Genomic DNA, 131,363 nt, shown 5'->3' on the forward strand with positions numbered 1-131,363 from the left:
GCAGCAAAATGCAAAAAAAAAAACCTATTGCTATTAGGGGACTCCATTATCAGAGGCATTAATTTAGGGACTCAATCCGTGGGTCCAAGCAAAGTGAAATGCCTTCCTGGATCTTCTGCCATCAGAGACACTAACCACATACTGACTCTGCTCAAAGAAGAAGGTAGACTCTAAAACTGACACAGTAATCCACTTGGGGACAAATGATCTGGCCAACAGTGGTATGCTTGAAGCACAGAAAGCTTTCCAGAAGCTGGCGGAAGGTCTGAAGTCTTTGGTACAGACTTTAGGCTTGTCTGAACTACTCCCTATCTGGTGTAAGGGAGAGGAAAGACTTCATGGCTCAGTCTGGTGTCAACAAGAAAGTGTTAGATACATGGGAGGATGGGGCAAAATATGAAAAACCAAAAGGCTATATTGTAAGGATGCCCTACATCTCTCTATGGGTGGGTAGGAGGTTACTTGCTGAGAAATTCAAACAGTATGTTAACTAGGTGTTTAAACTAGAGTATGGGGTGACAGAGGGAAGTGGGTAGAATCAAGAAGTTATCTTAGAAAATACAAAAATGCAACAGCAGTGGGAAAGCTAATGCTAACAGCACCATCAACAAAGGGGAAGAGGAGAGTAAGCAAAATACTATTGTGACAGGATGGAGTTCCTGTCACTGACCAGTGGAGGGAGCTTGAACAGTAGAAAAAAAAGGAGGTAATCTGCATAACATCCTGAAAAGGCTGCTGGGAGCTGTCCACTCATCCTGAGGAAACAGTGTTGCTGAAAAGGACCGGTCCAGAGCAGAAAGCTGGGAAAATCAGAAGCTCCTTTGGGAACTAGTTGATTCGTGAGGATAGGAAAGCTAGTCTATGATCTAACCCTTGGTAAGCCTGTTAGACTGGCCTGCCCAGTAGACCTTGGGGTTAACTAGGAGAATGTCCTGGGCTTGATTGGCAGGGAGCTGGGTGGATGAGTGTAGTGACTAGGATGTGAGCGATGAGGCTGTCCTCACAGAGAGCAGCTAAGGGACAGGAAGTAAGTCCGTAGGAAGGGCCCTCATAGAGAGACTGGCTGGGAAGGAGTCTTCAGTGCGTGCATCTTGGAGAAGACAACTGAGGGACTGGGAGAGTTCTCAGTGCATGCGTCCAGGAAAAGATGCCTGTGTGACTGGAAGGGCCTGGAAGAAGGAGTAGCCGGAGGGCCTGGTAGAGCCTGGAGTCCAGGGAGGGGCTCAGGTTTGACATCCAGCAGTTGGACTAGCAAAGTTTCCAGGACCCGTGGTGACCCAAGAGCTGGGGAGTGTAGTGACCAGTGGTGGCCCCACAAGAAGAGTCAAGGTCCAAGGCTGAGGAGTGGTCTGGCAAACAACCAATGGAGAGACCATTAATGGCACCAGAAGCTTCTAGGGGAGCCCAGGGAAGCAGCCTGATAGACCCGGGTGAGCATTGGCCAAAGGCCTGCTGAGCAAACAGCAGAGGGACTGACAGGACCAGTGGAGAGATCAGAAATGGCACTGAAAGCTGCCAGAAGACCCAGAGGGCCATTGAAGGGTCGGGAGAGGACCTGAAGACCATGAAGTCCAGGGAGGACCCGGAGATGATCTGGAGGAGCCTGGAGGGACCTGGTCAAATGTTTTAAGAGTGTGTTTGAATAACTATTGTTAACAGTGTTTGTTGTGTTTTATCAGAACCTAGAGAAGACCAGAAGGGTCTGGGGATGGTGTGAGATGAGTGTTGACCATGTGGCCCAATCACATGATCACAACTATACTGAAGATTCCAGTAAGGTGTTGTTGGAAACTAATGAGCATGAATGCTCGTAATTTAGCTAATAAAATTCAAGCCCTGCAAGCCCTGATATTAGAAACTGAATTAGATATTGTTGCTACCACAGAGAGATGGTTCAATTATTCCCATGAGTGGGATGTAACCATACTGGCCTATAATCTTTTTAGAAAGGAAAGAGATGGCATTTTAATAATGAACAATCCAAACCATTTACATCAACTTACAGTATTCCTCAAGGTTCCATTTTATCACCTCTCTTATTCAATATTTTTCTATCACCACTCTTAAGCTTATGTCAATCCATCGGTTTTACAGTTTTTGCCTATGCCGACGACATTCAATTACTTCACCCTTTAGACCCGAGTAATATTAACGAAATCCAGGTAATAAACAATAAACTTGAACAAATAAAAAAAATGGCTTGATAAAAACCGACTAGCATTAAATATAAAAAAACCCAAAACAATACTATTCACCTGGAAAAAGGATATCTCTTTAAGTTCCAATTTTATTTTAGACAATTCCCCACTTGAAATTATCTCTTTGTTAAAAATTTTGGGCATCATCATTGATAATAAACTTTCATTTCATGAAAATATAGGGCACACAATTAAATCATGTTTTTTTAAATTACGCATGATACGCTCTATAGCTAAATTTCTTGAACCTAAGTCTATTAATATACTTATTCACTCTCTGATCATCTCCAAAATCGACTATTGCAACTCACTTTTCTTTAATATTTTACAAAAGGAAAAAAAAAGGTTACAAATTATTCAGAATACTGCAATTAAACTAATACATAAGGCAAAAAAATTTAATCTTGTTACACCTCTAATGATTGATTCACATTGGCTTCCAATTAGCCATCGAATCACATTCAAAATACTACTTCTAGTTTTCAAAGCCCTAACTTATAAGGAACCATTACTCGGATGCTTATTCCATGCAATGCAGCTAGGACTCTTCGATCATCCTCCAATAATTTATTAACAGTTCCATCTTTGAAAATAATCGGAACCAGAAGACAGGACATGTTTTCAGTCACAGCACCTCTTCTATGGAACTCCATTTTTCAATTTATTAGAAACGAAAAAGACCTTGTCTCTTTTAAAAAATCCTTAAAAACTTATCTCTTCAAAGATGCTTTTAATCTATGATTTTCTCAACCAAAATTTCCTTTTAACTTGCTATTTTAAAGTCCTATTCCCCTTATGTTATTTTCCTTTATATGTTCCTCAACTCTTGAAAAGAAATTGTAACTTCTCCCTTTTTTTCCTTCCCTATTCGTGTATTGTCTTTTGTTAGTTTGTCTTTTATTTATTATTGTATTAGCTGTTATATTTTAATTTGTATTGTACATCGCTTAGGAAATTAAATAGGCGATTTATCAAGAATTAGTAAAACTTGAGGAGTGGAGCTATATGTGAAAACCAATGTTAAAGCAGCTGAAATACAGGGGTCCTGGGGAACGGAGGAAGCATGGATCAGCTTGAAGAAAAAAGATGAAACCTCTGTTCTCAAAGGAGTCATCTATAAGCCTCTGAAACAAATGGAGAAGCTGGACAAAGAGCTAGTTGCAGATATCCATAAGCTGAAAGGAGAGCTGCTGTTACTAGGAGATTTCAACCTACCTGATGCGTACTGGAACATCCTGACTGCAGAATCAAAAAGAAGCAAAGAGATGGTGGATGCCCTTCAAAGCACTCTACCAGTGGCGTACCTAGGGGGAGGCGGGGGGGGCGGCCCGCCCCGGGTACCAGCCCTGAGGGGGTGTTCCCGGCCTTGCCGCTCAGTCCCCCCCACGCCCGAAGGACCGCTCGCCCCACTGACCTTCCAGCACACCTATGAAGCAGCCCGCAGCAGGATCGCGACGTCAGCAATCCCTCAGCTGCTTGGGCGCTGCTTCCTGCGCCGCGGTCCCGTCCCTCCTCTGACGTCAGAGGAGGGGGCGGGACCGCGGCGCAGGAAGCAGCGCCCAAGCAGCTGAGGGATTGCTGACGTCGCGATCCTGCTGCGGGCTGCTTCATAGGTGTGCTGGAAGGTCAGTGGGGCGAGCGGTCCTTCGGGCGTGGGGGGGGCAGTAGCTTAAGGTAGCCCGGCGCAGGAAGCAGCTCCTAAGCAGCGCAAAGATAGCTGACGTCGCGATCCTGCTGCGGCTGCTTCATAGGTAGTGCGGGGAGGCCAGGGGGGCGAATGGTCCTTCGGGGTGGGTCGGGGCATCAGGCCTTCAGGGTGGGGCGGGCGGGCGGGCAGGCAGACTTTCAAGGGGGAGGGGGGTGACAGGCAGGCAGGCCTTCAAGGGGGGGACAGGCAGGCAGGCCTTCAAGGGGGGGACAGGCCTACAAGGGGGGGGGGGACAGGCCTACAAGGGGGTGCAGGCCTACAAGGGGGGGGACAGGCCTTCAAGGGGGGACAGGCCTTCAGGGGGGGTGCATGCCTTCAGGGGGGGTGCCGACCTTCAAGGGGGGGACAGGCAGGCAGGCCTTCGGGGGGGTGCAGGCCTTCGGGGGGGGGGGTGCAGACTTTCAAGGGGGTGCAGGCCTTCAAGGGGGGGACAGGCAGGCAGGCCTTCAAGGGGGGGACAGGCCTACAAGGGGGTGGGACAGGCCTTCAAGGGGGTGCAGGCCTTTGGGGGGGGTGCCAACCTTCAAGGGGGGGTGCAGGCCTTCAAGGGGGGGACAGGCCTTCAAGGGGGGACAAGCAGGCAGGCCTTCAAGGGGGGGACAGGCCTACAAGGGGGTGGGACAGGCCTTCAAGGGGGTGCAGGCCTTTGGGGGGGTGCCGACCTTCAAGGGGGGGACAGGCAGGCAGGCCTTCAAGTGGGGGGACAGGCCTTCAAGGGGGGACAGGCCTTCAGGGGGGGTGCATGCCTTCAGGGGGGGTGCCGACCTTCAAGGGGGTGCAGGCCTTCAAGGGGGGGACAGGCCTTCAAGGGGGGACAAGCAGGCAGGCCTTCAAGGGGGGGTCAGGCCTTCAAGGGGGGGACAGGCCTACAAGGGGGTGGGACAGGCAGACCTTTAAGGGGGGACAGGCCTACAAGGGGGTGGGACAGGCAGACCTTTAAGGGGGGATAGGCCTTCAAGGGGGGACAAGCAGGCAGGCCTTCAAGGGGGGGTCAGGCCTTCAAGGGGGGGGACAGGCCTTCGGGGGTGCAGGCCTTCGGGGTGGGTGCAGGCCTTCGGGGTGGGTGCAGGCCTTCGGGATGGGTGCAGGCCTTCAGGGGGGGACAGACCTTCGGGTGGGGGGTACAATCCTTCGGGGAGGGTGCAGGCCTTCAGGGGTGGGGTTTAGGCGTTCAGAGGGGGACAGACCTTCGGGTGGGAGGTAAAGTCCTTCGGGGGGTGCAGGTCTTCAGGGGTGGGGTGTAGCCCTTCTGAGGGGGGACAGACCTTCGGGGGAGGGGGGTCCTGGTGTAAAAGTACACAGAGGGAGAGAGGGAAGGGGGGGTTCAAAGATACGTGCATATGCCAGACTTTGGGGGTTAGAAATAATGGGTCTAAAAACAGAGGAGTGGGAGAGAGATGGTGCATAATGGGATTTAGGGAGGGAAGGAACAGAAAGGGAGAGAACTTGGAAACAGGGGATGGTGTGGAGGGGGGATAGAGATACTGGATAGGAGGATAGTTGGGAACAGAAAGGGAGAGATGGTGGATCCTGGGGTGGTGGGGAGTTGAGAAAAGGTGAATCTGTGGATGGAGACAAAAAAAAGGAAAGATGCCAGATCTCCGGGAGAGGGAAGGGAAACGGAAGGGGAGAACAGAGATGGCAGACGGATGGTTAGCACGGAGAAAGGAGACCCTGGCAAGCAAGACAACAAGAGCCTGGGACCAACAAGATTTGAATATTGATCAGAGAACAAAAGGTAGAAAAAATAATTTTATTTTCTGTTTTGTGATTACAATATGTTAGATTTGAAAAGTGTACATGAGACAGCTTGAAATGGGAACTTTTCTATTTTTGTGAATGGCAAGGCTGAGTTCAGTTAAAATATATGCTTTATAAGAAAATATAATAATGTGTTTTATAAAGTTTATAAATTGGAAACAATAGGCTTAAACAATGTACTTGTACAAGGTAATATTAATAGTGCCACCTAAAGTGATGTTGTAAATCACCCTTTATACCTTGTGACTAAAGTGAGTCAATCAATTTATATGGCCCTCAGAGATGCCACCAGGGATCAATATGATCATATCCCTTGGCTTTACACACCCTATCGTCATCGGGTCAATATCAAATGTGACAATGATGTGAACATTTTTTGTTTTTTTGTTTTTTTGCTTTTACTAATTTTAACTCGTATGCATTAAACTCTCTTTACTAATTTTAAAACAATAAATATGGCTAATGAGTTTAAGGTCAATACTTAGCTTCACCGGGATGGTTAGTAGCTGTTGGTAAGGGATACATATGCCAACATGTTTCACCCCTAAAAAGGGGGTTTCTTCAGGGCTATTATCCCTTTTGTGTTACTTTTACACGGCTGGCCACCCGATCTAAGTTTCACTAAGATCTTAGTGAAACTTAGATCGGGTGGCCAGCCGTGTAAAAGTAACACAAAAGGGATAATAGCCCTGAAGAAACCCCCTTTTTAGGGGTGAAACATGTTGGCATATGTATCCCTTACCAACAGCTACTAACCATCCCGGTGAAGCTAAGTATTGACCTTAAACTCATTAGCCATATTTATTGTTTTAAAATTAGTAAAGAGAGTTTAATGCATACGAGTTAAAATTAGTAAAAGTAAAAGCAAAAAAACAAAAAATGTTCACATCATTGTCACATTTGATATTGACCCGATGACGATAGGGTGTGTAAAGCCAAGGGATATGATCATATTGATCCCTGGTGGCATCTCTGAGGGCCATATAAATTGATTGACTCACTTTAGTCACAAGGTATAAAGGGTGATTTACAACATCACTTTAGGTGGCATTATAAAGTTTATAAGCATTGCTGGCATACTCGGTGAGGTGTTCCTAGTGTTGGTGGTGGTGGTAGCATGTCAGTGTGTTGAGAGGAAGAGGTAGTCTGGGAAATTCTGCTGAGCAAACTCTGGGCCCATTTCCACCCCCAGTTAGTCCACTCCACTCAACTGGTTCACACACTGAGTGGGTCTTTGGGTGTTATTTCTGGGTAGTTGTTTTAGAATCTCTTCCAGTGGTTTGTCAGTATCTCCTTCTGGTCCAAGGAAGGAAACTTTGTCAACCTTAGCATTGACCTTCAGAATATGTTTGTAACAGCGCTGCTTGTGTGGCATTAGGCTATGTAGTGATCGAAAGAAAAAAACAGACCTTTGCACATTTTTGCACTATATGGTGGGTGTATGAGGAGATTCATTTCCTGCACAGTTAAGTCCATGTGAAGTTACCTTGTGCTGTATTTGACATCTAGCAAGGTCTCTGTTTGGAAGGAAAGATCTAAGCTTAAAAATGAAGTGGCCAGAAGTTATGTTAAAAGTAGATAGCGTAGCTGGTTTTAAGAAAGGTTTGGACAAATTCCTGGAGGAAAAGTCCATTGTCTGTTATTAAGACATGGGGGAAGCGTCTGCTTGCCCTGGATTGGTGCACTCAGCAGCAACAAATACTAGTTTTGGCTGGCTCTTTCCCCGCATTTCTCCTCTCTTCCCCACGATTTAATATTCAGTTCAGGCAGTAAGTAAATGCATCGGCAGGGGGGGTCTGGTAAGTCTTGGGGGCTGGGGATGGAAGGTGAGAATCAGTTCTGTAGGCTATCAGAAATTTGCTTAATTATCTACTCACACAGAAAAGCAGTAAAGTCAATAGGTTCTCTGAGTGGGAACAACCTGTTTGATCTTGCACTCTTGTGATTGACCAATTGTTTATCACTGTTTAATTTATCACATTGATTAATTTGAGCACACCTGAGGTGTCCTATGATGGTGTGCACTGCAGGCAGAGGAGCCTTATTGTGTAAAGCACTGGAGAATTCTCTCCTCTCGCTTACCTCTCACGCTGAGGACACCCTGCTTCAGTATAATCATTTATATGATTTATCTTATAAACATTATTACGTGGTCTTTTCCTCAAGTGCTGAGACATCAGGTTGTTCCCACTTGGAGAACCTATTGACTTTTACTGCTTTTCTGTGTGGCTTTAACATTTTTGCTATTCAGTATACCTAAACTATTATTCAGTAGAAAAAATATGGTTTGTTCAATCAAATCCTGTGTGGACATTGGACTTCTATGAGTGAATGTTCTGCTTGATTGAACAAACTAAAATTTTTCTACTGAATAATAGTCTAGGTACAATGAAAGTAAATAGCAAAAATGTTTGAGTAGATAATTAAGGAAATCTTTTTCATATTGCTTGCTTATGGACTGGGAAAAAAGACTGTTCAAGCAAATGTCTCCAGAACTGCTTTAATGGAAAAATGTGATTTTTTTTTTTAAGTACTTTGTGAAATTTATTGTTGTTGTGAAATTTATTGTTATACTTTGTTTAAACTTAAAAAGCGGTGTCATTAACAGTGAATCTAATCGAAAAATCGATTCAACAGGGTGAATCGAATCGAATGAAATATTTTTCTCTGAATCGGGCAGCACTATTGGCTACCATGAGAATGGGCTACTGGGCATGATGGACCATTGGTGTGACCCAGTTAGGCTATTCTTATGTTATGTTCTCATCTGTAGGGGCCTTTGTTTTCACTTCTTATTTTAATGTATTTTTTTCCTGGGAACTTATCAGTGTTTTTTTTATAATGGGAACAAAAATGGAAGAGAATTAATGTGTGTGGAATGGGGGGGTAACTAATTTCTTCAGCTAAATAATTCAATCCACTTCAAACAGACATAGGAGAACTCATGCACCATTCACACACCCTCCAACCAAAAACGTCAAAAGAAAAAAACTGTTCGACAACCTCCTAGCCATTCGAGCTGCAACACTTGACCCCCAACTCTACAACCTATTGACCTCGACCACAAACTACAAAACCTTAAAAAAAGAAATAAAAACCCTTCTATTCAAAATACACATAAAACCAAACTAACATAATCAGAACTGTCCCAAGCATCACCTGCAACTACTCCATATGTACTTCTGATGTCATGACAATTCCGACATAATTTATGTTATGTTATGTTTGGAATAATGGTTACATAAATGAGGTTCAATAAAAGAAAATTTTCACTGCCTGTTTCTATTCTGACCATTTATTCCATTTCATGGTTATTGCAAAAAAAAAAAAAAAAAATTTTCCATGAGGGGGGGGGGGGTGTCAAAAAATGATGGGCCCCGGGTGCCACATACCCTAGGTACGCCACTGCACTCTACTCAAACAAATGGTGATGGAACCAACGAGAGAAGGGATGATGCTAGATCTGGTACTCACAAATGGAGAAAGTGTGGTCTGGGTGGGTTCTCACCTTGGTAACAATGATCATCATAGGGTATGGTTTGATTTAAGAGCTAAAGTGGACCGTGGACACACTGAACTCAAGTCCTGGGTATCAAGTGTGCCAATTTCAGAAAAATGAGAGCATTTCTGAAGAAAAAGCTGATGGGATGGGAGACTATAAGGGAAGTGGAAAGACTGAGGTCCAAGCTGAAAGGAGCTATAACTATGGCAGCTGACCTCTATGTAAAGTTAATAAAAACAAGAGGAAAAGGAAACGGTTATGGTTCTCTAAAAAGGTGGCTGAAAAAAAATAAAGGCAACAGAGGTGGTGTTCAACTACTACTATTTATCACTTATATAGCGCTGTAAGTGAAATGGGGAGCATGATTGTAAAAACAGGGCAAATGTTCACTTTTAAAATGTTCTTCCCCAACCAAATCCCTCCCTGCTTTACAGAGAGGAAAAATGAGGGGAGGAGAACCAACACACAAGAACATAACTGACACATTCACTGCTGTCTAATAACTTGACGCCTCTACTATTGAACCCTGAATAAAAAGCTTTAGTATAGGTGTTTTTTTCCTGAAAAGTTCTCAGCCCAACCAACTTCCTAAATTCTGAGTGTTATTTTACCGTTGTAGCTGAAAAAAGTGATATATTATTTTGCAAAGTGTCAGTTTACAGAATCATGATACTTTGTTTTGACATTGTTTCAGATAATTGATTGAACCATGTCAGTGAAAAGTGTGGAACTCGTCGAGCTGTCATGAAGTTCCTATTCCTGCAGAAGAAAACTCCAAAGGAAATCCATGAATGTATGATGCAAACATTGAGTGACAAATGCCCATCATACTCCACTGAAGGAGTGGTATGTAAACTTTCAGCGTGAAGATTTTGAGACCGATGATGCAGCAAGGACTGGAAGACCTCAAACGGTGTCAACTCCTGAAATTGTTGACCATGTCCATGACCTGGTTTTGGCAGATTGGCAAATATTAGCTAAAACAATTGCTGAGACACTACATATATCAAAGGAACTTATTGGGAGTATAATCCACAAGCAGCTGGGTATGTGGAAGCTGTCAAGTGGGTGCCCAAATGTTCGAAAGCTGATGAGAAACGACATACTGTAGAGTGGACACTTCCAAGTTGATTTTGCAGCATTTTCAGCAAACTGGTGCTAACATTTTGGAACGACTAATTAGTGTTGATGAAATATGATTACAACACTTTGATCCTGAGACAAAACAACAATCCATGCAATGGCGGCACTCAGGTTCTCCAAGGCCAAGGAAATTCAAGACTCAAAAGTCAGCAGAAAAGGTCATGGCCACAGTGTTTTGGGATCAAGAAGGTGGTGTAATGACTGATTATATCTTCCAAGGGGCCAAACAGGTAGGGGTCCTTTTACTAAGGCGTGCTAACTAATTTAGAGCGCAATAAATACTAACGCGTCCATTAAGTTCTATGGACACGTTAGCATTTAGTGCACACTAAATCGGATAGTGTGCCTTAGTAAAAGGACCCCTTAAAGCAGAATACTACTGTAACTTGCTGTGCCAATTAAAGAAGGCATTGAAAGAAAAGAACATAAGCAATGCCTCCATTGAGTCAGACCCGAGGTCCATCGTGCCCAGCAGTCCGCTCACGCGGCGGCCCAACAGGTCCAGGACCTGCGCAGTAGCTCCCAAAAAGAGGAGAGGGAAACTGTGGAAAGAAGTTTTTTTTACAAGACAATGCATCTGCTCACAATACTGGCAAAACAATGGATGAATTGGGGTTTCAGTGCATGGACCATCCACTCTGCTCACCAGAGCTTGCTCCATCTGACAATTTTCTGTTTCCAAACCTTAAAAAGAATTTGAAAGGGCGACAATTTTTGAGTGATTCAATGGTAATTGCAGAAGCAGAGCAATATTTCAGTAACTAGACATCAGAGTATTTTTTGGAAGGGTTACAGAAACTTCAAATATGATGTGCCAAGTATGTTGAACTTAGGGGTGAATATGTGGTATAACTTGTAAGTTTCTTGGCTCCACATCATTCTCCTTTTGATTGGGCTGAGAACTTTTCAGCACCCTATTGTATCTTGTTTTTTTTGTTGTTGTTGTTTTTTAATCTGATTTTAAACCCAAATAAACCTTTGAGAAATATATCCTGTTTCTCTCTTCTTCACCAACATGAATCTAAGCATGCACAGTGTTTGTATCACAACCTCCAGCGTCTTATCGCAACACGCATTGTCAGCATCTCCCACTCCAGCATCACATCTTAGAATATACTGTTTGCACCTTCCCCCAGCATCATATCTTGAAGAGGTGCTAAGTGGAAGAGCTGAAAATCTAAGTTCGCAAAGATAAGAAGATCCAAACAGTAACAAAGCCTTGATTGCTTTGTTGCTCAGGTTAAGATAACTACTGCAAAACAAAATAAAAAAAATAAAATTACTTGCCATTAGTTTTCAAGGATCAATCATGCCAAAGAATGATGCTTCTCTGGGCGGTTGTATCCATACACACAAAGATGCTCATAACATTGACAGACTCTTGCATACACAACGTACATATAATCTATTCTAGTATGCACTTATATTCTGTGGATGTGTTAGCATTTAGCACAGGCTAAAACAGCTAGCGTGACTTAGTAAAAGGACCCCTGAGTCTAGCACTGATAGAACCTGCATTTTTGTTTAAAATACTGTGTTTTAGGTGGTATAGAGCCTATATTTCTGCCTTACTAGTAGTCTTACTTATAGTCCCACCAACCCCAGGGACCACTATTCATATATAGAGACCCATATAATCAGGACTTCACAACCAATCAAGATGACCTTTATTCTATGCAATCACTGTGGTGCTTTAATTCCAAGACATACTATTTGGAGGCTTAAGGCTTGCCCCATCTGTCTTCAACTTGCCAGTATTAAGGAGGAGCTCTGCAAACTTAAACATGAATTGAATACAATTAAAGCAGCTTCCATCACTCCACAAAATCATACCAACTTACCACCTCTACCTCAAAGAATAAAACAGCCCAGGAATAAATGGGTCACAGTAGGCTCAGGAAGACTGCGACATTTAACACAGAAACATCCACCTTCACTAATATTACCTCTACAGAATTCCTTCGCTCCACTAGTGCACTGCGATACTCAAGAAAACAGAAGGGAGGTGGGACTGGAACCAATGAAGGTAACTCAAGAGAACAAGCGCACCCTAAGTACAAATAAAAAAGCCAAAAACAGAAAACTATTACTGTTGGGGGATTCCATCATCAGAGGCATTAAACTTGGAACACAGGGCGAGGAGACCAAAATAGTGAAATGTCTTCCAGGATCCTCAGCTACCAGGAGTTCCAGGCAAATACTGTCTATAATTAAGGAAGAAACTAAGGATTTTAACACTGATGTTGTTATCCATCTGGGAACAAATGACATGGCCAACAACTCCACACTTGCAGCACAGAAAGCTTTTCGGGAGCTTGGTGAGGGCGTGAAACCTTTTGTAAAGACTTTAGCTTTTTCTGAAATACTGCCTGCATATGAAAAAGGAGAGCAAAGAGTGAAAAACACAGAGGACTTTAATAGATGGCTCAGAGCCTGGTGTCATCAAGAAGGCTTCAGGTACATAGGAGGATAGGGAAATACATGGAAGGACAAGAAGCTATATTGCACTGATGGGCTACATATTACTACAGCAGGAAAAAAAAACCTTGCAGAGAAATTTAGACAATATTTTTCTAGGCATTTAAACTAGAAGGTGGGGGTGGTGTATGTACGAAGGACAATTATAGAGACCACCCCCGGCAAAAGAAAAGATGTGATAGTAGTAAAGGCTGCAACATAAGCAATATCAGCAACTCATTTCTTAGTATTGCAACGGAAAGTGAAACGACACAAAAATCCATACGAAAAAGGAGATTATCGCTGAAAAATAGCTGGAAAGCGATAACCACAAATGCTCGCAGTCTAAGCAACAAAGTTCATGATCTGCAAGCCCTGATATTAGAGGCAGATCTAGATATTGTTGCTATCACAGAGACATGGTTCAGTGAATCACATGGATGGGATGCAAACATACCGGGATATAATCTTTTTAGGAAGGACAGAGATGGTCATAAAGGTGGAGGAGTAGCTCTCTATGTAAAGATCAATATCCAAGCAACCGAAATGCAAGGGACCTGGGGAGAGGAAGAAGCGATATGGATTGCTCTGAAAAGAGAAGATGGAACTTCTATCTACGTGGGTGTAGTCTACAGACCTCCGACTCAATCGCAGCAAATTGATAAGGATCTGATTGTGGATATCCAAAAGTTTGGAAGGAAAGAGGAGGTTCTGCTGTTGGGAGATTTCAACCTGCCGGATGCGGACTGGAATGTTCCGTCTGCGGAATCGGAAAGAAGTAGGGAGATTGTGGATGCCTTTCAAGAGGCTCTGCTCAGACAAATGGTGACGGAACCCACAAGGGAAAAAGCGATATTGGATCTGGTCCTCACAAATGGAGAGAGTATCTCTAATGTTCGAGTGGGTGCTCACCTGGGTAATAGCGATCATCAAACGGTTTGGTTTGATATAACGGCTAAAGTGGAGAGCGGCCGCACGATACTTAAAGTCCTAGACTTCAAACGTACGGACTTTAATGCAATGGGAAAGTACCTGAAGAAAGAGCTGTTAGGATGGGAGGACATAAGAGAAGTGGAAAGACAGTGGTCTAAGCTGAAAGGAGCGATAAAAATGGCTACGGACCTTTATGTGAAGAAAATCAACAAAAACAAGAGAAAAAGGAAGCCGATATGGTTCTCCAACCTAGTGGCTGAGAAAATAAAGGCAAAAGAGTTGGCGTTCATGAAATATAAAAAAACCCAAGAAGAGGAGAGCAGAAAGGACTACAGGGTGAAACTGAAAGAAGCCAAGAGAGAGATACGTTTGGCGAAGGCATGGGCGGAAGAACAAATGGCTAAAAATGTAAAAAAGGGAGATAAAAATTTTTTCAGATATATTAGTGAAAGGAGGAAGATAAAAAATGGAATTGCTAGGCTAAAAGATGCTGGGAACAAATATGTGGAGAGTGATGAGGAGAAAGCAAATGTGCTAAACAAATACTTCTGTTCTGTGTTCACAGAAGAAAATCCTGGAGAAGGACCGAGATTGTCTGGCAAAGTTACACGAGAAAATGGAGTAGATTCTGCGCCGTTCACGGAGGAGGGTGTTTATGAGCAACTTGAAAAACTGAAGGTGGACAAAGCGATGGGACCAGACGGGATCCATCCCAGGATACTAAGGGAGCTCAGAGAGGTTCTGGCGAGTCCTATTAAAGACTTGTTCAACAAATCTTTAGAGACGGGAGTGATTCCTGGGGATTGGAGGAGAGCGGATGTGGTCCCTATTCATAAAAGTGGTCACAGGGATGAAGCAGGAAACTACAGGCCAGTGAGCCTCACTTCAGTTGTTGGAAAAATAATGGAAGTGTTGCTGAAAGAAAGGATAGTGTATTTCCTTGAATCTAATGGGTTACAGGATCCGAGGCAACATGGCTTTACAAAAGGTAAATCGTGCCAAACGAACCTGATTGAATTTTTTGATTGGGTGACCAGAGAGCTGGATCGAGGACATATACTACATGTAATTTACTTGGATTTCAGCAAAGCCTTTGATACAGTTCCTCATAGGAGGCTGTTGAACAAACTTGAAGGGCTGAAGTTAGGACCCAAAGTGGTGAACTGGGTCAGAAACTGGCTATCGGACAGACACCAGAAGGTGGTGGTTAATGGAAGTCGCTCGAAGGAAGGAAAGGTGACTAGTGGAGTCCCTCAGGGTTCGGTGCTGGGGCCAATCCTGTTCAATATGTTTGTGAGTGACATTGCTGAAGGGTTAGAAGGAAAAGTGTGCCTTTTTGCAGATGATACCAAGATTTGTAACAGAGTAGACACCGAAGAGGGAGTGGAAAATATGAAAAAGGATCTGCAGAAGTTAGAGGAATGGTCTAATGCCTGGCAACTAAAATTCAATGCAAAGAAATGCAGAGTAATGCATTTGGGGATTAATAATAGGAAGGAACCGTATATGCTGGGAGGAGAGAAGCTGATATGCACGGACGGGGAGAGGGACCTTGGGGTGATAGTGTCCGAAGATCTAAAGGCGAAAAAACAGTGTGACAAGGCAGTGGCTACTGCCAGAAGGATTCTGGGCTGTATAAAGAGAGGCGTAGTCAGTAGAAGGTGTTGATGCCCCTGTACAGGTCATTGGTGAGGCCCCACTTGGAGTATTGTGTTCAGTTTTGGAGACCGTATCTGGCGAAAGACGTAAGAAGACTTGAAGCAGTCCAGAGGAGGGCGACGAAAATGATAGGAGGCTTGCGCCAGAAGACGTATGAGGAGAGACTGTAAGCCCTGAATATGTATGCCCTAGAGGAAAGGAAAGACAGGGGAGATATGATTCAGACGTTCAAATACTTAAAGGGTATTAACGTAGAACAAAATCTTTTCCAGAGAAAGGAAAATGGTAAAACCAGAGGACATAATTTGAGGTTGAGGGATGGTAGATTCAGGGGCAATGTTAGGAAATTCTACTTTACGGAGAGGGTGGTGGATGCCTGGAATGCGCTCCCGAGAGAGGTGGTGGAGAGTAAAACTGTGACTGAGTTCAAAGAAGCGTGGGATGAACACAGAAGATTTAGAATCAGAAAATAATATTAAAGATTGAACTAGGCCAGTTACTGGGCAGACTTGTACGGTCTGTGTCTGTGTATGGCCGTTTGGAGGAGGATGGGCAGGGGAGGACTTCAATGGCTGGGAGGGTGTAGATAGGCTGGAGTAAGTCTTAACAGAGATTTCAGCAGTTGGAACCCAAGCACAGTACCGGGTAAAGCTTTGGATTCTTGCTCAGAAATAGCTAAGAAGAAAAAAAAAAAAATTTAAATTGAATCAGGTTGGGCAGACTGGATGGACCATTCGGGTCTTTATCTGCCGTCATCTACTATGTTACTATGTTACTATGTTTAGCATAATAAGCAAAACCTGACACAAAAAGCTATGAGACACTTTGAATGTTTCTTGGTCCATATTTTATATAACATCCACCCCCCTCCCACACTCCCTCATCCTAGCTCCAGTACAGTAGAAAATCATTCTACACAGACGGTGCCCCAGGTGATGTATCCCGGAAGGGAGTCCAAGTCTGCTGAAGCTGTATACCCAGCCTAGAATCAAAATACCATACCATAGAATCAAAGAACCTCTCCAGGTTTGTAAAGTTGAGACATCAAGCAGCAGTCAACCACACAAAATCGATTTTATTGCAAGTAGTATGACCACATGCAGAAAATGAGCGAGTCTTCTAGGTCCTGTTTCTCAACTTGGTCCAGGAGTATCCCTTTTCCACTCAGATTTCCAGGATATCTATAATGAATATGCATGAAATAAATTTGCATATAATGGAGGCAGTGTATGCAAATCCAGTTTATGTATATTCATTGTGGATATCATGAAAATCTTACTGGTAAGGGAGTAGTCCAGGATCGAGTTGAAAAACACTGCTCTAGGTAGTGGTAAGCTCATGGAATATACTCCAAACAGCAACTTTGGGTCATAAGAATAGCTTTACTGGGTCAGACCAATGGTCCATCAAGCCCAGAAGCCCATTCTCATGGCCAATCCAGGTCACTAGTACCTGGCCAAAACCCAAGGAGTAGCAATATTTCATGCTACCGATCCAGGTCAAGCAGTTACTTCCACCAGAATTGGAAAATAGCAGAAAGAAGTCCAATATTGTCAAATTTTGATGTGTCCAGAACACAGCGGTCAGAATGATTTATGGTTTAAAGAAGTATGATCATGTCATGCTTTTTTACTGTGAGTTGCCCTGGCTGCCTGTGGAGGCTCGTGTGTTGTTCAAGTTGGGCTGCTTTTGTTACAAGGTTCTTTACGCCACAGCCCCTCATTACTTGGTTAACAGATTTTCTTTGGCTTCTTACACACAGTAGAAGAACCCATTCCTTATTTAATTCTCCTTCAATCCAGGGTTGTAAAAGCATAAAATTTCTCAATCACACTATTATTCTATGTCCCACCGAAAAGCTGGCCAAAAGCCAAAGAGGATTTTTGTGAATTTGTTCTCCATAATTCAGTTATTCCTTCCTACAATATCATCACAGGTGACATAAACATACACCTAGATGAAGAGGACAATTCAGATTTTAAAAAAAACTTTCTATCCCTACTCAATTACAATCTCCCTTTACCCACACAAACACATGAAAAAGGTCATCACTTAGATGTGGTAGCTATGTCAACAAAGGAAATTTTAGACCCTGCCATCTCTCTACCTGATGTCACCTGGTGTCACGATATCTGGTCTGACCATTTTACTTATTATTTCAAGTTAAGCTGGACTCATTTAAAATCTAAAACACAAGAGAACATCACACAAGAGGTTATATTAATTCAGAAGAATATTGGTCACAATATGAACTACAAGCGGAGATAGGTGGAGTCGATTTTTGGGATCACTGGATGAAAACTAGCACATCCATTTTAGATAAAATTGCCCCTAAACGAAATAGCAAAAGCTGCGCCAATAAATATAACAAATGGTTTGACACCGAACTTCTAAAAATGAAACAACTAGTAAGACGACTGGAAAGAATTTGGAAAAAAAACAGGAGAATTGTCAGACCGTAACAACTGGAGATCTAACATAAAAATCTACAAACAACTGATAAAAGACAAACGTAAAGCATTCTACTCTTCTACAATCAACTTATTTAGCACTAGTTCAAAAGGAATCAATGCAAAAGAGCTGTTCAACTTGGTTACAAATTTATTTGACACCACACGCTACACTCAACTCGTGCACAATATTAAACTACCTTCAGCAAATGATTTAACACAGCATTTCATTTCAAAAATTAAAAACCTAAGAAACAACTGTTCGACAAATGACACTAATGGTCATCAAATAGCTAACATACAAGGAAATGAAATACCAGCAGACATGATCTGGAGTTCCTTTCAAGATTTAGAATGGAATAATTATATCAAACTATATAACAAATACTCTAAATCATACTGCGTTCTGGACTCATGTCCCCCGGAAATTATGAAAGCGGCTCCATTAGAATTTAAACTATCTTTACTGCATTACTTAGCCCATAACCAAAAAATGGAAAGTTTCTCACTAATAACGGTCACATAATAATAACCCCAATTCCAAAAAATAGTAAAAAATCATCAGCACTGGTAACCAACTATAGACCAGTAGCATCCATTCCATTTATTGTAAAAATCATGGAAGGATTAGTACATACCCAATTGATGGAATATCTTGATCAGTTCTCTCTCTTACATGAAACTCAATCCGGTTTTATACCTTTGTTCAGTACTGAGACAGTAATTGCGGCTATCTTAGATAATCTGCGTTTCTTGTTCAGCAAGGGCCTTAATACCCTGATCATGCAATTTGATATGAGCTCTGCCTTTGACCTAGTGGACCATGAGAAAATGCTACAATGCCTAGATGCTATTGGTATTAGGGAAGAGGTATTGGACTGGTTTCGAGGCTTCCTTATGTCCTGTACCTATCAAGTACGTTTCAATTATGATCTCTCCGATACCTGGAGCAATCCATCTGGCATACCGCAAGGGTCACCACTATTCCCATTGCTTTTCAATGTCTACATGTCCTCACTAGGTGCGCAATAGACCCAGCTGGGGGTAAAATTATTCAGTTACACAGATGACTTTACGATCATCATCCCATTTGCTAACTCTCTCTTAGAAGTTACTCCCAAGGCATCAGAAGCACTAAATTTGATGGAGCAATGGATGACTGAATTCAAACTGAAACTTAATTCAGAAAAAACAAAATTTTTTGTAGCTTCGCCACATCCGCTTGACACCAAAACACCACTATGCATCAATAACTTAGTTATCCGATTCAGACTACTATGAAGGTATTGGATGTAACACTAGATCAGTGCCTAACCATGAAAGACCAAGTAGACTCCTTAATCAGAAAGGGTTTTTTCACTCTCTGGAAACTTCGATCCATTAGAGCATATTTTGATATGTCAGCATTTAGAATTCTGGTACAATCCCTCATACTGAGTCAACTTGATTACTGTAACATTGCCTATTTAGCAATTTCCCAAAAGAATATGCGACTATTACAATTAATGCAAAATGCAGCGGTCAAACTGATTTTCGGGCTGAAGAAGTTTGATCACGTGACACCTTACTACCGACAGCTGCATTGGCTACTGATGGAGGCACACGTAAAGTTTAAGTTCGCCTGTTTCTGCTTTAAAGTACTATATGGTCTAGCCCCTAAATACATAACTGACCTTTTCTCCTTCTCAGCCAACAGACATAAGAGAAGCTCACATTTGAACTTTGTTTCCCCTCCAGTTAGAGGATGTAAACTCAAAAGACACCATCAACACCTTTTCTCACATCAGGCAGCATTATTGGGGTAAAGATCTAGAACAATTGCTTACGCCTACTACTTATGGGGAATTCAGGAAACGCCTAAAAACATATCTGTTCCTGAAATATCTAGGCAGCTGACCCGTACAACTCTTTCTCCTCAATATCTGACCCCTTGAGCTGTTAATCACTATCTTTCACCTCTGTTAAATTCAATCAATTTGTACCATCTTTTAATCTTTGTAAACCGCATAGAACTTCACGGTCCTGCGGTATATAAACTGTTATTATTATTATTATTATTTGGCATCCCAGGCAGCCCTTCATGATAAGGAGCTTCGAGCTTTGCTGCTTGCAGCTTACTCTTATAAAGACTTTAGATCTCAACTGAAAACTTATCTATTTGCTAAATATTTGATCAACTAACTTATTAATCCATTTATTATGATTTTCATTAGTAACCTTTTGTAAACCGCGTTCAACTAATGGTTACGCGGTCAACAAGCACAGTGTTATGTTATGTTATGTCATATATCCTAATGTTGCATGTTTAAAGTTACATTTGGGGCATGTACTAAATGGGGTAAAACCTGCTCAATAGGCTCAGTGTGGAGACATATAAAGGCATAAAGCAAACATGTCCATGTCCAAACAGTCTACAAAAGAACAGATTTGGGAGGAGCAGGGTTACCAACTATCTGGGAAAACCCAAACATGTCCTCTTTTTTTAGGATGGTCCAGGTGTCCAGATAGTCGTTTTTAAATGGTGGAGTCTGTCCGGGTTTAACCAGCTCTCCCGATTCCCCCTAGAGAGTCCAGGTCGCCACACTTGTTTTCTTCAGGCTGCTAGCAGCATTCCTTTCTGCATGCTGCCAGCAGCTGACCCAGAAACCTTTCCTCTGATGCTTTTTGCTAAGGAGGGAAGGCTTCTGAGTCAGTTGCCAGCAGAATTTAGAATAGAACGCTACTGGTGGCCTCAAGAGAAAGGTCTGTAAGGTCTAGAAAGATGCTGCATAGGCTGGGGTGGTGTGGGAAGGGAGGGAGGGAAAGAGATACTACTGTCTGCCTCTAATCCTCCTGCATAGCATACCCCTTGTTCTATCTGAGCATGCGCTGTCTGCCTCTCATCCTCCCTTGTTCTATCTGAGCATGCACTGCCTGCCTCTCATCCTCCTGCATCCTCCCTTGTTCTAACTGAGCATGCACTGTCTGCTTCATCCTCCTGCATCCTCTCTTGTTCTATCTGAGCATTGAGGAAAGGTAGAGAAGACCCCTGCCCCAATAAAGCAGAAATAGGCCATTACAGCTAAACCCTAAAATGGTTGCCGAAAGAGCAAAATGGACACTCTGACTAAAAAATTGTCAGCTCTGAAAGACATTTCTGCTTTCTTGAGAGTAAGGTCAAACAGAAGGCACAGCTGGAGAGAAAAACAATTCCAGTGAAAAAGGGATCGGCCCTATATTAGCAGGTCCAACTGATAGAAGTTTTACAAGAAAAGGGATGCTGATGTGAGAAACTCACGATAGAAGTTTCATAAGGAAAGGGATGCTGATGTGATAAACTCACCAAGACACTGACGGATGCTGCGCAAGAAGAGATGTGAGAATGCAAGAGAGCTAACCACAGGGCTGAAAAGCCATTAGGTCCAGGTACTTGAAAGAGGATCTTGGTATATTAACAGGACATTTACTGGGAAATAGGACAGAATTAGATAAGGAAGGGCGTGACACACACAGTATCACTCATTATGCTAACCAATCAATAGATTAATAAATGAGATAATAAATATGTTTAACCAATGAAAATATGACATGCAACTTGCACCAGGGCGGGCCAGAGCTGTCAGAATCATATAAATGAAAGCTCCCTAGACCGTAGTTTCAGAACTCTTCGGAGGTTCTCCATCAGTCTGGCCAGCCTGGTGTATGCTCTATCACTCTGTATGCTGTGTGATTTATTCCTGTAAACTATTGCTGTTTGATTATTAAATTGATGTTATTTGAACCAGCATAAAGAGAGTTGAATGGTCTATCAGTAGAGGCCGTAATAGTCGGCTTTTCAGCATGCATTGCCTTTCATCCTCCTTCAGCCTCCCTTGTTCTATCTGAGCATGCCCTGTCTGCCTCTCATCCTCCCTTGTTGTATCTGAGCATGCACTGTCTACCTCTCATTCCCCCTTATTCTATCTGAACATGAACTGTCTGCCTCTCATCCTCCTGCATCCTCCCTTGTTCTATCTGAGCATGCACTGTCTGCCTCTCATCCCTTTATTCTATCTGAGCATGCACTGTTTGACTCTCATCCTGCAATCTTCCCTTGTTCTATCTGAGCATGCACTGTCTGCCTCTCATCCTCCTGCATCCTCCCTTGTTCTATCTGAGCATGCACTGACCCTTATCCTGCATCTTCCCTTGTTCTGAGCATGCACTATCTGCCTTTCATCCTCCTGCATCCTCCCTTGTTCTATCTGAACATGCACTGTCTGCCTTTCAACCTCCTGCATGCTCCCTTGTTCTATCTGAGCATGCACTGTCTGCCTCTCATCCTCCCTTGTTCTATCTGAGCATGAATTGTCTGCCTCTCATCCTCCTGCATCCTCCCTTGTTCTATCTGAGCATGCACTGTCTGCCTTTCATCCTACTACATCCTCCCTTGTTCTGAGCATGCACTGTCTGTCTTTCATCCTCCTGCATCCTCCCTTGTTCTATCTGAGCATGCACTGTCTCCCTCTCATCCTCCTACATCCTCCCTTGTTCTATCTGAGCATGAACTGTCTGCCTCTCATCCTCCTGCATCCTCCCATGTTCTATCTGAGCATGCACTGTCTGCCTATCATCCTACTACATCCTCCCTTGTTCTGAGCATGCACTGTCTGCCTCTCATCCTCCTGCATCCTCCCATGTTCTATCTGAGCATGCATTGTCTGCCTCTCATCCTCCTACATCCTCCCTTGTTCTATCTGAGCATGAACTGTCTGCCTCTCATCCTCACGCATCCTTCCATATTCTATCTGAGCATGCACTGTCTGCCTTTCATTCTACTACATCCTCCCTTGTTCTGAGCATGCACTGTGTGCCTCTCATCCTCCCATGTTCTATCTGAGCATGCACTGTCTGCCTCTCATCCTCCCTTGTTCTATCTGAACATGAACTGTCTGCCTCTCATCCTCTTGCATCCTCCCTTGTTCTATCTGAGCATGAACTGTCTGCCTCTCATTCTCACGCATCCTTCCATATTCTATCTGAGTATACACTGTCTGCCTCTCATCCTCCCTTGTTCTATCAGAGCATGCACTGTCTGCCTCTCATCCTCCCTTGTTCTGTCTGAACATGCACTGTCTGCCTCTCATCCACCTGAATCTTCCCTTGTTCTATCAGAGCATGCACTGTCTGCCTCTCATCCTCCCTTGTTCTGTCTGAACATGCACTGTCTGCCTCTCATCCTCCTGCATCCTCCCTTGTTCTATCTGAGCATGCACTGTCTGCCTTTCATCCTACTACATCCTCCCTTGTTCTATCTGAGCATGCACTGTCTGCCTCTCATCCTCCTACATCCTCCCTTGTTCTATCTGAGCATGAACTGTCTGCCTCTCATCCTCACGCATCCTTCCATATTCTATCTGAGCATGCACTGTCTGCCTCTCATCCTCCTGCATCCTCCCTTGTTCTATTTGAGCATGCACTGTCTGCCTCTCATCCTCCTACATCCTCCCTTGTTCTATCTGAGCATGCACTGTCTGCCTCTCATCCTCCTGCATCCTCCCTTGTTCTATTTGAGCATGCACTGTCTGCCTCTCATCCTCCTACATCCTCCCTTGTTCTATCTGAGCATGCACTGTCTGCCTCTCATCCTCCCTTGTTCTGTCTGAACATGCACTGTCTGCCTCTCATCCACCTGAATCTTCCCTTGTTCTATCAGAGCATGCACTGTCTGCCTCTCATCCTCTTGCATCCTCCCTTGTTCTGAGTATGCACTGTCTGCCTCACATCCTCCCTTGTTCTATCTGAGCATGCACTGTCTGCCTATCATCCTACTACATCCTCCCTTGTTCTATCAGAGCATGCACTGTCTGCCTCTCATCCTCTTGCATCCTCCCTTGTTCTGAGTATGCACTGTCTGCCTCACATCCTCCCTTGTTCTATCTGAGCATGCACTGTCTGCCTATCATCCTACTACATCCTCCCTTGTTCTGAGCATGCACTGACTGCCTCTTATCCTCCTGCATCCTCCCTTGTTCTATCTGAGCATGAACTGTCTGCCTCTCATCCTCCTGCATCCTCCCTTGTTCTATCAGAGCATGCACTGTCTGCCTCTCATCCTCCCTTGTTCTATCTGAGCATGCACTGTCTGCCTCTCATCCTCCCTTGTTCTATCTGAGCATGAACTGTCTGCCTCACATCCTTCCTTGTTCTATCTGAGCATGCACTATCTGCATTTCATCCTCCTACATCCTCCCTTGTTCTATCTGAGCATGAACTGTCTGCCTCTCATCCTCCCTTGTTCTATTTGAGCATGCACTGCCTCTCATCCTCCTGCATCCTCCCTTGTTCTATCAGAGCATGCACTGTCTGCCTCTCATCCTCTTGCATCTCCCTTGTTCTGAGCATGCACTATCTGCATCTCATCCTCTCACATCCTATGATAGTGTCTTCATCCTTTGATATTCGATCTGTGCATGCACTGTCTGATTCTCATTATCATCTAGCTCACGCTAAGCCCACTCCCCACCCCCTAATTATATCCTAACATGCAGTGACTGGCCCCTTCCATGCTATCCCAGCATGCACTGCCTGTGTCTGTGGGGGGAGGGGCTGGGGAGCTGCTGCGCAGGTAAAGATGCTGCCGCGGACTGTGAAGCGCTCGGCTGTTGTTGCAGCCAATCACATTGTACCCTGTCGTCTTAGCAACAGTGTCTAAGCCAGTCAGTTGTAGCGCGTGCGAGCGAGCGCCACCGGCTGCCCGCGAGCCGGCCTCAGGAGCGAGCTGTGCTGTTGCGTTAACCCTTCGGGTGTCGGCACGTGCCGCCTATCAGCGCTGACCTCTAACCCGGGCAGGTGTGTGCGGTTGTGGGAGGGGTGCGTTCTGCTAGAGGGTGCGAAGGCTCGCGCGGACGATTGATGCACGCTCCAGGCTAGTAACGTCATCAGCTGGGGGAGGGGAGAAGTACAGGCAGCAGTGGGTAGAAAGAGGTTACCGCTAGGGGTCAGGGCTGGGTACTGCCAAGAGATGAGAGAGAGGAGGGCATGGACTGGGAGAGAGTGTGGGGATGATGGGGTCATGGAAAAGGATTCTGGGAACAGTTGGGGAAGTGGAGTCATGGTCCATGACCCCACTCCCTCCCCTGTTCCCAGAATCCTTTTCCATGACCCCATTCTCCCTTCAATTGATCCCAGAATCTTGTGCTGTGAGTCATGGCACAAGATTCTGGGATCAGTTGAAGGGAGAATGGGGTCATGGAAAAGGATTCTGGGAATAGGGGAGGGACTGGGGTCATGGCACAAGATTCTGGGATCAGTTGAATGGGGTCATGGAAAAGGATTCTGGGAACAGGGGAGGGAGTGGGGTCATGGCACAAGATTCTGGGATCAGTTGAAGGGAGAATGGGGTCATGGAAAAGGATTCTGGTAACAGGGAAGGGAGTGGGGTCATTGCACAAGATTCTGTGATCAATTGAAGGGAGAATGGGGTCATGGAAAAGGATTCTGGGAATAGGGGAGGGACTGGGGTCATGGCACAAGATTCTTGGATCAGTTGAATGGGGTCATGGAAAAGGATTCTGGTAACAGGGGAGGGACTGGGGTCATGGCACAAGATTCTGGGAAAAGTGGAAGGGAAAATGGGGTTATGGGAAAGGATTCTGGTAACAGGGGAGAGAGTGGCGTCATGGCACAAGATTCTGGGAACAGTGGAAGGGGGAATGGGGTTATGGGAAAGGATTCTGGTAACAGGGGAGAGAGTGGTGTCATGGCACAAGATTCTGGGAACAGTGGAAGGGGGAATGGGGTCATGAAAAAGGATTCTGGGAATAGGGGAGGGACTGGGGTCATGGCACAAGATTCTGGGATCAGTTGAAGGGAGAATGGGGTTATGGAAAAGGATTCTGGGAACAGGGGAGGGAGTGGGGTCATGCCACAAGATTCTGGGATCAGTTGAATGGGGTCATGGAAAAGGATTCTGATAACGGGAGGGAGTGGGTTCATGGCACAAGATTCTGGGATCAATTGAAGGGAGAATGGGGTCATGGAAAAGGATTCTGGTAATTGAGGAGGGAGTGGGGTCATAGCACAAGATTCTGTGATCAATTGAAGGGAGAATGGGGTCATGGAAAAGGATTCTGGGAATAGGGGAGGGACTAGGGTCATGGCACAAGATTCTGGGAAAAGTGGAAGGGAAAATGTGGTTATGGGAAAGGATTCTGGTAACAAGGGAGAGAGTGGCGTCATGGCACAAGATTCTGGGAACAGTGGAAGAAGGGGGTTATGGGAAAGGATTCTGGTAACAGGTGAGGTAGTGGGGTCATGGCACAAGATTCTGGGAACAGTGGAAGGGGGAATGGGGTCATGAAAAAGGATTCTGGGAACTGGGGGGAGTGGGGTCATGGCACAAGATTCTGTGATCAATTGAAGGGAGAATGGGGTCATGGAAAAGGATTCTGGGAATAGGGGAGGGACTGGGGTCATGGCACAAGATTCTGGGATCAGTTGAAGTGAGAATGGGGTCATGGAAAAGGATTCTGGTAAAAGGGGAAGGAGTGGGGTCATGGCACAAGATTCTTGGATCAGTTGAATGGGGTCATGGAAAAGGATTCTGATAACGGGAGGGAGTGGGGTCATGGCACAAGATTCTGGGATCAATTGAAGGGAAAATGGGGTCATGGAAAAGGATTCTGGTAACAGGGGAGGGAGTGGGGTCATAGCACAAGATTCTGTGATCAATTGAAGGGAGAATGGGGTCATGGAAAAGGATTCTGGGAATAGGGGAGGGACTGGGGTCATGGCACAAGATTCTGGGATTAGTTGAAGGGAGAATTGGGTCATGGAAAAGGATTCTGATAACAGGAGGGAGTGGGGTCATGGCACAAGATTCTGGGATCAGTTGAAGGGAGAATGGGGTTATGGAAAAGGATTCTGGGAACAGGGGAGGGAGTGGGGTCATGGCACAAGATTCTGGGATCAGTTGAAGCGAGAATGGGGTCATGGAAAAGGATTCTGGTAACAGGGAAGGGAGTGGGGTCATGGCACAAGATTCTGTGATCAATTGAAGGGAGAATGGGGTCATGGAAAAGGATTCTGGGAATAGGGGAGGGAGTGGGGTCATGGCACAAGATTCTTGGATCAGTTGAATGGGGTCATGGAAAAGGATTCTGGTAACAGGGGAGGGAGTGGGGTCATAGCACAAGATTCTGTGATCAATTGAAGGGAGAATGGGGTCATGGAAAAGGATTCTGGAAATAGGGGAGGGACTGGGGTCATGGCACAAGATTCTGGGAAAAGTGGAAGGGAAAATGGGGTTATGGGAAAGGATTCTGGTAACAGGGGAGAGAGTGGCGTCATGGCACAAGATTCTGGGAACAGTGGAAGGGGGAATGGGGTCATGAAAAAGGATTCTGGGAACAGTGGGGGGAGTGGGGTCATGGCACAAGATTCTGGGAACAGTTGAAGAGAGAATGGGGTCATGGAAAAGGATTCTGGTAACTGGGGAGGGAGTGGGGTCATGGCACAAGATTCTGGGAACAGTTTAATGGAGAATGGGATTATGGGAAAGGATTCTTGTAACGGGAGGGAGTGGGGTCATGGCACAAGATTCTGGGAACAGTGGAAGGGGGTTATGGGAAAGGATTCTGGGAACAGTGGGGGGAGTGGGGTCATGGCACAAGATTCTGGGAACAGTGGAAGGGGGAATGGGGTCATGAAAAAGGATTGTGGGAACAGTGGGGGGAGTGGGGTCATGGCACAAGATTCTTGGAAGAGTTGAAGAGAGAATGGGGTCATGGAAAAGGATTCTGGTAACTGGGGAGGGAGTGGGGTCAATGCACAAGATTCTGGGAACAGTGGAAAGGAGAATAGGGTCATGGTAAAGGATTCTGGGAACGCAAGGGAGTGGAGTCAAAGCACAGGATTTGGAGAATCATTGGAGGAGGAGTTGGGGTCATTAACTGGATTCTAAGAACATTGTGGAGAGCGGGGTCATATTATATGATTCTGGGAACTGGGAGTGAGTGGAGTCATGGCATAGGATTCTGGAAATAGTATCATGGAAAACATAAGAACATAAGCAATGCCTCCACTGGGTCAGACCCGAGGTCCATCGTGCCCAGCAGTCCCCCACGCGGCGGCCCAACAGGTCCAGGACCTGCGCAGTAGCTCCCTATCTATACCCCTCTATCCCTTTTTCCAGCAGGAAATCGTCCAATCCTTTCTTGAAATCCAGTACCGTACTCTGTCCTATTACGTCCTCTGGAAGTGCATTCCAGGTGTCCACCACACGCTGGGTAAAGAAAAACTTCCTAGCATTTGTTTTGAATCTGTCCCCTTCCAATTTTTCCGAATGCCCTCTTGTTCTTATATGTTTTGAAAGTTTGAAGAATCTGTCCCTCTCTACTTTCTCTATGCCCTTCATGATCTTGTAGGTCTCTATCATATCTCCTCTGAGTCTCCGCTTTTCCAGGGAGAAGAGCCCCAGTCTCTCCAATCTTTCAGTGTATGAGAGGTTTTCCATGCCCTTAATCATTCGTGTCGCTCTCCTCTGGACCATCTCAAGTGTTGCCATATCCTTCTTAAAATACGGTGACCAATACTGAACACAGTACTCCAGGTGCGGGCGCACCATTGCCCGATATAACGGCAGGTTGACTTCTTTTGTTCTGGTCGTAATACCCTTCTTAATAATACCCAACATTCTGTTTGCCTTCTTCGCGGCTGCTGCACATTGTGCCGTTGACTTCATTGTTGTATCCACCAGTACACCCAAATCTCTTTCAAGGTTACTTCTCTCTAATACTAATCCCCCCATTTGGTAGCTGAACATCGGGTTCTTTCTCCCTATATGCATGACCTTACATTTCCCTACATTGAAGTTCATCTGCCATTTATTCGCCCACTCCTCCAGTTTGTTTAGGTCCCTTTGTAGGTCCTCACACTCTTCCGTAGTTCTAACCCTTCTACAGAGTTTAGTGTCATCCGCAAATTTTATAACTTCACATTTCATCCCCGTTTCCAGGTCAAAAGAATTGGGAGAAGAGTGAGAGGTGGAGTGGGGGTGATGGACAGGATTCTGGGAACAGTGGGGTCATGACACAAGATTTTGGGAACAGTTGAAGGGGGAATGGGGTCATGGAAAAAGATTCTGGGTACTGGAGGGAGGGAGCATTGTGGGACAGAATTAGAATAGTGAGAGGTGGGGTAGAGGTGATGGACAGGATTGTGTGAATGGGGTGGAGGAGTGGGTTCATAGAATAGGATTTTCACAACATTGGGCTGGAGTGGGGGTTGTGGTATAGGATTCTGAGTACAGTGGGAGGGGGAATGGTGATGAACAGGATTCTGAGAACATTGGAGAGGGGAAGTGCAGTCATAGTACAAAATTCTGGGAATAGTGGGAAAAGGAGTGGGGGTGATGGACAGGGTTTTGGTAACTGTGTGTGTGTGTGGGGGAGTGGGTTTATGGCACAGGAGTCTGTGAACTTGGGAGGGGGGGGGAAGTAGGGTAATAGCCAAGATTCCAGTGCAATAGGGTCTTTCTCCCTTGAGTCTGTTGCAGGAAATACTGATTTCTGTTTTCAGCACTTCTCCCTGCTGCCTTCAGTCAGTTATATTTTTTTTTTGCAAGCGAGCCTGCAAGACTAACTTTATCTGCTCGGTCTTCTTTTTTGTTTTTCAAGTAGTTTTTGTGATTTTCATGGGATTTTGTTCAGCTCCAGTGGCTACCTATCCTATATGAGATGTGCAGACTTCAGTCTACTGTTGACAGGTGGATTCTGCAGGGACAAGCCTGCTTAAACTGTGAAGCTCAGGGGTTTCTCCTTCTGTGTGCTCACTCCTTGACTTGATCAGAAGTGCTAGTCCAGGCTGTATAGGCACCAATTGTGTTTCTTCGGAGCGCACACGGTGTCAGCTGCACTTTCCTACCTCCTCTTCACGGCATTTGGATTCTAGTCCAGTGGGTTGAAGCTCAGTCTGACTGTGGCCCGACTTGCAGCTGAAGAGTCAGAAGAGGCAGCTTTCCTGGTAGCAGAAGTCATCTCCTAATTCCAGCTACCCTGAGAGAAGCTGTGACAGGCTGCAGCACATCTTCCCAGCGTCTGGTCTGTGGGTAGGGCTGTCACAACCTACAGGGCAGTTTGGGGAGGGAGGGGGGTGGGGTATCTGAATTTGCTGTTTATCCTAGGACAAGTAAGCAGCATATTGTCACATATGGTTGACGTCATCCAGGGAGCCTGGCATGGACAATTTGACAAGTGAACTGTCAGTTCAAGTTGGAAAAACTCAGCCACGGCCCACCCGCCCAACACCAGCACGAGCCCCTCAGTTCTTCGTTTTCCACATAGTGAAGAAGTTTGTTTTCACTGAACACCATTCATTTTTTTTGTTGCCTTCCCGCTTTGCGTCTTTTATTTCTATTCAATGTTTTTTCTTTCGAGTTTAGTAATTCAGTTTTATTTATGACAGGTTAAAACAAAACAAAAAAGTAAGAGAATTTTTCCATCAAATATCTCTTCCGTCCTTGGTGACGGCTTGTGCAGTGGTAGTTATGTTTTTTTGTTGCTGAACTTGTTGGTTTTTGTTGTGGCGGCTTTCTTCTGTAACAGCATTAATTTACTTTAAAATAATTTATTTTTTCCGAACCCTTTTTTCTGTCGAGAACAGTTCTTTGGCGTGAGCATGGACGGTGCCAGGTTTTTGCAGCCTTTAACATCGAAAGCATCGACATTGCAAAACATTCTGGCATTGGGGAAGCTAGTTAAGAGGCCATTTGCTTCCCAACAAGTGTCACAGGTCTCTACAGCATCAAGTCACTCGATGCAGACCAAACAACGATGCCACTGTTCCCTAGCTTTGCAGGTTGTCTCTCTTTTACGGTGTGCATCCTCATTGAGGTCATCCATTCTGAAACAACCTACTGCACCGATGGTACCAGCTGTTGAGCCTATAGTACCTGTGCATACTTCAGGTCTCTACAGCATCGAGTCAGTCGATGCAGACCACACATCGATGCCATCGCTCACCAGCTTCGTAGGTTGTCTCTCCTTCATGGTATGCATCGAGGTCGAGCATTCCAAGACAACTAACTAAACTAAACTAAAACTTAGATTTATAGACCGGGTCATCTTCATAAAATAAAGCTCGACTTGGTTTACATCAATTAAAAAAATATAGAAAAGAACATGAGTTTACAATTTAGAGAATAACATGTTTTAAAATTTTTATGAAAAAGTTAAAATGAATCTAATTCTCTTAACTGTAAAAATGAACCTAATTCTCTTAACTGTAGAGGAATATCATTCCATATTTATGTTAGTTTGAAAGGATAGGATTTCCCTAATTTACCAGTAAAAACAATTATTTTAAGAGAAGGAAAAGACAGTTTGAGTTTTTTGCGTGGTCCTAACATGACCCAATCTTTGAAAGTTCCAGGAAAACGTGAAGAACGTATGCGAAATAGAATCTTGAAAGTTAAACAGGAACATTTGAAGAATATCCTGGAAAATATCGGAAGCCAATAAGTTTGGCCAGTAGTGGAGATACATGTTCAAATTTACCCTTGCTGAAAATCAGCCTAGCCAATGGTACCAGCTGTTGAGCTTATAGTATTGGTGCATACTTCAGGTCTCTACAGCATCGAGTCAGTCGATGCAGACCACTCATCAATGCTGTCACTCACCAGCTTTGCAGGTTGTCTATCCTTCATGGTATGCATTGAGGTCGAGCATTCTGAAACAACTAACTAAACTAAACTAAAAATTAGATTTATTAACCGGGTCATCTTCATATAATAAAGCTTGACTCGATTTACATCAATTAAAAAAATATAGAAAAGAACATGAGTTTACTTCGGAAAATTGCGAGCCATGGAATCGAGGGTGGATTAAAAACTGGCTGGGTCATAGGAAACAGAGAGTGGGGTAAATGGACAATACTCGGACTGGAAGAGCGTCACCAGTGGGGTGCCGCAGGGCTGGGTGCTTGGACCCGTGCTCTTCAACATCTTTAGAAATGATCTAGACATTGGTACGACGAGTGAGATGATTAAATTTGCGGACAAAGTTATTCAGAGTAGTGAAGACACAGGAGGATTGCGAAGATCTGCAATGTGACATAATCAGGCTTGAGGAATGGGCATCAACATGGCAGATGAGGTTTAACGTGGATAAGTGTAAAGTGATGCATGTAGGTCCTGCCAATCCAATCTAATCAGCTTCTTTGACTGGGTAACGAAAAAGCTAGATAAGGGAGAGTCCCTGGATGTCATGATTTTGGACTTCAGTAAGGCTTTTGATAGTGTCCCACACCGTAGATTATTGAACAAGATGAGTTCGTTGGGACTAGGAGAAACATTGACTGCATAGGTTAAAGACTGGCTCAGTGGTAGATTTCAAAGGGTGGTGGTAAATGGTACTCCCTCCAAAACGTTGGAAGTGATCAGTGGAGTGCCGCAGGGCTCGGTCTTGGGTCCAATCCTATTTAATATCTTCATACGGGACTTGCCTCAAGGACTTCGAGGTAAAATTACATTATTTGCTGATGATGCTAAACTATGCAACGTAGTGGGCGGAGTTACCGAGCCTGACACTATGACGCAGGACCTACTTTTACTGGAGCAATGGTCTACTATTTGGCAACTGAGTTTTAATGTCAAAAAGTATAAGGTTGCGGAAGTACCTTGGTAGCGGAAACACATGCAGAACTTACACTCTGAATGGCGAGACCTTAACAAGAACTGTTGCAGAACGGGACCTGGGAGTAATCATTAGTGAAGATATGAAGACTACCAATCAAGTTAAAGCTTCATCCAAGGCTAGAGAATTGCTGGGTTGTATCCGAAGAAGTTTTGTCAGCCGAAAGCCTGAAGTGGTAATACCGCTGTACAAGTCCATGGTGAGACCTCATCTGGAGTATTGTGTTCAGTTTTGGAGGCCACATTATCAAAAGGATGTGCTGAGAATAGAGTCGGTTCAGCGAATGGCCACTAGGATGGTCTCAGGACTCAAGGATCTCTCATATGAAGAATGTCTAGGTAAGTTGCAGCTATACTCTCTCGAGGAATGCAGAGAGAGGGGAGACATGATAGAGACGTTCAGATATGTTACTGGTCGTATTGAGATGGAAGAAGACATCTTTTTCCTTACAGGACCTACAGCGACAAGAGGGCATTCATTAAAAATCAAGGGTGGGAGATTTCATGGTGACATTAGGAAGTATTTCTTCACCAAAAGGGTGGTTGATCGTTGGAATGATCTTCCACTTCAGGTAGTTGAGGCCATCAGTGTGCTCGATTTTAAGAAAAAATGGGATAAACATGTGGGTTCACTTCGAGGAAGTGCTTAGGGGGAGCGTTCTTTGAGTGGGCAGACTTATTGGGCCGATGGCCCTTTTCTGCCGTCATACTCTATGTTTCTATGTAGGTAACAAAAATCTCATGCACGAATACAGAATGTCTGGGGCAGTACTTGGAGAGACTTTCCAGGAAAGAGACTTGGGAGTTATGATCGACAAGTCGATGAAGCCGTCCATGCAATGTGCGGCGGTGGCAAAAAGGGCGAACAGAATGCTAGGAATGATAAAGAAGGGGATCACAAACAGATCGGAGAAGGTTATCATCCTGCTGTACCGGGCCATGATGCGCCCTCACCTGGAATACTGCGTCCAGCACTGGTCGCCGTACATGAAGAAGGACATGATGCTACTTGAAAGGGTCCAGAGAAAGGCGACTAAGATGGTTAAGGGGCTGGAGGAGTTGCCGTATAGTGAAAGATTAGAGAAACTGGGCCTTTTCTCCCTCGAACAGAGGAGATTGAGAGGGGACATGATCGAAACATTCAAGGTACTGAAGGGAATAGACTTAGTAGATAAGGACAGGTTGTTCACCCTCTCCAAGGTAGAGAGAATGAGAGGGCACGCTCTAAAATTGAAAGGGGATAGATTCCGTACGAACATAAGGAAGTTCTTCTTCACCCAGAGGGTGGTGGAAAACTGGAACGCTCTTCCGGAGTCTGTCGTAGGGGAAAACACCCTCCAGGGATTCAAGACAAAGTTAGACAAGTTTCTTCTGAACCAGAACGTACGCAGGTAGGGCTGTTCTCATTTAGGGCGCTGGTCTTTGACCAAGGGCCACCGCGTGAGTGGATTGCTGGGCACGATGAACCCAACAGTGGCAATTCTTATGTTCTTATGTACAATTTAGAGAATACCCATGTTTTAAAATTTTATGAAAAAGTTAAAATGAACCTAATTGTCTTAACCTTAAACTAAACTAAACTGTTAGTTTGTATACCGCATCATCTCCATAAAGATAGAGCTTGGCACGGTTTACAGGTAATTCAATAAATTAGGGAAGGCCATAATAAGAAATTAGAGGTTATGAAGAGGATAGCTAGTTTTACATTTTAAATAGATAGCGTTACGTTTTGGAGAAAAGCCAGGTTTTCAGATGCTTTTGGAATAATTGGAATGAGCCTAGGTTCTGCAGCGGGGCAGGGAGGTTATTCCAAAGCTCAGTGAATTTGAAGAAAAGGGATTTTCCTAATTTACCTGCATAAATGATGCCTTTTAATGAGGGGAAAGATAGTTTGAGTATGTGGGCGGATCTGGTAGTGTTAGGTTTCGAAGAATTCCAGGATAGTGGGATTAGGGGAGCAATATCATTCCATATTTTTGTTAAGTTTGAAAGAATAGAATTTCCCTAATTTAACAGTAAAAACAATTCTTGAGAGAGTCCAAAGGAGAGCAACGAAACTGGTAAAAGGGCTGGAACACTGCCCATACGCTGAGAGGTTGGATAGGCTGGGGCTCTTCTCTCTGGAAAAAAGGAGGCTCAGGGGAGATATGATAGAGACCTTCAAGATCATGAGGGACATAGAGAGGGTGGATAGGGACAGATTCTTCAGACTGAAGGGGACAACAAGTACGAGGGGGCATTCGGAGAAACTGAAGGGAGATAGGTTCAAAACAAATGCAAGGAAGTTTTTTTTCACCCAAAGGGTCGTGGACACTTGGAATGCGCTACCGGAGGAAGTGATCAGGCAGAGTACGGTACAGGGATTCAAACAGGGATTGGACGGATTCCTGAGGGATAAAGGGATCATGGGATACTGAGGGAGGAGCTGGGATGTAACACAAGTATAGAAAGCTAACCAGGTAATAAGTATAGAAACCCAACAGGTCGTGCATGTGCAAGACCGGAGGGTTAGGACTACAATGGGAAGATAGGACTTCAATGAGAAACCAAGGTGGCAAGGGAGCCCCTTCTGGTGATTCAGACAGGTCGTGACCTGTTTGGGCCGCCGCGGGAGCGGACTGCCGGGCAGGATGGACCTATGGTCTGACCCGGCGGAGGCACTGCTTATGTTCTTATGTTCTTAATAGAAGGAAAAGAAAGTTTGAGTTTTTTGCATGGTCCTAACAAGACCCAATCTTTGAAAGTTCCAGGAAAGTGTGAAGAATATATACAAAATAGAATCTTGAAAGTTAAACAGGAACATTGAAAAATATCCTTGAAAATATTGGAAGCCAATAAGTTTGGCCAGTAGTGGAGATACATGTTCAAATTTACCCTTGCTGAAAATCAGCCTAGCCAATGGTACTGGCTGTTGAGCTTATAGTATTGGTGCATACTTCAGGTCTCTACAGCAACGAGTCAGTCGATGCAGACCACACATAAATGCAGCTTTGCAGGTTGTCTCTCCTTCATGGTATGCATCGAGGTCGACCATTCTGAGACAATGGTACCGGTTGTTTAGACTATAATACTGGTGCATAGTTCAGGTCTCTACAGCATCGAGTCAGTCGATGCAGACCACACGTTGATGCAGACCACACATCGATGCTGTTGCTCCCCGGCTTCGCAAGTTGTCTCTCCTTCATGGTATACATCAAGATCGACCATTCTGAGACAGTCTTCTGCACCGATGGTTCCGGCTGTCAAGCCTGTAGTACTGGTGCATACTTCATCTTTTTAGTAAACGTCACAGGTCTCTACAGCATCAAGCCAGTTGATGCAGACCGCTTATCGATGATGCTTCCCAGCTTCACAGGTTGTCTCTCCTTCATGGTATACATCGAGGTCGACCATTCCGAGACAACCTGATGCACTGATGGTACCGGTTGTTGAGCCTATAATACTGGTGCATACTTCAGGTCTGTACAGCATCGAGTCAGTCGATGCAGAACACACATTGATGCTGTTGCTCCCCAGCTTTGCAGGTTGTCTCTCCTTCATGGTGTGCATCAAGGTCGACCATTCAGAGACAACCTTCTGCACCAATGGTACCGGCTGTCGAGCCTGTAGTACTGGTGCATACTTCATCTTTTTAGTAAGCGTCACAAGCTCTACAGCATCAAGTCAGTCGATGCAGACTGCTTATTGATGATGCTTCACAGGTTGTCTTTCCTTCATGGTATGCATCGATGCACTGATGGTACCGGCTGTAGAGCCTTTAGGACTGGTGCATACTTCAAGGTGTCGAAGGTCTTACCAGCATCTTCATGCAGACCATATATTGATGCCATTGCGCTCCAGCTTCACAGGTTGACTTTTCTCTTCGGTATATATCCTTATTGACAATTATCCACTCTGATTTAACCTGCTGCACCAAGAGTACCGCCTGTTCAGCAATTAGTACTAGTACATACTTCAAGGTGCTGTAGGTCTTAACAGTATCCAGTTATTTAATAATAATAATAACTTTATTTTTCTATACCGCCATAGTCAGGCGACTTCTATGCGGTTCACATTGAAAGAAGGCTGGACATTCAGCGAATAACAATAAGTCTTAATACAATACAATAAGTCTAAATACAATACAATAAGTCTAAATAAAAAGCTTACATACTAATTGGAGTTCTATGGGTAAAGAATACATGAGTACATGAAAGGAGCTTCTTGAGAGAAAGAAAAGGCGTTTACAGAGGGGGAAATCCTAGTGAGGGAGAGGACAGTTTTAGTCAATGAATTTGGCGAATAGGGCGGTTTTAATTGATTTTCGGAATTCACTGTAAGTCAGATTGGGTTCATTTATGTAGTTTCTCGGCCAGACTTGCTGTCTATTCACTTGGAACTTAAAGGTTCTATCCAGGAATGATTTGTATCTACAGCCTGTGATCTTTGGGTATGCAAAGATGTTTTTGTTTCTGGTTGTTCGTGTGGGGTTGTGTAGGATGAAGTGAGTTTGCAGGTATGAAGGTGCTAGTCCCCAGACTTGTTTGAAACAGGTGCAAGCAAATTTGAATAATATTCACGCTTCTATTGGTAGCCAGTGCAGTTTTTTATAGTAGGGCTAATGTGGTCATTTTTTCTTAGTCCAAAGATTAGGCGAACGGTGGTGTTTTGTACTAATCTCAGTTTTTTTTACTGTTTTTTTGTGGGATACCCAGGTAGATGATGTTGCAGTAGTCAAGAATGGATAGGATCAGCACCTGCACCAGCAACCTGAAGGATGTTGGGTCGAAGTATTTTTTAATGGTCCTTAGTTTCCATAGCATGAAGAAACATTTTTTCACTAGTGAGTTTGTGTGGTCAGTCATGGTTAGGTGTGTATCTAGAGTGATACCGAGTATTTTTATGGTTTTGGATATTGGGTATTCATGATTGTTTATTTTTATCGATGTTCTCGTAATTTTGTCATTAGGGCTTGCCAGAAAGACTTTTGTTTTCTCTGCGTTTAGTTTCAGTTTGAAATTGGTGGTACATTTTTTGATTTCTGTCATTATGTTTGAGAGGTTGTCTACAATTTCATTTGTGATGTCGTTTAAGGGGATTAGAATGGATATGTCGTCTGCGTATATGTAGTGCTTTAAGTTTAGTTTTTGTAGGAGGTGACCTAAGGAGGCGATATAGATATTGAAAAGGGTGGGCGATAGGGGGGAGCCTTGAGGCACGCCTGACGGGTTTTTCCATGGGTTGGAGTAATTTTCAATGCTGATTACTCGGTAGGATCTGTTTGTTAGGAATTCTTGGAACCATTTCTTTACCTTTCCAGAGATTCCCATTACATCAAGGCACAGTAGCATGATTTCATAGTCTACCAGGTTGAACCCGCTGCTGAGGTCTAGTTGTAGGATCAGCGCGCTTTTGCCTTTGCTGAAGAGATCATAAAGGTGGTTCAGTAAGGAGGCTAAGACAGTTTCTGTGTTGTATCCTTTCCTGAATCCTGATTGGTGTTCACTAAGGATGTTAAATTTGTCTAGGTAGTTTACTAGTTGAAGATTGACCAATCCTTCCTGTATCTTTGTGAAAAGGGGAATGCTTGCTATGGGTCTGAAATTGGATGTCAGTGCTGTAGAGGTTTTCTGATCTTTGGGGATGGGAGTGATTAGTATGTGTCCCATTTTTTTGTTTAGTGTTCCGCTTGTAAGGGCAGTTGTTAGCCATGCGAATAGTTCCTTTTTGAATTCTGGTGGGGCAACTGTCATGATTTTGGGGGGACATGCGTCAAGTAGACAGTTAGATTTGGTGTAATTGTTGAATAAATTTAGGAACTGATGCCAGTTTGGGTATTCGAAGTGGTCCCACATCATGTCTACTCTGGAGTCTTGGTCATGGGGTTCGAGGTAGTGAAGTGCATTTGTTGTGGTTGTGGGTAGAGTTGCTCTTAGATCAGCGATTTTATTTTTAAAAAAGTTGGCTAGGGTTTGTGCCGATGGAGTGCGCTCATTATCCTTTTTCAGGATTTGTGGTGTATCGGTTAGTGTTTTTACCAGTTTGAACAATTCTTTACTGTTTATTTTTGAAGTACCAATTTTTTTTGCATAGTGCTTAGTGCGTTTTTCTTTGATCAGATTTTTGTATATTTTCATTTTTTGTTTCCAGCTTGTCTTGACTAACTCATTGTTTGTTTTTTGCCAGATTCTCTCCAATTTTCTTAGTTCCTGTTTGGTAGTTAGTAGTTCACAATCAAACCATTCATTTGGTGGTCTATTTTTCTTTTTGTATGTTTGATATGGGGCTATTTGGTCTAGAAGTTCTTTGCTGTAATTTTCCCATCTTGTAGGGAAGTCCTGAATTTCTTTGGTTATGGGACGTAACTCTTAGTGAGCCCAGAATTCGGTTGGGTTTATAATGCCACGGCTGGTTATTGTTTTCGTGTTGTTGCTTTTGTGTTTTTGTTGTGTATTCTGTTTTAGCCAGTGTAGGTTGAACTTGCCAATGTAGTGATCTGACCAGATGCATTTATCCCAGGACCCTGGATAATATTGTATTTTGGGGTCTATTGTTTCTTTGTGGGAGAAGGTGATTATGTCTAGTTTGTGTCCTTTTTCATGGGTTATTTCTGCGTCTGGATTTGGAAAGTCTAGTGACATTAGGAAGTTGGCGATTTCAGTTACTTCTGGTTTTGTCTTTTGTTCTAGGTGAGTGTTTATGTCTCCCAGAAGTAGGTTGTATGGTCCTTTTAGGGTAGCTACGGTAAGGAATTTGAATAATTCTTCTTTTGCGTTTGACCATTTTTTGGGTGGGATATAGAATAGAGTTGTAATTAGTGATTCTTCTAACTGTGCGTTAGTGATTTTGCAAGTTAGTATTTCAAGGTTTTCTGAAGTTTTGGAGTCAGTCTTGATGTAGTCAAAGTGTTCTTTTAGGATAATCGCTAGGCCTCCTCCTTTTTTCCAGCTTCTTGATAGTGGGATAATTTTGTATCTGAGGTAGGATCTCTTTCATGATAGTGTTTGTGTCAGAGATCATCCATGTTTCTGTCAGAAACAGGAGATCAGGTTTAGTTTGTAGTATCCAGTCATTTATTATGTGTGCTTTGTTTCTCACGGAGCGGGTATTTAGGTAGTATCCCTTAATCTTTTCGTAGCTGTTTGGTGTAGCTGTTTGATGCAGACCACTCTGTGACACCACTATATCCTCAGTTTTCTATGTGTATCGAGACAACCTTTTGCACCGATGGTACCAAATATTCGTTAACTGATACCAGTGCATGTTTCAGGACAAGCCTACATGAGTCCTACAGAAGGAAGTTTGGTACACCATGCTGAGGCTAGCATAAGTTCCCTTGGTATCGGCCCACTGTGATTTTCACTACAAGGCGTCTTAGTACTGGGGTTAGCTATCCATCAGAGCTTCTTACTACTCTTGGTTCTTCTGAGCACTTCCCATCGACCTTCTGGTTCTTCTTAACAACTGTGTTTAAGTGAATAAGAGATACTCATCGATCCTCATTGGTCTTCATCGGATCGATATCGAGATCATCCTCTCCCTTAATACAGGCAGTGTCCCGTTGGACTGGAGGACGGTTAACGTCATTCCACTCCACAAGAAAGGCTCAAAGATGGAGACAGCAAACTACAGACCAGTGAGTCTAACATCGATAGTGAGCAAACTAATGGAAACTCTAATCAAACACCAATTGGATAAGATCCTGGATGAGGAGAATCTATGGGATCCCCGACAACATGGATTTACTAAGGGGAGATCATGCCAATCCAACCTGATCAGCTTCTTTGACTGGGTGCGGGGAAGCTGGATATTGGGGAGTCCCTGGACATCATGTATCTGGACTTTAGCAAAGCATTCGATAGCGTACCACACCGCAGGTTGCTGAGCAAGATGAGTTCTATAGGATTAGGTGACACATTGACGAAATGGGTTGGGAACTGGCTTGGAGGTAGGCTTCAAAGGGTAGTGGTGAACGGCACCCCTTCTGAAATGACAGAGGTGATCAGTGGAGTGTCACAGGGCTCAGTCTTGGGCCCAATCCTATTCAACATCTTTATAAGGGACTTGGCAGAAGGGCTTCGAGGTAAAATAACATTATTCGCCGATGACGCCAAACTAAGTAATGTAGTGGGCAAATGCACAACGGACGAAGATTCAATGCCCGACAACATGATGCACGACCTACTCCTACTGGAGTGCTGATCTAGGATCTGGCAACTCATCTTCAGTGCCAAAAAATGCAAAGTTGTGCACCTGGGCAGCCAAAATCCATGCAAGTCTTAAACCCTTAATGGCGAGATCCTAGCAAAAACGGTAGCAGAACGAGACTTGTGGGTAATTGTCAGTGAGGACATGAAGACTGCCAATCAAGTGGAGCAAGCTTCATCCAAGGCAAGACAAATCATGGGTTGCATACGAAGGGGTTTCGTCAGCCGTAAGGCGGAAGTCATTATGCCATTGTATAGATCCATGGTGAGGTCCCACCTGGAATACTGTGTGCAATTCTGGAGGCCACATTATCGCAAGGATGTGCTGAGACTGGAGTCGGTGCAGAGAATGGCCACCCGGATGGTTTCGGGACTCAAGGATCTCCCATACGATGAACGGCTTGACAAATTACAGCTATACTCGCTCGAGGAGCGCAGAGAGAGGGGGGACATGATCGAGACGTTCAAGTATCTTACGGGCCACATCGAGGCGGAGGAAGATATCTTCTTTTTCAAGGGTCCCACGACAACAAGAGGGCATCCGTGGAAAATCAGGGACGGGAAACTACAAGGTGACACCCGGAAATTCTTTTTCCCTGAAAGAGTGGTTGATCGCTGGAATAGTCGTCCACTGCAGGTGATTGAGGCCAGCAGCGTGCTTGATTTTAAGGCCAAATGGGATCGGCACATGGGATCTATTCACAGGGCAAAGGTAGGGGAGGGACATTAGGTTGGGAAGACTAGATGGGCCGTGGCCCTTATCTGCCATCTATTTCTATGTTTCTAAAGACTGGACTTTTTAACTTTCATTCAGGATTTGCTTTGGCATATTGAAACTTTATTTTATCTGTATCCCATGTATTAGCTCACCTTGTTATGAACCGCCTAAAACTTTTTCGGTATAGCGGTATATAAGAATAAAATTATTATTATTATTACCTATGACTGACTCTTCCAGCATTCCTTTAGAACAGGGGTAGGCAATTCCGTTCCTTGAGAGCCGTCCGCGAGGTCGGGTTTTCAGGATATCCAGAATGAATATGTATGAGATGGATTTGCATTCACTGCCTCCTTGAGATGCACATCTATCTCATGCATATTTATTGTGGATATCCTGAAAACCTGACCTGGCTCCGGTTCTTGAGGACTGGAATTGTTTACCCCTGCTTTAGAACTATTTTTACAAGAAATTACTTCTCAGGACCAGATCTTCAGTAGATCTTTTCTTTCCTGGATATATGATGAGCTCAGCGCAGTTCTGCTTTAAGTTTAAAGCTCTTACTGACTCACTTGCTGAGTTCCTACATGTTTGGAATAACTCATAAGGAAATAATCTGTCTTTAACCAGTATTTTTCTCCGGAGCAACTTTCTATAGTATCAAATTCATAGAATGGAATTTGCATATTAAGGCCAACCTCTGCTGCTTATCTATATCATTTGCTATGTTGTGAGCTCTGAAATATCAAGTTGCTGGGGGTCTCTCTCTCAAGGTGGCTGCGTTACATAGTCTGCCCAACCTGATACAATCTAAAAATTTGTTGGGGTTTTTTTTCCCCTCTTCTTAGCTATTTCTGTACAAGAATCCAGAGCTCTGCTTGGTATTGTTCTTAGGTTCCAACTACTGAAGTGTCTGTCAAAGCTCACTCCAATCCATCTACAACCTCCCAGCCATTGAAGCTCTCCCCAGCCATTGAAGCTCTCCCCAGCCCATTTTCCACCAAACAGCCATATACAGACACAGACCATGCAAGTCTGCCCAGTACTTGCCTTAGTTCTTCAATATTTACTATTATTTTCTGATTCTAGATCCTCTGTGTTCATCCCACACTTTTTTGAACTCCATCACCGTTTTTCTCTCCATCACCTCTCTCGGGAGCATATTCCAGGCAACCACCACCCTCTCTGTAAAGAAGAATTTCCTTACATTGCTCTCGAGTCTCCCATCCATCAATCACAAATTATGTCCTCTGATTTTACCATTTTCCTTTCTCTGGAAAAGATTTTGTTCTACTTTAATACCTTTCAAGTATTTTGTCCCTCCTTTCCTCTAAGGTATATATATTCAGGGCTCCCAATCTCTTCTCATACGTCGTTTGTCGCAAACCTCCTATCATTTTTGTTGACTTCCTTTGGACCTCTTCAAGCCTTTTTGTATCCTTCGCCAGATACGGTCTCCAAAACTGAGCATAATACTCCAAGTGGGGCCTCACCAACGACCTGCACAGCGGCATCAACACCTTCGTTCATCTACATAGAAGGAGTTGGAATACTTGAATAACAGTTTCCTTTCTATTTGAGTCACAGGCAAGACTGGGCTCTTGCTGCAAACCAGAAAATCTAGCAGTAGCCTCAGAAAATTCACATAATAGCTCCTCCTCATCTGTTTAATCCTTTTTCATTTGCCTCTGACGAGCATACTAGATTTTTCTCTGCCTCTTCCTCAACCTATCTGTTAGCTTCAGAGGTTCTAGAATAGATGTTCGGTCTTCATTCACTTAACCTTTGGGACCTACAGCTGCATTGGTAGATGAACCACCAACAGATATGGTTAACAGATATTTCTGTCTGTGTTCACAGCTGAAGTGCTGGAAGCGGGACCGCAGAAGACAAACGTGAATAGGGATGGAGGAGTAATAGACCCTGATCGATTTTCAGAGGGTTGTGTTTTTGAGGAGCTGGCTAAAATAAAGGTACTAAAACAAAAATAGGAGCTCAAAAAATAAATTGCTTGTGTTAAAAAATCAGTGCAACAAATGCTACCACAAGTCTATTTGTTCATGATATGGAATATACGCAAAACACTCTACTAATGTATTCAAATTATAAATTTCTCAGTCACCAACCAGGGATCATCATAGCACTACGAGGGTCCCTCTCACTGCCCTCCATACAACAAATATATAAATGAAACTGCTTCTTCTATTTGTAATTCAAAAAATTACTTATCTGTTTCAAATGGAGTCACTTGTGGGGGTAGACGCTTGGCAATACATTGAACTAGTCATCACTCAAACCCATTTCACATGCTGTGGAACCTTTAAAAATTTGTGTTCAATAAACTAGTTGGCCTCCCTTCGACTCGAGTTTCGCTCGAAGCGTCATCAGGAAGGGGGCACTAAAAATAAAACAAACAAAAAACAGCAGTGTGACAAAAATACATACTCACAAAGCACACTAGTCTGATTGAAAAAATCAAATCTAAATATAAGCTTAAACAAATAAACAACTTAAACCTATAATAAAGAATATATTACAACCACTTACTAATATGGCCAAGGAGTTCACTGAAACTCGAAGAGGAACAGTGGAAAGGAGAGAACGCTATCAATAACTAGACTAGTTTAAAGGAGCTGGTACCAAAACGTCACAATGATGTATGTAGTGAGTCAGACCAATGGAAACACCGGCTGATCCCAAACCCACCCATACCGGACAAACTGACCAATCACAGTTTGAACCATTCAATGTCTTCATTAAGACCTCCCGGACTCAAAGTTTGCCAATCAAAAATAAATCTCAATTCGTCCAAAAGCAGCCTGTGAGAAATATCACCGCCTCTGGGGAGATATACCTGTTTCAAAACAGTATATCGAAAGTCAGCAAGTGCATGATTACATTCCACCCAATGGGCTACTAATAGAGCTTGCAACTGTTTTCTCTTAATGTTGGAAAGATGTTCCCCAATGTGTATTTTAACTTTCCGTTTAGTATGACCTATGTAAAGTTTACTGCAGGGACAAACAATGCAGTATATCACTCCTGCCGAATCACAGGTAGTATTGGACTTAAAAAAATACCTTTTCCTAGTCCGGGGGATCACAACAGAGTCGTCCTGCCAAATAAATTGACAGTACACACAATGCTCACAAGGCTTATGGGGAGAATTTTGATGACAATTAAATACTATGGGGTCATTATTATGTTTAATTATTTCACCTATATTCTTACCCCTTCTGAAGGCAAATTTTGGAAACTGTTGTAAAGGGTGGTGTACTTTTAGGATCGCCCAGTGTTTACATATGATCTGACAAATTTGATGACATCGGGGAGGATATGGGAGAACACAGAACAAAGGTTTAATGTGGTCTTTTTGTGCCGATCGTAATAACCAATCACGGTGGCAAAAATACGCTCTCTTCCAGGCTTTTTTCAAAATTTTTAAGGGATAACCCCTTTCCCTAAATTTTTCAAATAAGATGTTGGCCTGGATATAAAAGTCCTGATCATCAGAGCATAAACGTCTGATTCTAAGAAACTGTCCCATTGGAATGCCTTCTTTTAATTTCTTAGGATGATGACTGCTATATTCGAATAGGGTGTTGTACAGAGTAGTATATAACTTGTTCTGTTGTTTAAAATTCAAGATATCCAAAAAAGAGATCTCTCTCTGTATATTGAAGGTGAATCTGATGTTAGTATCAAATTGGTTAAGATCGTCTAGAAAACCCATTAATTCTCCTTCAGATCCATTCCAAATAAAAAAAGACATCATCAGTGAATCTTTTCCATGACAGTATTCTGTTAATACATTGGGACTGATAGCCAAAAGTTTCTTCGAACCTAGACATAAAAAGACATGCAATGGAGGATGATACAGTGGCTCCCATGGCCACCCCTTTAGTCTGATAATAGAATTGTTCTTCAAATTTAAAATAATTAGACTGAATCACCAGCTCACTAAATTTAGTCAAAAGATTTTGTTTCTTATCAGAAAGATTTGTTAGACGAAGAATGTCACGTACAAGATCAATAGCAGCATCTTGTGGAATGTTGGTTTATAAAGAGGTGACATCAGCAGTGATTAGAAAACAGTCATCCAAATCCATACCCTCGAGTTCTTTGAACAAATTCAAAAAATGTGTGGAGTCCTTAACATAAGATTCAGCCAAAGATACAAACGGTTTCAAATAAAAGTCTGTATATTGGGACAAAGGTTCTAAAATAAACTTTATACCAGAAACAATGGGACAGCCAGGTGGATCTACTGTAGACTTGTGTATTTTAGGTAAAAAAATAAATCTGAGGAATCGGGGGTTTAATTTGCCCCAGGAATTTAAACTCCTTCTGTGTAATGATGCCATCGTATTTGGCTTCCGATAAAATATCTTGAATCTCAGTTGTTAAATTAAGTGTGGGATCTGTGCATACTTTCCTGTAAAACGTTTCGTCATCTAATTGACGTAAAGCTTCAGTTCTATAATTATAGTAATCTTGTACCATAATACCACCACCTTTGTCCGCTTTCTGCACAATAATAGAACTGTCATTCTTGAGACTGTTCAGAATTTGACATTGAATTGCCGCTGCTGGGTCAGACCAGTGGTCCATTGTCCACGCGGCAGCCCTCTGGTCAAAGACCAGCACCTTAACTGAGACTAGCCCTACCTAAGTACATTCCGGTTCAGCAGGAACTTGTCTAACTTTGTCTTGAATCCCTGGAGGGTGATTTCCCCTATGACAGACTCCAGAAGAGCGTTCCAGTTCTCTACCACTCTCTGGGTGAAGAAGAACTTCCTTATGTTCGTACGAAATTTATCCCCTTTTAATTTTAGAGAGTGCCCTCTCGTTCTCCCTACCTTGGAGAGGGTGAACAACCTGTCCTTGTCAGCTGAGTCTATTCCCTTCAGTACCTTGAATGTTTCGATCATGTCCCCTCTCAATCTCCTCTGTTCAAAGGAGAAGAGGCTCAGTTTCTCTAATCTTTCGCTGTACGGCAACTCCTCCAGCCCTTTAACCATCTTAGTCGCTCTTCTCTGGACCCTTTTGAGTAGTACTGTGTCCTTCATGTACGGCGACTAATGCTGGACGCGGTACTCCAGGTGAGGGCGCACCATGGCCCGGTACAGCGGCATGATAACCTTCTCCGATCTGTTTGTGATCTTCTTCTTTATCATTCCTAGCATTCTGTTCACCCTTTTCACCGCCACCGCACATTGCGCCAACGGCTTCATCGACTTGTCGATCATAACTCCCAAGTCTCTTTCCTAGGAGGTCTCTCCAAGTACTGCCCCAGACATCCTGTATTCGTGCATGAGATTTTTGTTACCTAAATGCATCACTTTACACTTATCCATGTTGAACCTCATCTGCCATGTTGATGCCCATTCCTCGAGCCTGATTATGTCATGTTGCAAGTCTTCGCAATCCCCCTGTGTCTTCCCTACTCTGATTAACTTCATATCATCCGCAAATTTAATCACCTCACTTGTACTAATGTCCAGATCGTTTATAAAGATGTTGAAGAGCACGGTTCCAAGCACTGAGGTCTCTGAGATGCCTATTATATATATGCCTCTTGGGTTCTACGCATGGAACTGGGAGCATTTCTGAAAATGCCACCCTGGAGGATCTAGATTTCAGCTTTCTACTTAACAGCCTAAATTTGGCTTCTGGAAATTCACTCCCACATTTTCCTATGTCATTGGTACCTACATGTACCAAGACAGCCAGCTCCTTCCAGCACTATTTAAAATCTTATCTAAGTGACATGTGAGGTCCGCCACCTTTGCACCAGGCAGGCAAGTGACCAGGCGATCCTCACTACCACAAGCCACCCAGCTATCTGCATGCCTAATGATTGAATCACCAACTACAACAGCTGTCCTAAACCTTCCTTCCTGAGTAGAAGTCCCTGGAGAGACATCCTCGGTGCAAGAGGATATTGCATTCCCTGGTGGGCAGGTCTGTTTAAACCATCCACTTTGGTGGGGATTATTTCAGATTCCCTTCAGGAATTGAAATTGGAGGCTAGCCAGCCCTCGTCAGTGGAGTGCTCTTTTATGATGATCTTATGGCGAGTGTGAACGACCATAAACCAAAGTCCTTGCCTGGCAGCAGGCCTCGATCCTCTAGGGCAGTGTTTTTCAATCTTTTTACACCTATGGACTGGTGGAAATAAATGAATTACTTTGTGGACTGGCAAACTACTAAGACTGAAATTTAAAAACCCTATCTCTGCCCCATCCCATCAACTCGGTCCCTGTCCTGTCCCCATGAACTCTGTCCTGTTTCCATCTCGTGTACAGGGTCAGCTACGTGCAGCGTGCAAAACCCACTGTGCACTATGCCAGCAAACAAGTGCAGCTAGTGCTGAAAATAAGGAGCAGCCAAGCCAGAACATAAGAAATGCCGCTGCTGGGTCAGACCAGTGGTCCATCGTGCCCAGCAGTCTGCTCACGTGGCGGCCCTCTGGTCAAAGACCAGTGCCCTAACTGAGACCAGCCCTAACAGCGCAAGTTCTTGTTCAACAGGAACTTGTCTAACTTTGTCTTGAATCCCTGGAGGGTGTTTTCCCCTATGACAGACTCCAGAAAAGCGTTCCAGTTTTCTACCACTCTCTGGGTGAAGAAGAACTTCCTTATGTTTGTACGGAATCTATCCCCTTTCAATTTTAGAGAGTGCCCTCTCGTTCTCCCTACCTTGGAGAGGGTGAACAACCTGTCCTTATCTACTAAGTCTATTCCATTCATTACCTTGAATGTTTCGATCATGTCCCCTCTCAATCTCTGCTCGAGGGAGAAGAGGCCCAGTTTCTCTAATCTTTCGCTGTATGGCATCTACTCCAGCCCCTTAACCATCTTAGTCGCTCTTCTCTGGACTCTTTGGAGTAGTACCGTGTCCTTCTTCATGTACGGCGACCAGTGCTGGACGCAGTACTCATGGTGAGGGCGCACCATGGCCCGGTACAGCGGCATGATAACCTTTGATCTGTTTGTGATCCCCTTCTTTATCATTACATAGTAACATAGTAGATGACGGCAGATAAAGACCCGAATAGTCCATCCAGTCTGCCCAACCTGATTCAATTAAAATTTTTTTTTTTTTTTTCTTCTTAGCTATTTCTGGGCGAGAATCCAAAGCTTTACCCGGTACTGTGCTTGGGTTCCAACTGCCGAAATCTCTGTTAAGACTTACTCCAGCCCATCTACACCCTCCCAGCCATTGAAGCCCTCCCCTGCCCATCCTCCTCCAAACGGCCATGCACAGACACAGACGTACAAGTCTGCCCAGTAACTGGCCTAGTTCAATCTTTAATATTATTTTCTGATTCTAAATCTTCTGTGTTCATCCCACGCTTCTTTGAACTCAGTCACAGTTTTACTCTCCACCACCTCTCTCGGGAGCGCATTCCAGGCATCCACCACCCTCTCCGTAAAGTAGAATTTCCTAACATTGCCCCTGAATCTACCACCCCTCAACCTCAAATTATGTCCTCTGGTTTTACCATTTTCCTTTCTCTGGAAAAGATTTTGTTCTACGTTAATACCCTTTAAGTATTTGAACGTCTGAATCATATCTCCCCTGTCTCTCCTTTCCTCTAGGGTATACATATTCAGGGCTTCCAGTCTCTCCTCATACGTCTTCTGGCGCAAGCCTCCTATCATTTTCGTCGCCCTCCTCTGGACCGCCTCAAGTCTTCTTACGTCTTTCGCCAGATACGGTCTCCAACACTGAACACAATACTCCAAGTGGGGCCTCACCAATGACCTGTACAGGGGCATCAACACCTTCTTCCTTCTACTGACTACGCCTCTCTTTATACAGCCCAGAATCCTTCTGGCAGCAGCCACTGCCTTGTCACACTGTTTTTTCGCCTTTAGATCTTCGGACACTATCACCCCAAGGTCCCTCTCCCCGTCCGTGCATATCAGCTTCTCTCCTCCCAGCATATACGGTTCTTTCCTATTATTAATCCCCAAATGCATTACTCTGCATTTCTTTGCATTGAATTTTAGTTGCCAGGCATTAGACCATTCCTCTAACTTTTGCAGATCCTTTTTCATATTTTCCACTCCCTCTTCGGTGTCTACTCTGTTACAAATCTTGGTATCATCTGCAAAAAGGCACACTTTTCCTTCTAACCCTTCAGCAATGTCACTTACATACATAGTGAACAGGATTGGCCCCAGCACCGAACCCTGAGGGACTCCACTAGTCACCTTTCCTTCCTTCGAGCGACTTCCATTAACCACCACCCTCTGGCGTCTGTCCGACAGCCAGTTTCTGACCCAGTTCATCACTTTGGGTCCTAACTTCAGCCCTTCAAGTTTGTTCAACAGCCTCCTATGAGGAACTGTATCAAAGGCTTTGCTGAAATCCAAGTAAATTACATCTAGCATATGTCCTCGATCCAGCTCCGGAACTGGTCCTTCTCTGTTGTAGTTTCTGTTGCCCACATTGTTTGTCCTCATATGGATCACTACTGCCATATGGCTCACTATGTCTTCTACTTTGGCTCCCGGTAGGCAGGTCACCAGCCGATCCAGTCTTCCTCCGGCTATGTGGCTGTCGACTTGTCTGATGATGGAGTCCTCCACGATGATTGCTGTCCTCTCCATCTTCTCTTGATTCTCCAGCCGCAGGTCCGTGTCTCTGGTGTATGTCTGTCTCTCCAGCCATAGGTCCGTGCCTTTCGTTCCCATCCATTTCTTCTTATCCTGGCATTCGTCTTCTTGTGGGTTCCCTCCGCTGTTTCCAGATCTTGCTGCTGTGTCACCCATTTCCTCCTGGTGGCTGACCATCTGGTGGTCCATACTCTGTAGGTGTATCCCGGCAGTTCCACTGTTACTGGTGTTTTTCCACGGCCAGGGCCACGCAGTCCTGGATTTGGTCATAAATGGCATTTCGGGAAGAGCAACAGATGTAAAAGTTAAGGCCCTGCTAGGGACAAGTGATCACAATATGATCTTTTTTACCATTAGCATCGGAAAGGGGAAACCAATCAAGAATACAACCACGACCTTTAACTTCAAAAAAGGGAATTACGACAGCATGAGAACCATGGTTAGAAAACGGCTCAAGAAGCACAAAGCAGAAAACCAAACAGTTGATCAAGCATGGTTTCTGCTGAAAAACACCATCACAGAAGCACAGAATCTTCACATACCGAAGATATCTAAAGGAAGGCGGAAGAAGAACAAAGGAGAACCAGCGTGGTTATCAAAAGAGGTGAAAGATGCAGTGAGGGAGAAGAGGAATTCGTTCAAAAAATGGAAACGAGAAAAAACATTAAAGGCCTGGAACTGTCACAAAATTGACCAGAAAAAGTGTCATAAAGTGGTAAGAGACGCCAAAAAAGTCTATGAAGAAAAGATAGCTCAGGAAACCAAAAATTTCAAGCTCTTTTTTAGATATATAAAAGGTAAGAAACCAGCAAGAGAGACAGTGGGCCCTCTCGACGACCAAGGAAAGAAAGGATCAATTAAAGAGGATAAACAGGTTGCCGATAGGTTAAATTCATTCTTTGCCTCTGTCTTCACAAATGAGGACATTTCAACAGTGCCAAACACAGGAAAAATATTCACCGGAGGCATAGAAGAAAGCCTCACAACAGTAAATGTGACGTTGGACATGATATACTTTCAGATTGACAAACTGAAAAGCGACAAATCCCCTGGACCGGATGGAATTCACCCGAGAGTTTTAAAGGAACTTAAGGTCGAAATTGGTGAATTCCTACAAACTGTGACTAATATGTCAATTAGAACCGGGCAAATACCAGAAGACTGGAGGATAGCAAATGTTATCCCAATTTTCAAAAAAGGATCAAGAGGTGATCCAGGAAACTATCGACCTGTGAGTCTCACTTCGGTTCCTGGGAAGATAATTGAAACACTGATTAAAGACAACATTGTACAACATTTGGAGGATCACAACCTAATAAGGGCTAGTCAACACGGATTCAGGAAAGGGAAATCATGTTTGACTAATTTACTACAATTCTTTGAGAAAGTGAACAAACAAGTGGATAGTGGGGATTCAGTGGACATAGTCTACTTGGACTTCCAGAAAGCGTTTGACAAGGTTCCACATGCAAGGCTTATGAAGAAACTACTAAGCCATGGAGTAGGAGGAGAAGTGCACAGATGGATCGGCAAGTGGTTAGAGAACAGAATGCAGAGGGTTACCATAAATGGGAAATTCTCGGACTGGGAGAGAGTGACTAGCGGCATGCCCCAGGGCTCGGTTCTTGGGCCCATCTTGTTCAATATTTTTATAAACGATCTGGAAGAGGAAACAACTTGCAATATAATAAAGTTTGCAGACGATACAAAACTATGTCGGGTGGTTGACTCTCAAAGGGACTGCGAGGAACTCCAGAAGGATCTGAACAAGCTGGAAACATGTGCAACAAAGTGGCAGATGAATTTTAACATAAACAAATGCAAGGTGATGCATCTAGGAAAAAAAACCAAAGAGCACGAATATAAGATGCTGGGGGCGACATTAGCAAAATGCGAACAAGAAAGAGATTTGGGGTACTGATTGACAGAACCCTAAAGCCTTCGGCACAATGTGCGGCAGCGACGAAGAAAGCAAACTGGATGTTGGGCATGATTAAGAAGGGGATCACGAGTAGATCGGAAGACGTAATAATGCCACTTTATAGAGCAATGGTCAGACCGCAATTGGAATACTGTGTACAACACTGGTCTCCATACCTCAAGAAAGACATAACTCTTCTGGAGAGGGTACAGAGGAGAGCCACAAAACTTGTCAAGGGATTGGAGAATTTGAGCTACAAAGAGCGCCTTAGGAAATTGGGACTGTTTACCCTCGAGCAGAGAAAACTGAGGGGATTTAATAGAGACTTTTAAATTAATAAAGGGATTTGATAAAATAGACCAAGAAGAAGCATTACTAACTTTTTCGGATGTGACACGGACAAGAGGTCACAGACTGAAACTGAGTGGCAGCAGGTTCAGGACGAATGTCAGGAAGTTCTTTTTCACACAGCGAGTGCTGGGAATTTGGAATGCTCTCCCAGAGGATGTTGTGACAGAGATTACTGTTCTGGGATTCAAGCGCAAGTTGGATGCACACCTTCTTGCAAATCATATTGAGGGCTACGGGTCTCCAATCAGGAGTACCTAAATGGGCCGCCGTGTGTTCGGATCACCGGACTGGATGGACCTCGGTCTGATCCAGTGAGGGCTTTTCTTATGTTCTTATGCTCTCCCTGTATGCCTCTTCTTTGAAGTTCTCCAGCTTCCGGACTTCTTCCTCGATGGTGTCCTCTGTCTTGATGTTCTCTGCATCTTTGTCTTCCTCCACTGCTCGAAGTGCCTCTAGTTCCAGTATGCTGCCCTCCAGGAGTTGGACTTGCTTCTTCAGGCTCTCCGGTTCTCCGGATCGAGTGCATATGTAAAACCGCCTCCCAGAGGGGAGATAGTCATACATATGGCAGACGGTGCAGAAAACTGGGTAGCTCAACATCCTACTTCTGTCTGCTGCTTTCATTGCTGCCCGCTTACCGGTCTGCTGTGGATGTCTTCTATGTCTGCTGTGACTGTCCTGTGCCCTCTGTGTCTGCCTGGTTGTGTGTCTTCTGTGCCTGTTGTGTCCTCTGTGCTCGCCTGGTTGTGTCCTCTGTGTCTGCCTGGCTGTGTGTCCTCAGCGCCTACTGTGTCTGCTGTGGGTATCCTCTGCTTGTTGTGTCCTCTGTGCCTGCTGTGGGTGTCCTCTGCGCCTGTTGAGTGTCCTCTGTGTCTGCCTGGTTGTTTTTGTGTCCTCAGCGCCTGTTGTGCCCTCTGCACCTGCCTGGTTGTGTGTCCTCTGTACCTGCTGTGTCTGCCTGGTTGCGTGTCCTCTTTACCTGCTGTCTGTTTGGTTGAATATCCTTTGTGTCTGCTATGGTCTCCTGCTCTCCTTTAGTGGTGGCTCGTCCCTTCTCAAGGCCCTTCGCAAAGGTGCTCTCGCTAAGGGTTAGGGGAGCTCCGATGGATGACGTTGGGGGTGGGCGGAGCTAACTATTGCTGCTGCCCCTTCTCCTGCCTCCTGCTTTCCCTTCCTCCGAGCTTCTGCTGTCCCCCTCTGCTCCTTTCCTGCTACTCTCCTTTCCTCCTCTTAGAGCCGCTTACAGAGCCGAACGGCTGATTGCCATTGGCCCCTCCCCTTTTAAGGGGGAGTACGGCGACCAGTGCTGTGCGCAGTACTCCAGGTGAGGGCGTACCATGGCCCTGTACAGCGGCATGATAACCTCCGATCTGTTCATGATTCCCTTCTTTATCATTCCTAGCATTCCGTTTGCCCTTTTTTGCCACCACCGCACATTGGGTGGACGGCTTAATCGACTTGTCGATCAGAACTCCCAAGTTCCTTTCCTGGGAGGTCTCTCCAAGTACCACCCTGGTCATCCTGTATTCGTGCATGAGATTTTTGTTATTGACATGCATCACTTTACAAGTATCCACGTTGAACCTCATCTGCCATGTCGATGCCCATTCCTCGAGCCTGATTATGTCACATTGCAGCTCTTCGCAATCCCCCTGCATCTTCACCACTCTGCAAGACAGTGTCCAACGGTCAAGTTAACTGATTGGAAGAGACCGCTTGTAGGGGACACAAATTCTTCACGGACCGGCAGGAATTGTTTTGCGGCCCGACACCAGTACATGGACCAACGATTGAAGAGCACTGCTCTAGAGGACTGGGATATTCTGGTTTTCATTCCTCCAGGCACTATCACCAATCCTCAGGAGATTACGTGGGTCAAAGACCTTATCAGAACACCAAACTGGTTTGGTGGAGCTCAGCAACCACAATTATTTGGAGTCCGCTCTGCTTCTGCTCGTAAGAAGCAGTGATGACACCAGGCCTTCAGCTGATCCTCCGTGGATCGGAGGGAGGCTCTTGGCATTCCTGGAGGAGTGGATGAACATCACCACAGAATGCTGGGTGCTGAACATTCTCTGCGACGGGTACAAATGAGTTATTTCGGCCTCTTCCAGACTTTTTCCTGAATTCTCCAATGGGGAGGCCAGACAAAGAGTCCAAAGTACGAGCCACTGTCCAGAGATTGCTGGATATAGTGGCCACCTTCCAAGAGAAAATGGTTGATCAATTGCCTGGAGCTGTGAGCGATCCGGCTGGCTCTTCCACACTTTGAGGGTGCGCTCCAGAACCAGACAGGCTGGGTTTTCTCAAACAGTGCCACAGTGGTAGGGGGCACTAGGAGCATGCCTCTGCAACAGGAGGCTCAATTACTCTTTCACTGTGTGGAAAAGCATCTTCTGGCAATTTTGCGGCGCACATCGCTGGTGTGGACAACATGCAGGCGGATTAGCCAGCAAACTAGATCCGGGAGAATGGCCTCTGTTGCAGAGAACTTTCCAGAGTATAGTGAACAGATAGGGATGCCCAACGTTTGATCTTTTGGCGTCAGCTTCCAACAAGATTTTAGGGCAAGCATGACAGGGTGATGAAATCGCTGGATGTGCGCAGACTTTTATTGAAGTACTTAAAAGTTATGAACAAATTTTGTTTGACCGATCATCTGTTCATGCTTGTGGGTGCTGCCTACAAGGGCAGACTGGCTTCGAAAGGCACCATTTCCAGATAGCTATTTCATCCACCTATGTTGGAGCTGGAAAGCAGCTTCCCCTTTTGATAAAGGTGCACTCCACACAAGGCATTGCTTCCTTGTGGACAGAATCTTCAGCAGTTTCCCTGAAGAGATTTGCCACTTGGTCCTCCTAGCATACTTTTACAAAGTGTTACAAGATAGACATGGCAGCAAAACAGAATTGCTTTTAGGTCTTCAGTTCTGGCAGCTGGCTCATCAGTCCCTTCCTGAATTTGAGGGGTCGCTCTGTTACATTCCACTTGTCCAGGAATAGAGTGGGATTGTATAAGAACAAAAGAGGTTCTTACCTTCTCTAATCTTTCTTGTAAATTCACACTCTGTTCCTGGAACCTGCACTGGGAATTGTTGATTTGCCGATTGTCTGCCTCAATAAGTACTGGTAAGTTGGACTTCTGTTTCCTTGACCAGCCTTTCTAAGATTACTATCCGAACATATTGTACACTTTGTCCCAGGGGTTTGTGGCTACTGTGTCCCCACCCTGTTAGTGCAGGCTGTGTCACCTTATTGTTCTGGTGTATATGAATTTTAAGTTGTTTACACTCTTATGATCATTCATGATTGTTATGCAGTTTCTAATGTGAGCAGATTATTCTTGTTTCTCGGGGAGTATCCCCGTACCCCTCCCTCTTTTCTCTGTCCTGTACAGGTATGACTGTCTGTTTTTATACCAACTGGAAGTCAGAAGGCAGTCCTGAGGTAAGAGGGGTGTCCCTTACAAGTGACAACCCCTACAAGAGATCTTGTGAGATGGGATACATAACCCACTTGTCCAGGAATAGAGTATGGATTTACAAGAAAGAAGATTAGCAAAGGTAAGAACCTAATCTTTTGAAACATCTTGTCTCTTGTCTGCAGGGGTCTGTATGTTTGTGGTTATTTTAGCATATAGGAAAGGTAGGATTAAGTAGTAACCAAAGACTGTGATGGTAGAGGTGGTTTTGCCCTGGGGTCTTACTCTGGAGATCTGACCTATCTTTTTTTTTTTTTTTTTTTTGCAGGTTCTTCCTGATCCTTGTATGGAGCTCCCTCTAACAGCCGTGCCTGGGGAGGTGTGGGGGCAGAAAATGACTTCCACAGTGCAAACCCTTCTCTTGAAACTGCTTCCTCATGACATGGGTGATGAGTGGCTGCAGAGTTGTGAGCAGGAGATCCAGCGTAGGTATGACATTGTCCCTTCTGTGGTCTGCGCCATGTGTTGCCTCTTTGGTGTCATCTACTGCTTCTTCGGTGAGTAATAAAGGTTACTGCAACCTTGTAACTTTTAATTACATTCAGTACATCCATTAACCTCTGTATATAACCTGTGTCTCAGTAGTGTACTAGGACTTTCCCAGTGGAAAAATTTAGATGAGCCCCCTATAACACCATCACTCTCAAGGTAGTGGGGACTGGGGAGGGCAGGATGCACATTTCCCAAAACTGACACATTACAATTAAAACATTCAGAAAAATATTATTGTGTTGTCTGAGCACCGCATTGATCCTAAAGGGGGTTGAAAATGCTGCAGTATGAACATTCATTTGGTTCTAGTATTGAGAACACTTAATTTTTTGATTTATTTTATATGTATTCTGGTTTTGTGTTTTTAATGCACTGTGTATGTTACTTTGTTACCCTCCTAGATTTGTAGATAGGTGGGTTATAAATAATTTTAAATAAATAAAAATAAAGTTTCTTAACTCTCTCCAGAGTCTCCTGTCCTTTTGACATTTCTTTTCTGTATCCACCATCCCTCTTTCTTGAGTGTTCCTATCTGTTCTGTCCTACAACTGCCCTCTGTATCCCTTTCCCTATGCTCTCCCCATGTCCAGAATCCTCTGTGTTGCTTTCTCCAGCATCTCCCTCTGTGTCCCTATCCCTCCCCTTATGTCCAGTTTTGCTCCTCTGTGTCACTATCCCTGTGCTACTTTTACAGCACAGGGATAGTGCTGTAAAAGTACCCTTTTTGGTCCCTGTCCTCCCATCCCCATGTCAAGTTTCTCCTCTCTCTTCTTCTCCTCATGTACCTTTCACCTACCCACCTTTCTCTTTCCTTTCATCTGTTGGTCCAGTGTCTCTGTCTCTCACTGTCACACTCTCGCTCTCCAATCGACCATTCCTGGACAACCTGCTGCATCGATGGTACCGGCTGTCAAGCCTATAGTACTGGTGCATACTTCATATTATCAGTAAGTGTTGCAGATCTCTACAGCATTGAGTCAGTTGATGCAGACCACATATCGACACCGTCACTCACCAGCTTCACAGGTTGTCTCTCCTTCATGGTTGTCTCTCCTTCATGGTGTTGAGGTCGACCATTCCAGGACAACCTGCTGTACCGATGGTACCAGCTGTCGATTCTATAGTATTGAGGCATACTTCATCTTTTTAGTAAGTGTCGCAGGTCTCTATAGTAGTCAATGCAGACCACTTATCGATGACAATGCTCCCCAGCTTCACAGATTGTCTATCCATGGTGTGCATTGAGGACAACCTGCTGCACCGATGGTACCGGCTGTGGAGCCTTTAGTACTGGTGCATACTTCAAGGTGTCAAAGGTCTTACCAGCATCGAGTCTTCATGCAGACTATACATCGATGCCATTGCACTACAGGTTCATAGGTTGACTTTTCTCTTCGGTATGTATCCTTATTTTTTATTTTTTTTTTCAAAATTCTTTATTCATTTTATCATCTTACATCAAGAAAACAATATTACATCATTTAAACCTTGTAAACATCACTTGTATTTCTTTTAACATCATCTTAAAAACATACATTTATACCCTCCCCTCCCACCCTTCCCACAAATATTTTAATCAAAAATATCATATAAATATTATCAATTGATCGAACCTTAATATAACTTTATACCCTCCCCCCTATATATAAGTGTACTTTCAATGGATAATGGTGTCTAATAATTGAAATAACTTGTCAATGACCCCCAAAACTTTTTAAAATTATTATAATTCCCTCTTTGTATGGCAATTACTCTTTCCATTTTGTAAGTGTGGCATAATGAATTCCACCAGAAGGTATAGTTTAGTCTACTGTAATTTTTCCAATTACTGTTGTATGGCGACTCCTGTCATGATCAATAAAAGTTTATTATCCCAGGACAAGCAGGCAGCATATTCTTAACTGATGGGTGACGGCACCGATGGAGCCCCGGTACGGACAATTTTAGAGTGATTGCACTCTAAGAACTTAGAAAGTTCTAGCTAGGCCGCACCGTGCATGCGCGAGTGCCTTCCCGCCCGATGGAGGTGCGCGGTCCCCAGTTTCTTAGTTTCTGCGGAGCTAAGAAGACGCGTGTTTTTCAACGGCCGTTGAAATTTTTTCGCTTGCCTTCCCGCTCGCATATTTTTTCTTCGAAAAAGTTCTTCTTTTTTCATAAGTTTCTCGACTTCTAAAAAAAACCCAAAAAACAATTTTCTTTTATTTTATTTTTTCTCGGGTTCGCCCCGGCAGGGCCTGTTGTCATCATCGAAGCCTCCGTTTTCGATTTGGCGGAGGCCGTGTTCACCTTCATGCCCCCTCAGCCAGGATTCAAAAAGTGCCAACGGTGTGCGCGCCCCATCTCGTTGACCAACCCACACAGTTGGTGTCTGCAGTGCTTGGGTCCGGATCACAGGGCTTCCACCTGCACCCGTTGTGCTACTCTGAAGAAGCGCACTTTAAAAAACAGGCAGCTTCAGCAGAAACTCCTTTTCGGCGCCGCAATGACTGATCCCTCGGCATCGACACCGGCATCGACAGCTTCTCAACCGGCTCCCACTTCTTCGACGCAGTGTGACACCGCTCCAGCCGCTAAGAAGCCTTCCTCCCTGGAGCATCCTCCGGTCACTGTGGCAGAGAGTGCAGTCCTGCCCACCTCGAGGCGCCCCCGTAAACGCTCCGCCCCTATAGGGGTGAGTGCATCCTCCTCAGCCTCCTCATCCTCTGGGCGTCGAGCGGCACCGCAGAAAAGAAAGTGATACCGGTGCCTTCTTTGGATGACCGTATTGCGGCTGTCCTTCAAGTCCAACTTAAGGAGCAATTGCAGCAACTCCTTCCTGCTCTGTTGGCACCGAACCTTCCAGTCCCGGTCCAGTCTGAGCCGCTGGTACCGACCATGGAGCAGCCGCTATTGTCGGCTTCCACTCTTTCGGAACCGGTCCATTCTGCCTCTTCGACTTCCATGCCAGTACTATCTGCGGAGCCGAGAGGTCTTCATCGGGCTGTTCAAACAACTGAGCCCTTACTTATGTCTGATAAGTCCCGACATCGGCAACCAAAATATAGGCTTGATGATACCTATAGAAATTGGGAAAATTTACCCCACCCTCCCCTATTGATTTTTGTACAGATACTAAAGCATTCTAGGAGTTTTGCCCAACCAAACAAATTTTGTAAGAATACTGTTTAACTTTTTATAAAAGGACCCCTTAAAAAAAACTGGTAACATTCCTATCTGATAACATACCACAGGCAATATCATTTTAATAGTTTGAACTCTCCATCACCAAGACAGATGTAATGGATTACATTGCTCGCACATTTCTGTTAACTTCTGCAATAAATTTTTTTCATTCTCTTTCATTGTGTCTTCCAGCCTGTTTTTTATCCAAATACCCAAATATTTTAATCCACCTTCCTTCCATACAAAAGAAAATGAATCAAACAAGCCTTTTGTACAATACACGTTTAGTGGAAGTACTTCAGATTTACTCCAATTTATCATATATTCTGAAAATTTTCCAAATTTCTCAATCAAATCAAGTAAGCATGGAATGGTTATTTCAGGATTTCTCAAATGAAGCAAAATATCATCTGCATATGCAGAGACTTTGTATTCCCGGTCTGAATAAGGAATACCCTGTATCTCCTTTACTTGCTGAATAGCTAATAACAAGGGTTCCAAAACAATATCAAAAAGCAAAGGAGATAGGGGACAACCTTGTCTAACTCCCCTCCACAAATTAAAGCATTCTGAAAAATTATTATTAATATATAATTTTGCAACAGGGGAGCTATACAATGCTTGAATCATTTGTATAAATCTTGAACCTATTCCAAACCATTCCATAGCTTGATTCATAAAGGTCCATTCCACTCAATCAAAGGCTTTCTCTGCATCCAAGGATACAGAAAAGCCGGATCTTTCATGGCTTTTGTTAAATTTAATATATGAAAAGCCAATCTTGTGTTATTAGATGAATGTCTTCCAGCAACGAATCCAGTTTGGTGCATATTAATAATAAAAGGGTGAGCCTTGGCTAAATGTAAAGCCAAAGTCTTAGCCAAAAGTATCCGCCATATATCCTTCAAATCACAAGATTGAACCAAATTATCTAATCCTAATGATTTCATTATTTTACTTGGTTTTTTTATCCATTAATGAATCCATGACAGCATTGAAATCTCCAGCCACCACTAAATTAGAAGCGGCCAGTGAGAGTATCAATTGTTGTAACTTTTTAAAAACTTCATTCTGATTCACATTTGGAGCATACACATTAAGCAAATCCAGGGTATTATTTCCCATGCTCATTTTCACATGAACCCACCTACCCAAGGGATCAAAATCAATCAATTGAAAATTAGCTTTGGATTTTATATTTATTAATATGGCAACCCCAGCTTTTTTCCCAATTGCAGGAGCAAAAAAACTCTGTTTTACCCATCCCCCTTCCAATTTTTTTGACTCCTTTAATGATAGGTGTGCCTCTTGTATATAACAAATGTCTGCATTCTGTTGTTTTAAGAAGGCCAGCATTTTTTTCTTTTTTCTTTGATGATTAAGGCCATTAACATTTAATGAAAAGATTTTAATCTCCATTATAAATTTTTTTCCCAGATTCATAATCCAACAATATATTTTACATTTATTTAACTTAATATGAATAGACACCAATGTACCATTGTTAAAAACTTTTAAAGTGAAATTTCTCCTTTCAAAATCCTCTCAATCCCTTTTTTGAAAAACCTTCCTCCCTTATCCCTCCCACACCCCCTACATAAATTGACTGCCTTGGAACACACATAGGATTAGTAATCACAATACTTCCTCCCCCAGGCAACTTCCATCATCCCTTTCCCTTGACTATACTTAAAAGTAATAAACTTATACTTTAATATATTACAAATCAAGTATTCCCTCAATAATTACCCCTATATATAATGAAATCCTACTTATTTATATCAAAAAAGTATTTCATAAAGCCCATTTTATTCCTTTTCCAATTAAATCAATTTTATAAAATTATATTTGACCAATCCCATAAATCCTTTTACTACTTTTTACAATAAAAGAAATAAAACATTATAGCTCTTGTTATCAAGATAATATTCTTAATCAACATTTGAATTTCCATTTAAAAACTATTTCATGTTCTACATAACTTTCAATTAATAACATTAACATTTAATCAATTCACTTTTTTTTCATATATTAAAATCCTTCTCAATATAGTTCAAGTTAGACTTATATATAACCTTTGAAATTAAAGAGAAGAATCACCTTCTCTATTAAAGAATTCATATCTCTAAAAAATAGAAGATGAACTTTTTTTTCCCCTCCTCTAATATCCTATAGATAAAAATATTATTAATCTTCTCCATAAAATTAATTCAACTTGACTCGACTTCTCAATTAAGTCATGTTAACTTGTATCCTTATTGACAATCAAACACTCCGAGTCAACCTGCTGCACCGAGGGTACCGCCTGTTCAGCCATTAGTATCGGTGCATACTTCAAGGTATTGTAGGTCTCAATAGCATTCAGTTATTTGATGCAGACCACTCAATGACACCACAGTGTCTTCAGTTTTATATGTGCATCGAGACAACCTTCTGCACCAGTGGTACCAAATATTCGCTACTGATACCGGTACATGTTTCAGGACAAGCCTACATGAGCCCTACAGAAGGAAGTTTGGTACACCATGCTGAGGCTATCATACGTTCCCTTGGTACTGGCCCGCTATGCTGCGAGGCCTCTAGGTATTGGTTAGCTATCCATCAGAGCTTCTTATTACTCATGGCACTTCTGAGCATTTCCCATCGACCAGACATTGATCTTATATCAGCCTTCTGGTTCTTTTTATCAACACATCAATCCACTACTTTGAAGCATCAACACTCTTCTCCGTTGCATCATTTCTCATGTGTTTACGTGAATAACAGATACTCATCGATTCTCGTCATGGTCTTCATCAGATTGATACTGAGATCATCCTATTTTTACTCAAAGACTGGATTTTTTAACTTTCATCCAGACTTTGCTTTACCTATGCCTGACTCTTCCAGCATTCATCTAGACTTCTTAGATTTGTTTTAGATTCAACCTTATCATTGACTAATCAAATTAATAACTTATCTAAAAAGTGTTTTCTGAGTCTACGGATGCTAAAGATTTTAGTCCAGGCTATAATTTTAGCATATCCGGACTTTGCTAATTCTCTTTACATCGGTTTAAGCAAATGTAATATTACATTACATTGCATTAGTGACTTCTATTCTGCCAGTACCTTGCAGTTCTAGGCGGATTACAAAAGAAGATAGCTGGACATTTCCAGAAAAATTACAATTTAGGGTGCTGTTTACATGATTGAGACTTTGAAAGGAAAATTACAAGAGTGGATGAGACTTTGAAGGGAAGTTTACAAGAGAGGGGATAGACATGGGGATGAGTTTTGATATCTAGATAAATTTTTTGAGTAGCAGGGTTTTGATTTATTTTCGAAGAAATTACAGTTTATTCAGAACACGGCTGCCAAACTGATTTTTGTTAAAAATAAATTTGACCATGTTACACCATTGTTGAGGGCTTGTGCTAATGTGGTTTTTAATAGTTTATATGGTATTTTTCCCCATTGTTTCCTCTTAATTTGCATCATCTTCAGTCTACAAGGAATCTACAAAAGTTTAAATTAAAATTTCCTTTTGTTAGAGGGATTCTAACTTTGGGTAAATTCTCACATTCTTTGGCATATACTATGGTGAAAGTTTGGAATGATCTTCCCTTGGTTATTAGAACTTCTTTAGCTTTGATCCACTTTAGAAAAAGTTTGAAAACGTATCTGTTTAAGAAATTTTTAACGGATAGTTGAAAGAGGATGCCTCTTAGGGAATTTTTCTAATCAATTGATGAATGTTAATATTTACTACTTTTGTAGTTTCATCACTTTATCACTAATATATTATTAACTTAAAGTTTGTTAACCGGGTTGAGTCCCCTAGAGGAATGATCCGGTATATAATAAGATTGAAGATTAGATTAGATTAAATTTACAAGGAATTGCTTCTCAGGATCAGATCTTCTTCATTAGACCTTTTCTTTCCTGGATATATGATTAGCTCTGCACAGTTCTGCTTTAAGTTTAAAGCTCTTCCTGACTCACTTACTGAGTTCCTACATGTTGGAACAGTGCTTCAATTTCTTTTTACATTTGGGATACACTTTTATATGTTATGGTTTCCCCATGAACACTAGACTCCTGGTACAGGTAGATTCCTGTCTGTATTCTGTGGATCCACATACATTCTTGCAAAGAAGCACTTATGGCTCAGTGGTTAAAGGCACTGTGTGTGTCTTCCAAAGGTCATAGGTTCAAATCTATACAACCCCTAGTACCTTAACAACTTTGTCAAAAATTTATGCTGGCGAACAGGATTTTGTTTTTTTCCAATTTCTTCCTTTGTCTCTAAAGCAACTCATAAGCAAATTATCTGTCTCTAAACAGTATTTTTCTTCAGAGCACCTTCTATAGTATCAAATCCATAGACTGGAATTTGAATATTAGGGTCAACCTCTGCTGCTTATCCAGAACATCCAGAAAGGAGATAAATCCTTCTTCAGGTATATCAGTGACAGAAATAAGAACTCAGGCGGGATAGTACGTCTTAGGAAACCAGACGGAGACTATGTAGAAGCGGACTCGAAAAAAGCCCAACTGTTAAATGAATACTTCTGCTCAGTCTTCACCCGCGAGGCGCCAGGACTCGGCCCTCAGCTACAGACAAGGGTTGACGCAGATGACCCGTTTAGTAATTTCGAGTTTACACCCAGCGGTGTCTACTGCGAGCTGTCAAAGCTTAAGGTTAACAAGGCAATGGGGCCTGACAACCTACACCCAGGGTGCTCAGGGAGTTGTGTGATAATAATAATAATAATAATAACAGCTTATATACCGCAATTCCGTGAAGTTCTATGCGGTTTTCAAAGATTAAGCAAAGGTACAAATTGATTGACTTTAAGAGGGGAGGAAGAAAGAGGGTTAATAGGACAGGAAATCCATTTTTGAGGAGAGAATGATCAATAGAACAAGTTAATCGCTATAGAGGGGAGAGAGAAGAGAGGATCAGTTGTCTAGATACTTTAGGAACAGGTGTGTTTTCAGACGTTTCCTAAATTCCTCATAAGTAGTGGGCGAAAGCAATTGTTCTAGGTCTTTACCCCATGATGCTGCTTGGTGCAAGAGAAGATGTTCATGGTGTTTTTTCAGTTTATAACCTCTCACTGGGGGGGAAACGAAGTTGGAATGAGAGCTTCTCTTGTGTCTGTTGGCTGAGAAGACAAAAAGGTCAGTTATATATTTAGGGGCAAGTCTGTGTAATGCTTTGAAGCAGAAGCAAGTTTCAAGTTTTATTAATTCTTGATGAATCGCCTATTTAATTTCCTAAGCGATGTACAATACAAATTTAAAAAAATAACAAGTAATACAATAATAAATAAATAACAAACTACAAAAAAGACAATACACGAATAGGGAGGAAAGAAGGGAGAAGTTACAATTTCTTTTCAAGAGTTAAGGAACATATAAAGGAAAATAACATAAAGGAAATAGGACTTTAAAATAACAAGTTAAAAGGAAGTTTGGTTAAGAAAATCATAGATTAAAAGCATCTTTGAAGAGATAAGTTTTTAGGGATTTTTTAAAAGAGACAAGATCTTTATCATTTCTAATATATTGAGGAATGGAGTTCCATAGAAGAGGTGCTGTGACAGAAAACATATCCTGTCTTCTGGTTCCAATTATTTTCAAAGTTGGAACTGTTAATAAATTATTGGACGATGATCGAAGAGTTCTAGCTGCATTGTATGGAATAAGCATCCGTGTAATAAACTGCGGTTCTTATAAGTTAGGGCTTTGAAAACTAAAAGAAGTATTTTGAATGTGATTCAATTGCTAATTGGTAGCCAATGTGAATCAATCATTAGAGGTGTAACATGGTCAAATTTTTTTGCCTTATGTATTAATTTAATTGCCATATTCTGAATAATTTGTAACCTTTTTTTTTCCTTTTGTAAAATATTAAAGAAAAGTGAGTTACAGTAGTCAATTTTGGAGATGATCAGAGAGTGAATAAGTATATTAATAGACTTAGGTTCAAGAAATTTAGCTATAGAGCGTATCATGCGTAATTTAAAGAAATATGAAGCAGGCAAATTTAAACTTTACGCGCGCCTCCATTGGCAGCCAATGCAGCTGCCAGTAGTAGGGTGTCACGTGGTCAAATTTCCTCAGCCCAAAGATCAGTTTGACCACTGCATTTTGCATCAATTGTAAACGCTGCATGTTCTTTTGGGAAATTGCTAAATAGGCGATGTTACAGTAGTCAAGTAGACTCAGTACGAGGGATTGGACTAGGGTTCTGAATGCCGCTGTATCGAAATAAGCTTTAATGGATCTGAGTTTCCAGAGAGTGAAAAATCCCTTTCTGATCAAGGAGTCCACCTGGTCTCTGATGGTTAGGCACTGATCCAAAGTTACACCTAGTATCTTTATGGTAGGTTGGATAGGGTAATTAAGATTATTGATACGTAGTGGTGATTTGGTGTCAAGCGGATGTGGCGAAGCAATGAAGAAAGTTGTCTTTTCTGAATTAAGTTTGAGCCTAAAGGTTGTCATCCAGTGCTCCATCACGTTTATGGCTTCTGAAGCTTTAGAAATAGTTTCAGAGATAGAATTAACGAATGGGATGATGATCGTAAAATCATCTGCATAACTAAATAGTTATCCCTAACTGGGTTAGCTGCGTGCCTAGTGAGGACATGTAGATGTTGAAGAGCAATGGAGATAGCGGAGACCCTTGTGGCACACCGGATGGATTGCTCCAGGTATCTGAAAGTTCATAATTAAAACGTACTTGATAAGTGCAGGACATAAGGAAGCCACGGAACCAATTCAGCACCTCGTCCCTGATACCAATGGCGTCTAGGCATTGCAGCAGTTTCCCGTGGTCTACTAGATCAAAGGCAGAACTCATATCGAATTGCATAACCAGGGCATTAAGGCCCTTACTAAACAGTAGGCACAGATTGTCTAAAATAGCCGCAATTACTGTCTCAGTACTGAATAACGGTCTAAAACCGGATTGAGTTTCATGTAGGAGAGAGAACTGATCCAGATAATCCATCAGTTGGGTGTGTACCAATCCCTCCATAATTTTTACAATAAACGGAATGGATGTTACTGGTCTGTAGTTGGATATTATAGCTGAAGATTCTTTTCGATTTTTTAGAATTGGGGTTATTATTATGTGACCTTATTAGAGAGGAACTTTCCAGTTTTTAGGTTATGAGCCAAATATTGCATCAACGATAGTTTAAATGCTAAAGGTGCCGCTTTCATGATTTCTGGGGGGCATGAGTCCAGAACGCAATAGAATTTAGAGTATTTGTTATATAGTTTGTTGTAATTGTTCCACTCTAAATCTTGAAAGGAGCTCCAGATCATGTCTGCCAGTGTATCATTTCCTTGGGTGATAGGTATCAGATGATCACTAGGGTCGTTTGTTGAACAATGAATTCTAAGGTTTTTAATTTTCGAATCGAAGTGTAGTACTAAGGTGCGCTAGTGTTTTTAGCACACGCACAAGATTAGCATGCGCTAGCTGAAAAATTACCGCTTGGTTAAAAGGAGGCGGTAGCAGCTAGCACACAGGGCATTTTAGTGCACGCTATTCCAAGCGTTATGGCCCTAACGCACCTTTGTAAAAGGATCCCTAACTTTTTTTCTGAGACCATCCAAGTACCTACAAATCCAAAATGTGGCCCTACAAAGGGTTTGAGTTTGAGACCACTGCTCTAGAGATAGTCTTGGATTTTAATTTCCATCTATTCATCGTGTCACCAGTTTTCTTTCCAAAACCTATTTCTCATTCTGCCAAGACAGTTCTTCATGCCTTATACTGTAATTGAGCCTTAACTTATTACTTATCAAGGTCAAAGTCTTATAAAGCATCGTTTTAACTGCTCAGCTCTTTTCATACAAATTCAGCCGCTCTGCCATAAAAAAAAAAACAATTTCCACAAGGCTTTCAGCCTGTATTTCTTTTTGCTATGCTCAGGATGGGCTGTAGCTCGGAGATCATGAGATCTGAGCTATGCAGCTTTAGTTGCTTTCTTGCATTCCACTTCCATTGCTGAAATCTGCAAAGCAGCTACTTGGTACTCAATTCGTGCATTCATCTCTCTCTGTTCTCTGGAATTCTTTTCAGATGCGATGGTTACATCAGCCAAGCAGTATTATCATTTTTATTCTCTTATCTGGCCAACTCTTCCTTCATCCCATTACAGTAAGCAAGGGAGTTCCATATGTGAGAATATGCTGCCTGCTTGTCATAGGATAAAGCACAGTTACTTACCGTGACAGGTGTTATCCGGGGTCAGCAGGCAGATATTCTCACAGCCCACCCACCTTCTCTGGTTGGCCTCTTAGTTTGCTTATGGAACTGACATATATCACGCCTCTGCGGGTGGGAAGGCACTCGCACATGTGCGGTGCGTGCAGTCATGAAGTTTTTGAAAGTTAAAGTATCAGTTCACTTATCAAACTGTCCGTACTGGGCTCTGTGGATGAAATCACCCATATATGAAAATATCTGCCTGCTGTCCCCGGATAACACCTGTTACGGTCAGTAACTGTGCTTTATCGCTCCATGGTGTGACCTCATTTGAAGTATTGTGTTCAATTCTGGTCGCTTTACCTCAAGAAAGATATAATGGAACTAGAAAAGGTTCAAAGAAGTACAATCATGATTATAAAGGGGATGGAACTCCTCTCATATGAGAAAAGACTAAAGAGGTTAGGGCTCTTTAGCTTGGAAAAGAGACAGCTGAGAGGAGATTGAAGTCTACAAAATCCTGAGTGGATGAATTTTTCACTCCATCAAAAATTACAAAGACTAGGGGACACTCAATAAAGTTACAAGGAAGTACTTTTAAAACCAATAGGAGGAAATATTTTTTTCACTCAGAGAATAGTTAAGCTCTGGAATGTGTTGCCAGAGGTTATGGTAAGAGTAGATAGCGTAGCTGGTTGTAAGAAAGGTTTGGACAATTTCCTGGAGGAAAAGTCCATAGTCTGTTATTGAGAAAGACATGGGGGAAGCCTTTGCTTGTCCTGGATCGGTAGCATTGGAATGTTGCTACTCATTGGGTTTTGGCCAGGTACTAGGGACCTGAATTGGTCACCTTGAGAATTGGCTACTGGGCTAGATGGACCATTGGTCTGACCCAGTAAGGCTATTCTTACATTCTTATGGACTTGAAGGATGCCTACACCCAGTTACAGAAGGTATCTCAGATTTCATGTAGAAAAACACCACTACCAGTACTGCATTCTGCCTTTTGGCCTCGTGTCAGCTCCCAGGGTTTTTGCCAAATGTCTAGCGGTAGTAGCCACGTCACAATGTAGACTGGGAAAGTTCGTGTTTTCCTATTTGGGCAATTGGCTGGTCAAGAACACAACTCTGGAGTGATCCTCAGAATCCATGTTCAGAACTATTTGGATTCTGGAGCTACTAGTGTTCATCATAAACTACCCCAAATCCCACCTAGTTTTCAAGTTTTATTTGTATTTGTTATACCACCCATTAGCACAGCCATCTGAGCGGTTTACAATCTAATCAAGTACTCTTTGAGTATTCACAGTTAAGCTATGGTACTTGGGGCAATGGAGGTTTAAGTGCACTGGGCATGAACTCACAACCTCAGTAGCGACGAGGCAGAAGTTCTAACCATTAGGCCACTCCTCCACTCTAGTACAGAAATTGGCTGCCCTAATTCCAACCCACCTGCTAAGTGCCAATTTCTGTAAGTCCCCCACCTGAGCACCTTCTTGTCCAGTTTGTCTGGTCTTGACTAGACTGTAAACTCTTTTAAACAGGGACTGTCTCTTATAAAAGAGACATTGAAGTTTGGATGTACAGCACTACATATGTCTATAGAAATGATAAGTAGTAGTAGTAGTAGTAGTAGTCATCTTCCCAAATGTCCCTTTTACCCTTTGATCATAGCTTCAGTTTTGGAAAGCCAACATAAAACCCAGATTGGCCACTGTCAGTGACAGGGTACTGGACTCGGTGAACCTTTTCTCTGATTCAGTGTGCACATCTCAGGTTATGTTCTCTGATATCTTTATAATTTGCACAATACATAAGAAATACATTTCTGTTTCTGTTTTTCCAGTGTTGCATTGCTTGCAGAGTATTGCTGTGTGGGATTTGCAGTGCAGATTTTGTTTGCATTTTCTATTTCTAGTCTATGCTCACTATATTTTTTATTTGTTGCGAGCTCTCTGTGTCACTGAGATGAAGTGTTTTACTAGTTCTAGCAGTCTGTACCTGCCAATAGGAGGTACTGTATATTGGTATCCTAGACTTTCTCTCTTTGTTCTGTCTTTGAGGAATGTATTAAATATTCTACCTGCCTAAATGATGAGGTGCTCTTGATCATAGAAGTGTTTTTCATGGTCTCTTTGTGTCTTTTTGCTCAACCATACACATTCCAGTTTATTGATTAAGTCTGCACTACCTCTCATCCTGGGGGGATGAAAGATGGTTGTTTCTGCTTTAAAGATCTCTCTCTCTCTCCCTCCCTCCTAATGAATTTCACTCCTAAGGCAGTATGATTCCAGTTTCTCATGTATTCTGCTAGTGCTCAACTTCATACCTGCATCATGTCAAAAAAAGCTTTCTTTGGAGTTCATATGGAATAATATGTATAGGCAAATTAATAAGGTGTGCTTAGGAATTACTTTTAATCAGGTCCCATTATAGTGGGAAATATTTTCTTAATTTTCTGCCACTTTTCTTGGTCTCTGCCTGCATTCCTTGGTACTTGGGGGTTTTGTGTCACGCTCTGCTTTAAGGCTGTCTTGACTCTTTCTCTCTCTCTCCTCCAGGTTATCGCTGCTTTAAGGCTGTGATGTTCCTGACCGGGCTCATGTTTGGGTCTATCGTAATCTTCATGCTGTGTTACAAGGAGCGGGTTCTGGACACTCAGCTGAGTGTGGAGGCCAGTGTGGGCATTGGGCTGGGGATTGGCATCCTCTGTGGTCTGGTCACAATGCTGGTTCGCAGTGTGGGCCTCTTCATGGTTGGTCTGCTGCTGGGCCTTTTGGTGGCTGTAGCAACACTTATCATCATGGAACAGTTTTATCACCCAAGCACTGTCTGGGTCCCCATTGGCATGCTGCTTGGGGTGGGCATGCTCTTTGCTGTGCTCACCTTGCAATGGCAGCGTTTCTTCACCACACTTTCCACTGCAGTCTTTGGTAGTGCCATTATGACTGTGACAGTGGACTACTTTATTGAGGTCTTCATCCTGGTGCAGTACGTTTATGAACGGGTGAAGGTGGCACCTGCACAGCCTGTCTGCTGGTACAGCTGGGTCATCCTTAGCATCTGGCCCATCCTTAGCACTTTGGGAGTGCTAGTGCAGTGGAAAGTCACCGCAGAGGGCTACTCACATACTGAGGGTAAGAGTTCATCTCACCTTGAGTATCAAAGTCCTAGGAAAGCTACCTCATGTGAAAGAGACATTTGGCAGCTAGTCCTATGCAGAGGGTAAGAGTTCTTCAGGAGCTAGGCCAGACTGAGGGTAAAGGACTACGGAATCTAATCCACATTGAGGATAAAGATCCTGGGGAACTCTTTTCATAGTGAGTGTAAAAGTTTCAACTCAGCCCCTTTCCCTGCATAAGAGACATCTAACCCCATGCAGAGGGTAAGGGTCTCATGGGAGCACCAGACTGGATGGACGGTCCACGTCTTTATTTGTCATCAACTACTGTGTTACATGGTCTCAGGGAGCAAGTAACACAGTAAGGGTCCTGGGGAAGTTAGTCCCACATTAAGAGTGAGAATACCAGGGAAGTTAATCCTACTCAGAGGGTAAAAATCCTGGGGAAGCTGTTCGCTAAAGACTCCAGGGGAACACCTACCATGTTGAGTAAAAGGGACCTTTGGGAGGTGGTCTGATATTGAGGGTAAGGGTTCGAAGAAGCTACTATCCCATTGATGATAAGAGATTTAGAAATATAGTTGTATACTAAGGGCTAGATTCTCAAAACTTTGCGTTAAAAACTAATGGGCCGCTGTTGCAACCATTATTGTTGCGACTTAAAAAAAGCGAGTCATTCTCCAAAAACCACTCATGCATATGAGAGTGGTGGAGAGTAGCGAAGGTTTGCTGAATTTGAATGTGCCCATCGCTGGTGATAATTCAGGTTGTTTAAGGCCCTGTGCTGAAGGTAGGATCCTTTGGAATCTTCCCATAGCTAAGGATTCCGCATCAAGGAAAGGGTCCTAGGAGAGCTAGTCACACTTTAAAGGGAAGTAACCCAAGAGAGCGTGTTCCACACTGTGGGTGACAGTCTTACGTAAAACATGATGGCAGATAAAGGCCAAATGGCCCATCTAGTCTGCCCATCCACAGTAACCATTATCTCTTTCTCTCTCTGATCTTGGAGGAGCTAGTACTACACTGGGGGTACAAATCTCAAGAGAGCTACTGCTTCATTGGAATAGGGGTCCTGTGGGAACTAGACTCATACTGAGGATAAGTGTTATAGAAGAGCTACTTTCATACCAAGGGTAAGGGTCTGGGGCAGGTAGTTTTATATTGAGGCTTATTGGTCCTAAGGAAGCTATTCCTACAAAATTCTCAGGTTCTGACCTTCATATTTTGCTGGGTACTGCAAAAGATGTGTTGTGGGACTTATGCCGTCTTCCAGCAATGTCTGTTTGGCCTATCTCTTATGGTATTCCTTGTGTGATACGTTATTTTTTGGATGTATCCATTACATCACAGTTAACTCTTCATCTAGAGTTAACTCACATCACACATTCCATCCGACTTGTTTTGTGTCACTTGACCTACCTGCTCTGCCTAGCATGTCTGGCTCTGATCTACATCTTTGTCATGGATCATCTTGCATGTGACGTATGCCCAGCTTATATCTCATGTCTGAGCAGGTTATGGGCTACTCTGGCCAAGTTCTCCTTGCCAACCTCATATGTTCCTCCTGGTCTAACTGGCATGCCTCTTCTAGCATATTTGATCTGTCACATGATACTGCAATGTCCCTTCTGCTTTGGCTAACATTTAGTCTCTCCCTCAGTGATCATTAGTCGCCAGCAGCGCCGAGTTCAGCTGATGCGTGTAAAGCAGCAAGGAGAACAGAAAGAGAAGAAGAAGAAGAAACCTCACCATCATCCTCATCACCAGCACAAGTCCACCTACCGGCCAGAACCAGCATACCGTAGAAAGCCCAACCCGGTGCGGCGTTTTGATGGGGACGTACTTTCCCCTGTGAGTCCTGGCTGCAGGGTACAGATCCTTCTATAGCTCGCTGTGCTGACCTTGGGGCATGATAAATGTTCTTCAGTGTTAACTTAGGGGTTGCTATTCAAAGTAAGTTAACTGGTTAAGAGAGGCTATTATCCAGTTAATTCATGTTGACCGAGCCATGAGAGAATATTCAGCAGTAGGTACCCAAATAGCACCACTGAAACCAGCTATTGTGTGGGTGTCCAAGGAAGAGTCAGCACGTACCCAGACAACACCACTGAAACCAATTACTGTGTGAGCGGTAAGAGGAAGAGTTAGCACGTACAAAGATAGCAACACTGAAACCAGCTATTGAGTGAGTGGTATGAGGCAGAGTCACATGTAACCTAGACAGCACCACTGAAACCAGCTATTTTGTGGGTGGTCTGAGGCAGACTCATACGTACCAGACAGCACCACTGAAACCAGCTATTATATGAGTGGTTCGAGGAAGAGTCAGCATGTACTCAGATAGCATCGCTGGATATCCCTATGAATTGCTAAAGGTGAAACTGGAGGGAGTTGAATCAGTGTAGAGTCAGTACTTAACCAGATATGGGCCAATATTTTAACCCTTACTGGTTAAGTTATCCAGCCAGATAGATCCGTATAAATAGAAGTCCTATATTTGTCCAGTTTAACTTAATTGGTTAAGGCTGAATATTGGCACTTAGCCAGTTAAGTGTCAGCTGACCTGCCATACATACCTGGATATTTAATGCCAGTATATGCTCATGGTGCCGCATTGGATGTCTGGGCATAACGTCAGTGGCAGTGGTTGAAGTTTGAAAAAAATTCTGCCCGCTGCGAACTGAATGCTACCCCCTTCATTATGCAACCCTCACTACAGTCCTAATCCTTAATCCCTGGCTCATTTCACTGAGTTATCATGATACACCTAGAATATGACCAGTACCTAATCCTGTATCTCTCCTGGTAATGTCCAGGGCCCTCTTTTGTAATCCGCCTAGAACTGCAAGATTAAGCCTTGACATAAGTATGTAATGTAATGTAATCATCTCCCACCTCACACGGTCAGTAAGAACCCAGTAATGTGAAAAGATAGCTGCACTGCTAGTGTTAAAAGAGCTATTTTTCAATGGGCATTTTGAAATATTTCCTTCATTAGTATGTTTAATACATTATCCCAGGACAAGCAGGCAGCATATCCTCAACATGTGGGTGATGTCACCAACGGAGCCTCGCAAGCAGATTTGCTTGAAGATCTTTTAAGAGCTTACGAGTGCTGCACCGTGCATGCACGAGTGCCTTCCCGCCCGAGTTAGGGGGCACATCTCCTGTGAGGTACCTCAGTTCAACGTTTTCCGCGGAGCCAAGAAGTCTTCTTCACTTTAGCTCTGCATTTCTTTGTAGCCTTCTTGCACCGCGGTTTTGTTATTTTCTTTCAGTCGCTTTGCCTGCGCGTTTTCTATTTTTTCTCCTTATAAAAAAAAAGTTTTTATTTTGTCTTTTTTCGGTCGGCGGCCCTTGGGCCTAGGCCAGGCTGCCAAACCTCTTTCTTTTGCAGGATTCTCTTTTTTCTAAGTCCCGGCCTCTAACCGGGTTTAAAAAGTGTAGCCAGTGCAGCTGGGTTATTTCAATCATTGACCTTTATTGTTGGTGTATTGTTTGCCTGGGTTCTGAACACTGTCCTGACACTTATTCGCGCTGTGCTACCCTTCAACCTCGAGCCCTTCACAGACGCTGTGCTAAAATTCTTCAACTATTTGGCACTATGTAGCAGTCTGCTGAGAGGGTCTCGATCTCGGCTTTGGGGACGGCCTCGACTTCCAAGACCTCGACCTCGACCCCCATGGTTACCTCGACCAAGGCCTCGACCTCAGCCTCTACAACTTCGGCCTTGAAGGCCTCGACTGCAGTCCCTTCTAAGTCTTCATCTGTGGGTAAGTCTCCTGTTTCTCCTTCCTAAGAAGCCTCCAGAGTCTCAGGCATCTGAGGCTGTGCCTACGGTCCTGCCAGCCTCTACGAGACCTCCAGCTAAGCGTGCTTTCAGACATAGGGAATACTCATCCTCGAGGTCACCCTCTTAGGAGCGCACTGCTGCACCTTCGAGACCTGATCCTTTCGTCTCGGTGCCTATGTTCGAGGATATGTTGAAAGCCATTTTGAGCACTCAGATTTCCTCGGTCATGGCTCAACTTGTCCTGGCCTCGACCCTGCTTCCTATGAGCCATCCTGAGCCTCCTGTCGAAGCACCTCGAGGCAAGTCTCGTTGCTTATCATCCAGTGACTCTTCGCCTCCTCCTGGGGCAGAATCTCCTGAACCTCGATCGAGGCATCACTCGAGGCATCTTGCTTCCAAGCGGAATCAGGAGTCTTCTCTCTAGCAAAAGGGCTCTCCTCCCAGTACCGAGTCTTCTATGCCTCGTTTATCGAGGGCCATCGAGGCTCCTCCAAAAACTAAACATAAGTCTCGGTCTCGCAAAGCTTCTACACCTCCTGCTTCGCCTCAAAGCCCATCCAGGTCGAAGACTCCTTCATCAAGACCGCCTCCGAGGGAGCTTTCTCCTCCTGCCTCGACCCACTCTGTTCCTCGGACCCCGGGGACTTCATCATTGAGGCTTCTCAAACGCAAACACTCTCTGACTCCTCCTATCACAGATAGTGGAGCTTCCTCGGTGACCATGGTGCTGGACTCTGAGCCTCCTTCTCAATATTCCAGAGAGGCTTCTCCATCCTATTCTGCGGCTCCTAGGTCTCACTGTCCTCCTGAGGAACCGTCTACGTCCAAGTCTGCCTCATTTGCGAGATTTGTCTTTGACATGGGGAAAGCTCTTCAGCTGGATCTCCACTCTGACTCTTTAAGTACACTCCTGAGTACTTGGCCGACATGGAGTTGCCTCATCCACCCAAGGAGACCTTGAGGCTTCCCATGACTCCTGTCTTAAAACAAACTTTCCTTAGGAATATGGAAACTCCTTACTCTATTACGGGCATACCTTCTAAACTGGAATCCAGGTATCGCATCGTCCCTTATAAGGGGTTTGAGAAATCCCAATTATCTCACCAGTCCTTAGTTGTGGAATCTTCATTAAAGAAAGCTCAACCATCTAAGATCTATGCTGTGGTCCCTCCAGGTAGGGAGGGCCGTACTATGGACAAGTTTGGCTGAAGGCTATATCAGAATTCCATGATGGCCAATAGAATTCTCAACTACAATTACATTTTCACTGCTTATTTTAATCACTTCCTCAAAATGTCTAAGTTTTTCCTGGCTCTTGAGGAGCAGTGTCTTCCTGAGTTCAAACAGATTATTCGTAATGTCACAACTTCGACTCTTCATGCTACAAGCCATGTACGATGCCTTTGAGCTCTCATCCAAAGTTTCTGCCTTTGTGGTGGCTATGCGTTGCCTCGCTTGGCTCCGCATTGTGGACATGGACCCTAATTTACAGGATTGTCTAGCGAACTTGCCTTGCCAAGGGACTAAACTTTTTGATGATTCTATCGAGGCTGCTACAAAGCGTCTCTCTGAACATGAGCGCTCTTTTGTCTCCTTGATTTGGCCGAAGCCTAAGACTCCTGCTCGGCCTTACAAGCCTCCACCACGTCGTTATCCTCAAAAAAACGACGCCAGCTTTCTCCAGGCCCCCGCCTAGACGTCCGCCACAGCAGCAAAGACAGCAGAAACCTCAGACTCCTGCTGCGGCTAAACCAGCTGAGTCTTTTTGACATTCTCAGTCTGAGCATACCAACCTCCCTCCATCAGACTTCTCTGCTGCCCATTGGAGGTCGACTTCACCATTTTTATCACCAGTGGGAGCTGATCACCTTAGATCTCTGGGTTCTCAACATCCTTCGCGAGGGATACTCACTTCACTTTCTTCAAGTACCTCCAAATCTCCCTCCAAGTGAGTTTCCTTCCAGTTTGTCGCAACTTCCCCTTCTCCTTCAGGAAGCTCAGGCTCTTCTTCGCCTTTGAGCGGTCGAGGAAGTTCCCTTGAACCAACGGAACACGGGGTTTTATTCCTTTTTATTTTCTAGTCCCAAAGAAGACGGGGGATTTGCGACCCATTCTGGACCTCAGAGCCCTCAACAAATTTCTAGTCAAAGAGAAGTTTCAGATGCTTTCTTTACCAACTTTGTATCCCTTGATGGATCACGGCGATTGGTTATGCTCTCTGGATCTCAAAGAGGCTTACACTCCTATACCAGTCCATCCAGCCTCTTGCAGATACTTAAGATTTTGGGTGGGGAATCTTCATCTACAATACAGAGTTCTTCCTTTTGGACTCGCCTCATCCCCCAGAGTTTTCAAGAAGTGTCTAGTGGTGGTGGCTGCAGTCCTCTGTACCCAGGGTCTTCAAGTTTTTCCATACCTGGACAACTGGCTCAGCAAAGCCCCCTCTCAACAAGGGGTTATTGCAGCGACCCGACAGACTACTATGTTCCTCCAATGTCTGGGGTTCGCACTCAATTTTCCAAAATCCCAGTTGCACCCCTCTCAAACTCTTCAGTTCATTGGGGCCATTCTGGAGCGTTCCTCTCTCAACCACACCAAGATGCTCTCATTCGCCTTTGCCATCAAGTGTCTCTCGCATCAATTTCAGTGAGACAAATAATGATTCTACTTGGTCACATGGCCTCTACAGTTCACGTGACTCCTTTTGCCAGACTTCACCTTCGCATACCTCAGTTGACCCTGGCATCTCAGTGACAGCAAGCTACTTACCCACTCTCTCAACACATTACAGTAACTCTTTTGTTGAGACAATCTCTCCACTGGTGGATGCTCTCTTCCAATCTTTCCAGAGGTTTGCTTTTCCACTCTCTTCCTCATCATAAGGTTCTCACAACAGACTCGTCAACCTACGCATGGGGAGCCCATCTTGACGGTCTCCGTACTCAAGGCCATTGGTCCCCCGCAGACCGTCTCTATTACATCAATCTGTTGGAACTCAGAGCGATTTTCAATGCTCTCAAAGCTTTTCAACATCTCGACAAAGTAGTCCTTGTCCGGACGGACAACCAAGTCGCCATGTACTGTGTCAACAAACAAGGAGGCACGGGATCTCACTCCCTTTGTCAAGAAGCTCTGAAGCTGTGGGATTGGACAGTGCATCACAGCATCTTTCTCAGAGCTGTATGCATTCAAGGTCAGCACAACTGTCAGGTGGACAAATTGAGTCGCCTTCTGCAATCTCACGAATGGACACTTAATTCCTCGTCTCTACGTCAGGTGTTTGCTCAATGGGGGACCCCTCAGATAAACCTCTTTGCGTCTCCCCTCAACAACAAGCTGCCTCAGTCCTGCTCCCAGATATACTCGCCTCACTGCCTCGAGGCAGATGCTTTCCTCCTGGAATGGACAGATCGGTTTCTCTATGCCTTCCCTCCATTCCCTCTGATTTTCAAGACTCTTGTCAAACTCAAGACCGAACATGCCACCATGATTCTGATAGCTCCTTGGTGGCCCAGACAACCGTGGTACTCCCTTCTACTTCAACTCAGCAACAGGGAGCCTCTGCTTCTACCAGTTTTTTCCTCTCTGCTTACTCAGTCAAGGGTCCTTACTGCATCCCAATCTGCAGTCTCTACACTTAACAGCTTGGTACCTTTCAACCTAACTGCTTCTCTACAGTTTTCTCAGTCTGTACAGGACATTTTAGAAGCTTCCAGAAAGCTGTCCACTAGGCAGTGTTACAATCAGAAATAGACTAGATTTTCTGCTTGGTGTACTACTCGCAACATGGAGCCAATATCTACCTCCTTGTCTTCAGTTTTGAATTATTTATTTCACTTATCGCACTTGGGTCTCAAGTCTACATCTATCCGAGTCCATCTTAGTGCGATTACTGCTTTCTATCAGCCTCTTCAGGGGAAACCTCTGTCTGCACATCCTGTGGTTTCCCGCTTCATGAAAGGACTTTTAAATGTTAACCCAGTACTCAAACTACCTCCAGTGGTCTGGGATCTCAATGTCATCCTCGCTCAATTGATGAAGCCTCCATTTGAACCAATTGATAAGGCTCATCTCAAGTATCTCACTTGGAAAGTCGTATTTCTCATTGCCCTCACATCTGCTCGAAGAGTCAGTGAGTTACAAGCCTTGGTTGCAGATCCACCTTTCACAGTTTTCCACCATGACAAGGTGGTCCTCCGCACTCATCCACGATTCTTGCCTAAAGTTGTCTCCGAATTTCATATTAATCAATCTATTGTTCTTCCAGTCTTTTTTCCAAAGCCTCATTCTCACCCTGGAGAAGTTGTACATCATACTTTGGACTGTAAACGTGCCTTGGCTTTCTACTTGCAACACACTCAACCTCACAGAACAGCCCCACAACTTTTCATCTCCTTTGATCTAAATAAGTTGGGGCATCCTGTCTCAAAGTGAACCATTTCCAACTGGATGGCTGCTTTCATCTCCTTCTGCTATGCTCAGGCTGGTCTCCCTCTGCAGGGTCGAGTCACGGGCCACAAAGTTAGAGCAATGGCGGCGTCTAGCTTTCCTCAGATCAACTCCTATTGAGGAAATCTGCAAGGCTGCCACTTGGTCCTCGGTTCATATTTTCACCTCTCATTATTGTCTGGATACTTTCTCCAGGAGGGACGGCCATTTTGGCCAGTCCGTTTTACAAAATTTGTTTTCTTAATTTGCCAACTCTCCCTCCATCCCATTATGCTTAGCTTGGAGGTCACCCACATGTTGAGAATATGCTGCCTGCTTGTCCTGGGATAAAGCAGTTACTTACCATAACAGTTGTTATCCAGGGAGAGCAGGCAGATATTCTCACTACCCACACACCTCCCCTGGTTGGCTTCTTAGCTAGTTATCTGAACTGAGGTACCTCACAGGAGATGCGTGCCCTAACTCGGGCGGGAAGGCACTCGCAAGCTCTTAAAAAATCTTCAAGCAAGTCTGCTTGTAAGGCTGTCTGCTATGGGGCTCCGTTGGTGACGTCACCCAAATGTTGAGAATATCTGCCTGCATTTATGGAAGATGTTCTTGATGGGATCAGCAAATAGAAATTGTATTTTCACATCTATGCATGTTATTTTCTTTAGAAAATCTATCCATACAGAACAAAGGTGCATATATCATGGAGATAACTTTCTCTTTGAAAACGGGGGAAAGCAATAGGTAAAATGTCCCAGTGCAGACCTTTTGAAAATTGTCTCCCTAATACATTTGATAGTTATTGGGATACACCGGTTAAAGATGGCACTGAAAGGTCCATTGTTACATATAATGTAGATTCTAAAACAGAGGAGAAAAGACCTCAAAAAACCCCTGGAATATGATCAAACAGACCATAGCCAATTGGGGTTGGTTTTCGTCACCGGTCAAAAACCCCTGTGTAATATTTTTATATAATTTTAATTCCTTATCTAATATATATTTTTTGAAAATTTTTTAATTTGCCAAAATTTTTAAAAAGTTTTTGTTCTATCAGAATCTCTCTTCGTTTCAATTGAGCATAATAAACCAGCAGCTCTAAATAAATTTCAAAATTAATAAAATATGTAACTTTTAGATGTCAAGCACTTATCTTAGTGACCCAACGGAGGAGGGAGTGGAGACAGAAAAATGGAGAGAGGGTGAAGCTGAAATGAATCATGTGCATAGGAGAGAAGGGACCCCGGATATACAGTTTATTGAAGGGACATAGAAAGAGGGAAGATGCCATATGGAAGAGAGGGTGGATAGTATTTGGAAGGGGTAGAGAGAGAGGTCAGAAGCTGGGTGGAAGGGGCAAAGAGAGTGTAGATGTTGCATGGAAAGGAGAGAGGACAAACGCTGTATAGAAAGAAGAGAGCAAAGAGAAGATGATTAAAGCAGATACGACAAAAGGTAGAAAGATATTTTTGTTGCTTTACTTAGAATCAAGTAGTATTGTAACTGTATTGATAAAAGTTTATAAATAGGAAATGGAAATAAGGCAATTTTTTGGACTAAACCCCTTTCCTCAGGACAGGATACTATAACAGCAGTATACTGTACTGTTCTGAAGAAAGATTTGGCCTCTGAAAGCTAATTGAAAAATGGATTAGTCCAATAAAATGGTATTTTCTTATTTCTCATTATTTGTTTTATTTTTATTTGTTAATTTGTAAAGTGGTGATTGTTATGTATCAGTTTTTTTAAATTTACATCTACTGTCTTTATATTTTGCACAGTAGTAGGGGACATGTGTGCTTGTTTTTGTGGTATTGTGGTGTTGCATTGTATGCAGAGGCTGGTTTCTTGGCAGTTCAGTTTAACTTTTGTCTACATATTTCTATTTTTAGTTTGTGATTATTCCATATCGGGCGAGAGTATGTCTCTGTTCTGTGTGTATGAAAAGGACATAGTTTTCAGTTGGCATTGACTACAGGATCAATTGACTGTGCAGGATCTGGCTTGTTTAGTTTTACAATGTGTGTTGGTGTTCTAGTGCTCACTGCAGTGTTTAAGATGCTGCCTTTTCCTAGGTACACTCTTGTTGTGCTATATGTGGATTGTTACTAAAAATCATATTTTTGATATAGATGGGAGAGGGGGTGTCAAAAAATCTTGGTGGTGAGGTCAAACTCAATTATGACAAACGAAGATGAAAAAAATGCAAAGGGAAGAAAAAGAGCGCCGATGACTGAGTTAGAAGAAAAAAAAGGGAATATATATAATATATATATATATACAGTATACAGTGGTACCTCGGTTTACGAGTGCACCAGTTTGCGAGTGTTTTGCAAGATGAGCAAAACATTCGCAAACTTGGTGCCTCGTAAATCGAGCTTGCCTTGCTGTACGAGCGCCCCCCCGGCGATCCAGCATCTCCCCCGCTCACATTGCCCCCCCTCCACCGCGATCCTACTTCCCCCCCCCCGAGCAGTCAATGACACCCTTTACCTGACTTTGCACCAGTGCCGGTGCCCGAAGATCCTCCCTCTTCTGGCGCGGCCTGGGCTGGGCGGTGCATTGGAGATCCTCCTTCTTCTGGGCTGGGCTGGGCTGGACTGGCTTTGAGCATTTGCGCATGCTCAAAGCCTTCTGGTCTCGCTCTCAATCTCGGAGAGAGCGAGACCAGAAGGCTTTGAGCATGTGCAAATGCTCAAAGCCAGCCCAGCCCAGAAGAAGGAGGATCTCCGATGCACCGCCCAACCGCGCCAGAAGAGGGAGGATCTTCGGGCACCGGCACCAAGTCGGATAAAGGGTGTCATTGACTGCTCGGGAGGGGGAAAGTAGCATCGCGGTGGAGGGGGGCAACGCAAGCAGGGGGGGGAAGCTGGATTGTGGGGAGGGGTTTGGAACAGCGTCAGATTCCTCAAGGGGGGGGGAGAATGGAGCAGCGCCGGTAGCCTCGTGGAGGGGGGGAGGAGGTGGAACCAATCAAAGCAGTTTCCCTTACTTCCTATGGGGAAACTTGCTTTGATATACGAGCAATTTGGTTTACGAGCATGCTTCTGGAACGAATTATGCTCTTAAACCAAGGTTCCACTGTATATATATTCCCTTTTCTTTCTTCTAACTCAGTCGTCGGCGCTCTTTTTCTTCCCTCTGCATTTTTTCATCTTTGTTTGTCATAATTGAGTTTGACCTCGCCACCAAGATTTTTCCATCAATGTCTAAAACTTCAAGCGGTTTTAAAAAGTGCTGTCGCTGCCAGCGCCCTATCTCAATCACTGACCCGCACAGTTGGTGTTTGCAGCGTTTGGGCCCTGAGCATCGAATAGACAGTTGTACTCGCTGTTTTACCTTGCAGAAATGCTCGTTGAAGGCTCGTCATATCCAGCATGAGAAGCTGTTTGGCTCGACCATGGTCTCTGGTGATAAATCCGAACCTTCAGTACTGGCAGTACTGGCATCAATATTAGATGTGATTCCTGTATCGGGCAAGCTCGCTAAGAAGCTATCCTCTTCCCAGCAAGCATTGCAGGCCTCTACAACATCGAGCCCCTCGATGAAGGCCAAACGTCAATGCCATTGCTCTCCTTCAGTGCAAGCTATGTCTCCTTCAGGGCATGCATCCTCGAGGTCTCCCACCCCTTGACACCCTGATGCACTGATGGTGCCAGCTTTTGAGCCAAGGGTAACAGTGCAGATATTCAGGGAACAACTCAGTGAGTTTTTCCAGAGGGAGATCGGTGACATGTTTAAGTTGCACTCGACCCTGGTGCTTACATTGACTCTCTTGGTACCAGCCCAGCCTAAGCATAGCACTCTGAGGCCACATGGTACCGATTCCAGGTCTACATCAAGACGCTGTTTTTCTTCCTATTGGTGCTCTTCAAGACATCGACGCTGTCCTTCGAGGCATTGATTCTAATCATCAAACATCGCTGCTCTGCATTGAGGCATCAACATTCTCAGTCACATCGACATACATTGACATCACGTGCTTCCAGATCCAAAAGATCCTCGCATCGCTCATCCTCAGCAGCTTCATCAGATTGGTGCTGATGTCATCAAGGAAGCTGTTCTTGATGCTCTTGGTCTCTTCCACCTAGAAAATCTTCATACTACAGAAACTCTCCTGGGACACGGACAAGAGGACATGGTTTGAAGCTAAGGGGGGACAAGTCCAGGACAAATGTCAGGAAGTTCTGTTTTACGCAGCGAGTGGTAGACGCCTGGAATGCTCTCCCAAAGGAGGTTATTAAAGAATCCACTGTGCTGGGATTCAAAGGCAAATTAGATGCACATCTCCTTATGAGAGGCATAGAGGGATATGGGTGACTAAAACTACATCAGGTGTATACCTGACTGGGCCTCCGCGTGTGCGGATCGCCGGACTCGATGGACCATGGGTCTGATCCGGAGATGGCAGTTCTTATGTTCTTATGTTCTTATGATTGAAGAAGTAGATTCTGACCTTTCCCGTCACCTTACTGATACTGAGTATGACCCTACATTATCTGCTCCTGAATCGTATAGTATTCCTTCAGATCTGTCTCCTCCTCCTCCTAGAAGAAGTTATCCTGAAGGACTTTCATTTACTAAGTATATTAGACACTTGGAGAAAGCTCTGCCTGTCAAATTGGAGGCAACACAGCCCAGAGCAGAACTCCTTGATGAATTGGATTTTGATGACCCCCTCTAAAGAGCTTCTAAAGTTGCCTTTACACAGTCTCCTCAAAGAAGCTCTCTTTAAAAACTGGGAGACTCCTCTTTCTATCACTAAAGCTCCGAGAAAGATTGACTCTACAGAATAATATCTTGACCTAGCTTTGACAAACTGCAACTACCTCATCAATTGTTGCTTGTGGAATCGACCTTTAAAAAATCCTCCAGCTCCAGGATTTATGCCACTGCGCCACCAGGGCGTGAGGGTCGTACTGTGGACAAATTTGGTTGCTGTCTTTACCAGAAATTATTTAACTTAAGAACATAAGAAGTTGCCTCCACTGGGTCAGACCGAGGTCCATCTCGCCCAACGGTCCGCTCCCGCGGCGGCCCATCAGGTCTGCGACCTGTGAAGTGGTTTCTGACCACTTCTATAACCTACCTCAAGTTCTATCTGTACCCCTCTATCCCCTTATCCTCCAGGAACCTATCCAAACCCTTCTTGAATCCTTGTACAGAGTTCTGGCCTATCACTTCCTCCGGAAGCGCGTTCCATGTGTCTACCACCCTCTGTGTAAAAAAGAATTTTCTAGCATTTGTTCTAAACCTGTCCCCTTTCAATTTCTCCGAGTGACCCCTTGTGCTTGTGGCTCCTCTCAGTTTGAAGAATCTGTCCTTATTTACTCTCTCTATGCCCCTAAGGATTTTGAAGGTTTCTATCATGTCCCCTCTAAGTCTCCTCTTCTCCAGGGAGAACATCCCCAGCATTTTTAACCTGTCAGCGTATGGAAAATTTTCCATACCTTTTATCAGCTTAGTCGCCCTCCTCTGCACTCCCTCGAGTACCGCCATGTCCTTCTTGAGGTACGGCGACCAGTATTGAACACAGTACTCCAGGTGCGGGCGCACCATTGCGCGATACAGCGGCATGATGACTTCCTTCGTCCGGGTCGTGATACCCTTTTTGATGATGCCCAGCATTCTGTTTGCTTTCTTTGAGGCTGTCGCACATTGCACCGATGGTTTCAGTGATGAGTCGACCATCACCCCCAGGTCCCTTTCCAGGTTACTCACCCCTAGCAGTGTTCCCCCCATTTTGTAGTTGAACATCGGGTTCTTTTTCCCTACATGCATGACCTTGCATTTCTCTACGTTAAAACTCATTTGCCACTTTTTTGCCCAGTCTTCCAGTCTCGTTAGGTCCCTTTGTAGGTCTTCGCAGTCTTCCGTGTTTCTAACCCTGCTGCAGAGTTTGGTGTCATCAGCAAATTTGATAACCTCACATTTTGTCCCCGTCTCCAGATCGTTAATAAATATATTGAATAGTAGAGGTCCCAGCACCGACCCCTGCGGAACTCCGCTCGTGACCCATTGCCAATCTGAGTATTGGCCCTTGACTCCAACCCTCTGTTTCCTGCCCGCTAGCCAGTGTTTGATCCATCGGTAGATATCCCCTTGCACCCCGTGGTTCCACAGTTTTTTAAGTAGCCGTTCGTGAGGTACCTTGTCGAAGGCTTTTTGGAAGTCAAGGTAAATGATGTCTATGGATTCACCCTTATCCATCTGACTGTTTATTCCCTCAAAGAAGTACAGCAAGTTCGTGAGGCACGACCTTCCCTTGCAGAAGCCATGCTGGCTCGCCTTCAGTTGTCTATTGTTTTCTATGTGTTCGCAGATTGTGTCCTTTACCATTGCTTCCATCATCTTTCCAGGAACCGAGGTCAAGCTCACAGGCCTGTAGTTTCCCGGGTCACCCCTTGATCCCTTCTTAAAGATGGGCGTGACATTCGCTATTTTCCAGTCCTCTGGGATCTCCCCTGTTTTTAGGGAGAGGTTACATATTTGGCGAAGTGTCTCTGCTATTTCGTTTTTCAGTTCTTTTAGTACCCTTGGGTGGATGCCATCCGGGCCTGGTGATTTGTCGCTCTTTAGTCTGTCTATCTGTCTGTGGACATCCTCTATGCTTACCTCTAGTTGTACCAGCCTTTCGTTGTGTTCTCCGTTTATAATCACCTCGGGTTCTGGGATATTGGATGTGTCCTCTCTGGTGAAGACCGACGAGAAGAATTTGTTTAACCTTTCAGCTATCTCTTTTTCCTCCTTTATCGCTCCTTTCCTGTCTCCGTCGTCCAGTGGTCCCACTTCCTCTCTGGCTGGTTGTTTCCCTTTCACATACCTGAAGAAGGGTTTGAAGTTTCTTGCTTCTCCTGCTAGTCTTTCCTCATATTCTCTCTTTGCCTTCCTGACCTCTCTATGACATTCTTTCTGGTGTCTTTTGTGCTCTTCCTGGTTTTCCTTTGTTGGATCCTTTTTCCATTTCTTGAAGGATGATTTTTTGTCGCTTATCGCCTTTTTAACCGCAGATGTTAACCATGCTGGGTTTCTAGTTCGATTTTTCTTTTTGCACCCTTTCCTAAACCTTGGGACGCACAGGTCTTGTGCCTCGAGCACTATGCCCTTAAGCAGTGTCCAGGCTTCCTTTACGGTCTTCACCTTCCCTGAGTTGCTGCTGAGCTTTTTTCCTACCATTTTCCTCATGTCCTTGTAGTTTCCCTTTCTGAAGTTGAGTGCTGTCGTTTTGGTTCTTTTCACCTTTGATGTTCCCATGTTTAATTTGTACTGGATCATGTTGTGATCACTGTTCCCCAATGGTGCTATTACCACCACTTCCTTTGCGGGTCCTTCTAGCCCGTTGAGGATTAGGTCTAGAGTGGCATCCCCTCGCGTTGGTTCTGCGACCAGCTGCTCCATGAAACAGTCCCTTATCGCCTCTAGGAATTTAGTTTCTCTCGTGCAGTTTGAGTGCCCAATGTCCCAGTCTATTCCCGGATAGTTGAAATCCCCCATAACTACCACCCTTCCACTTTTGCACACCTGCCTCAGTTCGGCCTCCAGTTCCAGGTCGTTTGCTTCTGACTGTCCTGGTGGGCGATAGTACAATCCCAATTTGATGTCAGCTCCTACCCCTCCTGTTAACTTCACCCATAGTGACTCCAGACTGTTTGCCCTTGTTGTTGTTTCTGTTCTTGATGAAGGAATGGAGTCCTTTATATACAGTGCTATTCCTCCCCCCTTTTTGTGTGCTCTGTCCTTCCTGTAGAGTTTATACCCTGGAAGGGCCACATCCCATTTGTTGTCCTCTGTCCACCATGTCTCTGTGATTCCTATTATGTCTATGTCCTTATTTCCGGCTATAACTTCTAGCTCCCCCATTTTAGTCCTTAGGCTCCTAGCATTTGTATATAGGCAATTTAAGTCCCAGTTTGTTACCTTTTCTTTTGGATCTACTCTTGATTTGTTGTTCCTGCTGGTCTCCTCACGTGTTGCCTCCTGTGGTGTGTCTATCCCGTCCTCTGCCCGCTTTTTTGTTCTTTGATAGCCCTCTGGGTCCTGCTGTTTCCTCCTTGTCTTGCTCTTTATTTCTAGTTGCCTCTCGGGTCCCTGTGCTGCATCTTTGGGTTTATGTCCATAAAGTGTCCATTTTGTCTCTAGTCCACTATCGCCATTTCCTGTTTCAGTATCCTTGCTTGATACTGTGGTCCGATGTGTCGAGGTCAGATCAACTATCGGCTTTCCCCTTGTTATCAGTTTATTTATAAATGATCTGGAAATTGGAACGACGAGTGAGGTGATTAAATTTGCAGATGACACTAAACTGTTCAAAGTTGTTAAAACACATGCAGATTGTGAAAAATTGCAGGCAGACCTTAGGAAATTGGAAGATTGGGCATTCAAGTGGCAGATGAAATTTAATGTGGATAAATGCAAAATGATGCACATTGGGAAGAATAACCCAAATCAGTTACCGGATGTTAGCGCCCAAAAAAAGGATCTGGGTGTCATTGTAGACAATATGATGAAACCTTCCGCCCAATGAGCAGCAGCGGCTAAAAAAGCAAACAGGATGCTAGGAATTATTAACGGTCCCACAGATTCCCTCACAGGTTTTCTTATTCTGATGTACCTAAGAAAATTGTTATGAGGTTTTGCCTCTTTTCAAGTTTTCTTCATATTCTTTCTTAGCTGTTTTTATCAATGTTTTGCATCTAACTTGCCAGTTGTTGTGTTTCTTCTTATTTTCTTTATTCGAATATTTTTTCCATTCTTTAAAGGATGATTTTTGGCTCTAATAGCCTCTTTCACGTCACCTTTTAACCACACCGGTTCTCGTTTTCTCTTCTTTCCACCTTTACTGATATGTGGAATACATCTGGTCTGGGCTTCCATGATGGTATTTTTAAATAACATCCACGCCTGGTTTACAGTCCTATCCTTTGAATCTAATCCTTTTAGCTTCGTTTTAACCATTTTCCTCATTTTATCATAGTTGCCCTTTTGAAAATTAACCCCCCCTACAGTAGATTTCTTTTGCGATGGTACTCCCGGTATCAGCTCAAATTTGATCACGTTATGTTTCCCAGTGGAACCAACACAGTTAATTCCTGTACTATGTCTTGCATTCCACTAAGCACCAAATCTAAAATAGCACCCCCTCTTGTTGGTTCACAAACCAGTTGCTCCAAGAAGCAGTCATTTATGACATCTAGGAATTTTACCTCCCTAGCACTCCCCGGTGTAACATTTAACCAGTCAGTGTTGGTGTAATTGAAATAAACACTTAGCAATGAACACTTCAACTGTAATCCACAGGAATGTAGTCTGTTAGGGCTTCCAAAAAATGGTGCTGGCAAACACCGACACCCAGAAGCCAGAGAAAATAGCTAAGCTCTTTCCACCTTATTCGAAGAACAGCTAATCACAAACTAGGTAAAAAAAAAATGCTGACCATTCAGTGCAGGAATTTAACCTGCTTGGAATAACTGAATTCAAATAAATCCACTGCTGCTCTCGCTGGCGGAGATAGCGGGACGAATCACCCTCACGTATGGAGTGTTGACATACCTCCAATGCGCAGCATTGCAGATCAAAAACCTATGGCCTGCTGACAGGCAGTGAGGTACTAGTGGTTCTTCTGTTCTCCTGGTATTCAAACAAGACTTGTGTTCCAACATATGAATAGCCTTACTGGGTCAGACCAATAGTCCATCAAGCCCAGTAGTCCGTTCTCACGGAGGCCAATCCATGTCACTAGTACCTGTCCAAAACCCAAGGAGTAGAAATATTCCATGCGACCGATCCAGGGCAAGCAGTGGCTTCCCCCATGTCTTTCTCAACAACAGACTATGGACTTTTCCTCTAGCAACTTATCCAAACCTTTCTTAAAACCAGCTATGCTAACTGCTCTTACCACAACCTCTGGCAATGCGTTCCAGAGCTTAACTATTCTCTGAGTGAAAAAAAAATTTACTCCTATTGGTTTAAAAAATATTTCCCTGTAACTCCATCGGGTGTCCTGTAGTCTTTGTAATTTTTGACAGAGTTAAACCCACTCAGGATTTTGTAGACTTCAATCATATCTCCCCTCAGCCGTCTCTTTTCCAAGCTGAAGAGCCTAAATCATTTTCTTTCCTCATACGAGAGGAGTTCCATTCCCTTTATCATCTTGGTCGCTCTTTGAACCTTTTCTACCACCACTATATCTTTCTTGAAATTAGTTGATCATAATTGAATGCAATACTACAGATGAGGTTGCACCATAGAGCGATACAGGAGCATTATAACATTCTTAGTCTTGTTAAGCATCCCTTTTTAAATAATTCCTAGCATCCTGTTTGCTTTTTTGGCCGCTGCCGCACATTGGATGGAAGGTTTCATCGTATTGTCTATGATGATACCCAAATCCTTTTCTTGGGCGCTAACCCCCAAGGTAGACCCTAGCATCTGGTAATTGTGATTCAGGTTATTCTTCCCAATGTGCATCACTTTGCATTTGCTCACATTAAATTTCATCTGCCATTTGGATGCCCAGTTTTCCAATTTCCAATGCCTGCACTTTTTCACAATCTGCATGTGTTTTAACAATTTTGAACAGTTTAGTGTCATCTGCAAATTTAATCACCTCACGCGTCATTCCAATTTCCAGATCATTTATAAATAAGTTAAATAGCACCGATCCCAGTACAGACCCCTGCAGCACTTCACTATTTACTCTCCTCCATTGAGAAAAATGACCATTTAACCCTACTCTCTGTTTTCTATCCAATAACCAATTCCTAATCCACAACTGAACTTTGCCACCTATCCCACGATACTTAAATTATCCCAGGACAAGCAGGCAGCCTATTCTCACATATGGGTGACGTCATTGACTGAGCCCGGATGCGGAAGCCTCGCAAGCAGACTTGCTTGTAGAAACTAGAAGTTTCGAGTCGACTGCACCGCGCATGCGCGAGTGCCTTCCCTCCCAGCATAGGGCGCGTCTCCTCAGTTCTCAGTTTTCTGTGGAGCCGAGAAGTCCGTCTTTGACTCTCTGCGTTTAACTTTTTCACTTCGTGCCTTCTCTACATTGTGGTTTGTGGTGTTTTTCTTCACGAATCGCTGTTCGTACTTTCTTTATTTTATTTCTAGTTAAAAAAAAAAAAATTTATTTCTTCCGTTCGGCTGCCGGGGCAGGCCGCTCGGCCACAGCCCAGGGGCTTCGATCTTGCAGCGGCTGTTTTTCCTTCTATGTCCCGGCCAGCGACAGACTTCAAGAAATGTAGCCAATGTCAACGTGCGATTTCTCTCACGGACCCTCGTACCAGGTGCCTCAAGTGCCTTGAGCCACAACATCATCCGAAGTCGTGCAAACGCTGTGCTACTCTTCAACCTCGAGCCCTTAAACGTCGTTTACTTTCAGTGGAGAAGCTCTTCCAGATGGATTCGTCCACTTCTTCGACTCCGAAGCCGACCTCAGTCTCGCCTTCAACTGAGGGCCCTCCTGCCTCCACTGCTTCGACTTCGAGCCTCATCAGACCTTCTTCGTTTGCAGCAGCTCTTTCCTCAACGACGTCTGCTATATCTTCCCCTGTATCCTTAGGTCAGATAGCTCAGCAAACAGTTCCACTGGTAGTGCTTAAGGTGCCTAAGACTTCCAAGTCGAAGCACATTTCCACTGCCTCGGTGGAACCTCCAGCCAAGGCAGGTGGTCCGGTTTCAGACATGGATCCATCTTTGCCGGCTTCTTTCCAGACCATGTTAGAACAGCAATTTGTTCAGTTCCTCACCAAAATGGGACCGAAGCTAGCTACTCTAATCCAGCCTGGGCATTCTGCAGACTCCCGCGAGGTCGAGCCTCTTCCTATGCCTCAGTCTGAGTCTACACACTCTATGCAGGGAGCAGTCTCTGCAAGTATCTGGTCTAGCATCTAAGCACATGAAGCAAGGAGCAGATTCTTTGCCAGTGCCTCGGCAGGAATCCTCACACTCCATACAAGGAGTAGAGTCTTTGGGAGTGCATCGAGGTTCCTCCATCAAGCTTCTGGAGCTTCGATCTACAGCCTCCAGCCCTATCCATTTGGTGGCATCGGCTGCTTCCATCTCCGGGGCGAAGTCTCCTCGATCTTCGAGATCTGCTTCCAAGCACCGTTCTCACCGACGATTGAGGCCTTCATAGAGGCATCCTTCCAGGCATAGTTCTTCTTCTAAGGAGCGTCCTTCCTCAACTAAGCCTCGATCTACACCTACTTCTACTAGACCGACGACCCCGAGGTCTCCACTTCCACGCCTCGAGGACTCAGCGGCTTCCATAGCCTCGTCCAAGTTTCCCTATTATTTTGAGGCCTTTTTTCCAGCTGAAGCTTCATCTTCGACCCAGGCTGCCTCGACGACCTTGAGTCCTTCTCAAGGCACAGCATTACCGTATCAGCTATCTTTCTCCTCTTTTCTTCGCCAGATGGCTGCTGACCTGGAACTTCAATTAGATGCTGGTTCTAAATACTCTAAGGAGTACCTCGAAGTCATGCATCTTCCTCAACCTCCAGCAGAGTCTCTTAAGCTTCCTATTCACAAGCTTTTGTCTCAAACTTTTACCAGATGCCTGGAGACCTCTTATGCAATTCCAGCTGTTCCAGGAAAATTGGACTCCAGATATAAAACTCTCCATTGTAAAGGATTTGAGAATTCACAGTTAACTCATCAATCCCTACTTGTGGAGTCTTCTTTAAAAAGATCCCATCCTTCCAAGGTTTATGCTACAATTCCTCCTGGAAGAGAAAGGAAAACTATGGACAAATTTTGGCGTCGCATCTATCAAAATTCCATGATGTCCTCAATTATAATTTCCATTTTGTCACCTATTTTGAGTTCCTCATTGCTCTTTTGCCTAAATTTCTTATCTATTTACACACTCAAAAGCACTTTGAATTTCAGGAAGTCATCGCTTTTCTATCACAACTCAGATTACATCTACTTCAGTCGTCTTATGATGCCTTTGAGTTGTCTGCCCGGGCGGCTGCTTCGTACTATTGACATGGATCCTAATCTTCAGGACTGCTTGGCTAATATTCCTTGTGCAGGCAATGACTTCTTCAATGAATCTATCGAGGCTGCCACCAAGAAATTGTCTGAACATGAAAAATCCTTTGCTTCTATTGTCAGACCTATGCCAAAGCCAGCTCCTGCCAAGTCTACATGTCTTCCTCCCATTTACCAGAGGCGTTTTGCTCCGAGGATGGCTCCTTACACTCGCCCTCCTTCTAAGAAACAGCAGCCTCAGAAGCAACAAAAATCTCAACCTTCTGTTGCATTTAAGGCTTCACAGCCTTTTTGACTGTCTCAAACAGAGCATAACCTCCACTGTTCTGTCTCTGACTTCTCTTCCCCCTATAGGAGGTCGTCTCCATCATTTTTACCACCGATGGACGACAATTACATCCGACCTCTGGGTGCTGTCTATCATCAGGGAAGGATACTCTCTTCATTTCACTCAGATTCCACCAGAGCCTCCTCCTGAAGTCGCTTTAGACTGCCCTGCTTAATGCCCAGATAAACTGAGTTATAATAATCTAGCTGAGAAAGCACAAAGGATGGAGTTGTTCCAGAGGAAGGCTACTAAAATGGTATGTAGTCTTCATCAAAAGGTGTAATGTAAATGCACATGAGTCAAGTCTCTTTCATTTGAAAGGAAACTCTGCAATGAGAGGGCATAGGATGAAGTTAAGAGGTGACAGACTCTAGAGTAATCTAAGGAAATACTTTTTTACAGAAAGGGTGGTAGATACATGGAACAGTCTCCCAGAAGAGGTGGTAGAGACAGAGACTGTGTCTGAATTCAAAAGGGCCTGGGATAGTCATGTGGGATCTCTCGGAGAGAGCAAGAGATAATGGTTACTGGGGATGGGCAGATTAGATGGACCATTTGGCCTTTATCTGCCATCATGTTTCTATCATATCACCTGTGAGCTATCTCTTCTCTAAGCTGAAGAGCCCTAGCTGATTTAGCTTTTCCTCATAGGGAAGTTGTCCCATTCCTTTTATCATTTTCATCACTGTTCTCTGTAGTGTTCCTAATTCCGCTATATCTTTTTTGAGATATGGCGACCAGAACTGCACACAGTATTCAAGGTGTGGCCGTACCATAGAGTGATACAAGGGCATTATAACATTTTCATCTTTGTTTTCCATTCCTTTCCTAATAATTCCTAACATTCTATTTGCTTTCTTAGCCGCCGGTGTACATTGAGGTGAGGGTTTCAACTTCTTCCCTTTTTTGATAAATGCACATCATCTCTGCTCAGCAGCCCTTGGAAAATCATCCCATGATCCAGGAAGTCAAAACGTTCTCAATAACACCATCTATGCAGCCACGCATTTATCTCCAGGATGTAAGGCTTTCTGCCCTGGCCTTTACCCTCAACAGGGTGGATCGACAAGAATACCACCTGCGTACCTGACTGCTTCACCTTCTATCCCGGAGCCACAAGGTCACTTTTGATAGGGGTACCTAGCAGTATCATTATTGCCAACATGAATGAGTAGCATTGGATAATAGTCTTTAGACTTGATGAGTCTCAGTAAGTTCTTTGTAACATCTTGGATTTGGGCACCAGGCAGACAGCATACCTCCAGAGATATCATGTTTGATCCGCAGATGGACCCCTCTGTATCCTTCAGAAGGAAATCACCAACCACCACTACCTTATGCCTCCTAGTGGTCACTGATCCAGCAATTTGGGGAATTTTGAGTTTTGGTATTTTTCTCTCCCTGGGATGCTCTCAGCTTCTCCACTTCCAGGGCTGCATGCTGGTTTTTCAGTTCAAGGGCAGGTGGAGTCACAGTATCCGAAATGACGGAGGTATTAGTGGAGTACCACAGGGCTCAGTCTTGGGCCCAATCCTATTCAACATCTTTATAAGAGACTTGGCAGAAGGGCTTCGAGGTAAAATAACATTATTCGCCGATGACGCCAAACTGAGTAATGTAGTGGGCAAATGCACAACAGACGAAGATTCAGTGCCCGACAACATGATGCACGACCTATTCCTACTGGAGCGATGGTCTAGGACATGGCAACTCAACTTCAATGCCAAAAAATGCAAAGTTATGCACCTGGGCAGCCAGAATCCATGCAAGTCTTATACCCTTAATGGCGAGATCCTAGCAAAAACGGTAGCAGAACGAGACTTGGGGGTAATCGTCAGTGAGGACATGAAGTCTGCCAATCAAGTGGAGCAGGCTTCGTCCAAGGCAAGACAAATCATGGGCTGCATACGAAGGGGTTTCGTCAGTCGTAAGGCGGAAGTCATTATGCCACTGTATAGATCCATGGTGAGGCCCCACCTGGAATACTGTGTGCAATTCTGGAGGCCGCATTATCGCAAGGATGTGCTGAGACTGGAGTCGGTGCAAAGAATGGCCACCCGGATGGTCTCGGGACTCAAGGATCTACCATACGAAAAACGGCTTGACAAATTACAGCTATACTCGCTCGAGGAGCGCAGAGAGAGGGGGGACATGATCGAGACGTTCAAGTATCTTATGGGCCGCATCGAGGCGGAGGAAGATATCTTCTTTTTCAAGGGTCCCACGACAACAAGAGGGCATCCGTTGAAAATCAGAGGCGGGAAACTACGAGGTGACACCAGGAAATTCTTTTTCACTGAAAGAGTGGTTGATCGCTGGAATAGTCTTCCACTACAGGTGATTGAGGCCAGCAGCGTGCCTGATTTTAAGGCAAAATGCGATCGGCACATGGGATCTATTCACAGGGCAAAGGTAGGGGAGGGACATTAAGGTGGGCAGACTGGATGGGCCGTGGGCCCTTATCTGCCGTCTATTTCTATGTTTCTATGTTTCTATCAATCCTGCATGGTCCTGTAATCTGAATCCAGCTGTCTTCCATCAGCACAGCCTCTTCTTCTCCATTGGTAGAAATCTGTGATGCCTCATGAAGTTAACTAAAACCTACCTTTTTGACAAATTCCTCTGAATGTTCCGCTCTCCTCCCTCCTCCCCCTCTGACCTCGACTCTCCCCAGACTCTTTACCGCTGTATGTAATACTTCTATTTGTAACACTGCTGTATTTAACTCATAGCAAACATAACTACTCCGAATATATTACCTACCTGCAAAAATTAACTTCTCCGTAAATGTATCGTCTAAAATGTAAATTTAACTTGACTGAAAAATGCATTGTCTAAAATGTTAATGTAACATTAACGAAATTGTAACTTCGCTGTAATTGTACAGTCTCTTCTTCTGTTAACCGCATAGAACTTCCATGGTAATGCGGTATACAAGAATAAAGTTATTATTATTATTATTATCCCAGGACAAGCAGGCAGGTATTCTCACTAGAGGGTGACGTCATCCAACGGAGCCCCGATGTGGACATCTCACAAGCATACTTGCTTGTAGAAACTTTTAGAAGTTTCGAGTTGCCCACACCGCGCATGCACGAGTGCCTTCCCGCCCGATGCACCGGGCACGTCTCCTCAGTTCTTTCTCTTTCGCGGAGCTGAGAAGTCCGTCTTCGACTCTCTGCGCGAAGTCCCTTAACTTGTGCCTTCTGTGCCCGCGGTTTTGAGTTTTACTTTGCTCATTATCATTGTCTCGCGTTACGTTTTCTTTTTTCGATCGTTCGACTGGGCAGGCTGCGTGGCCGTGGCCCCGCAGCTTCGATCTTGCGGCGGAGCTTTTTCGGCCTATGTCCCGGCCTGTTACCGGTTTTTAAAAGTGTGTCAAGTGCCAGCGCGTGATTTTGTTGACGGACCCTCATCGACGCTGTCTTCAGTGTCTAGGGCCTCAACATCTTCCGAAATCGTGCCGGCCTTGCCCCACACTTACAGCACGTGCTTTTAAGCGTCGCTGCATTTTGTGGGAGTCGCTGTTCAGCATGGAGGCATGCCCGGAGCTGCACTCATCGCAGAGCGCCATGCCTTCGACTTCCGCTTCAGCCTCGAGTCTGCTCAAGCCTGTCTCGTTCGTGCCGGCTTCGACTCCGACGCCTGCTGCGGTGCCTTCCGCCGTCTCCTCAGGTCAGGTAACGCAGCCTCCCATTTCTCCAGTGGTGCTCAAGGTGCCCAAGGCTTCTAAACCCAAGCCCCCGGGCGGCCGAGTTAGCGATGTCCGTGCTGGAGGTCCCATTGCGGATGCGGATCCCTCTTTGCCGGCTTCATTTCATGCCATGATGGAGAAGCGATTTGTCGAGCTTTTTACTAAGATTGGTCCGACGCTTCTCTCCCAAATCCAGCCTGGGCACGTGGAAGCTTCAGGCGAGATCGAGCCGCCTCCGGTGCCTCCTCGATGCACACTCTCGCTGCTGGGAGCAAAGTCTCGGTGAGTGTCTAGTCTGGCTTCGGGGCATGCCTCGCAGGGAGCAGAGTCTTTGCTCATGCCACCTTTGGAACCGATACCCTTGATGCATGGCGCACCCACCTTGCCTGGAACGGAACCTACCTCCTCGATGCCGAGCCTCAAGCCTTGGGGGGTGCCTCGGGGGGCTTCGTCTCAGCCTCCGCTGCTTCGATATACAGCCTCCAGCCCCATCTACTTGGCTGCCTCGCCTGGGCTTCACTCGCCTCGACGCTCGAGGCCTGCTTCTCGACACAGTTCTGGTTGTCGCTCGAGGCATTCATCGAGGCATTCTTCGAGGCATGCCTCGCCTCGTCGTAAGCAGCCTTTTTGGGAATTTTCACCGGATTACTCGCCTCCTCCTCCTATGCCGGAACTCGAGGACTTCGGGGGTTCGTTCTCTCCCTGCCGGTCCTCGGCCTCAGCGGACCAGGCCGCCTCGTCTTTTTCGAGTCCATTTCGAGGCCTGGCCCTGGCTGACCAGCTGTCCTTCTCGTCATGGTGGTGGATCTGGATATCACCCTGGATTCGGGTTCCAAGTTTTCTAAAGAGTATTTGGAGACGATGCATCTTCCTCAACCTCCCGTTGAGTCTCTCCATCTGCCTCTCCATAAGCTCCTAGACCAGACTTTTATGAGATGCTTCGAGACCCCGTACTCTATCCCAGCGGTCCCAGGGAAGTTGGATGCCAGGTACTGCACAGTGCACCATAAGGGCTTCGACGGGGCGCAGCTCTCTCACCGGTCCCTCTTGGTTGAATCCTCCTTGAAGCAGTCTCATCCCTCCCAGGTCTATGCCTCCACTCCTCCTGGCCGGGAGGGCAAAACCATGGACAGATTTGGCAGGCACATCTACCAGAACTCGATGATGGCTTCTCGAGTCCTGAATTACAGTTTTCATTTTGCGACCTACTTTGAGTTTTTTCTCTCCATTCTTCAAAAGTTTCTGCCCTATCTGGACTCTCAGGCTCGCTTCGAGTACTCGGAGGTCCTGGCATCGTTGTCCCAACTCCGCCTGCAGATGATGCAATTGTCTTATGATGCCTTTGAACTCTGGGCCAGAGCTGCTGCTTGTTCGGTGGCCATGAGACGCCTGGCGTGGATATGGACCCGAATCTTCAGGACAGGCTGGCGAACGTTCCCTGTGCTGGAGCAGACCTTTTCGACGAGTCCATCGAGGCGGCGACGGAGAAGTTGTCCAAACATGAAAAGTCTTTTCAGTCTATTCTCCGCCAGAAGCCCAAGCTTGCTATTGCTCGTCCGTCTCGCCCGCCTATGATCTATCAGAGGCGCTATCTGCCGAAGCAGGCACCCACCATCCATCTGCCTGTGAAGAGGCAGCACCAGCAGAAGCCCCAACAAAAGCCTCAACCTTCTGCTGTCCCCAAGGCTCCCCAGCCTTTTTGACTGTCTCGTAGGGGGCATAACTTCCATCGTTCTGCCCTCCCCGTTTTTTTCCATCGGAGGTCGTCTCCACTTTTATCATCGATGGACGACTATTACCACCGACCTCTCGGTCCTTTCCATCGTAAGAGAGGGATACTCTCTTCAGTTCCATCAAGTTCCTCCGGAACATCCTCCCAGAGAGTATCCTTCCAACTTAACCCAGACCGCCCTTCTTCTTCAGGAAGCTCGGGCGTTGTTCCGGCTTCGTGCCATCGAGCCGGTCCCTGTGGACCAACAGAACAAGGGTTTTTACTTCCGGTACTTCCTTGTTCCGAAGAAGACGTGCGACCTGCGTCCTATTTTGGACCTCAGAGTGCTCAACAAATTTCTGGTCAGGGAGAAGTTTCACATGTTGACTCTGGCTTCTCTCTATCCCCTCCTCGAGCAGAACGACTGGTTATGCTCTCTGGATCTCAAGGAGGCTTACACTCATATTCCCATCCATCCGACCTCCTGTCAATACCTCAGATTTCGTGTGGGACATCTTCATCTTCAGTACAGAGTGCTCCCTTTCTGCCTAGCTTCGTCACACAGAATCTTCACCAAGTGCCTTGTTGTAGTGGCCTCAGCACTCAGGAACCATGGTCTGCAGGTGTTTCCCTACCTCGACGACTGGCTCATCAAGGATTCCACGTCTCAGGGTGTCGTCCAGGCCACTCAGAGGACGATCTGGTTTCTGCAGTCTGGGATTCGAGATCAACTTTTCCAAATCAAACCTACAACCTTCCCAGACTCTTCCCTTCATCGGAGCTGTTCTGGATACTATTCAACTCTGAGCATTCCTCCCTCAACACCTGGCGGCTCTTCTTCATCTTTGTCACTCGGTCTCCTCTCGCCCGTCCATCTCGGCGAGACACATGATGGTGCTCCTGGGCCACATGGCCTCTACAGTTCACGTGACTCCTTTTGCCAGATTTCACCTACGGATTCCTCAGTGGACCCTGGCGTCTCAATGGTCGCAGATCTCCAACCCTCTGACTCGACACATTCAGTTCACTCCTGCTCTGCTACAGTCGCTTCGCTGGTGGATGCCCTCTTCCAATTTCTCCAGAGGTTTGCTGTTTCACATGCCTCCCCATCAGAAGGTCCTCACGACCGACTCCTCGAACTATGCTTGGGGGGGCTCATCTGGACGGTCTCCGCACCCAAGGCTATTGGACGAGTGCGGATCATCTGTGCCATATCAATCTCCTGGAACTCAGGGCGATTTTCAATGCTCTCCCTGCTTTTCAGCATCTGCTTCACGACATGGTGGTCCTCATTCGCACGGACAATCAGGTCGCCATGTATTATGTCAACAAGCAGGGAGGCACGGGATCGGCCTCCCTCTGAAAGTTTGGGATTGGGCGATTCGCCACAATGCCTTCCTCAAAGCTGTCTACATTCAGGGGGCGGACAATGCCTTGGTGGACAACTTCGTCTTCTCCAGACTCACAAATGGACTCTCCATTCCACGCCCCTTCATCATGTCTTCTCCCTATGGGGAACGCCTCAGATAGACCTCTTTGCAGCTCCCCACAACTTTAAACTGTCTCAGTTCTACTCCAGGATCTACACTCCTCATCATCTCGAGGCAGATGGTTTTCTTCTGGACTGGGGGGAATCTCTTTCTGTATGCATTTCCTCCGTTTCCTCTCATTCAAAAGACTTTGGTCAAGCTCAAGTTCGACCGGGCCACCATGATTCTGATTGCTCCTCAGTGGCCCAGGCAACCTTGGTACTCCCTTCTACTTCAACTCAGCAGCAGGGAGCCCTTCCTTCTGCCAATGTTTCCATCTCTGCTTACGCAGCATCAGGGATCTCTACTTCATCCCAACCTACAGTCGCTGCACCTGACAGCTTGGTTCCTCTCAACGTAACTCCCCTTCTTTTTTCACCAGCGGTGCGGGATGTTTTGGAGGCTTCCAGGAAGCCTGCTACTAGACAATGCTATTCCCAGAAATGGACTAGATTCTCTACTTGGTGGTTTTCTCATCAAAAGGAACCTCAACATGCCTCCTTGTCCTCTGTTTTGGACTACCTTTTGCACCTGTCTCAATCTGGCCTCAAGTCTACATCGATCAGAGTCTATCTTAGTGCAATTGCTGCTTTCCATCAGCCTCTTCAAGGGAAACCTCTTTCTGCACATCCTGTGGTTTCCAGATTCATGAAAGGGCTTTTCCATGTCAATCCTCCCCTCAAACCGCCTCCAGTGGTTTGGGATCTCAATGTTGTTCTTTCCCAGCTTATGAAGCCTCCATTTGAACCTCTTAACAAGGCTCCTCTGAAGTTTCTCACTTGGAAAGTGGTGTTTCTCATTGGTCTCACTTCTGCTCGTCAAGTCAGTGAGCTTCAGGCCTTGGTTGCGGATCCGCCTTTTACACTGTTCCATCATGACAAGGTGGTCCTTCGAACTCATCCAAAATTCCTCCCGAAGGTGGTCTCGGAATTTCATCTGAATCAATCCATTTTTATTCCAGTGTTTTTTCCAAAGCTTCATTCTCATCCTGGAGAATCAGCTCTTCACACTCTGGACTGTAAATGTGCTTTGGCTTTCTACCTGGAACGCACCAAGCATCACAGAATTGCTCCTCAACTTTTCATCTCCTTCGATCCGAACAAGTTGGGACGCCCTATCTCTAAGCGTACCATCTCCAACTGGATGGCGGTTTATATCTCATTCTGCTATGCCCAGGCTGGATTACCCCTTCACAGTAAAGACACAGCCCATAAGGTCAGAGCAATGGCAGCCTCTGTAGCTTTCCTCAGATCAACACCGATTGAGGAGATTTGTAAAGCTGCCACTTGGTCCTCGGTTCATACCTTCACCTCACACTATTGTCTGGATACCTTCTCCAGATGGGATGGACAGTTTGGCCAAACAGTATTACAAAATTTATTCTCCTAAGTTGCCAACTCTCCCACCATCCCTTTGGGTTAGCTTGGAGATCACCCACTAGTGAGAATACCTGCCTGCTTTTCCTGGGATAAAGCAATGTTACTTACCTTAACAGTTGTTATCCAGGGACAGCAGGCAGCTATTCTCATGTCCCACCCACCTCCCCTGGGTTGGCTTCTCTGCTGGCTATCTGAATTGAGGAGACACGCCCGGTGCATCGGGCGGGAAGGCACTCGTGCATGCGCGGTGTGGGCAACTCGAAATTTCTAAAAGTTTCTACAAGCAAGTATGCTTGTGAGATGTCCACATCGGGGCTCCGTTGGATGACGTCACCCACTAGTGAGAATAGCTGCCTGCTGTCCCTGGATAACAACTGTTATGGTAAGCAACATTGCTTTCGTACAGATGGTTCTCAGTCTTGCCACCTCCTCTCTCAGTTTTTTTACTTCCTGCATGAAGTATTCAAGCTGGACACAGCTTGTACATGGAACCACTCCCTCTGCTTGGGTAACATTTTCTGTCTGCCCATAGACAGAAGCTGTGACTTGGCAAACAGCTTTGATGACATGATGTTTTCCAGCCATATTAGAGTTGCAGAAGTACTCACACCTGATGGGAAATAAAAGAGAAGAAAAAGCAGAAAAAATCCTATCAAAGCAATGCCCTGTTCCTAATTGGCTGAAGAGTCTATAAATAAAAAAAAAAATAGATGTGGGATGGGTGGGAGCTAGGAGGATGGGAATTAAACACTAAAGACTTTCCTTAGCTGCTGTCTGTGCCCTATTCTGGTCTTATCTTATGGTCTGAATTGCAACCTAAAATACTAAAAGACTAAAATATTTTTTATATAAATGCTCTAACAGAGACTTTAAAGGCAACAGTATTTCCTAAACTTAGTTTGCTGAAAAAGCACAGTACTGGACTAAAAAAGTAAAAGAGGACAATGGAATAACCTACTGAAGCCCAAGTAGTACCTTTTCCCAAGTTGTTAAGATATTCCAATGGAATTTTTCTTTCCCTTAGCAGATCCTTGCAGCACCTCTTCAGGACAAGGAGCAGTTGATTGCCTAACTGAAAAGATCTTTGCAAAAATAAAATGGTCTTTAGGGCTACTTTTTCCCAACTGTACTTTAAACTAATGTTAAACATTAAAAAGAGACTTTCCCTAACGGTTCTCTCTGCCCTAACCTGTGAAATCTTATTTGTATGACAAATTTGCTTGAGAAACCTCTTCTGTGAATTCTTCCCCCTTACCAAATGTTTAAGGAAACCTGTGAAATCTCTTTTGTATGTCAATTTTGGCTAAAGAAACCCAACCATACTAGTTATATAATTCCATTTGTATTTCATCTGCATCTGGCAGATTCTCTTTATTGTAAATCGCTGTGAACTGTTAAGGTATAGCGGGTTATAAATAAATAATAATTATTATTACTAGTCTTTTAGCCCGTTACATTAACGGGTGCTAGATATATGTCTGTCTTTCTTTCTTTCTGTCTCTCTCCCTCCCGCTGTCTTTCTTTCTGTCTGTCTCTCTCCCTGGCCCCCTTTGTCTGTTTTTCTGTCTCTCTCCCTGCCCCTGTGTCTTTCTTCCTTTCTTTCTCCCTCCCACTGTCTGTCTTTCTATCTCTCTCTCCCTGCCCCCTATGCAATAGCAGCATTTCTCTCCCCCCACTTTTCTGTGCAGCAGCCACAGCAGCATTCCCACCCCTCCATTTCCCTGTGCAGCAGCATTTCCCTCTCCCCACCCCAGTTCCCTGTGCAGCAGCAACAGCATTTCCCTCACCCCACTTCACTGTGCAGCAGCAGCATTTCCCTCCCCCCCAACTTCACTGTGCAGCAGCAACAGCATTTCCCTCCCCCCACTTTCATGTCCAGCAGCATTCCCTCCCCCTCCATTTCCCTATGCAGCAGTATTTCCCTCCCCCTCCACTTCTCTGTGCAGCAGCAGCATTTCCTTCCTGTGCAGAAGCTGAAGCAGCATTCCCTCTCACTCCATTTCCCTGTGCAGCAGCATTTCCCTCCCCCCACCCCACTTCCCTGTGCAGCAACAGTATTTCCCTCCCCCTCCACTTCTCTGTGCAGCAGCAGCATTTCCCTCCCCCCACTACCCTGTGTAGAAGCTGAAGCAGCATTCTGCCTCCCTCCATTTCCCTGTGCAGCAGCATTTCCCTCCCCCCACCCCACTTCCCTTGCAGCAGCAGCAGTGGTATTTCCTTCCCCCTCCACGTCTCTGTGCATCAGCATTTTCCCCTATCCCACTTCCCACGGTCTGGCCTGCTCCCTTGTTTCTTGCCCCCCCCCCTTCCCTTCCCTTCCCGTAGTCTGGCTAGCTCCCTTAGTCTCTTGCCGGAGTTTATTTTTAAGTTTAAAGGTGCCGCAGTGGCTCCTCTCACGATCGCCGCCTGCATCGGAAGTCTTCTCCGACATAGGTGCGGCTCGTGAGAGGAGCCGCTGCCGGGCCTTTTATCTTAAAAATAAACTTCAGCCGGGCATGAAGTGTAAGGAAGCCGTCAAGACCGCACATCACCTTGGGGTCTGCGAGAGAGGGACCGTTGTATGCGCGCATGCGCATTCCTGCCTGCCACGGACCTACGGATCAGGGATCACGCAGGTAAGAGTGTGCATGCTTGCTTAGCGTTTTATTATAGTAGATTATTATCTTATGTTATGCTGTGAAATGCAACCTAAAATACTAATTTAGACTAAAACACTTTGGGGCTCATAATCAAAAAATAAATATAATAATAACTTTATTTTTTCTATACCGTCACAATCTTACGACTTCTAGGCGGTTTACACTGAAGAGAGCTTGGCAATCAGCGAATTACAGAATACAAATAGCGAAAATGTCACTGAACAGTCAACGAATTGCAGAATACAATTAGTAAAAATACACATTTCTCAAAGCTATCAGCGTGGTGTTAATAGTTTTAAAATGGTATCTGATTAGGAGATAAATCTATCGAACAGTGCTGTCTTAATTTCTTTCTGAAATGCGCCGTAGGTCAACCTGGCTCTGTTGATGTAATTGCATAGCCAGGTCTGCTGTTTACTAGCTTGAAACTTAAAAGTTCTGTCCAGAAAGGACCTGTATTTGGATAGGCATATATCTAAAATCCCACCTAAATTGGTACTTGGACGATCTAAAAGACAAGTCATCCACGTGCCGATAATTGAAACGGGTTTTAGACGTACCTAAAAACGACTTAGGCCTTGTCAGTGCTGCTGTACGATCAGAGCTAAAAGGGGTGTTTTAGGAGGAGTGGTGAGGGCGGGATGTGGGCTGATCTAAACTTAGTTGTACTGCAAGTATAACCAAAACTTTAACGAGGCTGCCTGGATTGAAGTTGTATGTTATGACTTAGGCCATGTAAACACATGTCTAAGTGGCAAAAAGTATCCAAAGTGACCAGAGAAGCACTGCAGCCACAAAGTACAGACACCCCCCCTCACACACACACCATAAAAATCGTAATAAAATCATACACATCTGCCTCCAGAACATCAGCATCTGGCAGCCTGGCATAGGAAAGCCTAGTAGAGCTGCACAGAGGTGGCTTAAGTAAGTAGTCTTGGGGGTAGGTTAGTGAACCATGGAGAGGAGGACCCAGGCCCATAAGCCACTCTAATCACTACATTTAAGGTGAAACGTGCACCTCTCAAAACCCTTTTGTACTGCCATATAAATAGCACCTGCAGCCATAAGGGCCAGATGGTTCTAGTAGGTTTTTTTTGGGGGGGCTCACCATGACCTATAAGGGAGTTGTGAGATGTTTATGTGGCACCCTTTTTGTGAAGTTCACAGCAGTGCCCTGTAAGGTACCCCACTACTCTGGTGCAATGTTTGGGTGTCCAGTCCATCACTTTGCTGACTCTGCCCCCATCCAAAAGGTTTTGTTCTGGGCTTTTTTGACTTGGATGAATTTTTGGACGAGAATGGGGTATAACGTTAGACGACATAGCAGTCTGGACGATCAAACAGCTGGTCATCCAACTAGATGATTTTTTTTTGGGGGGGGGGAATATTTTGGACGTATTTTTTGGCCAAAAAAGGACTTAAACGTTTCTTTTGATTATATCCCTCTCCTTATATAGAAACCATAACAGAGACTGTAAAAGCTATAGTATTGCCTAAACTGACTTTGCTGAAAAACAACAAGAGAGTACTGAACTATAAAAGTACTGTAAAAGAGAAGGACAATGAAATAACCTACTGAAGCCCAAGTTTGATTGCTAGCAGGTAGTTATTCCAATGGAGCTTTTCTTCCCCTTAGCAAATCCTCACTTCATCTCATCCAGATCTTCATTGCTGGGCTCTGTGGTACTCTCTTCCAATATTTCTTCAACATCTTCATGTATCATGTCCTCAAAGCCTTCTGATTTTTCAAGCAAAGCACATGATGGTTTCCACATTTCTATTCATATTTTCTGCTACACCTTCAAAGCCTTCAAAGTTTGTTACATAGTCTAGCAAGCAAAGTAGCCTGTGTGATGCCATCCCAGGCTATGCCAACATAGTCTATTACATTGCATATTGTCACTGTCTTCCAGTAATCATACATGGTAATTTCCTGGTCAGTATCTAAAGCTTCACAGATCTTGTTGTACAGCTCTCACATGGAGTGGATCTTGAAAGTCTTTGTTATTCCCTGATTATGGGTCTGAACGACAGAGTCATGAAAAGAACTTCAACGTCAGGCTGTGCATTTTCAAGGTCTTGCTGACAAAATCGGTAATACCTTTAGGGCAAGGTTTTCATGATGAGATAATGTTCAACCTCTGGAACAAAACAGTTGCTGAACTAATCCCAGAATAATGCGGACGTCATCTAAGCTTTGCAGCGCCATCTCTAATGCGTAAGTGCGTAAAGATTCCTTTAAATGCGTATGGATTTTGGGCTGTGTTAATCATAAGAGGCTTGCATTTGAAATAACCCTTTGTATTAACATACAATAGCAGGGTGGCACAATCTTTAAATGCCTTAAGTCCTGGGGCTTTTGTTGCCATATTCATTATATATGTCCGTTTCCTAGTTTGCTTGTAAAAGCCAGTCTCATTGACATTGAAGACCTGATCTGGCACATAACTCTTTCTTCTATTACACTTAGCAGGTGTTTTTAAAATTCTTCAGCAGCTTCATTGTTAGCTGAACCTGCCTTTCTGGAAAAGCTTACATTATCCCCTATTAAAACAGGCTAGTCAGCCAGAACTTGCAAAAAATGGTTTCATGTTTTCATGGCCCTGGGTGATATGTTTATAAATCTCTTTGATTTTCATCCTCACAACAATGCTATCCCCCATTTGCATTATCCACAAATTGAGCTGCTTTTCAACTTTTTCTATTGACTCATCACAAACCACAGATGTTGTTTTGGAACTTTCCTATGTGACTTCATGAACAGACCGACAAATACCTTCCTCTTTTTGCCAGATTGATCAGATTGTTGATTCATTGACATTAACTCATGGCTAACAGCAGAAACAGACTTGCCAGAACAAAGCCTGTCTAAAACACATATTTTGTCATTAAGATACATCACATGTTTTTTCTTTTTGGATTAGTTGCTTGCAACTCACTCCCTGAATGCTAGGTGGCCATTTCCAGAAGCAAATGCCAAAACCTTGAAAGTGAAAGCAAAGAAGGCTGATTTTTAAATGTGCATGTCTGCGAATACGCAAACACGGCACAAATGGAAAATAGTGGTCACAATTCACATACCTGCATATATGCAAAATAGCAAATATTGGACACTCATATCAAGAACGCACTGTATGCAGTTGTAGTGGCATTAGGAGACATTCCCAAGAGCAATCTTCTTAGATTGGAGGAGGCAAATATCATGAGTACATTATATTTTCAGCTCTACAAGTATTATTGCACACAAAATGCAGATGCAGAATTTAGTGGGTACTTTATCCATTATCTACTTCTCATTTTCACACTAGTACAAAGAGACTTTAGAGCTGTTACTTCTGGGAGAATTCTGCACAAATAAATTACAATTATGCACAAAGTATTTAAAATTTCTGCATAGTTTCTTTGTAACTTTTGTACAGAATTCCCCCATCATCAGGCCTGACTCCTCCTCAGACCTGAAATCTACTTCCGACTTTTCTTTCTTTAGGCTCCAACCTCTCTAGCACTCAATCTTGTTCCATACCCATTCCAACCTATCCAATCCCCACTTGGTTCTCTATCCATTTAGCTCCTAGCAAAACCTCAAATTATATCTGTCCGTAGTGTCTCCCTCTAAACATATATACCCCATCTTTCTATTTCCTCCCACACACATTACCGCCACCTCTCATTCTCAGCACCTTAGCAGGCACATATTTTTCCTCGCCATCTTTCTCCCATCTCAGCTTTCTTTCCTTCCCACCTAATGACACATTTCAAAGTATGCTTCCCATTATCCCATGGCATACCCTAAAGCTTGTTCTGCCTGGAATTGTACCAGGAGTAAGCAGTGAGGGAAGTCTGGATATTGCCCTAGAAATAAAAGATTTGCGACACAAAAGTCTATGCTTATGTTTATAGTATGAGGCTAAAGTCAGTAGGCAGCCTTCTCTCAGGATACCCTTCCAGTTGGGACAACATTGGCCATGACTCTGTTTACAGTCCTAAAATTTATTATCAGTGACATGACTGATGGAGCTTTATGGCCATCTGGTACTCACTGCAGGATCATCAGAAAGAGTATATGACAGTCCTTGGGTATGCCAGTATATCTTATGAGCTGAAGTGCTAGCACTCTTTGTAGATGGTATAATAATATAAACTCTCTAGAGCTTCTGCATGACCACCATGGTAAAGTTGTATCATTTGAGGAGGATCTGGCCAACCATGTCAGTAGCGTAGGACCTTGCCCCATAAATGGCCAACCCTATTTCCTGGTTTCCTCTGGGAATCCCTTGACCAGGTAACATAGTAGATGACGGCAGATAAAGACCCGAATGGTCCATCCAGTCTGCCCAACCTGATTCAATTAAAATTTTTTTTTTTTTTTTTATTTTTTTTCTTAGTTATTTCTGGGCAAGAATCCAAAGCTTTACCCGGTACTGTGCTTGGGTTCCAACTGCCAAAATCTCTGTTAAGACTTACTTCAGCCCATCTACACCCTCCCAGCCATTGAAGCCCTCCCCAGCCCATCCTCCACCAAATGGCCATACACAGACACAAACTGTGCAAGTCTGCCCAGTACTGGCCTAGTTCAATATTTAATATTATTTTCTGATTCTAAATCTTCTGTGTTCATCCCACGCTTCTTTGAACTCAGTCACAGTTTTACTCTCCACCACCTCTCTCGGGAGCGCATTCCAGGCATCCACTACCCTCTCCGTAAAGTAGAATTTCCTAACATTGCCCCTGAATCTACCACCCCTCAACCCCAAATTATGTCCTCTGGTTTTACCATTTTCCTTTCTCTGGAAAAGATTTTGTTCTAAGTTAATACCCTTCAAGTATTTGAACGTCTGAATCATATCTCCCCTGTCTCTCCTTTCCTCTAGAGTATACATATTCAGGGCTTCCAGTCTCTCCTCATACGTCTTCTGGCGCAAGCCTCCTATCATTTTTGTCGCCCTCCTCTGGACCGCCTCAAGTCTTCTTACGTCTTTCACCAGATACGGTCTCCAAAACTGAACACAATACTCCAAGTGGGGCCTTACCAATGACCTGTACAGGGGCATCAACACCTTCTTCCTTCTACTGACTACGCCTCTCATTATACAGCCCAGCATACTTCTGGCAGCAGCCACTGCCTTATCACACTGTTTTTTCGCCTTTAGATCTTCGGACACTATAACCCCAAGGTCCCTCTTCCTGTCCGTGCATATCAGCTTCACTCCTCCCAGCATATACGGTTCCTTCCTATTATTAATCCCCAAATGCATTACTCTACATTTCTTTGCATTGAATTTTAGTTGCCAGGCATTAGACCATTCCTCTAACTTTTGCAGATCCTTTTTCATATTTTCCACTCCCTCTTCGGTGTCTACTCTGTTACAAATCTTGGTATCATCTGCAAAAAGGCACACTTTTCCTTCTAACCCTTCAGCAATGTCACTCACAAACATATTGAACAGGATTGGCCCAAGCACCGAACCCTGAGGGACTCCACTAGTCACCTTTCCTTCCTTCGAGCAACTTCCATTAACCACCACCCTCTGGCGTCTGTCCGACAGCCAGTTTCTGACCCAGTTCACCACTTTGAGTCCTAACTTCAGCCTTTCAAGTTTATTCAATAGCCTCCTATGAGGAACTGTATCAAAGGCTTTGCTGAAATACAAGTAAATTACATCTAGCTTATTTTGGGATATGGAGCTTGTTCCATATCCCATAATCCCTCACCTTTCTCAGAGTCTCTCCTCCTAGTTGCTTTTTCTTTCGGCTCCTCTAAATAGTAAATTTTCAAGTACCTTTCTTATTTCTAATCTTAATGTATATTTTCTGTAAACCGCTTAGAACCTAACGGATGTAGCGGTATATAAGAAATAAATTACATTACATTACATTACATCTTGCAGGCAGTTTTCCCTTCAGTTGAAGAGTTAGGAATGCCTCCCAAACAATCTAATAGTTGATCTTTCTAGTTGTCTTAATTACGAATGTCTGTTAGCAGACTTTGATCAGGAGATGTGCTGATCCTGTCATCTTTCTTGGATCCCCTTCTCAAAGACCCAGTGTATACTCATAGCATTCTTTCCTATGGGCAACACTATTGTAACCTCCTGCAAATAGCTTCCTTCAGTGCACAGAAGGGAAGATAATACAAAGATTAACCATGGAGAAAAGGAGAGAAAGGACAGGGATAAACTGTAGTGGATAGATGGGGTATCTAACAGGAGATGGAGCAGGATAGATGTAGATAGATGACAAGGGGGAGAAAGAAAGCAGGGATCTGAAAAACTCATGGGGAGGGACAGGAATGAGGTAATCAATGAGGATTGAGACAGGATCTTGAACAGAGAATTTGGGTAGAAGAGAAAGGCACAGAGTTATTCTGAACTTGATGAACCCACATGTTTCTCTTTTGTATTATTCAGAGCTACATCCAAAGTTTTCGGGATCGTCAGACAGGACCATCCTTGAGTTCCCATACCGTGGTGGATCTGGATTATGACTGCGGCTCCACAGTTCCACTTACTGCAGGCTCTGGACAAGCTGTCAGGGTATAGCTTAGCTTAAATAAAGCTGGCCCAAAATTTCAAAAGAATTTCAGAATGCTATGCTCAAAATCTTCTGTCCAGGGCTGTGCACTGTCTGCCTGAAGTCCTTAGAGCAAATCTCATGGAGGAGTAGTCTGACACTTGAGAACATACCTTGTCTGGAAGATTGACATATGTTGATGATGATTCCGGTATGCAAACAAGGATTCTGTGGCAATGACTGTAGTACCCAAGCAAGGATTAATATGCTCTGGCCTAGTACCTAGGTGATGCTATGCTCTGTGATGCTAAGTGCTAGGTGGTGATATGCTCAGGCACAGCACCTAGGTGATGGGGGAATGATGTGTTCTTGTTCTGATTGTGGAACCTGAGGAGTAACATGTTCTGATGCTGGACATGTTTCCCATGGGGGGTGATGTCTTCTGGCAGGGGTTGTGATACCCAAGTGAGATGGCATACTCTGGCATTGAGAGTGATGCTGAAGATGAGAGGTGGCTTGGCGAACATTATGATACCCAGGGGAGAGGGAGATATGCTGCAGAGATAGATAGGGTATCTGAAAGGGGACAGTGTGCTTTTGCGCTGGACGCAGTATGCTGAGGAGGAGGTTTAAAGACATACACTGACACTGGCCACAGCAGGGCTGGATGAAGTGTTCTGAGGGAGTATATCTTTCAGGGCTGAACTTGTCATTCATTGGGGAGGTTGAAGCTTACTCAGGAGTGGATCTGGCATCCCAAGGGGGTGCATGAAGGGAAGTATAATCCAGGACTAGACATGGTATTGTGGGGGAGGGAAAATACATATTTTCTAGTTTGTTACTGTGAAAGAATCAAACTGCTCGGCAGGAGGTTTATTTGGGTTTTTTTGTCCTTTAACTGGGATCCTAGAGGATGGTGGCGCTGGAAGCTCAGTACTTTGGGAACATCCAGTAGCTAAATACAGGAAGTTCATACGGCTGGCTTATTTGCAGCTCTGCCACAAATCAAGGAGATATTTTTTAAAAGTCTTCTCTTGATAGATGCAGATATTCCTGTTTTTGAGCATAGGGAATGTAATAATCAAGATATTTTTGCAGAGAAAACAAAAGTGGGACTTTGATTATTACTCATCCCCATGTGTGAAAAATTTGCATGTTGCTGGGAGATATTCTTAGGGGGTCAGGAGACAGTGGGCTATGCAACAATGTTTGTATTTTTTGTATAAATAAACCTACATGTGTAGAAAAATTACCTGCCGAGATTTCTAGGTATCTTTTAAAGGGGTAGTAAAACAAATTCTCCAAGGACAAGCAGGTCTTCATAATCTCACAGCTGGATGACATCAACCGATGGAGCCTGGTACAGATGCTTGCTAGCAAAATTTGTGCAGTAGTTTCTAGCAGCACAATGCACCGTGCATGTGTGGGTGTCTTCCCACCCAACATGTGAATGCCAGTGTCTCAGTCTTCATTTTTCTGTGGAACAGAAAAATGTGTCTTTATCATTCTCGTGCCTCAATAGTTTTTCATGTGCTTAATTGTGCCTTCCTGTTGGAGTTTATTTGCCTTTTTTCTTTATTTTTTTTGTTCCCAACCCATGAATTTATTTAGTTTTTTGCAGCTCTTTTAAGTATCCTTTTACTACGTCCCTTCTGGATTTCATACACTAGGGGCCTATTTTACAAAAAAGCTGCCGCGTGGCAACAGCCCCAAAGCCCTTTAAATCTCCATGGGCTTTGGGGCCGTTACCGTGCTGCAACTGCTAGCGCGACTTTGTAAAAGAGACCCTAGGTGTTCAATCCCAACTCACAATCTGGGAGTTGCAGAAATCCAACACTTTTCTGAGCACATACTCCTCCCCCTTAGACTGAGAGCTAGAGCCATATCCAATTTCAATTTCTGCAAGAAATCTGTACAGAAGTCTTTTGAATTGCTCTGCATTCTTTTCTTATTTTTCATCTAAAGTTTGTTTTTTTTTTGGTGGCTTCAGTGCCCTTTCTGTTGGTCCCCTGTTGGAGGAAAGGAGGCAGTCCTGTGGAGCTGGACTGCTGCTTCTCAGAGAAACTTTGGTGGATCTGTGGAGCCAGCCTGCTATGTGCCACCCTTCTTAGACTCGGGGTCCATTCCCCTGGGAGTTCGCTTGCCTGCTGACCTTATCATGGGTTTAAGCGCAGGCTGTATGTGTCTGGAGTGACCCCCCCTTCCCCCCCCCCCGCAGGCTGCTTTTTCCACTCCCAATCGCATGGCGAAGATCTGTGGGGGCGGAGGTCACAGTCAGTGTCTGGCTGACTGGCATTCCGAAGATCTTCAAGTCTTATCCATTTGGAGCTATTCTGAGGCAGAAAATCCTTTTCTCCATTCAGCTGCTCGGTGAAAATGCTGACAGGCAAGGCACTTCAGTGACAGTGAGTAACCCTCTATTATTTCCTATGGGAACTTTGGGGGTGGCTTGTTAAATGATTTAAAAGTGATTTTTCACAGTTTCTGAGGGTAGGGTTCAGGCCCCTCACCTCCACAGACCCCAAATTGCTATTCTTTATTTTCAGATTTTGTTTATTTTTGCTGGTTTAGGCACAAATTCACTGGCGACAGCCATCATGGATTTTAAACAGTCTTTTTTTCAAAGTTTTATTTCTGCCTCAAAACTCCTCGATTTGCTTCAAAAACATTTGGTATGGACTTCCCAGCCCCTAATCTGTTGAATGTGTGTATTGATTGCACTGGATTGGTGCCGGATCAGCGACCATGTACTGCGTTCCATAGCACACTGGAAGAGGGGGTGGGAGCTTTGGATTTTGCCTCCTCCAAGTACTCTAGGGCTGGGGAGCAGGCCGGGGAGCAGGCCGGGGTCCATGACTTCAGGAAAATATCTCACCCAGAGGCTGTTCTGGAGTTTGGGGACTCTTTTGGCGCAGTGTGTGTGCCTCAACAGAGCCCTGCCATGGTTGCGGTGTGTGGCTTTTTACTGGACTTTATTTGGCTCCTCTGAAAAGCATATTCTTCAGACCTCACTCATTTGACGTAGCCGGCGGGCACGTGGAGTCTTTCTCAGCCAGTTGCGCCAGTGGCAGAGATTCCTTTTTGGGAACCCTCTCATCCGGCTGTGGCAGATCTCAATTGCAGTAGTTGCCATTAGCACGCGCCTTTGCGAAGCGACTGCGAGCGACTCTTGTACTTGGTGAGCCAGATCCCATCACCCGGATCCCAGCAATACCTAGCCCCCAAACACCCGGGCTGCCATCTCATCTCATTTCTTCTCTCGGTGAGAGAGCATTATTTGCTCTCATCACTATTGCCGCCCTCACGCGGGGTCCTGACATCACAGACTGGACTAGACACAGCCTGGTCACCCCACACTATTGCGACGGGTCTACCGATACGATTCTATCTGGCCTTCCTGCAACGCGGAACCTGAGCTGATAGGGCAGGGCATCATTTTACAAAAGTACATAGTGTTTTTTGCATTGTACCGCCTTATTCGTTAGAACCTAGAAAAGTTTACATTATACTGCCTTGCTGCACTGCGTGAACCCGCTTACCTGTTCAACCTGTTTAACTTTACATTGCTTTATTGCATCGCTGTAACCTGCTCAACTTTGTACTGCCTTAGCGCACAGCTGTAACCTGCCCAACTTTGTATTGCCTTATTGCACCGCTGTAACCTGCTCTACTTTATATTGCCTATTGCACCGCTGTAACCTGCTCAACTTGGTATTGCACCCTTCCCCCCTACTATTCCCCCCTCAGCCTCCCCCCTGGCTTCTACCAAACCCCACTTCCTCCCCCCCCCCACGAGCGTGTCACCATGGCATGGCCAAACACCCCTCAATGTGCAGCACTACTTCTAATATATCTCATCACCCTCAGGATCTGCTCTGCAGACCCATCACACGCAACCACCATCCCTGTCCACTTCTCCCTATATCGCCCTTTAAAACCCAAAGTACCTTCGCTCACACCCCACACCCCATATTTTCACCCTAACACGATTCCGTCCCCAAACCCGCCACCATCCCGCAAACCCACCAAACCCTGCTCAAAAAAACCTAGAACACTAAAAAAACTGGCCTACTCCCACTATGCCCCAGCCAACTACCCAAACCACCAGAACCTACTAGGTTTCTACCTAAATATTAGTTCCATGAGGAACAAAGCCATTCTAATTAGAGACTGGCTGACTGATACCAACCCCGACTTTGTCCTACTCACCGAAACCTGGCTACTATCAGACAAGGATATTATAATCAAAGATTGTCTACCCGCAGGATACAAGATCCTCTCCCTGGCCAGAACTTGGGGAAGAGGAGGAGGTCTAGCAATAATCTTCAGAGACCAGCTTAATTGTACTGTACTTAACATCAAATCCTCTCCCAATGCAGAAATACTAGCCATCTCACTCACCTCTAAATCCCTGGCCTCCTCGCTAACTATCACTCTATTCTATATCCCGCCCAAAAAATGGTCCCTAGCCAAAGAGGACCTCGCGGATTCCTTATTAACTAATTATCTAACAAGTCCTTACAACCTTCTATGCGGAGACATCAACATCCACCTGGAGCAAGCTGACCAACCAGAAGTTGCTGACTTCTGGTCACTCACCTCCCAACTAGGCTTCTTCAAACCCCCCCCCCCAATCAAAACTCACTAAAAGGGCCATCAACTAGACCTGGTCACTTTCTCCTCCAACGAGCCGACCAACCCAAAAATATACTGGAAACAAGCAAACTGGACAGACTCCCTATGGTCTGACCACAGACTATGTGACTTTTCCATGGACTGCCAACAAAAACATTCAAAAAACAGCAAAACAAGAAACATCACAACCCACACTTCCAGAGGAAGGATAGGCCCAGCGGAATTCTGGTCTCACTACGACACGCACACAAAACAAAATGAAGAAACAGATCAACTCATGTCCGCCTGGATTATTGACAGCACAAACATTTTAAATGAAATAGCTCCTATAAAAACCCGCCACATCAGAACCACAAATCAGGAGGGATGGTTCGACACAGAGCTGCTACTGTTAAAGAGGGACCTCAGAAAGTCAGAAAGATCATGGATAAAGTCAGGAACCCAGGAACTCAGAACTGCCTGGAGACTCAAACTAAAAACCTACAAAAACCTTACCAAGGAAAAACGGAAAAAATTCTACTCCCACTTAATTGGTAACATCACAACCAACAGCAGCAACCTCTTTAAACTCATCAATAACCTTTACAACATCGAAACACTTACTAACAACCATGAAGAATCAACACTAACCGCCAACACCCTAGCGGATTTCTTCAACTCCAAGATCCTAAAACTAAGATCATCATTACCCACCATGACCAATCCCCTGGAGCTCTTTCCCATCCTCCCTGACATCGACATAGCTAAACCAGACCAAGGGTCTAGATCCGACTTAAACTGGAACCACTTTACCACAATCGACTGGAAAACCTTCAACAAATATTATAACAAATACACCAACTCCTTCTGCAAACTAGATACCTGCCCCCCAAATGTAATGAAAACGGCTCCGATCCACTTCAAAGCAAACATGCTATTATGGGTCAACTCCTTACTATCCGCAGGAAACTTTCCTCCAGAGCAAGGACATATCTTAATAACCCCAATCATAAAAAGCATAAAGGAACCTTCCAACGCACCTTCCAATTATAGACCAATAGCTAGCATACCGCTATTTACCAAAATCGCGGAAGGGGCAGTAAAAGCAGAACTCTCCGCATACCTGGAAAAATTCAATATCCTAAGCGACAATCAATCGGGCTTCCGCACGGGCCACAGCACAGAGACCATTATAGCCTCCTTACTTGACCACTTGCACATACTCTTCAGTAGGGGCTCCAGCGCCCTGATCTTGCAATTTGACCTAAGCAGTGCATTTGACTTAGTCGACCACACTATTCTCCTGGAATGCCTGGCCCACATTGGCATCTCCGACCTGGTCCTCAGCTGGTTCCAAGGGTTTCTACGAAACAGATCCTACAGGGTACGCAAAAATGACAACTTCTCCTACAGCTGGGTTAACTCCTGCGGCGTACCGCAAGGCTCCCCCCTGTCCCCCACCCTGTTCAATATCTACCTCGCCTCCCTCAGTAACCTCCTTCACAAACTCAAGCTCAAATTCTTCATCAATGCAGATGACATCACAATTGTCATTCCTCTAACCAGTCTATCCCAGGAACTTCTCACCTACATAACTAGCATACTCAGTCAGATAGAACTCTGGATGCTCTCCTTCAGACTAAAATTCAACCCGGACAAAACAAAATTCTTCCTAGCCACCCCCAAAGACAAAATCAAAGACACCACAATCCAAGTGAAAGGATTGGTTTTCCCACTCGAACAAACATTAAAAATATTAGGAGTCACGCTTGACAAACATTTATCCCTAGAAAATCACACCGACCTCACTGTCAAGAAAGGCCTTTCAGCACTCTGGAAACTCCGTACCATAAAGAAATACTTTGATGACACCGCATTCCGCCTACTAGTTCAATCCTCCATTCTCAGTATACTGGACTATTGCAATATCATTTACCTAAGCTCCACAAAGAAAATCACCAGAAGACTAAAACTGATTCAAAACACAGCCGTCCGCCTCATTTTCGGCCTGAACAAATGGGAACACATCACTCCCTTCTACCACCAACTGCATTGGCTACCTTTCGAATCCCGAGTCCTTTTCAAGTTCGCCTGCATCTGCCACAAAACAGTATTTGGTCTTTCACCAAAATACCTCTCCCCCCATTTCACTATGTATTGCACCAATAGGAAATCCCGCAGAATTCAGATGTTTGCCTTCCCCTCCATAAAATTATGCCAGCTCAAAGGATTCCTCGACAAAACCTTTGCCTTCCAGGCGGCCAGGCTGAACCCTTGGCTAGCCCAAATGATGCTAGTGGCCCCGACCTACCTCGACTTCAGAAAACTTCTCAAAACACACCTCTTCCGCGAACAGGACCCTTAACCCTTTCTCCCCGCTACAATCCTACCCCCCACCCCTTCCTTTCTCTCCCCCTCCTCTCTCTTGGTTCCCTCTCCCTCCCTTTTCTCTTCCAATCCAACTATGATAAACATCTGCTAAAACCCCAATACTTCCTTCCTCGTTGCTTGTAATTCAGACAAAATTTTGTAAATCCGTGTTCAGACCGGATCCTAATTTAATTGATGTGAACTGCCTAGAACTCTTTGGGTATGGTGGTATATAAGAACTTAATAATAATAATAATAATAATTATGCCTCTTCTGTCTCCTGACACTGCTTCTATATTGGATCCAACTGATACCCTTGCTGGAACTAGTCACCTCGGCCGCCCGGATTTGGGTGATGACCCTTCTGTCCGCAAACTTTTTAAGCATGGCTCTGTCCATCTTTTTATTGCTGGTGTTCTGAAAGCACTCAAATTGGATGCTTCACCTTCCACATTTCAGGCTTCGGTCATGGACTGTTCTAATGTACTGTCTTCCCTTTTCCTATCCCATCCATTGCTTTGTGGTCTGGTTACAGAACAATGGGATACCTCAGAAAGCTCTTTCAGACTTTCTAAAGCTATGTCTAAGCTTTATCCATCAAATCTAGTATCCCGTTTCCAACAGTGGACAACCCAGGTCCCAAATACGTAGCAAGATCCCAAGTATTAAAAGATTTTATGCTGCTTATCCTAGGAGCAAGAGGTGGATTTCCTCAAGCCATCTCAATAATGGCCGATGGACTTCTTTTAGGAAATTATCCAAACCTTTTTTGAAATCTGCTAAGCTAGCTGATTTCACCACATTCTCCGACAATTAATTCCAGAGTATAATTATACATTGTGTGAAGAAATATTTTCTCTGGTTTGTTATAAATCTACTAGTTAATAGCTTCATTGCATTTCCCTAGTCTTAGTATTTTTGGAAAGAGTAATAAATACTCTCGTTTGAAAACCCACTCTGTAAGAGTATTTATCTATGCAATCGGTGCTTACCATTCTTAGGGGAGGGGGGGAGGGGGAAGCCCCTAGTTTGATTCATATGAGAGATTTATTGTTGACAAGCCCTCCTATCAAACTTCCTAATGTGTCATGAGATCTTACCCAACTGATGAAAGCTCACTTTGAGTCACTGGATTCCTGTCATCAGAAGTTTTTGACCTGGAAAGGGGTATTCCTGGTGGCATCACTTCAGCTCACAGTGTCAGCTTTAGTAGCAGATTCATCACAACAGAACACCTCACATACACACATGAAATTTCTTCCTAGGCTTGTGGCAGAGTTCCATCTTAACCAGTCAATAGTTCTGCCAACATTTTTCCCAAAATCTTATGCTCATTACATTACATTACATTAGTGATTTCTATTCCGCTAATACCTTGCGGTTCAAGGTGGATTGCAAAAGAAGTTATCTGGCCATTTCCAGAGGAAGTGAAGAGAAGAGTGAGTTGTTTCAGAGAATTGGGAAGAGTTTTGTGGTGTTAGTTTGTCTTCAAGGATTTCTTGACTAGCATGGTTTTTATTTATTTTCTGAACAATTTGTAGTCTGGGGTCGTTATAAGTAAATTGGAGAATTGGTGGTCCTGGCAAAAGTGTACTGCATGCCTTAAACTGCAAGCGGCTCTTAGCCTTCTGGAGCAGAGTATAAAGCCATAGACAGTTCATCCTGATTTTTGTTTCTTTTGACCCAAACCAGTTAGGGGTAGCTATCTTCGAACGCAGAGTTGCAAATTGGCTAGCAGATTGCATCTCCTTTACTAACACCCAGGCTAGTCTGACTCGTGGAGGTGATGTCAAGGCTTATAATGTCAGAGCCATAGCGACGTCAGCCTCCATTGAAGAGATATGCAAGGCTGCAAAGTGCTCTTCACATCGAGGAAAACCAATAGGGAGGGCAAACAACCGGGACTTACATTTCCTATACACTAATGCTAGGAGCCTAAGGGCCAAAATGGGAGAGCTGGAAGTCATAGCCAGCAAGAAGGACCTAGACATAATTGGAGTCTCAGAAACGTGGTGGACTGATGACAATAAATGGGATGTGGCCATATCAGGGTACAAACTATACAGGAGAGACAGGACACATAAAAAGGGTGGAGGAATAGCGCTATACATAAAAGACTCCATACCCTCAACCAGGATGGAAACAACAGTAAGGGCGGATGGCTTTGAATCACTATGGGTTAAGCTACCGAGAGGAACTGGAGCAGACATAAAATTGGGTCTGTACTACCGCCCACCTGGACAACCAGAAGAAATCGACCAGGACCTGGAGGCTGAACTGAGACAGGTATGCAAAAGCAGAAGTGTAGTGGTGATGGGGGACTTCAACTACCCTGGGATAGACTGGAATATTGGGCACTCAAACTGCATGAGGGAGACCAAATTCCTGGAGGTCACGAGGGACTGTTTCATGGAGCAGCTGGTCACGGAACCAACGCGGGGAGATACCACTCTTGACCTAATCTTCAAAGGACTAGGGGGACCCGCAAAGGAGGTGGTGGTATTAGCCCCACTAGGAAACAGTGATCACAACACGATCCAGTGCAAGCTAGAAATTGGATCATTAAAGGTGAAAAGAACCACAATGACGGCACTCAACTTCAAAAAAGGGAATTATGATGCCATGAGGAAAATGGTGGGAAAGAAATTCAATGGCAACACAAGGAAGATGGAGTCCGTAGAAAAAGCCTGGACCCTACTCAAGGGCACTGTGCAAAAAAAATAGAACAAAAAACCCAGTGTGGATAACAAATGCAGTGAAAAAGGCGATAAGTGACAAGAAAGCATCGTTCAAAAAATGGAAAAAGGACCAAACAAAGGACAACCAAAAGGAGCACAAAGAACACCAAAGGGAGTGTCACCGAGTGGTTAGGAAAGCAAAAAGAGAATACGAAGAGAGACTGGCGGGGGAAGCAACAAACTTCAAATCATTCTTCAGGTACGTTAAGGGGAAGCAACCGGCAAGGGAGGAAGTGGGACCCTTGGATGATGGAGACAGAAAGGGAATGGTAAAAGAAGAAAAAGAGATAGCTGACAAGTTAAATGAGTTCTTCACGTCAGTCTTCACGAGGGAAGACACAACCAACATTCCGGAACCCGAGGAGATCGTAAATGGAGACCAAGATGATAAGCTGGTCCAATTAGAGGTAAGCCAAGAGGATGTCCTTAGGCAAATAGACAAGCTAAAGAGCGACAAATCGCCAGGTCCGGACAGCATTCACCCAAGGGTACTCAAGGAACTAAGGAACGAAATAGCAGAGCCACTTCAACAAATATGCAACCTATCCTTAAAAACTGGAGAGATCCCGGAGGACTGGAAAATAGCAAATGCCACGCCCATCTTCAAGAAGGGTTCAAGGGGTGACCCAGGAAACTACAGGCCGGTGAGCTTGACCTCGGTCCCAGGAAAGATGATGGAAGCGCTGATTAAGGACAGCATCTGTGAACACATCGAAAATAATGGACAGCTAAAGTCAAGTCAACATGGCTTCTGCAAGGGTAGGTCATGCCTCACAAATTTTTTGTACTTCTTTGAGGGGGTAAACAGCCAGATGGATAAAGGAGAATCTATAGACATCATTTACCTTGACTTCCAAAAAGCCTTCGACAAGGTACCACACGAAAGACTGCTTAAAAAGCTATGGAACCACAGGGTGCAAGGGGAGGTCCACCGATGGATCAAAAACTGGCTGGCGGACAGGAAACAGAGGGTTGGAGTAAAGGGCCATTACTCAGACTGGAAATGGGTCACGAGTGGAGTTCCGCAGGGGTCGGTGCTGGGACCGCTCCTGTTCAATATCTACATTAACGACCTAGAGGCGGGAACAAAATGTGAGGTCATTAAATTTGCGGATGACACCAAACTATGCAGCAGGGTTAAAACCATGGAAGACTGCGAGGATCTCCAAAAGGATCTAACGATACTGGAAGAGTGGGCCAAAAAGTGGCAAATGAGCTTCAACATAGGGAAATGCAAGGTCATGCATGTGGGGAAAAAGAACCCGATGTTCACTTACAAAATAGGGGGATCACTACTAGGGGTAAGTAACCTTGAAAGAGACCTGGGAGTGATGGTAGACACAACACTGAAGGCGTCGGCACAGTGCGCCACAGCCTCAAGGAAAGCAAACAGAATGTTGGGTATCATTAAGAAGGGTATCACGACCAGGACGAAGGATGTCATCCTGCCACTGTATCGTGCAATGGTGCGCCCGCATCTGGAATACTGTGTCCAGTACTGGTCGCCGTACCTCAAGAAGGACATGGCAGTACTTGAGGGAGTCCAGAGAAGAGCAACTAAGCTGATAAAGGGTATGGAAAATCTGTCATATACTGACAGATTGAAACAATTAGGGCTGTTCTCCCTGGAGAAGCGGAGACTTAGAGGAGACATGATAGAAACCTTCAACATCCTGAAAGGCATAGAAAAAGTAGACAGGGACAGATTTTTCAAATTATGGGGAACCACAAGTACAAGGGGGCACTCGGAGAAATTGAAAGGGGATAGGTTTAGAACAAACGATAGGAAGTTCTTTTTCACCCAGAGGGTGGTGGATACATGGAACGCACTTCCAGAAGCTGTGGTAGGCAGGAGCACTTTACAGGGCTTCAAAGAAGGTTTGGATAGGTTCCTAGAGGACAAAGGGATTGAGGGGTACAGATAGGTGTAGAGGTAGGTTATAGGGATAGGAGTAGAGGTCGCTATAGAGCTAGTCGGGGACCACTGCTCAGGCAATGGGCCTGATGGGCCGCCGCGGGAGCGGACCGCTGGACGAGATGGACCTCTGGTCTGCCTCAGCGGAGGCAACTTCTTATGTTCTTATGTTCATCCCTCTTCTGCCTTGCACAGAATTCCCAACATGACAGCTGGTTTGGTTAGATAGTACTGCAGAATCCAACTCTATCCCTTAGACCCATGTTTTATTCTGTTCCATGCTGTACCTTCATGTTAGCATGTTTTAATTCTCAGGCCTCAGTGTTTTGAGTCCTTATTGTCCTAGCCTTGTTGTTTTTGGTAAGCCTGGTAGCTAGGGATTTCCATCTGTGAAAATTTGAAAGCCTGCTTGTCCTTGGAGAAAGCAGTTACTTACATGTAGCAGGTGGTCTCCAAGGATAGCAAGCCAAATATTTTCACCTTGGAGTTGAATTTTTTAAGCTATGTTATAGGACTGAGGAAGTGGTGCTCATTTGTCAGGTGGGAAAGCATGCACGGTACAGTGCTGCTAGAAACTTTTACCTAAATTTTGCTAACAAGTGTCCAAGCTGGATTCCACTGGATGACGTCACCCAGCTGTGAGGATATTTGGCCTGCTGACCTCAGAGAATATCTGCTACAGTTAAGTAACTTCACTTTACTGCCTTAGTTTTGCTTTGATTCTCTTGGGACAGATTGGATAGCAAGTCATAAATACTGGGTTTGCTTTGATTTGATTTTTTTACTGCTCAGTACCAAAAGCTTTAAAAGCAGTTTATAATAGAAAAATCATTATAATACAATCACTATAACCAAATCTTATCAAGTATCAACATACTAAATGGCAAATACTAAAATAGTAAAAATGATATGATCAACAATAAAACCAACAATAGAAAAAAAAGGAAAATTACAACAATCAAGTGTCAGAAAAAGTAGAAGAAAACAACCATGTCTCCAAAATTTTACACAGTTCAGAAATAGATGGAGGTAAAGTGTTCCATAAGAATGGACCTGCATAAGAAAAAGCTGTTTCTAGTAGTCGGTTGTTCCAGTAGGTTGGGCTGTCTCCATTTATAGCTTTATAGTTATCTTCTAAACTCAGCTATTTAAGAACTGAAGTGGTCCTGGTATGATGGTGCAAAGAAGGAAGTCAGGTGCATACATGAAGGCACCTCTCAGTGGCTTTTAGAGGTTTTTACGAAACAGGAGAGACATAATCTTGTGGACCCTGTTGGATGACATCACCCATTTGTAAAGACTTGCAACCTGTCCTGCTACAGGTACATAGCTTGATTTTATTGGTGTAAACCCAATGTCCACAGTATTTGTACCAGTTGGAGCAGTTTCAATATTATTTCTGAGGACAGTTGCTTTCCTTGCACTGTCCTGTGGGTTATCTGCACACAGTTGGAAGATATTTCAGTGTGAGTACCTTTAGACCCTGGCCAGGGCTTTTCAGATTACACTAGTGCTTGCACAAATTAGAATTTCCTGTGAAGAAGGGATAACTGCTGCTGGTGACAATCTCTGAGATGCATTGGTAGGGTCTTGAGAGTGTGGGGCACACCCAATTAGAGCTATTCATTTTCAGCATGTAGGCAGTCTGCTGGGAACAGAGTCCAAAGCAGTTTTCAGGGTAGATGAGGTTTCTTGGGTTCTTAGCTTAGGACACAAGGGTGCAGAGTAATCCTTGAAAGTGTCAATCCATTACAATACAGTATACAAAAGTACCTAGTAATGAAGGGCAACACTGGATATGGGAGTGCTCAAATCTCCTGTAGTCTCTGCATATAGAAACATGATGACGGATAAAGGCCAAATGGCCCATCCAGTCTGCCCATCCGCAGTAACCATTATCTCTTCCCCTCTCTCTGAGATCCCAGGATATGCTATAGGTAGTGGTGCAGGAGTTCCAGGTGTTGAGAATCACAATGCTTTTTCAATCCTAGGCTTTTCCTTAGCATGGGCAATTCTTGGAGTGTGTGACTTGTGCATTTGAACCATCACCTTACTGCCCCCCTTCCCAGTTATTGTGCAGCATGTAGAGGCAAAGAGAAGGGTATTGTGCAATGAAGGAGGAGAAACACATGATGTTGGATAGAGGGTAAGAGAGAAAGGTTGCTGAATAGGAGGAGATGACTTGTTTATATTACTTAAATACTTGATATACCACTGAAGATGCTAAAAGGATATTATAGCAATTTACAACACTATAAATACCCTAAAATAGTGATAGGAGATAAAGAATAGAAAGAAAAGACAATTATAAAAAAACAAACACTAAAGGTAAAGATAGATACTAAACGACGGGGCACTTAATGACAATACCACCAAATGGGGGTGGGAAGAGTATAAATTTCAGGTTTCACAGTAGGTGCAGGTAAATCTACAGACCCTCTGCCTAGAGAAGGTGGCTACAGGAAAAGGTGTAGGAAAGCTGGCTGTAGAGAAGCATACAGCTTTCAGCAGGAGATGCTGCAGCGTATTGTACAGCAGTATTGGTCATGGAGGAGCTCATACCTGTAGCCCAGACTTTCTCAGTAAATGTAGTAGGAATTATGCAGCAGTGCTGGGAGGGGGAGGAGCTCACAGATTGGTGTTCAAGTGCTCAGGTTCTTGCAGTTCCAGCCTGGCCAAGGAAGGGATATTTTAGAAAATAGTGCAGGAACATTTAGGGGCTGTTTTACAAAGCCACGCAGTAATGGCCCCGAAGCCCATAGAGATTTTCAGCATGTAGGCAGTCTGCTGGGAACAGAGTCCAAAGCAGTTTTCAGGGTAGATGAGGTTTCTTGGGTTCTTAGCTTAGGACACAAGGGTGCAGAGTAATCCTTGAAAGTATCAATCCATTACAATACAGTATACAAAAGTACCTAGTAATGAAGGGCAACACTGGATATGGGAGTGCTCAAATCTCCTGTAGTCTCTGCATATAGAAACATGATGATGGATAAAGGCCAAATGGCCCATCCAGTCTGCCCATCCGCAGTAACCATTTATACTGTTTTACTAAGCCCCAAAGCTGTTGCCATGCGGCTTAGTAAAACAGGCTGTTAGTGTGTGTGGAGCTTACAGTTGGATGTGTATGGTGCTCATAGTTTCTGCAGTCTCAGTCCATCCCAACAGAGATACTTTTGAGAATGGTGCTGGGTGTGTATAGAGTTCAAAGCTGGAAAGACTGAGTGAATTCTTTGCTTTGGTCTTTACGGAAGAAGATGTAAGAGATCTACCTGAACTGGAAATAGTGTTCAAGGGTGATGATGTGGAGGAACTGAAAGAAATCTCGGCGAATCTGGAAGATGTACTAAGCCAAATTGACAAGTTAAAAAGTGATAAATCGACAGGACCAGATGGTATACATCCCAGGGTACTAAAAGAATTCAAACATGAAATTGCTGACCTGCTGTTAGTGATCTGTAGTCTGTTGCTAAAATCATCTGTAGTACCTAAAGATTGGAGGGTGGCCAATGTTACACCGATTTTTTTAAAAGGGCTCCAGGGAAGATCCAGGAAATTACAGGCTGGGAGGGGGGTGGGGTTGTGGAGGGGGTTGCTTGACGGTGGCAAAATTTTCTGATAGAAACATAGAAAACATAGAAAAATGATGGCAGAAAAGGGCTATAGCCCATCAAATCTGCCCACACTGAAGACCCTCCCCCCAACTTTACCCTCTTAGAGATCCCACATGCGCATCCCATTTACTCTTAAAATCTGGCACGCTGCTGGCCTTAATCACCTGCACTGGAAGTTTATTCCAATGATCGACCACTCTTTCGGTGAAGAAATACTTTCTGGTGTCGCCATGAAATTTTCCATCCCTGATTTTTAGCGGATGCCCTTTTGTCAAGCCTTACTTTCCTGTCATGTCGGAGCCAATTAGCGCTCAGGCGCTTACCAGAAAGTAAGGCTAGGACAGCTCAGACCTGCTGGATAATTTTGCTTGCAAATGTAGGACAGCGAGTTTAGGGAATCACCCGGTGAAAATAGAGAATTACCTGGAGTGCTTGTTTAAATATTAATCACCTCATTGTAATACATTTGCATGGCAGAGTCAGAGATTGCTAGGAACCTCGGAAAAAACAATGGTAAGCCATTTTGATAATCCGCCGCTAAAATACATGAACGCTAAACCGATTGGAACCGGTTTAGAGACCACGTTAAAGTTCTGAGAATCTTCCCCTCAGTCCCTGCAATTTTACCATGCTATGCTCAGCAGCAGATGCTTTAGAGCAGGGATGCCCAACACGTCGATCGCGATCGACCGGTAGCTCAGGAAGGCAATGTGAGTCGATCGCAGAGCCCATCCCGGGCTCCGTGATAGACTCGTGTTGCCGTCCCGATCTACCGGGCCTATCAGCCTTCCTCTCCCCGACGTCAAAGACGCCGACGCGGGCATTAGGCTGTTTTTGTCATTTCGGGTGGGGGTTGGCAGTGGCAGCAGCAGCAGCCTGAAAAAGAAATCATCCTGGCCGGGGTCGGTGTCATGCTCCAGAGCTTCTACAGCCTTCCTATCTCCCTCTCCCTTCTACCTGCTTCCGGCCACAGCCCCTGCTCCGCGGCTCTCTTCGGCAACTCAGCAGCAGCGATCGACACAAGCTTCTGACGTCGGGGCCTACCCTCTGCGAGTCCCGCTTGTTTCAACTTCCTTTTTCCACAAAGGCGGGACTCGTAGAGCGAAGGCCTCGATGTCGGCAGCTTGTCTTGATCACCGCTGCTAACGAGTTGCTGAAGAGAGCCGTGGAGCAGGGGGGTGTTGCCAGGTGCAGGTAGAAGGGAGAGGGCCAGATGCAGGACTCGTGGGTAAGGGAGGAGAAGAGAAAGAGAGAGGGGAGGGAAACAAAAGGAAATATTTCATACTGGGCTGGGCCGGAGTGGAGGGAGGGTGGAAAGATTTTGGCTACCGGGTGCAGTAACAAAGGAAAAGGGGGGAAAGCTGAAAATGGAGAAAGTGACACAAAGAAGAGAAAGGGTAAGCAGGACCTACTGAATAAGGATAGAGATACAGAGGGGACATGAAGAGGAGGTGAAATAGAGACATAGAAGTAATGCTGAAAAAGTGTGGGGGGGGGGAGATAAAGACATTGAAAGGACAAATGGTGAACATGGGGTAAAGACAAGGACAGAGACAAATGAAGATTCTGAAAAAGTGGTGAGATAGGGATATAGGTGAGATGGACACAAAGAAGGGTGATGCTGGAAAATAGGTGGAATGGTAATTCTGACAAACACAGAAAGGAAATGCTGGATCAAGGAGAGATGGGGCTCAGGCTGGATGGAATGAGGAGAAATGCCTTGTTGGCCCGGAACTTCCTCTCCTACATCAGAATTGACGTCAGGGAGCGGAATGCTGGTCAGCGCGATGCTTCTGCAGGGAAAGCTTGGGACGGCGGTGGCTTGGGGGCTATTCCCCGATGGCGGTGGCAGCAAACCGAGTGGCTTGGGGGAGGGCACGGAGAAAGAAAGAAAGGGGGCAGACAGGGAGACAGAAAGAAGGGGGAACAGGGAGACAGAAAGAAAAAGTTGGGGGAGAGAATGAGGACTGGAGGAGAGGAAACATACAGGAGGCTGAAAAGAAAGGAAGAAAGATTGGATGCACAGTCAGAAGAAGAAAGTGCAACCAGAGACTCATGAAATCACCAAACAGCAAAGGTAGGAAAAATGATTTTATTTTCAATTTAGTGATCAAAATGTGTCTGTTTTGAGAATTTATATCTGCTGTCTATATTTTGCACTATGGCTCCCTTTTACTAAACCGCAATATCGTTTTTTAGCGCAGGGAGCCTATGAGCATTGAGAGCAGCGCGAGGCATTCAGCGTAACTCCCTGTGCTAAAACCTACTATTGTGGTTTAGTAAAAAGGGAGGGGGTGTATTTGTCTATTTTTGTATTTTGTTACCGAGGTGACATTGCAAAGAGTCATCTGCCGTGACCTCTTTGAAAAAACCCGGAATATGAATAATTAACATTTTCTCTGCCTTTCAGTGTGCTTTGTGTTTTTTTTTAAATTTTATTGTTGGTAGATCATTTTGACTTAGTCATTATAAAAGTAGCTCGCAAGCCCATAAAGTGTGGGCACCCCTGCTTCAGAGAATGTAATAGGAGTACCTGTGGGAAGTGTGTGAATTGTTTGTATATCTGTTTCTGCCTGCAGGTTTTGGGAGGATAAGAGGACTGTATATAATTCTTCACTTTGTTATCATTTGAACCTGGGCAGTGTTTATTGTAAATTGGAGTGGCCCAAGAAGGCTTCCTATCGAATGCAACACTCAAGTTTTTGTATCTTTTCTCTCCTCTTGTTATAAATATTTTTAAGTTTGCCAAATCCCTAACCCAATGTAAAAAGATAAACTTGCTCATATTTGTCCATTAAAATAATATATTTGAATTTTTTAGCTGAATTTGTGATCTTAAGTATGTGCATGTGTTTGTGTGTGTATAAATGCATAACGAGAGGGTGCTGAAAAGTTTTTAGCCCTACCAAGAAATGAATGACATGGAGCCATGAAAGTTACAATTTATTCCACATATTCACCTAAGTTCAACACTCAACACACTTTTGCACATCATGTCTGAAGTTTCTGTAACCCTTCCAAAAATACTCTGATGTCTGGACACTGAAAAACTGCTCTGCTGCAATCACCTCCGAATCACTCAAAAGTTGACACCCTTTCAAACTCTTCTTAAGGTTTGGAAACAGAAAATAGATGGAGCAAGATTTGGTGAGTAGGGTGGATGGTCATTTTGCCAGTCTTGCCATCATTTTGCTAGCCTTGTGAGCAGGTGCATTGTCTTTCCGCCTAAACTTGCCTCCCCCAACCCACCATTCTCTATTTTGGTAGATAACGCTATCCTCCTCCCTGTCTCGTTGGCTCGTAATCTTGATCTTTGACTCCTCTCTCTCCTTCTCTGCTCAGATCCAACAGACTGCCAAATCCTGTTGCTTCCTCCTCTATAATATTACCAAAATTTGTCCTCTCTGAACACTCGACCAAAACCCTTGTCCATGCTCTCGTCACCTCGTGCTTAGACTACTGCAACGTACTTCTCTCGGGCCTCCCAAGGGCCTACCTCTCACCTCTTCAATCCGTTCAAAATGGTGCTACACGACTCATTCTGTGAGAGCCGCTATTCTCACATTACCCCTCTCCTCAAGTCACTTCATTGGCTCCCTGTTCTTCTCCGAATACAGTTTAAACTGCTCTTGCTGACTTACAAGTGCGTTCGCCCTGAAGCCACCCCCCCCCCATATCTCCACTGGTCTCCTCCTATGCTCCTCCCTGTGATCTCCGTTCATCGGGCAAGCCCCTCTTATCAAGTTTCAAGTTTGTTTATAGCTTGATATACCGACCATCACAAGTATCTGGTCAGTTTCCGATAATAAAAATTTTAATATTTTAAATAGCTTAAAAAAAAATAAAATATAAATTGAAACAAAAATAGGGGGGGGGGATTGAGGCCAGGACAAGGACTCCAAACTCTGTTCCTTCTTTCTTACGGCACCATATGCATGGAACAGGCTGCCTGAATCAATACATCGTGCTCCCTCCCTAGCAGCGTTCAAATCCAAGCTAAAAGCTCACTTTTTTGAATCTGTTTTCAACTCCTAACTCCCACTCATGGCTGTCAGATATCTATACCTACTGTATCATTTCCTCTACCATAATCTCCCCAACCCTGAAATGTCCTGTCTAAATTAGATTGTACACATATACACCCTATATGTACTCGTCAATTAGTCATGTATGTCTACTTGTCAAATCCCTAGTAGATTTGTTATCTTGGTCTGCTATGGTCAGTTTGTCAAAATATTTATCTGTTTTTATGTTATTTTTTTAATACTTTGTAAATTGCTTTGTATATTTGAATAAGCGTTTAATCAAAAACTGAAATAAACTTGATATCTCAAGGGCTCACGGCTCAATGTCCCGTATAGATTATACTGTGCTTTCCCGAAAATAAGACACTGTCTTATATTAATTTGGGGTCCAAAAAACACACTAGGGCTTGTTTTTGGTGATGTCATCAGTGATGTGGCAAAGGGAAGGCCCCGGTGGGTAAAGCTGCGAAGCAGCCTGTTTAGTATTGCTGTTTGGAATGGAGGTATGTTAGCCTCGCAGTGGGAGGGTTGGCAGGGCTCTGCTGCACAGGGGGATGGAAAGATGCTGTGCAAGGAGATGGGTGAGAGGGGAGGAAAGATGCTGCACATGGGGGGGGAAAGAAAGTGTTGCCGCCGGCGAATCAGGGAGTGTTGACATTTGGGAGGGGCTTCAGAGGCCGATCCAACTAGGGCTTATTTTTGGGGTAGGGCTTATTTAGGACCTACCCTGGAAATCATGCTAGGGCTTATTTTCGGGGTAGGTCTTATTTTTGGGGAAACATGGTATATTGGTATCACAAAATCTTTTCTCACATACTATCCAAGCCAATATAGGCCCCATTGTGGTCTCTGATCATGCTATCTGTTGGGTGGAATTCAACGTATCTTTAGCTTACAAAGGTATCACTAGATAGAAGTTTCCTTCTTTTCTAATTCAAGACAAGCATTTTCAAACCTACCTACAGTCCAAACATGAAGAATATGCCCTTCATAATGATCAGCACAAAGATAATCCCACCCTATATTGGGAAACTCTAAAATCATTTTTGAGAGGGAACATCATACAGTACATGATTACTAGAAACAGGCATCTTTCCCAGGGTATTGTATACCTGGAAAAGCAGCTACAGAAAGCGAAATATCAGTTCCTCTGCAGCCCAACTACTCTTACCAGAGAAATTTATTTGGCCACCCAGGTGGCATTAAATGCCATGATTCACAAATGTACAAAAAAAACCCAAAAACTTTTACTGCTTTGGAAATAAACCAGGGAGATTCCTTGCCAGGATTTCAAAAACATGGCAGGGTACTATGTGCATTCCAGTGCTTCATGATGGTACGGGTACCCTGCAACATAAACCACAAAACACAGCCATTCTTTTTTGAGATTTTTTTCAATCCATGTACTCCACACCTCAGTCTAATTGGAGTCCTCAACTTACAGATTACTTGGAAGACTCAGGTCTACCGCATCTTACTGCTGCTCAGATAGCTAAACTTAACACCCCACTAACGGCCAAAGAACTACGAGTGATTAAAATGTTGCACAACTCGATGGCCCTGGGCCTGACAGGTTTACATCTGAATTTTATAAATGCAGGTGTGTGTGTGTGCTGCTCCTATCATATTTTGAACAAGCGATAGCTCAAGGTGGGTTTCATGTAAATTCCAACACTGTATTTATAACCTTGATCCCTAAGCCAGGTAAAGATCCCTTATATGCGGAGTTCTATCGGCCCATTTCTCTTCTCAATGTTGATTTAAAACTTTTATCTCAAGTGTTGGCTGATAGACTATCGGACCTTCTCCCTGATTTGATTTGCCCAGAGCAGGTGGGGTTCATCAAGGGGCGCCAATCTGTAGTTAATGTGCGCAAGGTCGTGCTATCTGTAGTGAATTTATGATTAGCGTTTTATCAAATTTTTAATAAACTTGAAACTTGCATTGTAAACTCAAGTCCATTCCAGCAGTCTTGGTTAGCTTGGACACCGAAAAGGCATTTGATGAAGTTCAATGATGTTACAATATATGGGCATTTCTGGTTGGTTTTACTAGACTCTTCAGACTCTATACCATGACCCAGCGGCTTCTGTATTGGTGAACTGTAGGACTACTCCTTCCTTTCCTATACAGCGGGGAACCCTTACTTCGCACTATACAGAAGGACGGTGATGTACAAGGCATAGCTTTGGGAGGACAGCAGATAAAAGTTTTGGCCTTTGCTGATGATATATTGTTAGCCTTTTCTAATGTACAGCCTTCCTTAATAGCTCTCTTGAGGCTTGTTGATGAGTTTGGATTTTATTCTGGATTCTGGCTTAACCATCATAAATCC

At 44.3% G+C, this 131,363-nt stretch overlaps 1 protein-coding gene across 2 annotated transcripts; it reads left to right on the top strand.

Moving 5' to 3' along the window:
- The first annotated feature begins 24,453 nt into the window (after nucleotides 1-24,453).
- TMEM198 (transmembrane protein 198) lies at nucleotides 24,454-111,053 on the top strand. Of its 2 annotated transcripts, none has more exons than XM_033944406.1 (5): nucleotides 24,454-24,621; nucleotides 56,013-56,241; nucleotides 70,171-70,746; nucleotides 72,391-72,599; nucleotides 109,653-111,053. In XM_033944406.1, exons 2-5 carry the CDS (start codon nucleotides 56,031-56,033, stop codon nucleotides 109,782-109,784), a joined length of 1,128 nt encoding a protein of 375 aa, XP_033800297.1. In that variant the 5' UTR covers nucleotides 24,454-24,621; nucleotides 56,013-56,030; the 3' UTR covers nucleotides 109,785-111,053. The 2 variants fall into 2 exon arrangements, with proteins under 2 accessions (XP_033800297.1, XP_033800298.1); XM_033944407.1 differs by having other exon boundaries at nucleotides 72,391-72,581; nucleotides 109,653-111,048.
- The last annotated feature ends 20,310 nt before the right edge of the window (nucleotides 111,054-131,363 follow it).

Source organism: Geotrypetes seraphini, chromosome 5, assembly GCF_902459505.1.
Source record: "Geotrypetes seraphini chromosome 5, aGeoSer1.1, whole genome shotgun sequence".
Taxonomy (NCBI): domain Eukaryota; kingdom Metazoa; phylum Chordata; class Amphibia; order Gymnophiona; family Dermophiidae; genus Geotrypetes; species Geotrypetes seraphini.

What these genes read in the sequence shown, in the direction of transcription:
- TMEM198 (XM_033944406.1), top strand. Translation starts at nt 56,031, where the DNA reads ATGGAGCTCCCTCTAACAGCCGTGCCTGGGGAGGTGTGGGGGCAGAAA. An exon ending in GGGCTACTCACATACTGAGG is followed by an intron (nt 70,747 to 72,390) that starts GTAAGAGTTCAT and finishes TCTCTCCCTCAG; the next exon opens with TGATCATTAGTCGCCAGCAG. An exon ending in CTGTGAGTCCTGGCTGCAGG is followed by an intron (nt 72,600 to 109,652) that starts GTACAGATCCTT and finishes TGTATTATTCAG; the next exon opens with AGCTACATCCAAAGTTTTCG.